Source organism: Homo sapiens, chromosome 16 (genome assembly GCF_000001405.40).
Source record: "Homo sapiens chromosome 16, GRCh38.p14 Primary Assembly".
In the NCBI taxonomy this organism is placed as follows: domain Eukaryota; kingdom Metazoa; phylum Chordata; class Mammalia; order Primates; family Hominidae; genus Homo; species Homo sapiens.
Genome location: NC_000016.10, coordinates 31,671,410 through 31,791,504, shown reverse-complemented (window position 1 = coordinate 31,791,504; position 120,095 = coordinate 31,671,410). Strand labels below are relative to the sequence as shown.

Genomic DNA, 120,095 nt, shown 5'->3' with positions numbered 1-120,095 from the left:
CTTTAGGACACATGGCCAGGATCAGGAGGTGCCCAGTGAAGTGCTGTGGTGGGACCCTGTTCCCAAACCCATGGGCTTAAATAAAAAGTAGACACTGAAACCAAGAAAGCCCCAGCAACTTCTGACTCCAGGACCCTTTACTAAGACTGACAGAAGGAACAAAGCAAAAATGAGATATCTGAAGGGTTCAAATAATCCTTGAACACTGGAATCTTTGGACATCAGGATTCCAGTATACCCTCCTTTACTTTTCGTCCACAGCCTTCTCCTGGCATAAATAGAGAAACTTAATAAAAATACACAAAGGGCTCAGTATACTCCCAAGTTCCTCAACTCAGAAACCCATTCTATTCCTGAAGGATCATTGCAGGCAGGTGTATGGGGCTATCTTGAAACTGCATATACAGGTCAAATAGCAATAGAGTCCAAATCAAAGTACATCTTGATTATACATTAAAAAAAAAAAACACAGTGGCTGCCTGTAGTTGGAAGTTGGAAGTTGAATCCTTGGTAAAGTTTACAAGACCTTTAATGTTTCTTTCACTCCAAAACACAAGCAAGGACCATGCCCTTTTTCCCATCCCCCAGGTGCAGACGGGAAGTTGAGACACATACAGACACTAAACATGGTTTGTTCTGCAGCAAGAAGGTTTTCAGAGAGAGATGCTTCTGCATAACTTAGCCAGGAAACCTGAAGCATCAGCAAAACTTAAGTGTAATGAGATAATCTTATTACTCTGAGGGTATTTTCCCCCCTCATTTCCTGCTCAGTTGTTCTTCATTTGACTTGCTTTGCTTCTATGAACATTATCTTAAAAACCCAGGGTAATCAAAAAGATTCCTCACATATATGTACCTTTCTTTTTGTTTTGTTTTGTTTTTCTATTATTTATATGTCCACCACCAACATGCTAGCATGGGCATTTCTATGCACATTTTCAAGTAGTGTCATCAGATGCATTCCAGGAGGTAGAATCCTGCGTGCAAGAACATGTTTCTTTCAACTCAATATATATTTGTTAATTGTGCCTTAAAAGGCCATTTACAGTCCCTATACACTTGTAAAAAACAGTGTGTATATATGTATGTACGTATGTTCATTCACTCATTTATTTATTTAGTTAGAAATGGGTCTCACTCTCTGTTAACCATGCTAGAGGGCATGATCATAGCTCATTGTAGCCTCAAACTCCTGAGCTTAAGAGATCCTCATGCCTCAGCATCCCAAAGTGCTGAGATTACAGGCATGAGACACTATGCCTGGCTAGCATTCTATTTTCCTAACTGATGGTCACACAAAACTTCTTTTTTTGTAATTTATTTTCCTGTGACCACCACTGAGGTTGGATGCCTCTTTATATGGGAAATGACCATTTGTATTTCTTTTACCATAAAATGTTTTCATAGGTCCCGTGCCTTTTAAAATTGAGTTTGTGTTTTACTCTTCATTGTCAGAGGTTCTTAACATATTTGGATGTCACCTGTTCCATATGATGTTAGTAGGCTGATGCCTGTCCACAATCCAAGAATAGATCTGTCCTAGATCTGTTCTCAAAAGTCATCCAGTTGTCAAGAAACCTGAGATGTGATCCTTCCACATGGCAGAGCTTCCCATCAAGACATGAACTAGGCTGCCAATTACCTCATGGCCAGGAAAAGCATGGGGGATGGATTTATTGATTGGCTCCATGTTGCATCCAAGCACTTTGGCTAGGATCCAACACTTATTGCCAAGATGACAGTCAACAGGCCCGAAGTTTCCTCTCACGATGTTCTCCAGCCTGCCATCAAAATGCTTTTCCTGGCCACCTCTTCAACCTCTGACACATCATATTCCCATGTGATTCATATGCACATTAATGGTTGTGAAGTGGGGAATTTTATTCTTTTTTTTTTTCTGTTTTTGAGACAGAGTCTCACTCTGTCACCCAGGCTGGAGTGCAGTGGCATGATCTCAGCTCACTGCAGCCCCCACCTCCTGGGTTCCAGCGATTCTCCTGCCTCAGCCTCCCAGGTAGGTGAGCTACAGGCAGGCACCACCACACCAGGCTAACTTTTGTATTTTTAGTGGCAACAGGGTTTCATCATGTTGGCCAGGCTAGTCTCGAATTCCTGACCTCAGGTGATCCGCCTGCCTCGGCCTCTCAAAGTGCTGGGGTTACAGGCGTAAGCCATCATACCCGGCTGGGAATTTTATTCTTAGAAGGAGGAAGTTTATGTGGGTACATTGTTTTCTCAAAAGGATACAGTTAAGATTCTACTTTTTAATGTATATACATTGTTTCACAAAAAAACCCCCAAATAATAATACAGTTGGGGGCGTGAGGAGTGGGTTGAAATATAGATGAAACAAAAATGGCACATGATTAGTACCTGTGGAGGCTGGGTGACAGGTTTATTACATTACTTGATATATTTTCTATATGCTTAAAATGTTATTTGTCAGCCAAAAATTTTGTATCCTGCCAGAATAAGCTTCATAAATGAAGAGGAAAGTTCTTCCCAGACAAGCAAATGCTGAGTGAATTTGTCAACACTAAATCAGCACAACAGGAAATGCTCAAAGTGGTCTTAAACATGGAAATGAAATCTCAATATTCACCATCACAAAAACACAGGTAAATATAAAACTCACTTCGTGTGTTTATACAAAGCAATCACACAAAGCAGGAAGAGAAAGGAATCAAATGTCAATGCAACAGAATTTCATCAAACCACAATGACAGAAAAAGAAAAATAAAGAAACAAAGAATTTATAAAACAGCTTGAAAACAATCAATAATATGACAGGAATAAAGACTCATGTATCAATATTAACCTTGAATGTAAATGGACTAAATCCCCCACTTAAAAAATGCAGATTGGGCAGAATTGATTAAAAACATTATCCAACTATATGCTGCCTATAAGAAACTCACCTGTAAAGACACATACATTGATTGCAAAGAGATGGAAAAAGATATTCCATGCAAACAAAAACCAAAAACAAGCAGACATAGATATATTTATATCAGATAAAATAGACTTTAAATCAAAAAAGGTAGTAAAAGACAAAGAAGGTCATTATATAATGATAAAGGGACCATTTGAGAGCCAGAAGATTAACAGTTGTCAGCAAGAGAATATAACAATTCTAAATATATATGCACCCAACTTTGGAGCACCCAAAACAAATACTACTAGACCTAAAGAAAGAATTTGACAGCAATACAATAATATTAGGGATTTTAACACCTTACTCAGAGCACTAGACAGATCACCAAGACAGAAAATTAACAGAAACATTGAACTTATACTGGACTTTAGACCAAAGGAAATTCACAGACTTACAGAACATTCTATCCAACAACCATAAAATATACATCCTTTTCATCAGCACATGGAACATTTTCCAAGATAGACAACATGTTAGGCCACAAAACAAGTCCTAAAAGATTTAAAACAATCAAAATTATATCATTTTGAAACAATCCAATTATTTCAGATCATAGTGGAATAAAGCTAGAAATCAATGTCAAGAGGAACTTTGGAAGCTACATAAATATATGAAAACTAAAGAGCATGCTCCTGACTAATCACTGGGTTGATAACAAAAATTAAGTCAGAAATTATTTTTTCTGAAATGAATGAAAAGAAAAACATAACACACCAAAACCTGTGAGATATAGCAAAAACAGTGCTAAGAGAGAAGTTTATAGCATTAAACATCTACATCAAAAAGGGAGAAAGATCACAAATTAACATCCTACCATTACAACCTCAGTGACTATTAATAGAAAAAGAATAAACCAAACCTAAAGTTAGCAGAAGAAAAGAAATAACAAAGATCAGGGCAGAACTAAAGGAAATAGAGACCAAAAAATACAAAGGACCAATGAAACAAAAAGTTGGTTCTTAAAAAGAAAATTGATAAACCACTAGCTAGACTAACCAGAAAAGACCCAAATAAACATAATAAGAAGTGAAAAAAGGAGGCATTACAACTGATACCACAGAAATGCAAGAGATCCTCAGAGACTATCATGAAAAACTGTACATGCACAAACCGAGAGGAAATTGATAAATTCCTGGAAATGCTCAACCTATCAAGATTGAACTAGAAAGAAGTACAACGCCTGAACAACAAATAATGAGTAGCAAGACTTAATTAGTAAAAACAAACAAACAAAAAGCCCCAAAACCAAAAAAACAAAACAACCTCCCAACCAAACTTCCAATAACAACAACAAAAAGCTCACAACTAGACGGCTTCACAGCAGAATTCTACCAAACACACAAAGAAAAATTAATACCAATCCTCCTGAAACTATTCCAAAAAATCAAGGAGAAGGGAATTCTCCCCAACTCATTCTACAAGGCCAGTGTCACCCTGATACCAAAATCAGACATGGACACACAAACTACAGACCAGTATACTTCAACAGATGTAAAAACCCTCAACAAAAAACTAGAAAATTAAATCCAATAGAGCATAAAAAAGATAATGCATTATGATCAGGTGGGACTCACACCAGAGATGCAAGGATAGTTTGATATACACAAATCAATAAACGGGATACATCACATAAACAGAATTAAGGACAAAAATGATATGATTATCCCAACAGATGCAGAAAAAGCCTTTGATAAAATTCAGCATCGTTTCATTAAAAAACCCACAACAAACCAGCTATAAAAGCAACACACCTCAACATAGTAAAGCCCATATACAACAAACACAAGGTCAACATCATACTTACTGGGGAAAAGCTGAAAGCATTTCCTGTAAGAACTGGAACATGACAAAGATGCCCACTGTCACCACTGTTATTCAACACAGTACTGGAAATCCTTGCCAGCACAATCAGGCAAGAGAAAGAAATAAAAGGCATGTAAATTGAAAAAGAGGAAGTAAAATTATTCTTATTCACTAATGATATGATCTTATATTAAGGAAACCCTAAAGACTCCACCACAAAACTCTCAGATTTGATCAATAAATTCAGTAAAATTTCAGGATATGAAATTAATGTACAGAAATCAATACTGATTCTATACACCAATAGTGATCTAGCTGAGGAACAAAACAAGAAGGCAATCCCATTTACAATTGCTTCAAAAAATAAAATATGCAGAAGTATATTTAACTGAGGAGGTAAGAGATCTCTATAAGGAGAACTACAAAACACTAGTGAAAAAAAGCATAGATTCCATAAACAAAGAAAAAATAGCATATGCTCATGAATTGGAAGAATCAATATTTTCACAATGGCCATACTGGCCAAAACAACCTACAGATCTAGTGCAATACCTATCCAGTTACCAATGTCCTTTTTTTCAGAATTAGAAAAGAAGTCCTAAAATTCATATGGAACCAAAAAAAGATCCTGATATGGAACCAAAATAGCCAAAGAAGTTCTAAGCAAAAAGAACCATGCCAGAGGCTTCACATTATCCAACTTCAAATTATGCTATGAGGCTATAATAATCAAAACAATGTAGTACTGGTATAAAAATAGACATAGGTCAATGGAACAGAAGAAAGAGCCATGAAACAAAGTCTCATCCAATCAACCATCCAAACAACCAATTTTTGACAAAGTCGGCAAACATGTCCACTGGGGAAATGACACTCTCCCTATTCAACAATGGTGCTGGGAAAATTGGATAGCCATATGCAGAAGAATAAAACTGGACCTAGACCTCTGACCATATAGAAAAATTAACTCAAGATGGATTAAAGATCTAAACATAAGACCTGAAACTATAAAAATTCTGGAAGAAAGAAAACTTAGGAAAAACTTTTCTAGACATTGGCCTAGGCAAAGAATTTATGACAAAGTCCTCAAAAGCAAACACAAGAAAAACAGAAGTAGACTCAATTAAACTAAAAAGCTTCTGTACAGCAAAAGAAATAACAGAGTAAACAGACAACCTACAGAACAGAAGAAAATATTTGCAAACTATGCATATGACAAAGGGCTGACATCCAGAATTTACAAGGAACTCAAAACAACTCAATAAGAGGAAAACAAGTGACCCCATTACAAAGTGGGCAAAGAACATAACAGAGAGACATTTTCCAAAACAACATATGCCAGTGGCCAATAAACATATGAAAAGATCCTAAACATCATTAATCATCAGAGAAATACAAATGAAAACCACAATGAGATACCAACTTACATGAGTCAGAATGGCTATTATCAAAACGTCTAAAAGCAACAGATGTTGGTGAGGCTACAGGGATAAGGGAACGCTTATACCCTGTTGGTGGGAATGTAAATTAGTACCTTTATGGAAAACAGTATGGAGAGTTCTTAAAGAACTAAAAATAGAACTACCATTAGCTGCAGCAATCCCACTATTAGGTATATACCCAAAGAGAGATAAATCACTATATTAAAACAAAATCTGCATTCTTATGTTTATTTACAGTGCTATTCACAATAGTCAAGATATGAAAGCAACCTAAGTGTTCATCAACAGATGAATGTATAAATAATGTGGGACATGTACACAATGGGCTATTCAGCTGTAAAAAAGAATAAGATTCTGTCATTTGCAACAACATGTATGGAACTGGAAGTCATCATATTAGGCAAAATAAGCCACGTGCCGAAAGACAAACTTTGCAGGTTCTCACTTACTTGTGGCAGCTAAAAATTAAAGCAATTGAACTCATGGAGACAGAGTAGAATGGTGTTTACCAGAGGCTGAGAATGATATGCACCCCTAGCCCATAATCCACTGATGGTTACCAGTGGGTGGGAGAGTGGGAATAATTGATGCATACAAAAAAATAGAATTAAGATATAGTATTTACTAGCACAAGAGGGTGATTGTAGTCAAAATTAATGTAATTGTACATTTAAAAATAACTACAAGAGTATAATTGAATTGTTTATAACACAAGGAAGAAATGCTTGAGGTGATGAATCCCCATTTACCCTGATGTGATTATTACACATTGTATGTCGGTATCAAAATATTTCGTATACCTCACAGACATATAAACCTACTATGTTACCCAAAAAATTAAAAATAAAAAAATTAAAATGTGGTACACATGTACCACAAAATACTCAGCAATAAAAAATAGAAATCATGTATTTCACAGCAACATGGATGAAACTGGAAGCCATTTTCCTTAGTGAAATAACTCAAGAAGAGAACATTCAATACTGTTTGATCTCATAAGTAGGAGCTAAACAATGGGCACTTATTGACTTATAGAGTGAAATAACAGTCCCTGGAGTCCACGAAAGGTTGGAGGGTGGAAGGAGGGTGAGGGGTGAAAAACGATTCAGCAGAAATTTCACTATTCAGGTGATGAGTATGCTAAAAGCCCAGACATCACCACTATGCAATGTATGCATGTAAGAAACTGGCACTTGTGGCTGGGCCCGGTGGCTCATGCCTGTAATCCCAGCACTTTGGGAGGCCATGGTGGGTGGATCACCTGAGGTCAGAAGTTCGAGACCAGCCTGACCAATATGATGAAACCCCATCTCTACTAAAAATACAAAAATTAGCCAGGCATGGTGGCATGTGCCTGTAGTCCCAGGCTGAGACAAGAGAATCGCTTGAACCCGGGAGGCGGAGGTTGCGGTAAGCCGAGATCACACCATTGCACTCCAGCCTTGGTGACAGAGTGAGACTCCATCTCAAAAAAAAACCAAAAAAACACAAAAAACTAAACCTCTGCTAGGGCAATACGGGAGGAAAATGTGGAATCGGAGCCTTCAAACAGAGTGCCCACTGGGGCATTGCCTAGTGGAGCTGTGAGAATAGTGCCACCATCCTCAAGATCCCAGAAATGGTAGATCCATGGACAGCTTGCACCCTACACCTGGAAAAGCCACAGGCACTCAATGACGGCTTGTGAAAGCAGCCAGGAGGGGGGGCTATACCCTGCAAAGCCAAAGGGGTGGAGCTGCCCAAAGCCATGGGAACTCGTCTCTTGCATTAGTGTGACCTGGATGAGAGACACGGAGTAAAAGGAGATCATTTTGGAGCTTTAAGATTTCACTGCCCTGCTGGATTTCAGACTTGCATGGGGCCTGTAGCCTCTTCATTTTGGCCAATTTCATTCACTTGAAATGGGTGTATTTACCCAATGCCCGTACCCCCGCTGTATCTAGGAAGTAACTAACTTGTTTTTGAATTTACAGGCTCATGGGTGAAAGGGACTTGCCTTGTCCCAGATGAGACTTTGGACTTGGACTTTTGCATTAATGCTGGAATGAGTTAAAACTTTGGGGGACTGCTGGGAAGGCATGATTGTGTTTTGAAATGTGAGGACATGAGATTTGGGAGGGGCCAAGGGCATAATGATATGGTTTGGCTGTGTCCCCACCCAAATCTCATCTTGATTGTAGTTCCCATAATCCCCATGTGTTGTGGGAGTGACCCAGTGGGAGGTAATTGAATCATGGGGTCGGTTACCTCCATGCTCTTCTCATGATAGAGAGTGAGTTCTCACAAGATCTGATGGTTTTGTAAGGAGCTTTCCCCCCTTCATTCCACACTTCTCTATCCTGCCATCATGTGTAGAAGGACGTGTTTGTTTTTTCTTCCACTATGATTTTAAGTATCATGAGGCCTCCCCAGCCTTGTGGAACTGAATCAATTAAAGCTCCTTCCTTTATAAATTAACCAGTCTTGGGAATTTCTTCATAGAAGCATGAGAATTGACTAATACATTTTAATAGATACTTTCTATTGTAACTTAGAGTGTTCAGAAAATATGACATTACATTCCTATCGTTAATTCAATAACAATTTTCCGGCCTAAAGCATACCTTTGTCAGATTTTCCTTTTAAAAATGCACATCCTCTGTTTACTGGTTGAAATGCTGCTGGTTTATTTCTATGACAACTTAGTCAAATTTCTAACAAAATTATGTAACATTCTTTATATTCATTTATTAATTGTACACCAAAAGTCAACTTTTATGATTGCCTTACTGTCACCTGGTATGACTAAAAATATGCCAATTTGTCATTTCCAATGAATCTTTCAATTATTTATTTTTAAACTTTGGGTGTTATGCCTATAAATGTGCCACAGCTTAGTACAGTGTCTAAAACACTGTATGTGGTAAGTAAGTGCTAATCACTTTGAGTCATCAAGTAATCTTTTTTCATGCCATTCCTCAATTACAATAATTTTTTTTGTTCTTATTAAAAATTATGTTTCTGTTCTATCTTAATATAGGTGAAAAAATATGAGGTAGTCTCTATGAGAACCCTCTTCAACAAATCCAAAGTCAAATTTCACAAACAGCTTATATATTCAGTTACGTATTTGTCACAGACAGTAAATATGACTATTTAGGTACGATAATTGTAGTAATAATCTCCATCCTACAACAGAGAAAGCTTTGGGTCATTCACTGATGGGCATAAAGTTTCATTCTTTATTATTATTCTCAGAAAATCCATTGGCATGGAATAAAACAAATTAGAAATAAAAATTATGATAGGCACACATTTTGAAAGTAAACTTAAAAAGTAGATGATATAAAGTCATATAAATGAAAACTAGAATACAGTCATGTGCTGCATAACAATGTTTTAGTAAACAATGTACCACATATATGACAATGGTCCCATAAGAATATAATAGAGCTGAAAAATGCCTATCAACTAGTAATATAGCCATTTTAACATTGTAGCACAATGCATTACTCACACATTTCTGGTAATGTTGGTGTATTAGTCCATTTTCATGCTGCTGATAAAGACATGCCAGAGACTGGGAAATTCACAAAAGAAAGAAATTTAATGGACTTACAGTTCCACATGGCTGGGGAGGCCTCACAATCATGGTGGAAGGCAAAGAGGAGCAAGTCACATCTTATGTGGATGACAGCAGACACACAGAGAGAACTTGTGCAGGAAAACTCCCATTTTTCAAACCATCAGATCTTATGAGACCATTCACTATCACAAAAACAGCAGGGGAAAGACCTGTCCCCATGATTCAGTAATCTCCCATTGGGTCCCTCCCACAACTCCTGGGAATTATGGGAGCTACAAGATGAGATTTGGGTAGGAACACAGAGCCAAACCATATCATTCCACCCCTGGCCCCTCCCAAATCTCATGTCTTCACATTTCAAATCCAATCATGCTTTCCCAACAGTCCCCCAAAGTCTTAACTCATTTCAGCATTAACTAAAAAGTCCGAAGTCTCATCCTAGACAAGTCAAGCGCCTTCTGCCCATGAGCCTGTAAAATCAAAAGCCAATTAGTTATTTCCTAGATACAATGGGAGTAATGGCAAGTAAATACAGTCATTCAAAATGTGAGAAATTGACAAAAACAAAGGGGCTGCCAGTCCCATGCAAGTTCAAAATCTAGCAGGGCAGTCAAATTTTAAAGCTTGAAAATGATCTCTTTTGACTCCATGTCTCACATTCAGGTCATACTGATGCAAGAAGTGAGTTTCCATGGTCTTGGGCAGCTCTGCCCCTGTGGCTTTGCAGGGTACAGCCTTCCTCCCAGCTGCTTTCACAGGCTAGTGTTGAGTGTCTGCAGCTTTTCTAGGTGAAGAGTGCAAGCTGTTAGTGGTTCTACCATTCAGGGGTCTGGAGGGCAGTGGCCCTCTTCTCATAGCTCCACTAGGTGGGCCCTAGTAGGGACTCAGTGTGGGGGCTCTGACCCCTTCAGCACTGCCGTAGCAGAGGTTCTCCATGAGGGCCACATCCCTGCAGCAAACTTCTGCCTGGACATCCAGGCATTTCTATACATCCTCTGAAATCTAGGCAGAGGTTCTCAAACCTCAATTCTTGACTTCTGTGCACCTGCAGCTCAACACCAGGTGGAAGCTGCCATGGATTGGGGCTTGCAACCTCTGAAGCCATGGTCTGAGCTATACCTTGGCCCCTTTTAGTCATTCAAGTGGCTGGGACTCAGGGCACCAACTCCCTAGATTCCCCACAGTAGGGGAGCCTTGGGCCCAGCTTACAAAACCATTTTTTCTTCCTGGGCCTCCAGGCCTGTGATGGGAGGAGCTGCCGTGAATACCTCTGAAATGCTCTGGAGATATTTTCTCCATTGTCTTGGGGATTAACATACACCTCCTTGTTACTTATGAAAATTTCTGCAGCTGGCTTGAATTTCTTCTCAGAAAATGGGATTTTCTTTTCTATTGCATTTTCAGGCTGCAATTTTCCAAGCTTTTATGGTCCCCCTTCCTCATAAAACTGAATGCCTTTAAAAGCACCCAAGTCAGATCTTGAATGCTTCGCTGCTTAGGAATGTCTTCCACCAGATACCCTAACTCATCTCTCTCAAATTTAAAGTTCCAGAGATCTCTACAGCAGGAGCAAAATGTCACCAGTCCCTTTGGTAAAACATAACAAGAGTCACCTTTGCTTCAGTTTCCAAAAAGTTCCTTATTTCCATGTGAGACCACCTCAGCCTGGACTTTATCGCCCATATCACTACCAGCATTTTGGGCAAAGCCATTCAATAAGTCTCTAGGAAGTTCCAAACTTTCCCACATTTTCCTGTCTTCTTCTGAGCCCTCCAAATTGTTCCAACCTCTGCCTGTTACCCAGTTCCAAAGTCGCTTTTATATTTTTGGGTGTCTTTTCAGCAGTGCCCCACTCCTGGTACCAATTTACTGTATTAGTCCATTTTCACACTGCTGATAAATACATACTCAAGACTTGGCAATTTACAAGAGAATGAGGTGTAATGGACTTACAGTTCCACATGGCTGAGGAGGCCTCACAATCATGGCAGAAGGCAAGGGGGAGCAAGTCAGATCTTATGTGGATGGTGGCTGGCAAACAGAGAGAGCATGTGCAGGGAAACTCCCATTTTTAAAATCATCAGATCTCATGAGACTTATTCACTATTACAAGAACAGTACGGGGAAGACCTACCCCCATGATTCAGTTATCCTCCACTGCATCCCTCCCACAACATGTAGGAATTATGGGAGCTACAAGATGAGATTTGGGTGGAGACATAGAGCCAAACCATATCAGTTGGGGTAGACAACCCTGTGCTGTCAGTCATATATATGTATATCACATACAATTATGTACAGTATATAATACTTGATAATGATAATAAATGACTATGTTATTAATTTATGTATTTACTATACAACTTCCAGCCCCATAAGCTCCATTCATCGTAAGTGCCCTATACAGATGTACCATTTTTTATCTTTTATATTGTATTTTTTGCTGTACCTCCTCTATGTTTAGGTATCTTCAGATACATAAATATTTACCATTGTGTTTCAACTGCCTATAGCATTCAGTAGAGTAACATGCTTCACAGACTTGTAGCATAGGAGCAACAAGCTATACCATATAGCCTAGGTGTGCAATAGGGTCTACCATCTAGGTTTGTGTAAGTACACTCTATGCTGTTTGCAAAATGATGAAATGCCTAACAACACATATCTATGAACATATCCCCATTGATAAATAACACATGACTGTATATAAAGTCATGTCAGAAGACAAAATATTAATTAAAAGTCTTTCCACATTGAAAATCTCTGAATCAAAAGCTTTAAATGATAAATCTTATCAACATCTAATAAAATATTCATGCTAATTCTTCAAAGTAACTTCCAAAAATAGAAGCAACACTTCCCAATTTACTCTATGAGGCCAGGAGTGCCATGATACCAAAGCTGGAAAAAAGCATTGCAAGAAGACTAGAAAGAAAAATCCGTAATGACTACAGACACAGAAATCCTTATTAAATACTAGGAAATTTATTCCAGGAACATAATAAACATGATTATATACCATAGCCAAGTGAGATTTTATTTTCATAAATGCAATGTTAGCTTAATATCTAAAAGTCAATTAAGATAATACACAATATTACTTGAATACATGACAAAAAGAACATTTCGATAGACACAGAAAAACATTTGACAAAAATCTAACATACATTGTGATAAAAAAAAAAAAAACAGAATGCTACTAATAGACAAAAAAGTGAGTCCTGCTAAAAGCCATCTATAAAAACCTACAACTAGCATTATACTTGATGGTGAAAGACTGAGTACTTGACTGATAACTTTGGGAACAGGACCATAATTTCCACTTTTAGCACTCTATCCAACATTGTACTCCACCTCGGGAAATTATACTGGAAAGTAAAAATTGTCCAGATTGAATAAAAAAAGTAGAACCGTGTTTCATTGCACACAACATAATCTTCCACATAAAAATTTGTCAGGAATTTACTAAAAACTCACTAGAACTAAGAAATTCATCCATGTCACAAGATACAAGATCAACATGTAAATTGAATTGTATTTTTATATACTAGCAAACAACAATCTGAAAATGGAATTAAGGAAACAATTCTATTTACAATAGATCAAAAAGAAAGAAATATTCATGGATAATTTATTTATTTAAATTTAAGTTCCAGGATACACGTGCAGGATGTGCAGGTTTGTTGCACAGGTAAATGGGTGCCATAGTGGTTTGCTGCACCTCTCAACCCATCACCTAGATATTAAGCCCCACCTGCATTAGCTATTTATCCTGATGTTCTCCCTCCTCCCACCCCCCTCGACAGGCCCCAGTGTGTGTTGTTCCCCTCCCTGTGTGCATGTGTTCTCACTGTTCAGCTCCCGCTTATAAGTGAGAACAAGTGGTGTCTGGTTTTCTGTTCCTGTTTTAGTTTGCTAGACATGCATAATGGCTTCCAGCTCCATCCACGTACCTGCCAACGATATAATCTCATTCCTTTTTATAGTATTACATGGTGTATATGTACCACATTTTCTTTATCCAGTCTATCATTGATGGGCATTTGGGTTGATTCCATGTTTTTGCTATTGCGAATAGTGCTGCAATGAACATATACATGGATGTATCTTTATAATAGAATGATTTATATTCCTTTGGGTATATACCCACTAATGGGATTGCTGGGTGAAATGGTATTTCTGGTTCTAGGTCTTTGAGGAATTGCTACACTGTTTTCCATAATGGTTGAACTAATTTACATTCCCACCAACAGTGTAAAAGCATTCCTATTTTTGACAGCCTTGCCAGCATCTGTTGTTCCTTGACTTTTTAATAATCGCCATTCTGACTGGCATGACATGGTATCTCATTGTGGTTTTGATTTGCATTTCTCTAATGATCAGTGATGCTGAGCTTTCTAAAATGTTTGTTGGCTGAAAAGTCATCTTTTGAGAAGTATCTGTTCATGTCTTTTGCCTACTTCTTAATGGGATTGCTCTTTTCTTCTAAATTTGTTTAACTTCCTTGTAGATCCTGGCTACTAGACCTTCTCAGATGGATAGATTGCAAAAATTTTCTCCCATTCTGTAGATTGTCTGTTCAATCTGATGATAGTTTCTTTTTCTGTGCATAAACTCTTTAGTGTAATGAGACCCCATTTGTCAAGTTTTGCTTTTGTTGCAATTTCTTTTGATATTTTCATCAAAAAATCTTTGCCGTGCCTATGTCCTGAATGATATTGCCTAGATTTTCTTCTAGGGTTTTTATACTTTTGGGTTTATATTTAAGTCTTTAATCCATCTTGAGTTAATTTTTGTATAAAGGTGTAAGGAAGAGGTCCAGTTTCAATTTTCTGCATGTGGCTAGCCAGTTTTCCCAGCACTATTTATTAAATAGGTAATCCTATTCCCATTGCTTATTTTTGTCAGGTTTGTCAAAGAACAGATGGTCGTAGATGTGGGGTCAATTTCTAACGTCTCTATTCTGTTCCACTGGTCTATACATCTGTTTTTGTATCAGTATCATGCTGTTTTGGTTTCTGTAACCTTGTTGTATAGTTTTAAATCTGGTAACATGACTCCAGCTTTGTTCTTTTTGCTTAGGATCATCTTGGCTATACAGGCTCTTTTTTGGTTCCATGTGAATTTTATTTTATTTTATTGAGATGGAGTCTCGTTCTGTCGTCCAGGCTGGAGTACAGTGGCACGATCTTGGCTCACTGCAACCTACGCCTCCTGGGTTCACGTGATTCTCCTGCCTCAGCCTCCTGAGTAGCTGGGATTATAGGCACACACCACCACACCTGGCTAATTTTTTGTGTATTTTTAGTAGAGACAAGGTTTCACTATGATGCTGGCCAGACTGGTCTTGAACTCCTGACCTCCTGATCTGCTCACCTCGGCCTCCCAAAGTGCTGAGATTACAGGCATGAGCCACCCCGCCTGGCCAAGGTTTCATGTGAATTTTAAAGCAGTTTTTTTTCTAATTCTGTGAAGAATGTCAATGGTAGTTTAATGGGAATAGCGTTGAATCTATAAATTACTTCAGGCAGAATGGCCTTTTTCACTATACTGATTCTTTCTATCCATGAGCATGGAAAGTTTTTCCATTTCCTTGTGTCCTCTCTGATTTCTTTGAGCAGTGGTTTGTAGTTCTCCTTGAAGAGGTCATTCACTTCCCTTGTTAGCTGTATTCCTAAGTATTTTATTCTCTTTGTAGCAATTGTGAACAGGAGTTAATTCATGATTTGGCTCTCTACTTGTCTATTGTTGGTGTATAGGAATGCTTGTAATTTTTGCACATTCATTTTGTATCCTGAGACTTTGCTGAAGTTGCTTATCAGCTTAAGAAGCTTTTGGGCTGAGATGATGGGGTTTTCTAGATATAGGATCATGTCATCAGCAAACAGAGATGGCTTGACTTCCTCTCTTTTTATTCAAATACGCTTTATTTCCTTATCTTGCCTGATTGCCCTGGCCAGAACTTCCAATACTATGTTGAATAGGAGTTGTGAGAGAGGGCAACCTTGTCTTGTGCTGGTTTTCAAGGGGAATGCTTCCAGCTTTTGCCCATTCAGTATGATCTTAGCTGTGTGTTTGTCATAAATGGCTCTTATTATTTTGAGGTATGCTTCATCAATACCTACTTTACTGAGAGATTTAACTCTTTAAAAGAGTTAAATCTTTTCAAAGATTTAACATCTTTGAAAAGATGTTGAATGTTATCGAAGGCCTTTTCTGCATCTATTGAGGTAATCATGTGGTTTTTGTCTTTAGTTCTGTTTATGTGATGAATTACATTTACTGATTTGCATATGTTGAACCAGCCTTGCGTCCTAGGGATGAAGCTGACTTGATCATGGTGAATAAGCTTTTTGATGTGTGGCTGAATTCAGTTTGCCATATTTTATTAAGGATCTTTGCATCAATATTCATCAGGGATACTGGCCTGAAGTTTCTTTCTTTTTTGTTTTTTCATTGTATCTCTGCCAGGTTTTGGTATCCAGATGATGCTAGCCTCATAAAATGAGTTAGATAAAAGTCCATCCTTTTCAAGTTTTTGGAATAGTTTCAGAAGAAATGGTATGAGCTCCATTTTGTACCTCTGATAGAATTCAGCTGTAAATCCAACTGGTTCTGGGCTTTTTTTGTTTGGTAGGCTATTTATTACTGCCTCAATTTCAGAACTTGTTATTGGTCTATTCAGAAATTCAACTTCTACCAGGTTCAGTCTTGGGAAGCTGTATGTGTCCAGGAATTTATTTATCTATTTCTTCTAAATTTTCTAGTTTATTTGCATAGAAGTGTTTATAGCATTCTCTGATCGTTGTTTGTATTTCTGTGGGGTCAGTGGTAATATCTACTTTATCATTTTTTATTGTGTCTATTGGACTTTTCTCTCTTTTCTTCTTTATTAGTCTAGTTAGTGGTTTGTCTATTTTATTTATTTATTTATTTTTTCGAAAAGCCAGCTCCTGGATTCATTGATTTTTTAGAGTTTTTCATGTCTCTATCTCCTTCAGATCCACTCTGATCTTGGTTATTTCTTGTCTCCTGCTAGCTTTGGGTTTGTTCACTCTTGTATCTCTAGATCTTTTTGTTGTGATGTTAAGCTGTCGATTTGAGATCTTTCTAGCTTTTTGATGTGGGCATTTAGTGCTATAAAATTTTCTATTAACACTGTTTTAGCTGCATCCCAGAGATTCTGGTACCTTGTCTCTTTTTTCTCATTAGTTTCAAAGAACTTGTTGATTTCTGCTTTAACTTCATTATTTACCCAGGAGTCATTCGGGAGCAGGTTGTTCAATTTCCATATAGGTGTGTGAGGTTCCTAATCTTGAGTTCTAATTTGGTTGTGCTGTGGTCTGAGAGACTATTTCTTGTGAGTTCAGTTATTTTGCATTTGATGAGGAGTGTTTTACTTCCAATTATGTAATTGATTTTAGAGTAAGTATCATGTGGCACTGAGAAGAATGTATATGCTATTGTTTTGGGGTGGAAAGTTCTGTAGATATCTATCAGGTCCACTTGATCCAAAGCTGAGTTCAAGTCCTGAATATTCTTGTCAATTTTCTGTCTTGATCTGTCTAATATTGACAGTGGGGTGCTAAAGTCTCCAACTATTATTGTGTGGGAGTTTACATCTCTTTGTAAGTCTCTTAAGAGCTTGTTTTATAAATCTAGGTGCTCCCGTATTGGGTGCATATATATTTCGGATTCTTAGCTCTTCTTGCTGAATTGATTCCTTTATGATTATGTAATGTCCTTCTTTGTCTTCTTTGATCTTTGTTGGTTTGAGGTCTGTTTTGTCAGAAACTAGGATTGCAACCCCTGCTTTTTTCTGCTTTCCATTTGCTTGGTAAATTTTCCTCTATCCCATTATTTTGAGCCTATATGTGTCTTTGCAGGTGAGATGGGTGTCTTGAATACAGCCCACTGATGGATCTTGATTGACTCTATCCAGCTTGCCATTGTGTGTCTTTTAATTGGGGCATTCAGCCCCTTTACACTTAAGGTTAATATTGTTATGTGTGTATTTGATCCTGTCAAATGATGTCAGCTGGTTACTTTGAAGACTTGTTGATATAGGTGCTTCTTAGTGCCATTGGTCTTTGTACTTCTGTGTGTTTTTGCAGTGGCTAATAATAGTTTTTCCTTTCCATATTTAGTGCTTCCTTCAGGAGCTCTTGCAAGACAGGCCTAGTGGTGACAAATTCCCTCAGCATTTGCTTGTCAAAAAAAGATTTTATTTCTCCTTTGCTTATGAAGCTTCATTTGGCTGGATATGAAATTCTCAGCTGAAAATTCTTTTCCTTAAGAATGCTGAATATTGGCCCCCAATCTCTTATGACCTGTGGTGTTTTTGCTGAGATGTTTGCTGTTATTCCAATGGCCTTCCCTTTGTAGGTGACCTGGCCTTTTTCTCTGGCTGCCCTTAACATTTTTTCCTTCATTTTGACCTTGGAGAATCTGATGAGTATGTGTCTTGGGATTGATCTTCTCATAAACGATCTTACTGAGGTTCTCTGGATTTCTTGAATTTGAATGTTGGCTTGTCTTGTTCAGTTGGGGAAGTTCTCCTGGATGATATCCTGAATTATATTTTGCAACTTGGTTCCATTCTCCCTGTCTCTTTCAGGTGTCCCAATTAGTCGTAGGTTTGTTCTTTTTACATAATCCCATAGTTCTTGAAGGTTTTGTTCATCCTTCTCATTCTTTTTTCTCTAACCTTATCTTATTTCAGCAAGACAGTTTTCAAGTTCTGAAATTCTTCCCTCTTCCTGGTCTATTTGGTTAGTGATACTTGTGATACTAGTGATAAATTTTGACATTCTCATGTTGTCCATCAGGTCTTTTATGTTCCTCTCTAAACTGGCTGCTCTGGTTAAGTTCCTTATGTTTTATCATCGTTCTTAGCTTGTTTGCACTGGGTTAGAACATGCCCCTTTATCTCAGCGAAGTTCACTATTACCCACCTTCTGACGCCTACTTCTGTCAATTCATCCATCTCAGCCTTCTCCCTCTTACTGGAGAGGTGTTGTGATCATTTGGAGGAGAAGAGGCCCTCTGGCTTTTTGAGTTTTTAGAGCTTTTTCATTGATTCCTTCTCATCTTCATGAATTTATCTGTCTTCAAACTTTGAAGGTGCTGACCTTTGGATGGGGTTTTTGTGGGGACTTTTTTGTTGATGCTATTGTTGTTGTTGCTTTCTGTTTGTTTTTCTTTTAACAGTCAGGGCCTTCTTCTATAGGGCTGCTGTGGTTTGCTGGGGGTCCACTCCAGACACTATTTGCCTGGATTCCTCCCACACATGGAGGTGTCACCTGTGGAGGCTGCAGAACAGCAAAGATAGCTGCCTGCTCCTTTCTCTGGGATCTCTGTCCCAGAGGGGCACTGATCTGATGCCAGAAGGAACTCTCCTGTATAAGCTGTCTGGCAATTTTTGTTTGGGGGTGTCTCACCCACTCAGGAGGCATGGGATCTGGGACCCACTTAATGAAGCATTCTGGCTGCCCCTTGGCAGAGTCAGTGTGCTGCACTGAGGGGAATCCCACTCATCTGGACTGCTCGAATTCCTCAGAGCAAGCAGGAGGATATGGCTGATCCAAAGAGACTGTGGCTGCCCCTCCCCTCAGGGGTTCAGTCCCAGGGGGATCAGAGTTCTGTCCCTAAACCCCTGGCTGGAGTTCCTAAAATTCCTTTAGGGAGGCCCCTCACCCTCAGTGAGGAGGGTTGGGTCAGGGTCTGGCCTAAAGAGGCAGTCTGGCCACAATCTGCAACAGCTGCTGTGCTGCGCTGTGGGGAATTCCTTCTGGGTCCAAACTGTCCAATCTTCCTGGCACCAGCAGGGGAAAAATGGCAGCCTGGAACCCCTCCCCCCGGGAGCTCAGTCATCTTAGGCAGCAGGCAGCTGCAGTGATAATGGCCACCCCTCTCCTGAGAATTAGGTAGTCTTAGGTAGTCTCCAGCCAAGTGGCTGCTGAAAATCTGTACAGCTCTGTGCTTGGAACCCAAGGCCCTGGTGGTGTGGGCTCATGAGGGGGATCTTTTGATCTGTAGGTTGTACAGATCCATGGAAAAAGCAATGGTTTCCCAGGCAGGATAGAAGGATCAGTCACTGCCTCCCTTGGATGGGGTTGGGCACTCCCCTTGCCCTGTGTGGTTCCCAGGTAAGCCATCGCATCACCCTACTTTTCCTACACAGTTGGTCATGCCAACTGTGTAGTCAGTCCCATTGAGAGAACCTGGATACCTCAGTTGCTGGTGCAGGATTCACTTGCCGTTTTCATTCTTTTCACTGGGAACCTTCAACTGCAGCTGTTTCTAGTCAGCTATCTTGGTCCCTTCCTCCCATGGATAAATTTAACGAAAGAAATGCAAGGACTTTACACTGGAAGATTATCTTATGCTAAAATAAATCCAAGAGCAGAATAAATGAAAAAACTCCAATATTAAATGATAATATTGTAAAGAATACAATACCCCAGAAATTGACCTACAAATTAAATGGAGTCTCTTCAAATTTAAACTATAGCTTCTACAGTTTTTATAGAAATTGACAAAGTTTCTCAAATTTTCCTATATTTCCATAGTTTTTATAGAAATTGACAAGCTTTCTCAAAATCCACATATATATGCAAAGTAAACCAAAGACATAAACACAATCCTTAAAAGGAATAACAAAATTCATCCAGGCATGGTGGCTCACGTCTGTAATCCCAGCACTTTGGGAGGCCGAGGTGGGTGGATCACCTGAGGTCAGGAGTTCAAGACCAGCCTGATCAACATGAAGAAACCCCATCTCTATTAGAAATATAAAATTAGCCTGGCACGACCGCCCATGCCTGTAATCCCAGCTACTCAGGAGGCTGAGGCAGGAGACTTGCTTAAACCTGTGAGGCGGAGGTTGCAGTGAGCCGAGATCACGCCATTGCACTCCAGCCTGGGCAAGAGCAGCAAAACTCCAACTCAAAAAAAAAAAAAAAAAAGGAATAACAAAATTCTATAACTTAAACTCAATAAAACTAATTTTTATTCACTACAAAGTAAAAATAAGCCTGTGGTGGTAGCACAGGGATAGATTCATATAGAACAATGAAATAGGAAGTTTCATTAATAAACTTGCATTTATGGTAAAGTGATTTTAACAAAGGGGCCAAGAAATTTCTGAGGAAAGAAAAGTCTTTTCAACAAATGATACTGGAAAATTGGATATTGGCCTGCAAAATAATGACACTGCACTCCTAACTCAAATCACACATCAAAAAACAAAAAACAAGCCAATCAACCAACAAACAAAAGTTAAAAAGATCATACACTTAAATGTAAGTGCTGAAACTAAAAAATTCTTAGGAGGAATATTAAAGTTTTGCAACCTTGCATTAGGCAATGATATTTTAGATTTTACACCAAAGGACAATCAAAAAGGGAAAACTATACTTCACCAAATTTAAAATGTTTTAAATATAAAACATGAAAATATAAAAATGGAAGCCACTGAGTCAGACAAATCACCCTAGCTGACACTTTGATACAGGATTTTTAGTCTCCATAATTGAGTACATTTTTGTTTCTAAAGCCACCCAGCATGTGATAATCTGGTAATGTGGTATGGCAGCCCCAGCAAACTGATAGTCTATTAAAACACACACAGGATGTCCACTACGGTGTATCTGAGATGACCACAGAATTGAATCATGTCAATCTTCACCAGCATGGAAAGGCTGCACCACTGTGGGAAACAGCCTCCCTCATGGAATATTATGAAGACAAGTGAGGGCACAGGTTCTGACCTGGCAGGGTTATGATGATATGTTTTATAAGATTAAAAGTTATAGACAAATGTTAGAATAGCCTAAACCCCTCCCTTTCCTATATAAACCACCCAATTTAGAGTGATGGTTAAGTTGGAGGTCTGGAAGAATAGTGGAGCTGCCTGCTACATGGAATACTTGGGGCAAGTTGTGAAAACAATAAAAACAGCAACAACATGCAAAGATACTCATGGCCTATTTTAAAGTAAAAACAATGCAAAAGTGTTTTCTCTGATATTTCTGAAGTATGTGAACAGGGACTTTGCACCTAGCCAAGTTGCCACTGGGGACTAATGGAGGCCAGTTTCCTTTGGGAATGGGACTATCGGCCAGTAAATTGGCAAAAGTATAGGACAGAGCCCAGGGAAGTCTGTATATTCAGGTTTAGGCCCTGGGCCCACCCTGGTCATCTCAGGTCCTTGTCTGTGATGAACCTTTTGTGCTCACTCTCATGCTTGCCCAGCAGTGACCATGGTTGGTGATGTGGCGCAAGTATCTTTCTTCCAAGGAGATACAATTGGACCTATCAAACAGCTCTTCACTGATCTCCTGCATGCAATTCTGCAAATAGAGTACCCAGCAAATTGACTGAGAGGTGTTAGTAGCCTGCTTGGCTGTTCCCACAAGGAGATACTCTGATTAAAGTTCTGCATTCTAGATTAGGCACAGAGGAGCATCTCCATGAACCTCCAGCCAGGGCAAAAGCCACATGACAGCTTGAGGTCTCAAAATCAAATCTGAGTAAATAAGCTTAATCCCCAACACTCACCTTCCCATCCTGCCAGCCATGACCTGGGGTATGAACGCAGTAGAGTTCCAGCACCTAACAACCTGCTCCTTCCCAGGAAGAGCCTCACCTCACCTTCTGCTCCCCACCCCTACACACATATATGGTGATGAGGAGAGGGTATGAGGTTGTCCAGATGGGATCTCAAGTGAGGATTGGTCTGGAAAGGGCTACCCTGTGGTTACTTTGGGGTACCTCTTGCCAAATGACCTGAAGCATGGAGGTTGGGGATTGAGAGCTAAGCCAAATTCTGCATCTTTAGAAAAGGCTCTCACTGAAGCAAGAGCTTTGAAAAGTTGGGATACAGCAGAACATCTTGCTCTCTTGACAGTCTCTGGCTAACTAAACTTGATAGGAGACTGTCTTCAGAAATATGAGTGCCTGGTTACCAAAGTTCTAAGTTCTGTTGGGGTCTTTCACCAAGGAAGTGAGGTCACTTCTTCAAGGTTTCATCCTTTTACTAAGACCTACCCATAGGCTCCTCTAGGATGCTGACTGCTCATCTTCCTGCTCCATGTTATTTTATTACCTGCACACAATTATGCAAACACAGACCCCTCTCCCCCAGATTCTGAGAAGACTCAGTGAAGCCAGGATGACAGGTTGAGGAGAGCTAGGTCAGAACCTCCTTTTAATAAATTTATGAGTTATGTCATCCTAGATATGTCATTGTGCTTCTTGGGGGCTCCACAGTCTCCCAACCTGCACAATAGAGATCATGCTAGTTACCCAATTCTAAGAGAACTCATCAGGAGTTACCTAATTCTAAGGGAACTCATCAGGAGCATGTGAAATAATACAATGGTCGTGAGTTGGTATCACATGTAACTAATATAAAAAGAGATGGAAGAATTACATGGGTGGAACAACTCAAACATGCCTGGGTTTTATAAGTTGCGTGTTGGGAAAGTCACTTCCCCTCCTGGTCTCATTTCCCAAGATCCACCATAAGGGAACTGAAATTAAATAAAATTTTGACGATGTCATCCTGAGGCTATAGACCTTCCAACGTCTTCTCATTCTATTTAGAATCAGGTCCTTTTGTCTCACCTTGGCCTCTGTGGTAAGCAGCCTCCATGATGGTTCACGAAGATCCCCATTTCCCAGTATACACATCCTAGTGTAACCAGTAAGTGGTTAGCGACTCACCTCTTGGGAAAAGAATACAACTGAAGCTATGGAATGTCACTTCCTTACTAAAATATTGTCTTTTACCTTTTACTTTCTCTCTCTGGTGCCCTTAATTCCTTCCTTCCTTCCCCTACCCCCTGTGGTGTAGAAGATTGGTCAGGGTGGTGGGGAAAATTATAAGGAAAGATGAAAACCTTCTTGGAAGGCTGGGAGATTTTGCAAAAGCTTCTAAATAAAATTTGGCTGAAGGCAGCCAAATTCCCTTCTCTGGAGCCTGAGAGCAAAGGGTAGATAACAAGGGAATGCAAATGAACTTGTCTAGATAAATTTGTTTACTCCTGTCTCCAGAAACCAACCTTTGATAATTCGTGCACAGGATTGCTCTCTACTTGTGGGTTTGACAATGTTTATTACCCACAAATTGTGTTTGCTCCAAGCCTTTGTCATTAAATCTGTGCTAAATAAATGTGAGCATCACTGGCTTATAGGGCAATAAGCACTCTTGGCTGAGCTGCACTCTCATCGTGGTTCTAAGGAGTATAGTTCCCCTAGTTGCGCTGTCAGGCAAAATACCTGTGTCAGCATACTTCTTTCATCCGTCGCTCAGCCAGTCTGAAGGACAAACTCGGCAGGTTGTGCCCCATGTGAGGAACGCTACAATGGATCATGACAGAAACCTCAAAAATGAAGGTGAAGAGATTGCGCAGTAAGTCATTGGTGCCCCCTTGGGATTTCCAAGTTCGAGGGAATTGTTTAGGCTACGGTTTCATCATGCGACAACAGTTATCAGCTCAACAGCAACAGTATATAAAAGTATTGAAACAGCTGCTTAAAGCTAGTGAAGCCTCAGTTTTGCAGGCTCAATTAAGGGACCTAACGCAACCTGTTGTTTCCCATAACCCATGGTTCCCGGAAGAAGGTATGCTAGACATACAGCTCTGGGAACAAGTGGGTAAAAGTCTTAAACAACATCATGAACAAGGGCAACGGGTCCCAGTAACATCTCTAACATTATGTGCTTTAATTAGGGCTGCTTTGGTCCTGCTCTACACAGAAGAGCCTAAAAGGTAAGGGAGGAGGAACTGTCACCTACCTTACCACCACCTCCTTCTCCCTCAGCCCCACCATTAACAGGCAAAAATACCAAAGAGGAAACAGAGGTTTTTCCTGAGACCCCTCCTCCAATAAATTGGAAAAAGACAAGGGATACACTACAGCTATGGGACCCTGTCTTGGGCAAGTGACATTAGAAGGGGAGCTCTTAAACTGCCCAGTAATGCAAGATCAACAGGCAATCAAGTAACTGAACCCATTTCTTTTGACGCTTATAAAGAGATAAGAAAAAGCACTAAAGAAAATGGAGCTGCTAGCCCATTTATGAAAGGACGAATTGAAGCCATAGCAGACAACTTCTGTATGAGTCCATGGGACTGGTCAGTGCTAGCTAAAAAACCTTTAGAGCCCAGCCAATACCTCCTCTGGAAGGCAGAATATGATGACTTATGTGAACAACAAGCCAACCAGAATCAGTTGGCCAGGCAAGACATAACAACTGCTATGCTCCAGGGTAGGGGTCCCCATGCCAATGTACAACTACATTTTGATACCCAGGCCTATGCACAAATGTCTTTGTGTGCTCTCAGGGCTTGAGACCAAATTCCTGAAAGCAGTGTTCAACAGGGATCTTTCATAATTGTTCCACAAGGGCCTCAGGAGCCATTTGTTAAATTTATCAATCAGTTAACCCAGGCAATTAAGAGATAAATTAGTCATGCCCAGGCCGCTGATATCTTATTGCTGCAACTGGCTTATGAAAATGCTAACGTCGACTGCCAGCAAGCAATGCAGGCAATCAGAGGAAAGGCAGCCACAGTCAGGGAACTTATACAAGCATATAAACTGGTGGGGACTGAAACACACAAAGCCAAAATATTGGCTATGGCATTAAGGCCTCCTAAAGTGAAAAGGGAGAAAAACCCAAATTGTTTTCTATGTGGAAAGCCAGGTCATATTAAGAGGGAATGCCCCAATAATAGAGACCAAGGTAACTCAGGAAAAGAACCCCCTTTTATATGCCCCCAATGTAAAAAGGGGAAACATTGGGCAAATCAATGCAGGTCCAAATTTTAATGCCAGCAGCTTTCCTCGGTCAATGGAAAGCCCACAGTCCTCTCTCTCAGAGCAGCTACCACTGGGAGCACAGGACTGGACTTACTCTGCCCCAACGAATTAGTGCTAAAAGGAGAAGACCCTAAAAGGGTTGCAACCAAGATCTGGGGCCCACTGCCTCTGGGAACAGTGGGAGTAGTCCTAGGGCAATCAAGCCTATCCAGTAAAGGAATTAATGTGCTCACCAGGGTAATTGATAGTGATTATCAAGGTGAGATATTAGTTATGATGGAATGTAAAGGTCTGCATATTCTTCCTCCTGGATCAAAGATAGCTCAGTTACTACTCTTACCATACTGGGTCCCCAACAGCCAGGGAAAGGAAAGGGGAAAGGGAAGTTTTGGAAGCATGGGAGCCACAGGAGTATATGAGAACCAATTAATCACTGATTAGAGACCCATGATTACCTTAAAAATTGGAAATAAAAATTTTACTGGCTTATTGGACACAGGGGTGGATATTTCAATCATTAGTGATCAAAACTGGCCAGAAACGTGGGCTTGGGTCACTCAGAAACAAAAAATTGTCATCATCGGGGAAGTGCACACAGCCAAGTAGAGCACACGCCCCCTAACATGTTGCAATTTGGAGGGAAGAAAGGCAGTTATACAGCCTCTAGTCATGCCCATCCCTGTTAATCTTTGGGGATGGGACCTATTAGCCCAATGGGGGGGTCACTCTGCAGACCCCTTTCTAATAATGGCCACTGTTATTATCCCTCCCCTACCCCTGATGTGGCTCTCTCAAGATCCAATTTGGATAGAACAGTGGCCTTTAAAGGGAGAGAAATTATTGTGGTTTTGATTTGCATTTCTCTGATGGCCACTGATGGTGAGCATTTTTTCATGTGTTTTTTGGCTGCATAAATATCTTCTTTTGAGAAGTGTCTGTTCATGTCCTTTGCCCACTTTTTGATGGGGTTGTTTGTTTTTTTCTTGTAAATTTGTTTGAGTTCATTGTAGATTCTGGATATTAGCCCTTTGTCAGATGAGTAGGTTGCAAAAATTTTCTCCCATTTTTTAGGTTGCCTGTTCACTCTGGTGGTAGTTTCTTTTGCTGTGCAGAAGCTCTTTAGTTTAATTAGATCCCATTTGTCAATTTTGTCTTTTGTTGCCATTGCTTTTGGTGTTTTAGACATGAAGTCCTTGCCCATGCCTATGTCCTTAACGGTAATGCCTAGGTTTTCTTCTAGGGTTTTTATGGTTTTAGGTCTAACCTTTAAGTCTTTAATCCATCTTGAATTGATTTTTGTATAAGGTGTAAGGAAGGGATCCAGCAAAACCTGTTTTCTATCCTAAAGGGCAATACAGCCCTAGACTCTCCCAGGTATTTAACTCCTGCAGCAAAAAGGGAAATTGAGGAAATAGAGCAAGCTATTTCTCAGAGGCAACTAGATTGCATAGACCCAAAACATTCAGTTAAATTGTTTGTTTTTCCTACTAAACATTCCCCAACAGGATAGCTCCAGGGCTATGCTTCCTAGAATGGATTTTTTGCTCACATACTGGGACTAAAACACTATCTCCCTATATCCAGCTAGTTAGTAAAGTCATCTATACATGCCATAGATGACGCAATCAGTTGCTAGGTTATGACCCTGATGTCATAAGAATTCCTTTGAGTAAAAAGCAATTCGAGGGAGTATTGCCCCTATCTCTAGATCTTCAGATAGCACTCTCTGATTATGCAGGTCATATAGAGCATGCCCTTCCTGCTGACAAACTACTTCAATTCTTATCTAATACTCCAGTAATTGTGCCTACAAAAGTAGTTCACTCCCCCCATAACTAACACTTTAACGCTTTTTACTGACAGCTCTGGTAAAAATGGAAAAGCGGCTGTGTGGTGGAGACCATATAATTCCCTAACTCGTTCTGGATTTACTAGCACTCAGAGAGCTGAGGTTGCAGCCATAATAGTGGCCCTGGAGACCTTTTCTGCTCAGCCCATGAATATTGTTACTGACTCTGCTTACTCTATTGCAGAACCTTGAAACAGCCCTCATTAAGTCTACTCTCAAGCCCACCCTGTGTGCACATTTTCTTTGACTTCAGCAATTGCTGGATCAACGTACACATCCTATTTTTATCACACATATTCGAGCCCACAGCTCACTGCCTGACCCACTGGTTTATGGCAATAATCAGTCATGACCTGCAAGTCATGATGTCACTGCTTGACCAAGCCACCAAATCACATCAATTGTTCCACCAAAGTTGGAGGAAGTTAACTAAACAATTTCAACTTACTCAAAGACTAGCTAAACATATTACCCTGCAATGCCCAGATTGCCAGCTCACAGGCATGTCCTCTCCTTCAACAGGTGTTAACCCTAGAAAACTAGAACCTAATCAGTTATGGCAAACAGATGTTACACACATCCCCGAATGTGGAAAACTAAGATATGTACTTGTATCCATTGATACCAATTCTCAGCTAATTAGCGCACATGCTCTTCCTGGAGACTCCATCCGATATGTTACTAAACCTCTTCTGTTAGCTTTTGCATTTATGGGGCAGCTCACAAAAATTAAAACTGATAATGGTCTGGCTTATGCCAGCTCACAATTTCAACAATTTTCTCACACATGGAACATCCAACATTCCACAGGCCTCCCGTATAACCCCCAAGGGCAGGCCATAGTAGAATGTGTCCATTCCACTCTCAAAAATATGCTCAGAAAACAAAAAGGGGAATATGAGTAAAGACCCTGCAACACTACTAGCATAAGCTAAAGGGTAAAATTCTTTACCCATAATTTTTTAAATTTAAATGATAAATTTCAATCAGCTATAGAAAAGCTTCCTCTGTTTTAGGGTTGAGAATATGACTAAAACTTCATTGAGTCAAAAAAGCTATTATATCTAACGAAAAACAATGAAGCATACCATTTGACATTGAATTTTATCAACATGACACATTAGCCTACCTTCTCTTTTTAATAAATATTTAGAGAGGACAGAAAAATAAATGTGAATAACATACACAAAATAATTTAGTAAATGCAGAATGGTATGAACAAATAGAAATTTGAGGAAGCAGAGTGGTTAGTATGTATTAGCCCCTACAATGTGTTAGGGATTATTCTAAGCCAATTACACGTGGACTTAATACCTGAAATGTATAATACAGAAATTCATGAAAAATGACAAACTAAGCCATTTACAATCCCGTTAGGTAAAATTAAGACCATCACAGAAATAAAATGTTTTGGTATACAGTAACTAAATGAACATAAACATGCTAAATATAGTTTCACTAATTAGGTAGAGACAAATGTGTAGCATTTTTCACCAGTAAAGAGAAGATACACATTATATTCTAGTACCAGAGGTGAAAAAAACTGAATGGCAAAGTGTAGGCCTAACAATGACATGAATTTTATGATAGCAGAAATTCAAGAGGTCACTATTTTCAAGGCAACTAAAATGACACTAGAAATTATAAATTGTAACCAACAAGTACTATCTAGCCACACACAAATTTCCCTTGTCTCTTTTAATTAGTTTATAGAACAAGTAGAAATCCAAACAGATTCTTTTGTAAATTCAGAAACATGCTAAAAAGGAAGCAGAGTGATTAAAGCCAAAAGACCTGAATTCAGGTACATAATTTTATCAATATTATTTTAATATTATAGAGAAACAGTAATTCTGGCTGTATCTAGATCAGTTCTGTTCATTGGCATGAAGTATATCGTTTCGGAAATGTGCAAAAAACAAAATTTTAAGTATCAAAAAACTACTGTTTACAAATTACTATTACCACATGGTATATTCGAGAGGAATGTTCTGAATGAAGAAACGGGATATCTCATAAGATTCTGCTGTATGCTGCACAATGTCTATTGAAATATTTTACTCATGTACACTGTGGATATTTGTGCTTTTAGGAAAAATGCTATATATTATTAAATATTTTAATATAGACAACTAAAAAAATCCTCAAGAAGTTACAAGAACCTTTAAGTTGCTGAATGGAGTTAAAGGAAAATATAAGAACTTCACAGGAGCAGAAGTAAATCAAGATAATGATCCAGAGTAGTCAAACTAAGAAAAAAAATGCTCCCTTCAGATACTGACTCATCACAAGGATGTCAAATCTATGTGTGTTTTTCATCTTGTTCCCAGGGAAAATGAAAGAAACACTGGAAATAATATGACTATAGACACCTCAAATATGGTATCTCCCAAAAGTGAGAACCAAAGGAAAAACTGAGTGACATAACAAGGAAGAAATTTCTGAAGAAAAAATATGCAACAGTTTTGCACATTGGAATTATATTTAAAATGTTTAAATGAATACAATGAAAAGTAGAAAATCAATGTTTATTTTTGTAGAAAGAACAAGTAACTGAAGTTTAAAAGCCACATTTGAACGACAGCCCAATAGAATACGAAAATACAAAATTAAGTTACCAGACAATGTATAGGTTCACCACTAAATTAAACAGAGATAAGAGGACCGGTGAACTAGAATACTGAGCAGAATGAATACAGCAAAATACAGTAGAAATAAAATATCATAAAATTTTAATTTTAATTAAAGTCTAGAATGAGGAGCAAAACATGCCTAATTGTTTCACTAGAACAGTAAGTATGAATTGGCCACAGCAAATAAGGCCAGTCAGATCCAAGGACTGGAAAAACAGAATCTTTCCCTCCATGGGAGTAGCTAAAAACATGCATTGCAAAGGGCATGGATACAGAGAGGAATGAATTGTTCCCATTACTGCAATCAGTATCATTGTGCTTTGTCTTGCATAACTGTTCCAAGTCAAGTAACTAGTCTATTAAGAGGCTGGGATGGGACTCAGGGTCAACTCTGCCTGACTCCAAAGCCCATGAACTCCATGGGCCCTTGAGGTTCTGGAGAGTGCCACTTCTGCGACAGAAGTAGGATTCCTTAGACATTCTCATCCATCTATTATTCTTCACTACTGGGAATAATCTCCTTTGGACAATGCTTCTGAAGCAACTTGGAAGGTCTTCAAATAATTTGAGAAAGTGACTGAGGGCTGAGTTTAGGAAATCAAGGCCCAACATTACTCATTTCTTATCATCAGAGAAACTGGAAAGCACATAAGAACACACTCCACATGTTTGCAAATTCTCACATTTGCAAATTCTTTTCATTTTAGTATTTTCAGATTTAGTATTTGAAAACAGATTAAATCAAATTACTGTGCCTGAAATAACCTCTTACTCTAAAAGCAAGTGACATAAAAAATAGATCTGTAGAGAGACATTTCCTCCTGCTGCAATTTCCAAGACTCCAAATGCAGGAGTGGTCATAGGTTAAATACTTGCAGCACACATGGAAATCACACACAGCTAATGCATCCCTCACCCTGAAACAGTGGGTCTCACCCCTGGCTCCACATTACAGTCACATGCGGAGGCCCTACAATTCCCAAAACCTAAATTGCAACAGACCAATAAAATCAAAATCCCTGGAGTAGGGCCCAGACGTCAGTATTGTTTAAAGTTCTCCAAGTGATTACAGAGTTTAGCCAAGTCCCCAAAGTACTGCTTCAAGCCAAAATTTTTTGGTGTACTAGTTGCAAATTGTCTCTTGAATGAATGTAAAATGTTTACTCCTGAGTTGCAGCCTTTCAGTCATACCTGTATTATCTACTCACCTTTGCAGGAACTGACCTTTGCTACTCCTTTTGTTCCTGATCAACATGCTCCACATGTACTGAGTGCATACTATGCCCAGGGTCCTGTGCTAGGTGTCCTGGCTTTCAGAGCATCACTGTGGGGAAAAGACTTTGCTGGGAAAAAGTTTCATCTCAAAAAATCAAAAGCATGCCACTTAGCAAATGAAGGCAAAAATGGAAAGACCCAAGAGGTGCCCATGAGATTAGGACGTTGATACTTTAGAATATTCAAACCCATCTGCTAATGCCATGAGATTGTGTTCCACTTTACAACAAAAGAAAATGCTGCTAACATTCTGAGATAGTGAGTTAGGATTCTGGTGCAAATATGTAATATTTAATTTTTTATTGATATACCACATTACATACAGAAACATTCATGTAAAGCTTTTTGGATTATAACAGATAATTTACATAACTGAGGAATAGAACCAGCTTTACTCCTACCCAGAAAATAAATTTCTCCCTCCCTCCCTGTCCAAAGGTAAACAAGATCCTGAGCTAACATTGTAAACGAATATTGTACATTTATACAAATGCTATTAAAGACATAAAAATAAAATATATAGACCTGCCCCCAGCTTCAACTACTAATCATGTACCACTTCTGCTTCATCTATACTTCAACCCTTTCCCTACCCCCACCCATTTAATTTTTTTAAGATTTTTTTTGTGAAGATGTACATACATTGCAAGGCATAAACCTTAACTGTACATGTTAGACAAATAAATAGACCCATATAAACTTCACCCCTTTTCGAAGCAACACTTTCATCACCCTCAGAAAATTCACTTGTCTTTGGTCCTTTTTCTCAAGCAGAGATTATCTTGTTGATTTTTTTCACCATAGGATTATTTTGCCTGGAATAAAATACAAAATACATAAAGTACAATTTTGTGTCCAACTTTTCTCTCATTGAGCAGGTTTATGAATTTTATCCAGGATGTGTGCTTGGTTTTTCATATTCCTGAGCTGTATTTTGTTCTAAAAGCTATACAATTAGTTCATTTTCTTATTAATGGACATTTTGGTTGTTTCCTGTTTTGGGCTATTATGACTAAAAGATACATAAATATTGTGCAAATAAATATTTTATAATTATCTCCTTTTTTAGCATTTACATTACACTTCTTTGCATTTTTTAGTGGTTGCTGCAGGGAATACAATATGAATCTTTAACATATCCACCATACTTTTAGAGTTAATACTATACTGTCTTAAATATAAAACATGAAAAATTTGCTACAGAACAGTTCCATTTATCTTCTTATTCCATGTGTTATAAATTTTACAACTACAAATTATAAATCCTACAATACAGTGTTATAATTTGTTTCAAATAGTCACAAGTCTAAGAAATTAAGAAAAAATTGTATTAATAAATATTAGATGGTAGATACTTAAAATATGCAAATACACTTTTCTTTTCTTTTTTTTTTTTTGAGACAGAGTTCTGCTCTTGTCGCCCAGGCTGGAGTGCAATGGCATGATCTTGGCTCAAAACAACTTCTGCTTCCCAGGTTCAAGTGACTCTCCTGCTTCAGCCTCCCAAGTAGCTGGGATTATAGGTACCCACCACCATGCCCGACTAATTTTTTCATTTTTAATAGAGACGGGGTTTCACCATGTTGGCTAGGCTGGTCTTGAACTCCTGACCTCAGGTGATCCACCCGCAGAGGCCTCCCAAAGTGCTAGGATTACAGGCATGTGCCACCGAGACTGGCCCAAATACACTCTTTAGTGTTTAAGTTTTTCCTGAAATTTTTGAATTCCTCGGGGAATCTTCCCTATGGTAATTATTACTGTGATGTTCTAGTGTTGATTTATTTTGCATTATCCAACTACATTGATCTGTATTTTAAATATTGTAGATTTCATTCCTTCTTTCCTTATTTAATCTCTTTTATTCACACAGTAGAGATGAGTATTACTTTATTCTGTGGGCCATAATCCAAAGCTATCATAACTTATTGCTCATATTGTTGGAGCTTGGACCATTGGGAGGTCTTTCAGGTTGGCTCCCTTTGAAAAGTCCCCATCATTTTTATTAAGCACTTTTTTCTTTGTGGCTTTACAAGATACTCTAGCTCAACTTGTATTTTCTAACTTCAACCCTTGGGTCCTTTTAATGAATGTTGTTTAGAAACCAAGATTGTAGACCTAGATGTGTTGATACAAGATGTCACCAGTTCTTGGCCCTCAAGAGTTTGGAACATTATCTATCTCTGAATCGTCTATCTATGTATCTATCTATCTATCTATCTATCTAACTATCCATCCATCCATCCATCCATCCTTCCAGATATCTTAGACATCGCTTCATCTATCTATCTATCTATCTATCTATCTATCTATCTATCTATCTACCTACCTACCTACCTACCTACCTATCTTTATATCTATTCATCCATCCATCCATCCAGATGTATTAGTCATGGGTTCATCCTGATATTTCCAACTTTGGGCTAGGACCACAAGATTCATGCTAGCATTCACCATTTAACTTTTGTGAACTACACTGAGAAACAGCCTCCATATATTATATAATAACATGTAAAACTGTTTCAGAATTGCTAATGCATATCCTTGTAGGAAAATAAAATATTACTCAGTAGAATACAGCATTTGTGTAGTCTTACAGCATTCAATCAAAATACTGTTTTTCAAAGTGACTTAGATGCAGACCTTTTATCCCCATCCTCCTCAGTAGGGTTATGTCTATAGGTAGATGACAGATAATTTGTTTGTTTATAGACAGAGTCTCACTCTGTTACCCAGGCTGGAGTGTGAGGCACAAACTTGGCTCACTGTAACCTTCATCTCCTCAGTTCAAGCAACTCTCCTGCCTTTGCCTCCTGAGTAACTGGGATTACAGGTGTGTGCCACCACATCCAGCTAATTTTTGTATTTTCAGTAGAGACGAGATATCACCATGTTGGCCAGGCTGGTCTCAAACTCCTGACCTCAAATGATCCTCCTGCCTCAGCCTCCCGAAATGCTGGGATTACCGGCGTGAGCCACCACACCTGGACAGCACCATTAAATTTTACAAAAACATTCTTAAAATCCATGAGAACTTATAAGTAATAGTTTATAAGCTTTGAAATAAGAAAATTATATAATTCTTCTCACATGAATCACAGGCAAGAAAAAAGGATTTGTACGGGATAAAGTCTGAACCCAGAAGACATTAGATTTATCAGAGAAAAATTCAGTGTGCAATGAAAAGCTAATTTAGCTTTAAGAATTTGGGAGGTTTCTAATTTGAGAACTGTAATAAATCAACAGTTCTCCAGTTTCCTGTTGTGATCCATCATTTTCTTTTCCATTTGAAGACAGGTACACACACATGCATTTCTGCCTGTATAGTTCTCTTTCACCTTTTTCTTTCTATCTTAGTACATCTGTATATTCCATTTAATGCAAGTGAAAGCAAAGAAAAATCTCTAAGTGTTCAATTGGACTGAAAAAGGGCATGTGCAAAGAAAAATATTGAATAAAACTTTATAAACAATGATTCAGGATTTTAAAAGTATGGCATTTAAGTATACCCCCATATAATCTTTATTATAACTGTCATAGTACACCAGTAGCTACAAAAAGCAGGAAAGAATATAAAATAGTAACCATGAGAATATTACCAATATTATTAGAAGTTTAAGTTCTCTGGAAAATTGATATAAAGTATATTTATAATCTTTCAGATATGAGTTTTCACTTTTCTCTGATATCTGTGAAGATGTTTTTATTTTTAACACATCAAATAATATTCAAGATTACTACTTCATTGTACTATAAAGGTATGCCAGTATTTTAAATAACTGACCAGTGTTTTTCTACTTAAGGAGCAATTGATGTAATAAATAAATTCAGAATATTCCTCTTTTACTTTAGTATAGAATACTAATGCCCTAAATATGTACTATATGTTTACACATATTACTGTTTAATGATTCAAACACAAAGAGCCTCTTTTAGATTTTCTTCATGTATTTTACATTTGCCATTAAATTTCCAAGAAAATAAGTTGATATTAATGATGTTCACCTACTATAGAACGACCTCTTACAGCTCTGATGCAGAAAAAATAGACTATATGTTTTTATATAAACACTAGGCATTAAGGTATAACAACTAATCTGAGAATTAAATTATGATTTGCTTTATACAAATTTCAAATGTTTTCAATACAAATAACATGCTCACTGAATAATTACTTGTCCAAACATCAATGCTTTTGCTCATTTGAAACACATAACAAAATAAGTAACTGCTTTGGCTTTAGAGTAATCCTCCATAACAAATACTCTTATTTAATTTTAAAGTGGGGATCTGTGCTTTAGTCCTTTTTTGTGTAAGTCCTGACACATTCAGATTTGAGTTCTGATTAAATACTTCCTCCCATTTATTCAATCTGTAAAGTCGGTTTCCCTATAAACTCTATGGTGATTTTTAAGTTCTAAATTTTGGATAAAACTCTTTTCACATTTACTACAACTATAGAAATTCTCTAGTATGAATACTTTTATGTCGAGTAAGGGTTGAGCATCGATTAAATAATTTGCCACATTCTTTACATTTGTAGGGTTTCTCTCCAGTATGAATCATCTGATGTCGTCTAAGGTTTGAAGACCGGTTAAAGGAGATGCCACAATCCTTACATATATATGGTTTCATTCCAGTATGAGTTATCTGATGCACAGAAAGACATGAGGAATGAGAGAAAGATTTGCTACATGCTTTACATTTGTAAAGTTTTACTCCAGTATGAATTCTCTGATGTTTAGTAAGGGATGAACTACAGTTAAAGGCTTTGCCACATTCTTTACATATGTAGGGTTTCTCTCCGGTATGAATTCTTTGATGTTGAGTAAGGCGTGAACTACAATTAAAGGCTTTGCCACATTCTTTGCATTTATAGGGTTTTTCTCCAGTATGAATTCTCTGGTGGACAATAAGACTTGAGGAACGAGAAAAAGATTTGCTACATGATTTACATTTGTAAAGTTTTTCTCCGGTATGAATTCTCTGATGTTTAGTTAGGTACGACCTACAGTTAAAGGCTTTGCTGCATTCCTTACATTTATAGGGTTTCTCTCCAGTATGAATTCTCTCATGCTGAGTAAGGGCTGAAGACACTTTAAATGATTTACCACATTCTTTACATTTGTAAGGTTTCTCTCCAGTATGAATTCTCTGATGCACAAGAAGATTTGAAGAATGAGTAAAACATTTGCTACACGCTTTACATTTGTAAAGTTTTTCTCCAGTGTGAATTCTCTGATGTCTAGTAAAATATGAACTAGAATTGAAGGCTTTGCCACATTCTTTACATTTGTATGGTTTCTCTCCAGTATGAATTATTTGATGTTGAGTAAGGTGTGAACGATGGTTAAAGGCTTTGTCACATTCTTTACATTTGTAAGGTTTCTCTTCATTATGGATTATCTTATGTTTTCTTAGACTTGACAATTTACTAAGGATTTTCTCACCATTATTACATCTGTGTGACTTTTCTCCAATATGGATTCTCTGAGGCTGAGTATGTTTTGATGACTGGATAAAAGTTTCTATACACTTATTACATTTGGCAGACTTCTCTTGAATAAAGATACTCTGATGGACATGGTTGGTGCATTCATGAAAGGCTTTCTCACATTTTTTACGTTTGCAATGGTTATGTAGAAAATGAGTTTTCTGATGTCTTCTGGGGCTTATGCCTTGGCTTAATGTTGTATCAGATTTATTGTACTGATTTTTCTCTGCAACACAAATATACTGGTAATTATTTAGGGTATAGTCCTGCCTAAAGGCTGTCAAAGTTTTATTATGTGTGTGATATTTTCCCAAATTATCTATTCCTTGACATTGATTAAGCAATGATGAATGAATGAAGACCTTTCTATATTGATCACAGGCAGAACGAGGTGTTATTTGTTGGTGAAACAAACTTTTAACAAAGATCCATCAAATTGATCATATTTAGAAATCACCTCCTCGTTTTTAAATCTCTCCTTTTCAGAAATATTTGACTGAACATTTACTCCAGTTCTATATTTTAATTGGTTTAAATGATTATTTGAAACATGGACTAAGTCACTATTCGGATTATCCAAATTTCCTTTAAAAGAAAAGGTAAGTTTCAAAAATTGATGTTGACACTTACTTACAGAAACACATGGTTTAGAAAAAGCAACTGACATAAATTGAGTTTTTTCATGTTTTTGACCTCCTGTAACAGTGAGGTTTTTGTTATAGGTAGTTGTCTTACATTTTGTATGTCCATCATAATATCCATTGTGACCTTCACACTTACCCTCACTTTCCCACTCTTTCCTTAAGTTTAAATTCTGAGGGCCACAGCTCCCATATCCATCCAATATCACTTTTTGGAATGATGCTTCTATAAGCTTCTTTCTTAAGAGGCCTTGAGTATCATGAGAAAAGATATCTGAAAGATACCAAAAGTTTTCAAAATTCCAATTACTAAATTCAGGTGAAAATACTTTATAAATCTAATACACAAATTATATCACGTTGAGAACACCATGATAGTTGAATCAAAAACTTGAGGCCCCTTTGTTTTCTCAATTGATATATGAACTTAAATGTAATAGGGTGACTAAAGCCAGGTGAGTTTGCAGCACCTAGGTGAACACAAAGCCAAGAATGGTCACATATAGAAGGAAGAAAGTTTGTTGTATTTGTGCACCACAGCACAGTGCAGTTACACAAAAATTTTTCGCATTCTGTTTCGCTCTCAGGAAAGAAAAATAAAAGGAGCAAAACATATGTCCAAAGTTCTGGGTTATTCTGGGGCTATCTAAAGACTGGCCATTGCTTCCTTTAATATGTGGTGCTGAAGAAAATGGTGATATAGTTGAAATGATATGTCGGGTCAACTGAGAACAAACATGAATGCTTGTTACAAGAACAGAGAGACAGTAGTGCCTATGACACTCAACAAAGGGGGAGATTAAAGGCTCCTAAGAGAAAAAGAAAAAAGCAAACCTTTTTAATAGGAAAATACACACAGTAGTCCAGAGAAGAAACATCCTGACAACAGTATGAAGAATCTCCCAGAATGACTAGAGTACCTGATGGGTATCAGTTTTCACATGTACAAATTCATTCCATAATAGATGGAATAGGTAGCTGTCTCTTACTTGATCAAAATATCAACAAAATCACAAGACATCAAAGTAACCAAAACACATGGCTCAATAAAGGGACCAAAATGAAAGTGAATCTAAAGAAGCAGAAATCTATTAACTAACATATTAATATCCAAGTGAAGCTAGAGAAGTAGAAATCTATTAACTAATTTTAAAATAATTTAAAATATCTATCTTTGTCTTATAGACAAGGTCTTGCACTGTCACCAGGCCAGAGTACAATCATAGCTCACTGGAACCTCGAATTCCTGGCCTAAAGCAGTCACCCTACCTCACTTCCCCAAGTGGCTATGACTACAAAAACACACCATCACATCTGAATAATTTTTTAAGTTCTTTGTACAACCAGGGTCTTGCTAGGTCATTTAGGCTGGTCAAAAATTCCTGGCCTCAAGGAATACTATAGCCTCAGATTCTCAAAGTGCTGGGATGAAACCAGCAACTGAACCTGGCATTTTGTGACTTCTTTAAGAAATGAGAATATTAACCCAACAACCATACAAAAGCACAAGGATGTATTCCATAATGATAAAGGGTTCAATTCAACAAGAATACCTACACATGCTAAACACCTATGCACCAAACTTCGGAGCACCGAGATTCATAAAACAAGTGCTTCTAGTCCTGAGAAAAGAATTAGTCACATAATAACAGTGAGGTATTTCAACATCCCATGGACATCATTAGATCCCTGAGGCAGAAAATTCACAAAGAAATTTTAGACATCAATTCCACATAACCTAATAGGCATCTACAGAATAGACCAACTGGACCTAATAGACATCTACAGAATATTCCACCCATCAACCACAGAACACATACATCCTTCATATGCACACAGGACATACTTGAAGATTGACCCTATACACTCAGCCAGAAAGCAAGTCTCAATAAATTAAAAAGAAAAAAATCATACCAGTCATACTTTTGGACTAAAATAGAATAAAAACAGAAAACAATACCAAGAAGATCTCTCAAAACCACAGAAATGCATAGAAATTAAACAACTGGCTCCTCAACAACTTTTGAGTAAACAATGATATCAAGGCAGAAATTTAAAAGTTCTTTGAAATAAGTGAAAACAGAGAAAACACATACCAAAATCTTTGGGACACAGCTAAAGCCACATTAAAAGAAGCTTATAACACGAAATGCCTATTTCAAGAAGTCAGATCTCAAATTAATGATATAACATCACTTGTAAAGAAACTAGAAAAAGAAAAATAAGCTGAGCACAAATGTAGAAGAATAGAAATAACTAAAATCAGATAACTGAATTAATTGAGACCCCAAATTCCATACAAAGCATCAGCAAAACCAAAAGTTGGTTCTTTGAAAGGGTAAACGAGATTGATAGACCACTAGCTAGGTTAACAAAGAAAAACAGAAGATCCAGATAAGCACAATCAGAAACAACAAAGGGGACATTGCAATCGATCCCACAGGTATACAAAAGATTCTCAGAGACTTCTATGCACATAAATTAGAACATCTAGAGGAAATGGATAAATTCCTAGAAACACAAAATTTCCAAAGATTGAATAGGGAAGAAACTGAAACCCTGAACAAACCAGTATCAAGTTCTGATACTGAATCAGTAATAAAAAATTTACCAACCAAAAAAGCCCTGGACAAGATGGATTCACAGCTGAATTATATCAGAAGTACAAGGAAGAGCTGGTATCAGTTCTACTAAACTATTCCAAAATATAAGAAGGGACTCCTCCCCTTTCATTCTATGAGGCCAACATCACTCTGTTACCAAAATCTGGCAAAGACACAATGAACAAATAAAACTACAGGACAATATCTCTAATGAACATAGACACAAAAATCTTCAACAAAATAGTAGCAAGCCAAATCCAGCAGCATACTCAAAGTTAATTTACCACAATTAGCTAGGCTTTATTCCTAGAATGCAAGGTTAGTCTAACATATAGAAATTTAAAAATGTGATTCACCATATAGAATCAAAATTTAAAAGCTAGGCGCAGTGGCTCACACCTGTAATCCCAGCACTCTGGAAGGCCGAGGCCGGTGGATCACCTGAGGCCAGGAGTTCGAGACCAGCTTGGCCAACATGGCGAAACCCTGTCTCTACTAAAAATACAAAAATTAGCTGGGTGTGATGGCACATTCCTGTAGTCACAGGTACTCTGGCGACTGAGGCATGAGAATAATTTGAACCCAGGAGGCGGAGGTTGCAGTGAGCACTCCAGCCTGGGGGATAGAGTGGGACTCCAGCTCCAAAAAAAATCACCATTTCAATATATATGAGATAAGCTTTTGATAAAACTTAATATCCCTTAATGATAAAAAAAAAACCCCTCAACAAACTAAGCATTGAAGAAACATACCTCTAAATGAGAGCCATCTATGAGAAACCCACAGCCAACACACTGACAAAGCAAAAGCTGGAGGCATTCCCCTTAAAAACAAGAATGAGAGAAGAACACCCTCTCTCACCACTTCTATTCAACATAGTAATGGAAGTACTAGCCAGAAAGATCAGTCAAGAGAATGAAATAAAAGGCATCCAAAGAGGAAAAGAAGAAAGTAACATCATCTCTGCTCATATGATTCTACACCTGGAAAGACTGTGCCAAAAGGCTCCTGAAACTGATAAGGAACTCCAGTAAAGTTTTAAGATACAAAATCAAAGTACAAAACTCAGTAGCATTTCTATACACCAATAACATGCAAGCTGAGTGCCAAATCAAGAACATAATTCCATTTACAATAGCCACACACACAAAGAAAAAACCGAATACCTAGGAATAGATCTAACCAATGAGGTTAAAGATCTCTACAAGAGGAACTATAAAACACTGTTGAAAAAAATGATAGACAACACAAACAACTGGAAAAACATTCCATGCTCAAAGAATCAACATCATTAAAATGGCCATACTGCCCAAAGCAATCCAGAGATTCCACACTATTCCTATCAAACTACCAACGTCATTTTTCACAGAATTAGAAAAAAACTATTCTAAAATTCATATGGAACTAAGTAAGAGTCCAAATAGCCAAAGCAATCCTAAACAAAAGAACAAAACCAAAGGCTTCACATTATCCAACTTCAAACTATACTATAAGCCTACAGTCACCAAAACAGCATGGTACTGGCATAAAAATACACACAGGGGCGGGGCCAATACAGCTGACTAGAAACAGTAGCGTTCGGAGGCTCCCATCGAAAAGAACAATAATAAGTGTGTGAATCTTTCACCAGCAACCAAGGTATCCAGATTCTCCCATCAGAACTGACTAGGAGGCTGGCATGATCCACAGAGAAAGTAATAACAGTGTGGTGTGGCTTTGAGAGCCACACAGGGGAGGAGAGCCCTGTCCTGCCAGCCAGAGGAGTCAGTGTGTGAGTGTGCTACTCAGCCAGGAAAACCATGCTTCTTCCAGGGAACTGTGCAACCCACGGATCGGAAGATCCCATTCGTGAACTCATGCCACTGAGTCTTAGCATCCCAACCCTGTGGCTGCACAGATTCTCAACAGCCTCTCAGCTGGAATCTGCTTAAGCCTACAGAGCACCTGCAGGGAGGGGCGACAAGCACCACAGCTGCATCTGCCTGCTGTCTAAGCCATTTGAGCTCCTTGGCAGAGGGGCAGTAGCCAGCACTGGGGCTCACAACTGCATAACATGCTAAGCTCCCAGGGTGAGGGAAGGGCAACATCCACCTCTATAGCTCCAGGCTGTGCTTTTCCCCTTCTGGAGTCAGGGAGGCTGCATGGCTTGGTCCCAAGATGTGTCCCTGACAACCCAACACACTGGCTGTGGCAGACTGCAGCCAGAGTGCCTCTTCAGGCCTGACCCAGGCCATCCTTTCTCACTGTGCACAGCTTCCCTGCAGGAACTCCATTAACTCCAGCCAGAGGTTCAGGGAAAGAACCCAGATCTCACTGGGCCTGAGCCCCTAGCGAGAGGGGTGACAACAGTCTCTGTGGACCAACAGACTTAGCCTTTCCTCCTGGTAGTTCTGAGGAATCCAGGCAGCCCAGACAAGTGGGTTTTTCCCCAGCAAAGCACACTACCTCCACCAAGGGACAAAGTGCTTCATTAAATGGGTCCTATTCCATGTGCCACCCAACAGGGTGAGACCCTCAACAGGGGTTGTCAGACACCCTATACAAGGGCAATCCTACTGGCATCAGGTTGGTGCCCCCCGGAGTTCAGAGTGGGACCTGACCATTGCAAGAAAAACAAACAGAAAGCAACAACAACAGCATCAACAACAACAAAAACTCCCACAAAAACCCCATCCAAGGGTCAGCAGCCTTAAAGATCAAAACTAGACAAACTCACAGAGATGAGAAAGAATCAACTAAAAAAAGCTGAAAACCCAAAAGCCAGAGTGCCTCTTCTCCAAATGATTGCAAGATCTCTCCATCAAGGGCATAGAACTGGACAGAAGATGAGACGGAAGAATTGACAGAAGTAGGCCTCACAAGATGGGTAATAAAAAACTACACTGAGCTAAAGGAACATGTTCTAACTCAATGCAAAAAAGCTAAAAACCTTCATAAAAGGTTAGAGGAGCTGCTAACTAGAATAAACAGTTTAGAGAGGAACATAAGCCAAAAGAACAAAGCTGGAGGCATCACGCTACCTGACTTCAAACTATACTACAAGGCTACGGTAACCAAAACAGCATGGTTCTGGTACCAAACAGAGATATAGACCAATGGAACAGAACAGAGCCCTCAGAAATAATGCCGCATATCTACAACTATCTGATCTTTGACAAACCTGACAAAAACTAGAAATGGGGAAAGGATTCCCTATTTAATAAATGGTGCTGGGAAAGCTGGCTAGCCATATGTAGAAAGCTGAAACTGGATCCCTTCCTTACACCTTATACAAAAATTAATTCAAGATGGATTAAAGACTTACATGTTAGACCTAAAACCATAAAAACCCTAGAAGAAAACCTAGGCATTACCATTCAGGACATAGGCATGGGCGAGGACTTCATGTCTAAAACACCAAAAGCAATGGCAACAAAAGACAAAATTGACAAATGGGATCTAATTAAACTAAAGAGCTTCTGCACAGCAGAAGAAACTACCATCGGAGGGAAGAGGCAACATCCAGAATGGGAGAAAATTTTTGCAATCTACTCATCTGACAAAGGGCTAATATCCAGAATCTACAATGAACTCAAACAAGTTTACAAGAAAAAAACAAACAACCCCATCAAAAAGTGGGCAAAGGACATGAACAGACACTTCTCAAAAGAAGACATTTATGCAGCCAAAAGCCACACGAAGAAATGCGCATCATCACTGGCCATCAGAGAAATGCAAATCAAAACCACAATGAGATACCATCTCACACCAGTTACAATGGCGATCATTAAAAAGTCAGGAAACAACAGGTGCTGGAGAGGATGTGGAGAAATAGGAACACTTTTACACTGTTGGTGGGACTGTAAACTAGTTCAACCATTGTGGAAGTCGGTGTGGCGATTCCTCAGGGATCTAGAACTAGAAATACCATTTGATCCAGCCATCCCATTACTGGGTATATACCCAAAGAATTATAAATCATGCTTCTATAAAGACACATGCACATGTATGTTTATTGCGGCAGCATTCACAATAGCAAAGACTTGAAACCAACCCAAATGTCCAACAATGATAGACTGGATTAAGAAAATGTGGCACATATACACCATGGAATACTATGCAGCCATAAAAAAGGATGAGTTCATGTCCTTTGTAGGGACATGGATGAAGCTGGAAACCATCATCTCAGCAAACTATCGCAAGGACAAAAAACCAAACACCACATGTTCTCACTCATAGGTGGGAATTGAACAATGAGAACACATGGACACAGGAAGGGGAACATCACACACTGGGGCCTGTTGTGGGGTGGGGGGAGGGGGTAGGGATAGCATTAAGAGATATACCTAATGCTAAATGACGAGTTAATGGGTGCAGCACACCAGCATGGCACATGTATACATGTGTAACAAACCTGCACATTGTGCACATGTACCCTAAAACTTAAAGTATAATAATAATTAAAAAAAAAAACAGAAACATAAATGACCTGATGGAGCTGAGAAACACAGCATGAGAACTTCATGAAGCACACACAAGTATCAATGGCCAAACGAACCAGGCAGAAGAAAGGACATCAGCATTTGAAGACCACCTGGCTGAAATAAGGCATGCAGACAAGACTAGAGAAAAAAATAATAAAAAGGAATGAACAAAGCCTCCAAGAAATACGTGACTTCACAAAAAGACTGAACCTACGATTGATTGGAGTACCTGAAAAACATGAGGAGAATGGAAACAAGCTGGAAAACATAATTCAGGATATTATCCAGGTGAACTTCCCTAACCTAGAAGTCAGGCCACTATGCAAATTCAGGAAATACAGAGACCACTACTAAGATACTCCATGAGAACATTAACCCCAAGACACATACTCATCAGATTCTCCAAGGTCGAAATGAAGGAAACAATGTTAAGGGCAGCCAGAAAGAAAGGCCAGGTCACCTAAAAAGGGAAATCTATCAGACTAACAGTAGGCCTCTCAGCAGAAATTCTGTAAGTCAGAAGAGACTGGGGGCCAATATTCAACATTCTTAAAGAAAAGAATTTTCAACCCAGAATTTCATATCCAGCCAAACTAAGCTACAAAAGCGAAGGAGAAATAAAATCTTTTCCAGACAAGCAAATGCTGAGGGATTTCATTACCACCATGCCTGCCTTGCAAGAGCTACTGAAAGAAGTACTAAAAATGGAAAGGAAAAACTGGTACCAGCCACTGGAAAAACACAAAAACATAAAGACTAATGACACTGTGAAGAAACCACATCAACTAGTGCACAAAACAGCCAAATAGCATCATGATGACGGGATCAAATTCACACATAACGATACTAACCTTAAATATAAATGGGCTAAATGTCTCAATTAAAAGACACAGACTTGCAAATTGGATAAAGAGTCAAGACCAATTGGTTTGCTGTCAGGACACCCATCTCATGTGCAAAGACACATATAGGCTCTAAATAAAGGGATAAAGGAAAATTTACCAAGCAAATGGAAAGAAAAAAAAAAGCAGGGGTTGCAATCCTAGTTTCTGACAAAATAGACTTTAAACCAACAAATATCAAAACAAGCAAAGAAGAGTATTACATAATGGTAAAGGGAACAACTCAACAAGAAGAGCTAACTATTCTAAATATATATGCACCCAATACAGGAACACCCATATTCATAAAACAAGTTCTTAGAGACTTACAGAGACGTAGACTCCCATACAATAACAGTGGAAGACTTTAACACTCCACTGTCAATATTAGACAGATCAACAAGACAGAAAATTAACAAGGATATTCAAGACTTAAACTCAGCCCTGGATCAAGTGGACCTAATAGACATCTACAGAACTCTCCATTCCAAATCAACAGAATATACATTCTTCTCGGTGCCAGATGGCACTTATTCTAAAATCAACCACATAATTGGAAGTATAACACTCTTCAGCAAATACAAAATAACTGAAATCATAACAAACAGTCTCACAGACCACACAGCAACCAAATTAGAAATCACCATTAAGAAACTCACTCAAAACCATACAATTACATGGAAATTGAAGAACCTGCTCCTGCATGATTCCTGGGAAAATAATGAAATTAAGGCAGAAATCAAGAAGTTCTTTGACACCAATGAGAACAAAGAGACAACATACCAGAATCTCTGGGATGCAGGTAAAGCAGTGTTAAGAGGGAAATTTATAGCACTAAATGCCCACAACAGAAAGCTAGAAAAATCTCAAATCAACACCCTAACATTACAATTAAAAGAGCTAGAGAGGCAAGAGCAAACTAATCCAAGAGTTAGCAGAAGACAAGAAATAACCAAGATCAGAGCAGACTTGAAGGAGATAGAGACATGAAAAACCCTCCAAAAAATAAATGAACCAAGGAGCTAGTTTTTTGAAAAAGCTAACAAAATAGATTGACCACTAGCTAGACTAATAAAGAAGAGAAAAGAATCAAATAGACACAATAAAAAGTGATAAAGGGGATACCACCACTGACCTCACAGAAACACAAACTACCACCAGAGAATACCATAAATATCTCTACACAAGTAAACTAGAAAATCCAGAAGAAATGGATAAATTCCTGGACACATACACCCTACCCTCCCAATACTAAACCAGGAAGAAGTCGAATCCCTGAATAGACTAATAACAAGTTCTGAAATTGAGGCAATAATAGCCTACCAACCAAAAAATGCCCAGGACCAGATGGATTCACAGCCGAATTCTACCAGAAGTACAATGAGGAGCTGGTAACATTCCTTCTGAAACTATTCCAAACAATTGAAAAGGAGGGACTCCTCAATAACTCAGTTTATGAAGCCAGCATCATCCTGGTACCAAAACTGGGAAGAGAGACAACAAAAAAAGAAAACTTCAGGCTAATACCCCAATGAACATTGATGTGAAAACCCTCAATAAAATACTAGCAAACTGAATCCAGCAGCACATCAAAAAACTTATCCACCACGATCAAGTTGGATTCATCCCTGGGATGTGAGGTTGGTTCAATATATGCAAATCAATAAACGTAATCCGTCATATAAACAGAACCAAAGACAAAAACCACATGATTATCTCAATAGATACAGAAAAGGCCTTTGATAAAATTTATCATTCCTTCATGTTAAAAACTCTCAATAAACTAGGTATTGATGGAACATATCTGAAAATAATAAGAGCTATTTATGACAAACTCATAGCCAATATCATATTGAATGAGCAAAAGCTGGAAGTATTCCCTTTGAAAATTAGTACAAGACAAGAATGCCATTTCTCACCACTCCTATTCAACACAGTATTGAAAGTTCTGGCCAGGGCAATCAGGCAAGAGAAAGAAATAAAGGGTATTCAAATAGGAAGAGAGGAAGTCAATTTGTCTCTGTTTGCAGATGACATAATTTTATATTTAGAAAACCAGTCATCTCAGCCAAAAAAAACTCCTTAAACTGATAAGCAACTTCAGAAAAGTCTCAGGATACAAAATCAATGTGCAAAAATCACAAGCATTCCTTTACAACAAGAATAGACAAGCAGAGAGTTAAATCATGAATAAACTCCCATTCACAATTGCTACAAACAGAATAAAATACCTAGGAATACAGCTAATAAGGGATGTGAAGGAACTCTTCAAGAAGAACTTCAAACCACTGCTCAAGAAAATAAGAGAGGACACAAGCAAATGGAAAAATATTCCATCCTCATGGATAGGAAGAATCAACATTGTGAAAATGGTCATACTGCCCAAAGTAATTTATAGATTAAATACTATTCCCATCAAACTACCATTGACATTCTTCACAGAATTAGAAAAACACTACTTTTATTTCATATGGAATCAAAGAAGACCCCATATAGCCAAGACAGTCCTAAGCAAAAAGAACAAAGCTGGAGGCATCACGCTACCTGACTTCAAATTACACTAAAAGGCCACAGTAACCAAAACAGCACGGTACTGGTACCAAAACAGATATATAGACCAATGGAACAGAATAGAGACCTCAGAAATAACACCATACATCTACAACCATCTGATTTTCAACAAACCTGACAAAAACAAGCAATGGGGAAAGGATTCCCTATTTAATAAATGGTGCTGGGAAAACTGACTAGCCATATGCAGAAAACAGAAACTAGACCCTTTTCTTGCACCTTATACAAAAACTAACTCAAGATGGACTAAAGACTTAAATGTAAAACCCAAAACCATAAAAACCCTAGAAGAAAATCTTGGCAATACTATTGAGGACATAGACATGGGCAAAGACTTCACGACTAAAACACCAAAAGCAATTGCAACGAAAACCAAAATTGACAAATGGGATCTAATTAAACTAAAAGCCTGGTTACCTACAGAATGGGAAAAATGTTTACAAACCACCCATCTGACAAAGGTCTAATATCCAGAATTTATAAGAAACTTAAACAAATTTACAAGAAAAAAACAACCTCATCAAAAAGTGGGCAAAGGATATGAGCAGACACTTCTTAAAAGAAGACATTTATGCAACCAACAAACATAAGAAAAACATCTCAACATGACTGATCATCAGATAAATGCAAATCAAAACCATAATGAGACACCATCTCATGCCAGTCAGAATGGCAATCATTAAAAAGTCAAGAAACAACAGATGCTGGCCAGGCTGTGGAGAAATGGAAACGTTTTTACAATGTTAGTGGGAATGTAAATTAGTTCAGCCACTGTGGAAGACAGTGTGGTGATTCCTCAAGGATCGAGAATCAGAAACACTATTTGACCCAGCAATCCCATTACTGGGTATATACCCAAAGGAATATAAATCATTCTACTATAACGACACATGCACACGTATGTTTGCTGCAGAATTATTTACAATAGCAAAGACAGGGAACCAACCCAAATACCCATCAATGATAGACTGGATAAAGAAACTGTGGTACATAAACACCATGGAATACTATGAAGCCATAAAAAGGAATGAGATCATGTCCTTTGCAGGGACGTGAATGAAGCTGGAAGTCATCATCCTCAGCAAACTAACACAGGGACAGAAAACCAAAACACTGCATGTTCTCGCTTATAAGTGGGAGTTGAACAATGAGAACACATGGACACAGAGAGGAGAACAACACACACCAGGGCCTGGTGGGGGCTGGGTGGGTGAGGGGAAGGAACATAGACAATGGGTCAACAGGTGCAGCAAACCACCATGGCACACATATACCTATGTAACAAACCTGCATGTTCTGCAAATGTATCCCCCATCTTTTTTTTTTTTGAGGAAATAAAGAAAAACAAAAAATTTTTTTTAAAAAAGGACACACAGACCGATGGAACAGAATAGAGCACCCAGAAATAAATAGAGGCACACACTTACAATCATCTGATGTTCCACAAAGTCAACAAAAATAAGCAATAGTGAAAGGACTCCCTATTTAATAAATGGTTCTAGGATGACTGACTAACCACATGCAAACGAATGAACATAGACGCCTACATTTCACCATATATAAAAATTAACTCAAGATGATTAAAGATTTAAATTCAGAAACTTAATAAAAATACTAGAAGAAAATCTGGCAAATACCATTCTAGACATTGACTTTGGCAAAGAATTTGTGGCTAAATTCTCAAAAGCAATTGTAACAAAAACAAAAATTGACAAATGGGACCTAATTAAAGAGTTTCTGCACAGCAAAAGAAACTGTGAAAAGAATCAATAACCTACAGAACAGGAGAAGATATTCACAAACTATCTACCTGACAAAGGCCTAATTCCAGAATCCATATGAAATTTAAATTAACAAGAAAAAAAATAACCCCATTAAAAAGTGGGCAAAGGGCAAGAGCAGACACTTCTCAAAAGAAGACATACAAGCAGCCATCAAGCATACGAAAAAATGTTACACATCACTACCCATCAGAAAAATGCAAATCAAAACCACACTGAGATACTATTTACACCACTCAGAATAGTGATTACTGAAAAGTCAAAAAACAGATGCTGGCAAGTGCCAGCAGTAAAGATAATACTTATACACTGATGATGGGAATGTAATTAAATTAGCTCAGTCACTGTGAAAAACAGTTTGGAGATTTCTGAAAGAACTCAGAACTACCATTTGACCCAACAATTCTATTACTCAGTATATACCCAATGGAAAATGAATTGTTCTACCAAAAAGTCACATGCACTCATATGTTCATCACAGCACTATTCACAATAGCAAAAACATGGAATCAGCCTAGATGCCCATCAATGGTGGACTGGCTAAAGAAAATGTGGTACATATACACCGTGGAATACTATGCAGCCATAAAAAAAATAAAATCATGTCCTTTGCAACAACATGGATGCAGCTGTTATCCTAAGTAAATTAACACACAGGAACAGAAAACCAAAGACCATGTTCTTATAAGTGGGAACTAAACATTAGGTACATATGGACATAAAGATGGGGAAAAGAGACAATGGGGACTCATGGGGGCAGTAAAGGAAGGAAGCAAGGGCTGAAAAACTATCTATTAGGCACTATGCTCATTATCTGGATGATGGGATCATTCAGACATCAAACCAGTGTAATGCAATATACCCATGTAATGAACCAACACATGTACACCTTGAATCTAAAATAAAAGTCAAAAGTATATTAAGAGAAAAAAGAAACAGAAAAAAATGGGGTCTTACTCTGTCACTCAGACTGGAGTACACTGGTACAATCATAGCTCAATGTAGCCTAGCCTCAAATTCCTGGGGTAAAGCAATCCTCCTGACACAGCCTCCTGAGTCACTGGGACTACAGGCACATGCCACAACAACTAATTAAAAAAAAAAAAAATCTTAGACGCAGGGTCTTGCAATACTGCCCAGGCTGGCCTCAAGTGATCCTCCTGCCTTAGCCTCCAAAGTAGCTGGGATTACATGCACACACCACTCTGCCTAGCAAAATATCTATTTTAAAGATGCTTAACCAGTTAAAGGAGAACACAGACAAATTAACAAAAGAAGACAAAAATGCATGAAGAAAATGAGGTTATGAACAGAGATTAAAACTATAAAAACACAAAGTATGGAGCTGAAAAATAACTAAATTTAAGGATTCACTAGAGGGTTCAACAGCAGACTTGATCTAGCAGAAAAATAACCCAACAAGCTTGATAACAGGTTATTTGAAAGTATATGGTCAGGACAGCAAAAATAAAAAAACAGAGTGTCTAAGGGACTAATGGGGTACTATCAAGTAGGCCAATGCTGAGACCAGCTCGGTCGTGGAGACCTAACCCAGCAGCGCTAGAGGAATTAAAGACACACACACAGAAATATAGCATGTGGAGTGGGAAATCAGGGGTCTCACAGCCTTCAGAGCTAAGAGCCCCCGAACAGAGATTTACCCACATATTTATTGACAGCAAGCCAGTGATAAGCATTGTTTCTATAGATTATAGACTAACTAAAAGTATTCCTTACAGGAAACAAAGGGATGGGCCAAAATAAAGGGATGGGCCAAAATAAAGGGATGGGCTCTGGCTAGTTATCTGTAGCAGGAGCATGTCCTGAAGGCACAGATGGCTCATGCTACTGTTTGTGGTTTAAGAATGCCTTTAAGCGGCTTTCCACCCTGGGTGGGCCAGGTGTTCCTTGCCCTCATTCCGGTAAACCCACAACCTTCAGCATGGGCGTTATGGCCATCACGAACATGTCACAGTGCTGCCGAGATTTTGTTTATGGTCAGTTTTGGGACCAGTTTATGGCCAGATTTGGGGGCCTGTTCCCAATAGGCCAATTTACTCATAATGGGAATTCTAAAATGCAAAGACAGAGGAAAGAGTAGAAACTTTATTTTAAGAAATGATGGCTGAGAATTTTCCAAATTTGAGGGAGAAAATGGCCTAAAATTTAATGAAACTCTACCAACTCTAATTAGTAGCAACATAAAGAGATCCACAACAAGACACATTATAATCAGAGATTCAAAAGTTACGAACAAAGAGAATTTAGAAGCCAGAAAAAAAAAAATGTGACTTGGCATATGCAAGGCCCATTCCTAGGATGACCAGCAGATGTCTCAGCAAAAAATCTCACAGGTCAGAAAGTTGAAGAATGATATATTCAAAGTGCTGAATAATGACAACTACCAATCAAGAAAATGTTTTCTGCCAAAACTATCCTTTAACAATTTTGAAATAAGGAATATTCAAAATCCACAAAAGCTGAATGAATTCATATCCACTAGATCTGTTCTAAAAGAACTGCTAAATAGAGGCAGTTCTTCACATTGAAAAATAAAATGATGGTGAGTAGTAACACAAAATTATATAAAAATATAAAGTGTTCTGGTAACAGTAATTATATACACAAGTAAAATATTCTGTATTATAATGATGGTGCATAGAATACTTTTAATTCTGCTATAGATTTGAAAAGTCAAATACTTTAAAATAACCACAAATCTGTGCTAATGGATTCACAGTATAAAGTGATATAATTTGTGATATCAATAAAATACAATGGAGAGTTCATAAAGAGGCAGGATTTTTGTATGCAATTAAGGTTAGCAGCTTGAGGTAAATTGTTGTAACTTTAAGATGTTTTACATAATATCTATGGTAACCACAAAGCAAGTACCTATAATAGATACACAGAGAGAAGTGGGAAAGGAATTAAAACATGTCATTACAAAAATCAACAGAACACTAAGGAAGATAGCAAGAGAAGAAAACGGGACCAAAATAGATACAAAACCCAAAACAAAAAATTGAACAAAATGCAATGGTGAGTCATACCTTTCAGTAATTACTTTATACATAAATGAATAAATTCAAAAGACATAATTTGGCTGAATAAATTCAAGAAACAAGATCTAACTCCATGCTTTCTAGGGAAAACCAACTTTAGATCTAAGAACACATATGAGCTGAACATGAAAGAATGGAAAAAAAATAGTGTGCAAAGTAAAATACTGTCATATTAGTTAAAATACATGTTACATCAAAACATGTTACAAGAGACAAGAAAGAGCATTATATAATTATAAACGGGTTCACTGTCTAGGAAGCTATAATAAATATTAACATATATGCACCTAACATCACACCTCTCAAATATATGCAGCAACTAGCAAACTTTTACAGAATTGAAGCAATAAGTAGCCAGCAGTACAATAGTAGTAGGAGACTTCCATACTCCACTTTCAGTAATGGAAAGAATAAGAGACAAAAGATCAATAAGGAAACAGAGGACCTGAACAACACTATAGACCATTAGACCTAATAGTCATATACAGAACTAACCATTCAACAGCAGAATACACAATATCCATAACCATATATGGCACATGATCACCAATAGACAACCTGTTAAGCTGCAAAAAAACTTTTACCAAATTTAAGCAGATGACAATCACACAAAGCATCACTTCTTACTACAACAGAATAAAACTAGAAATTAAAAACAGAAAGAAAAATGGCATGTCCATGAATATGTGGAAATTAAATAAACTCTCAAACACACTTTTGTTCAAGATTTTGAAGACAATACTGTTAAGATGTCAATACTACCTAAAGTGATCTACAGATTCAATGTACTCTCCATCAAAATATTAATGGAACTTTTTGCACAAGTATTAACATAGTCTAAAATGTCTACGGAATCTCAAGAGACCACAGATGGATAAATAATCTTCCACAGATGGATAAACAATCTTGGGAAAGAAAAACAAAGAGGCATCATACTTTCTGATTTCAAAATATACTACATAGCTATTGTACTCAAAACAGTCTGCTACTGACATAAAGATAAATAAAAGATGAAACAGATTGGAGAGTCCAGAAATAAACACTCATGTATATAGTAAACTTATATTCAACAAGGGTTCCAAGAATTCACAATGAGAAAAGGGACAGTCTCTTCAACAAATAGGATTGGGCATATTGGAAATCCACAAGGGAAAAAATAAAGTTGGACCTTACCTTGCACATTTACAAACATGAACTCAAAATGGACTGACTTATTTTTTGTAGCTACTGTAACTCACATTTTTTATTTTCTTTTTCAGATGGTTTTCTATCAGCACACAGAGATGCCACTGAAATTTCTATGTTGATTTTGTATCCTGCGACTTTACAGAACTTGTTCATTAGTTCTAACAGGTTTTTTGTGTCATGTTTATGTTTTTATTATAAACAAGGTCATATTGTCTGTAAACAAGGACGATTTCATTTTTCCATTCCAATTTGGATGCCTTTTATTTCTTTCTCTTGACTAATTGCTCTGGCTAGAACTTCTAGTACTATGTTGAATAGGAGTGGTGAAAATTGGTATCCTTATCATGTTACAGATCTCAGAGAAAAAGCTTTCATCTTTTCCCTGTTTGATATATTAACACTGGTTTGTCATATTTACTGTGTTGAGATACATACCTTCTATACATAATTTGCTTAGAGTTTTCACTATAAAGAAAGTTAAATTTTGTCAAATACTTTTTCTGTGTATACAAATAACTATAAAAAATTAACATACCCAGCAATAAACTTAAATAAAAAAGTGAAAGATCTCTACACTGAAAATCATAAAACATGGATGAAAAAATGAAATACATGTGAATAGATGAAAATATATTGTGTTTATATATTGGAAGAATATTATTAAAATGGGCCAGGCGCAGTGGCTCACGCCTGTAATCCCAGCACTTTGGGAAGCTGAGACGGGTGGATCACCTGAGGTCAGGTGTTCAAGACCAGCCTGGTCAACATGGTGAAACCCTGTCTCTATCAAAAAAATATAAAAATTAGCTGGGCGTGGTGGTGGGTGCCTGTAATCCCAGCTACTTGGGAGGCTGAGGCAGGACAATCATTTGAATCCAGGAAGCGGAGGTTGCAGTAAGCCAAAATCGCGCCATTGCACTCCAACCTGGGTGACAAGAGCAAGACTCCATCTTAAAAAAAAAAAAAAAAAGAATATTATTAAAATGGGCATGTTACCCAAAGTGACCTATAGATTTAACGCAATTTCTATCAGAATACCAATGACATTCTTCACAAAAATAGAAAAAAAAAAAAAAAACTAAATGTACATGGAACCACAAAATACCCTGAATAGCCAAAGCAATCCTGAGCAAAAGGAACAAAGCAGGCTCAAGGCATCACACTACCTGACTTCAAAATTTACTACAAAGCTACAGTATCCCAAACAGCATTATACTGGCATTAAAGCAAACACATAGACCAATATGCCCAATGAGTCCATAAATAAATTCATGCTCCTAAAGCTGACTGATTTTCAACAAAGATGCCAAGAACACACTTTGGGGAAAAGACAATCTCTTTAATAAACGGTGCAGGAAAAATTGAATATCCATATACAGAAGAATAAGACTAGACCCCTAACCCTCATCATATACAAAAACCAACTCAAAATGGATTATAGACTTAAATGTAATGCCCTAAACTATGAAACTATTAGATGAAAACAGGGCAAATACTTTACAACATCGGACTTGGAAATTCCGACTTCAAAGCAAAGGCAACCTAAGCAAAAATAGGCAAATGAGATTACATCAACCTAAAAGACTTTTGCATATGAAATGAAATAACAGAGTGAAGAGACAACCTAGACAATGGGAGAAAACATTTGCAAACTATACATATGACAAGAGGTTAATATTGAGTATATAAGAAATTTGAAATCTCAAAATAAAACAAACATACAATCCAATTTAAAAATGTGCCACAGACCTTCATAGACATTAGTGAAAAGAAGACATACAAATGGCCAAAAGGTGCATAAACAGATGCTCAACTTCACTAATCATCAAGGGAATGCAAATACAAACCACAATGAGATACCACCACACTCCAGTTAAAATGACTATAATCAAAAAGACAAAAAATATAACTAAAACAAGTATTGGTGAGGATGTGAAGAAAAAGGAACACATATATACTGTTGATGGGATTGTAAAGTAGTATGGCCACTATAAAAGAGTATGGAGGTTCCTGAAAAATTAAAAATACAGCTGTCATATGATTCAGCAATTCCACTATTGGGTATATATCCAAAAGAAAGGAAATCAACGTGTCAAAAACATAGCTGCATTCCCATGTTTACTGCAGCACTCTTTATAACAGCCAAGATATGAAATCAATCCAAATGTACACCAAGAGATAAATGGATAAAGAAAATGTGGTGTAAATGCACAATGAATTACTATTCAGCCATTAAAAAAGAATAAAATCCTGTCCTTTGCAATAACATGGATGAACCATGAGATATCATGTTAAGTGAATAAGCCATATACAGAAAGATAAACCCTTCATGATCTTACTCAAATGAGTAACCTGAAAAGAAAGAAAGAAAAAAAGAAAGAAAGAGAGAGAAAGAAAAGAAAAGAGAAAAGAAAAGAGAAAAGAAAGGGCAGGCAGGCGGGCAGGGCACAGTGGCTCACACCTCTAATCCCAGCACTTTGCGAGGCCAAGAGGGGTGGATCATTTTAGTTCAAGAGTTCAAGACCAGTCTGGCCAATATGTTGAAACCCCGTCTCTACTAAAAATACAAAAAAATTAGCTGGGCATGGTGGTGCATGCCTGTAATCACAGCTACTCAGGAGGCTGAGGCAGGAGAATACCTTGAACCCAGGAGGCAGAGGTTGCAGTGAGCTGAGATCACGCCACTGCACTCCAGCCTGGGCAACAGAGCAAGACTCTGTCTTAAAAAAAAAAAAGAAAAAGAAAAGGAAAAAAAAGCTGATATAAGCAGAGTATAACAGTGGTTACCAGAGACTGAAGGGGGAGGAATAGAAAGAGGTTGGTTAACAGGTATAAAGTTACAATTACACAGGAGAAGTAAGTTCTGGTGTTCTATTACACAGTACAGTAACAATGGTTAATAGAAGGGTATTGCATATTACAAAATAGCTATAAAAGGCCAGTCACAGTGTAACATGCCTATAATCCCTGTACTTTGGGAGGCGGAAGCAGGAGCACCACTTAAGGTCAGGAGTTCAAGGCCAGCCTGGACAATGTAGTGAGACCCTATCTCTGCAAAAATTTTTTAAAATTAGCCAGGCACGGTGGCATATGCCTGTAGTCCTAACGACTTGGGGAGCTGAGGCAGGAGGATCACTTGAGCCCAAGAGTTTGAAGCTATGGTGAACTACAATTGTGCCACTGCACTTCAGCCTGGGTAACACAGTGAGATCCTGTCTCTACAAACAATAAAAGCTAAAAAAAAAAAAAAAAGTTAGAAGAGAGACTTTTGAATGTTCTCACCACTAAGAATTACCAAATACATGAGGTAATGCACTAAACATCCTGATATGATCATTATACAACACACACACATATATATAATTGTACTCCGTAAATATGTACAATTAACATTGTATCAATTTAAAAAGCAAACTAAAACTTAAACATAAAACCTATAAATATAAAACTCCTAGAAAAATACAGAAGTGGAAAGCTTGGTCATGAAAATTGGTCTTGGCAATGATTTTTTGGATATAATATCAAAGGATGAGGCAACAAAAAGCAAGAACATACACATGGTACTACATCCGTGTATCCAAAATATTCCAAGCATATTCAAAACAGAACGCGGAATAGATGTTTGCACACCCATGTACCCTGCAGCATTACTCCCAAAAGACAATACCTGGAAGCAATCAAAATGTTCCTTTATGGATGAGCAGATTAAACAAATGTGGCACACATACACAACAGAACATTACTGAGCCTTAAAAATCAGAGACATTTTGACAAGTATTAATAAGGACAAACCTTGAGGACATTATGTCAGGTGAAATAAGATAGTCAAAAAGAAAGAGACACTGTTTAATTACACTTACATAAAGTATCTACAGTAGCCAAACTCATAGAAACATTAGGCAGAATGGTGCTCTTCAGGAGCTGGAGAGAAGTGTGGAAAGGACAATTTGTTGTTTAATGGGTATTCACTTTGACTTCTGTAAAATAAAAATGATCTACAAACCTCTTGTAAAACAATATGACTATACTTAACACTAATAAACTGTACACTTAAAAATGTTTGAGATGACAATTATGTTTTCACCATTAAAAATGTGACTACCTAAAAGAGATAGTTATAAAATGTTTCAAAAATCACCTTCAAAGAACAAAAGTGTTCCTCTCACATAATTATATAGATCCAAACAATAGATTGTGAATTTAAGATTATTTCCTTAACTACTCATCTAGACAGAATAAAGCAATCATTAACAGCTAAGAAAAAAAAATATACAAGATAAGTCATGAACAAAGTAGAGGCAATATTTATACAGATGAATAACACGTAGTATTTTATAAGCAACAGGCATATAGCTAATTCATATCTAAACATCATATTGTCTTAAAGTGTACAGAGTTGAAAATTATCATCCAATTCATAATATCAAGGTTGAAAAGCAAAAATACAATTAACTGATCTAAGGAAACCTATCTGAAAAAAAAGAAACACAATCATATGGAATCAATAACAAGAATAAGAGAAATTTTAGTGCATAAAATAATAAATACATCATAGATATTCTATTAAAAAATAATGCTTTAGATATTTACAACTATCAACTGTGTACACCCATGAAGAACAGGCATTTTGAATCAATGCCATTCAATGAATGGCAGTAAAATGTCACAGGAAATGCATTACAATCATTAATAATTAGCTCTAATGAGAAAATTTTAATGAGTAAATATTCAAAAGACACTAGGAAGACTTCTTTATCATGTTATCAATATATTGGTGCTATTCTTACATAAAATATAATGGCTATAATAAAGTCTTTAGAAGCTAAAAATAAAAGCTTTCTATTTCCAAATACAGGAACAACATAAATGTTGCAAAATATGGTGAGAATTACTGAAATGTAAAGTCAGTATTTGGGATTACATTATACATCATTTAAATACAGGCTAAAAAAATATATAAATCTTAACAATTCTTTTTTGCTTGCAGTAAACTTAAACTTATAATCAAACATATTAATAAATATGTGGTACCCACTAGTAATCTAATTTACATCTTATACAATGCGTACATTTCAGCATTTTATTTCAGAACTTTTGAATCTAAAAATCAGACAAATTTGATATATATTTCAGAAAGGGAAACATACAAGATTAGAAACATAAGCAAGATGACAGAATAGGAGGCCCCCATGCATATTTCTCACAACATAATGTGGCAGCCATGCCAAACACAACTGCCTTTATGGGAGCTTTGCAATCCAGGTCACAATTTCTGACACCCAGCTGGAGCCCAAGATCAAGGAGGACAATTTGAGGACAAGTCCTTAACCGAAGGGTAGGCTTATTGATCATGGTTCTGGACACAAAACAAAAAAATTGCTATATCTGACTGTAGATTTAGCTATGGCTCACTTGGTCTTGGTCCTGCCACTCAAAAAATCTTCCAAGAATCCAGGAGGATTCATTCCCACTTGAGATTCAGGTGACAGGCCTGAAGATCCTGGTCTTGTCTGTGCTCCCTGAATAAGGCAAAATCTATCTCTGTCAACTCTCAGTCATGGTCTGGAAAAAATCCTGTCCACACAGAGACCCTCAGGAAAAAATATCCATCTGTGCCCCTGGATGTAGAACTGTCAACACTGACCCAAATGGGAATCCTGAAGTGGCACTGAAACTTTGCTTCAGTTTCATGCAGCCACAGGTCAGGAGTTTTGCTCAACCTGGGACCTGCCTGAAAGCACACACATCTGTGCCCCTGGAGCTAGACTTGCTGACATTAGTCTCACTGTGAATCTTAAAGTAGCCCTGTAAGTTTGGCTCTACTTTCTGTCAGCCAGGGTCTGGGAGCAGTTCTGCTCAATGAGAAACCTGGAAGGAGACAAGCCATGGGCCCAGGGCCCATATCCTGCAGCACCCCTATGAATCAGTTCCAGACCCTCTCAGCTGTGACCAGGGGTCAGTCATGTCCATCAGTGACTTGTTCAATGACTGGATGAAACCACTCCCAGAGACTCCGCAGGAGCCACACCTGTCCACATCTATTCTATCAGCACCCCCATTCTGCAGAAACAACTACAATTCCTTATCTTAGAACCAGCCCCAATGCTCAAGATCCTGAAGAAAGTTGTCTTCCCAGAGAAGAGACGGGATCCATGACTATCTATGCCCTGCTAGTAGGTCTGTCAACCATAAAACCCACTGCAGACCCAGTAGCAGTCATGTGACATGGCTCCAACACACTCAGGTGCAATCTTAGTCAAAATCTCATCAGCTCAGGATCTGAAAGAAGAAAGTATTTATTTCCCAAAACTGTCTATAATGACTGGAAGAGAGGTTTGCTCCTTCACATTCAGGGACATAAACATAAGCCTACACAGATTATAAAGAATCAGGCAAACTACCACCACCAAAGGAAATTAAAAAGCCATAGTAATCATCTCCAAAGAAATGGAGATCTGAAAGTTGGCTGACAAAGAATTCAAAATAATCATCTTAAAGAATTTCAATGAGATGCAAAAGAACACAGATAGATAACTAAAAAGTTTTATAATACAATACTTGAACAAAATGAGAGTTTTAACAGAGAAATAGAAACCATTAAAAGGAACCAGATAGAAATCTTGGAACTAAAGCGAACAATGAAAGAACTGAAAAAATCTAACAGTTTTAACAAGAGACTCAATCATGAAAGAAGAAAAAAATCAGCAAACTTAAAGACAGGTCATTTGAAAGTAATCAATTAGAAAAAAATATGAAAGCATGAAGGAAGCATATAGCCTGTATAGTATATCATAAAGTGAACAAATATACATATTTTAGGATTTTCAGAAGAAGAAAGAAAGAAGAAAAAAGATTAAAGATATAATGTCTTAAAACTCCCCAAATCTGGAAAAGGATATGAACAAGAAGTTTCATAAAGCTCAAAATACCCATGGCAAGAAGAACCTAATGAAGATTCCCCTGGGGCATATCATAATTAAACTGTCAAAATTCAAAGACAAAGCAAGAATCATGAAAGCAGCATGAAATAAGAGATTCTTCACATACAAGGGAAACTTTATAATGTTATCAGTAGATTTTTTAGCAGAAACCTTACAGGCCAAATGGGAGTGATACCATATATTAAAAGTGCTGAAAGAAGGAAAATTAAACAAACAAACAAACAAAAAAGACAACTAAGTAGGCTATACACAACAAAGCATCTTTTAGAAATAAAAGAGAGATGAAGACATTTCAAGACCCCCCCACCAAAAAAAAAATTAAAGGAATTCATCACCACTAGACCTGTCTAGAAATGCTAAACGACTAAAGGGAATTACTCAAGTTGAAGTGATGAAATGCTAACTAAATATGAAAACATTAAAACTACAAACATCACTGGAAATGGTAAATAGTGAAATTCAGAATACTCGAATATTGTAATGGTGGTACATAAGTCACTTTTAATTCTAGTATAAGAACTATAAAACAAAACTATTTTTTAAAAGTATAGCTATGATAATTTGTTAATGAATACAAAATATAAAAAGTTTTAAAATGTGACATATATAGTATAAAATGTGTGAAGGGGAGGAAAAGCATAGAGTTTTTCTATGCATAAAAGTTGGATAATTATCATCTTAAACTAGGCTGTTATATGATGTTTTATGTAAGTCTTATAACCACTAGAGAAAAAAAAACTGTAGTAGATACAAGAAAAAAAGAAAGTAATCAAAGTATATAAAAACAACAAAAACAAGACAAAAAATTAACATGACCAAAGCATAAGAGGAAAAAAGAAACAAAGTATAAAATAGAAAACAAACTTATAATAGTTACCTATCAATAATTACATATAAAGAGATTAAATTATCCAATAAACAGACATTGATAAAGACTGAATGTCACTTCCAAAATTTAGGTTAAAATTTAATAGCCACTGTGATAGAATTAAGAAGTGGGACTTTTAAGAAGTGATTAGGCCATGAGAGCTCTGCCTGCATGAATGTATTAATGTCCTTATCACAGCAGTGGGTTAATTATCACAAGTGTGCGTTTGTTATAAAAGGGAGCTCTCTCCCCCTCGTGCCTTTGGCCATGTTATTATGCAGCAAAAAGGTCTTCACCAGATGCCAGTGTCATGCTCTCTGCCTTCCCTGCCTCCAGAATCACAGGCTAAATTAATTTGTATTCCTTATAAATCACCCATTTCATTATAAAATACCCTGTGAATATTCTGATATAGCAGCACAAAATGGATTTAAAACAGACAGTGGCTGAATGAATTTTTAAAAATCCAGTGACAGGTTGCTTACAAGAGACTCACTTTTGATTTAAGGACAAACATAAGCTAACAGTGAAAGAACTGGAAAGGATATTCCATACAAATGATAAACAAAAGAGTGCAGGCAGGGGTAGCTATACTTACATTAGACAAAACAGGCTGTCTGACAAAATCTGTCACAAGAGACAAAGGAGTTAACTATATAATAATAGAGAGGTTAATTTGTCTAGAGGATAGAGCAATTAAATAGATATATGCACCCAACACTGGAATACTTAAATATATAAAGCATACATTAACAGAACTGGAAGGAGAAATATACAGAAATACAACAAAAGAGAACATTAGTACCCTACTTAAAATGGATAGATCATTCAGGCACAAAATTAAGAAAGCAGTGCACTACTATAACACTATAGACTAAATGTACATATAACATCCCATCCAACAATATGAGAATACAGTCTTCTAAGAATACATGAAATATTCTCCAGGACAGATCACATGTTAAACCAAAAGTAAAAAGCAGTAAGTCTTTTCAAATGTATAAAGATTAAAATTATATCAAGTTTTTTTTTCTGATTGCACTGATATAAAACTGAAAATCAATAGCAGAAAGAAAACTGGAAATTCACAAATACGTAAATATTAAACAACACACTCCTGAAAAATCAATAGGATGAAGAAGAAATCAAAAGAAAAATCTAAACATATCCTGAGACAAATGAAATTGGAAACACAAGAAACCAAAACTTCTGTGATGCAACCAAAACAGTTCTAGTACAGAAGTTTATAATAATAAAGTTCTACATTAAGAAAAAAAAAGATGTTGAATAAGCAATCTAACTCAATTCCTCAAGAAACTTGAACATGAACAAAATAATCCCAATGTTAGCATAATTATGAAAATAGTAAGAATTAGAACAAAAAGAGACTAAATAAAGACTAGAAAGGCAATAGAAAAGATCAAAGAAACTGAATTGAGTTTTTCAAAGAAAACAAAATTGAGAAACTTTTGGCCAGATTAAGCAAAGGATCAAAAAGAGAGAGGACTCAAAAAATTATAAGTGGGCTGGGTGCACTTCCTCATGCTTGTAATCCCAGTGCTTTTGGAGGCCATGGCAGGTAAATCACTTGAGCCCAGGATTTGGAGACCAGCCTGGGCAACATAATGAAACCCTTCTCTCTAAAAAATACAAAAATTAGCTGAGCATGGTGGTACACCCCTGTAGTCCCAGCTACTTGGGAGATGGGAGAATAACATGAGCCTGGGAGGTTGAGGCTGCAGTGAGTTATGATCATGCCACTGCACTTTGGTTTGGACATCAGAGTGAGACCCTGTCTCAAATAAATAAATAAATAAATACATAAAAGAAAGAAGGATGAGTCATTACAACTGACAACACACAAAGAATAATAAGAGACTACTATGAACAATTATATGACAACAAATTGGATAACTTAGAAGAAACAGATTCTTAGAAATGAATGACTCACCAAGATTAAATCACAAAGAAACAGAAACACTGAACAGACCAATAATAAGAAAGGAGATTGAAGCAGTTATAAAAAAATCCAATGAGAAAAAGCCCATGACCAAATGAATTCATGGGTGAATTGTATCACACATTTAAAGATGAATTAATGTCCATCCTTCTCAAATTCTTCCAAAAAATTGAAGGGAAAAAACACTGCCCCTTAGTTTGCATGTAATGAAAAGTGGGTATATAAGTACATGACTGCAGAACTGCTCCTCTCAGCACACTGCCTACAGGGTAGCCTCGCTCCACAGGAGCAGTCATAGAGCTGCAACACTGCCAGCTCAATAAAGCTGTTTTCTTCTACCACTATCTTGCACTTGAATTCTTCCTGAGTGAAGCCGTGAACCTTCCCAGGATAAGCCCCAATCTGGGGGCTCACCTGCCCTGCAACAAGAGCAATTAGGTAAAAAAAAGAAATAAAAGGCACTCATATCAGCAACGAAGAATTGTAATTTTCTCTGCTTGCAGATTAGGTGATTTTATATACAGAAAACCCTAAAGAGTATACAAAAAGAGTTAGAGCTAATACTCATTCAGTAAAGCTGAGGTCACAAAATTACCATACAAAAATTAGTTGCATTTCTATATACTAACAATTAATGATCTGAGAAAAAAAGTTAAGCAAACAATCCAATTTATAATAGCATCAAAAGTATAAAATTCTTATGATTCCATTTAACAAAGGAGGTGAAAGATCTGCTCAGTAAAATCTGTAAGACAGTGATGAATACAATTGAAAAAGACACAAATAAATGGAAAGATATCCCTTGTTCATGGACTGGAAAAATTAATACTGATAAAATGTCCACACTACACAAAGTGATCTACAGATACAGTGTAATCCCTATTAAAATTCCAATGTCACTTTTCAGAGAAATAGAAATAAATTCTAAAATTTATTTTATTTTATTTTATATATATTTTTTGAGGCAGAGTCTCGCTGTTGCTCAGGATGGAGTGCAGTGGCGTGATCTTGGCTCACTGCAACCTCCGCTCCTGGGTTCAAGCAATTCTCTTGCCTCAGCCTCCTCAACAGCTGACATTACAGGTATGCACCACCACACCTGGCTAATTTTTGTATTTTTAGTAGAGACGGGGTTTTGCCATGTTGGCCAGGCTGGTCTTGAACTCCTGGCCTCAAGTGATCCACCTGCTTCGGTCTCCCAAAGTGCTGGGATTACAGGTGTGAGCCACTGCATCTGGCCTCCAAATTTCTATAAAACCACAAATGACCACAAATAGCCAACACAATCATAAGAAATAAGAATGAAGGTGAAGGCATCACACTTCTTCATTCCAAACTATTACAAAGCTATACTAATAGTGAGTATTATATTGACCTAAAAAGACATATAGACCAATGGGACAGAACAAGGAAACCAAAAATAACCCCATGTGTATAGAGTTAGCACTCTTTGACAAGGGCACCAAGATACACAAAGGGAAAAGGATGGTCTCTTCAATAAATGATGCTGGAAAAGGTGGATATTTATGAGCAAAAGGATGAAATTGAACATTTATACCATATACAAAAATGAACTCAAAAAGAATTAACACTTAAATGTAAAACCAGAAACTGGATAACTTTTAGAAGAAACACAGGGAACAAACTCTTCAACATCAGCCTTGGTACTAATTTTTTAGATTTCACACCAAAAAAGCACAATCAACAAAATCAAAAAACAAAAACAAAAACAAGCGGGACTACATCAAACTAAAAATTGCCTGCACAGCAAAGGAAACAAAGAACAACATGAAAAGGCAACCTAAGGACTGGCCTAAGGACTGGGAGAAAATATATCTGATACGAGTTTCATATCCAAAAGATGTAAGAATCTCACACAACTCAGTTGCCAGTAAATCTGACTTAAAAATATGCAAAGGACCTGACTAGAAAGTCTTCCAGGGATTACATAAAAGTAGCAAACAGGTTTAAGAAAAGGTGCTGAATATAATTAATCATCAGGGAAATGAACACCAAACCTCAATGAGCCATCACCTCACATTTACAGAGAGATAACACAATGAGATATCAGATCATGAGATATCACCTCATACCGTTAGAATGTCTACTATCAAAGAGACAAGCGATCACAAATGTTGGTGACAGTGTGGAGAAAAGGAAACGTTGTATGCCATTGGTGGAAATGTAAATTGATCCAGCCATTATGGGAAAAAGCATAGAGGCTCCTCAAAATATTAAAAATAGAAGTACCATATGAACCTCAATTCCACTTCTAAGTATATACCTAAAAGAAATACAATCTGGCAGGAGCAGTGGCTCACGCCTGTAATCTCAGCACTTTGGGAGGACGAGGTGTGCGGATCACTTGAGGCCAGGAATTCGAGACCAGCCTGGCCAACATGGCGAAACCCCGTCTCTACTAAAAATACGAAAAAATTAGCCAGGCGGGGTGGCACAAGCATGTAATCCCAGCTACTTGGGAGGCTGAGGTGGCAGAATAGCTTCAACCCAGGAAGCGGAGGTTGTAGTGAGCCAAGATGGCGCCACTGCACTCCAGCCCGGGCAACAAAGTGAGACTCCATCTCAAAAATAAATAAATAAATAAATAAAATCAGTATGTTAAAGAGATATCTGCACCCCTATGTTCACAGCTGATTATTCAAAATATATAGTGGAATATTATTCAGCATAATGAAGAAGGTAGTTCTACCATTTCTGACAACATGGATGAATGAACCAGGTGGAACTATGGTAATTGAATAAGATAGAGAAATACAAATACTGTATAATATCAGTTATTTGTGGAATCTAAAAAAAGGTGAGTTCATAGAAGTAAAGTGTAGAACGGGTCCCAACAGCTGACAGGTGGTAAAACTGGGGAGATACTGGTCAAAGAGTACAAACTTTCATTTAAAAGATAAATTCTGGGGATCTAATGTAAAGCATTATGAATATAGTTTACAATACTCATATATACTTGAGATTTGCTAACACAGTAGATCTTTTTTTTTTTTCTTTTTTTTTTGAGACGGAGTCTTGCTCTCTGTCACCCAGGCTGGAGTGCAGTGGCGCGATCTCGGCTCACTGCAAGCTCCGCCTCCCAGGTTCACACCATTCTCCTGCCTCAGACTCCAGAGTAGCTGGGACTACAGGCACCCGCCACCACGCCCGGCTAATTTTTTTTTTGTATTTTTTAGTAGAGACGGGGTTTCATCGTGTTAGCCAGGATGGTCTCAATCTCCTGACCTCATGATCCGCCTGCATCGGCCTCCCAAAGTGCTGGGATTACAGGCGTGAGCCACCGCGCCCGGCCCACAGTAGATCTTTAATGTTCTCTCCACAAAAAACCTGGCAACTATGTGAGATGATTAATATGTTAATTAATTTATTTGTATTAATCAATACACAATGTATACATATATAAAATCAAACGATCAGGATGCACCTCTTAAATATATATAATTTACAAGTGTGGGAAAAAAATCCACATGAAAGAAGGAAGGAAAAGAAAAAAGAAAAGGAAAAGAAAGAAAACGAACATAAAGAACACATTCTCATTAAGCTTCACAGTTAACCAGACAAAATTATAAAATGTTATGAATATATAAGGTAAGAGTTGAAAGTTCACTATATACTGGACAATGTTGTAAGCTTCCCATAGACATTCATTTAGTTAAGAATTCTACATAGTAAGTAATATATTAAATGATTTTAAATCTGTGGAATTTGTGCATACAGAGATTATATTTCTAATCTTAGTTTAGGCTAGGAAAGATGAAAAGTTGAAGTGAAATACAGAATCAGATTTTTTTTTATATTTAGGAAGATGTTTTGCACTCTGATGAATTACTGAGTCTCAATTTTTGTAGGATCATCTGGGAAACCACCATAGGATTAGAAATTAATATACCAGAAAATATGTGACATCTATCCACAGAATTCCTGGGACTTCTGAAAAAAATCCTACTGTCCATCACTCGCCTCACACACTTCTGACATGAGGCAAAACCAGAACTTTAGAAGTGGTTTCACATAGAGGTAGAAACATGCACAGACTTTCCCAGAGCCCCCAAATCAATGGAAGAACAGTCAGATCACGCAGGCCCTCACAGGCCAAGGGGAGCACTTTGGCTGTCACTGTGAATTTGATGGTGGATCACAGAAGGGTAAGGAGAATAATCAGATAATTTAAGAATATGAGACAGAAGATGTCCCTCTGTGACAGCAGCAAGAGAAAGAAATAAACCCAGGTGTCTCAAAAATCATTTCCACTGGAGAACTTCCCAATCCACACTTCAAGGTCTGGTTCTTTCTTAATCTCTGGACCTCTCGCCCATGTCATCTACTTCATTCACTCCCACCTACCTGGCTGGATGGCTACTGTCTCTGCACTCTTCACATTCCAGGGCTCTTTCCTTTGCTCCAAAAAGGTGATCAGGTCCGGCTTAGAGACAGCGAGACCTGTTTTATTAGAAAAAGTCACATGACTCTTGCTGGGAGTTCTTTAATTGCCAGCTCAGTAGGATACTCAGTAAAGAGGGAACATTATAGAGGATCCTAGAAAATTACTTCCCCAAATACTGTTTCCTGTCAGCTTCTTTAGAATATTCAGGAAGCATTTTAAACACAGGAATCCTGAGCTTCACTTCCAAGTATGACTAAATCAAAAATAAGGAGAAGGAATTAGATTTTAAAGTGTGGGCAATGATAGTTTATGTCACTCAATTTTCTAGAATCACTACTAAACTAGAGTGAAGCTTCTACATCACCTCAAGAAAGAAGGCAAATGTCAAGATCAAACATTAGGAAGTCTTTTCTACAACAAACCCACAATTTTTTTTTCCTGGAAACAGGAATCTGAATTCATTCATATAAAGCATAAGCTCCCAAGTGACATTCTACAAAGGAAAGAAATAAAACCCTTAGTTATTAGATATTAGATATTCCAAAGGCAAGTTATCCTCACCCAGAGAGACCAGGTTTCCGTAGTTCTCTAACATCACATCCCCATATAAAAGCTTCTGATCTGAGTCCAGGTGTTCCCACTCCTCCCGAGAGAATTCTATGGCCACATCCCTGAATGTCAACAGTCCCTGAAATAAAAATAAATAGCACATTGACCATGTGGCCATGGGCAGAGTTCATCACTTGACAAACCAAGATGAAATAAGAGAGCTAAGAAAACTGACTGATTTATATGAGTGACCTGAAATATTCAATAAGATACTTTTAAACACAATAATATTTTCTATGTATTCTCTAACTCTGTGGAAAGAGAATGATACAAAATCCACAAAACCAGTGTAGATACTATGCCTATATGGAATATAAAGTATAAAACTAAGGCATCGAGGCCGGGCGCGGTAGCTCATACCTGTAATCTCAGCACTTTGGGATGCCGAGATGGGTGGATCACCTAAGTTCGAGACTAGCCTGGCCAACATGATGAAACCCCATCTCTACTAAAAATACAAAAAATTAGCTGGGCGTGGTGGCACATGCCTGTAATCCCAGCTACTCAGGAACCTGAGGCAGGAGAATCACTTGAACCAGGAAGTGGAGGTTGCAGTGAGCCAAGATTGCACCACTGAACTCCAGCCTGAGCAACAAGAGCGAAATTCCGTCTCAAAAAACAAAAACAAAAAAACAAAAAACAAAAAACTAACGCATCAACATAGGAGTATACATTTTTTAGTCTATATTTACATCATCCACAATCAGTTGTATATAATTCTCAGGTGGAAAAGTCATGGTGACTTAGAGGCATACTTCTGAAATTTTATTGTGTTCAGCAATAAACTGCAGAACTGGTTCAAATGCAGATTCTGATTCAGGAGATCTGGGGCTGGGGCTGGGGCTGCGTTTCCGCATTTTTAACAAGCTTACCAGTGACACCAATGCCTCAGGTCCAGAGGCCACACTTTTGAATAGCAGAGAGGTTGAACACTGAACGAAGAATTCAGGGATGATGTGGAATTGAGAGTTTTATGAAATTTACAGGTTATAACATAATAGCAAGAATAGTAGAATCCTTTTTGAACACTTACTATTTACTAGATGTCATCCTAGCAGTTTTTCATGTATTGATAAAAACCACAAAAATCTATATGAGAAATAATACTATTCTTCCTCTTTAATAAAAATATTTTGCTGACCCTTCCCCTCTCTGTCTCAAGCCTGAAAAAAAATTTTTTGCCAAATATCTAGTATATAGTAGAGCTTATTTTATTATTTATTTATATTTATTTATTTTTTTATTTATTATTTTACCCCAGTATCTAACTTAGAATTCATTTTAAAGGGACATACAGGCCAATATGCAGAGATAAGTAAAAAAGAATGTTCAGAGCAGGTGTCACAACTGAGAAGAAGATGAAAACAGGAAGGCAGCAACACAAAACTGATCAAATGATGCTTATGTCACACGCACATACGTACATAGAAATGGTAACTATACATACATGAAAAGTGACAGAACATTTCTTAATTAAGAAATATTTTAAATTGTGTTAAAACTATATGGATGATGGCTTTTTCTGTTTTTTAACAAACTATGAAGACTAACACATTCAATGACATAAACTAAAATAAGAGCTTGTGTTTCTGAGTCTAGTTCTTTTCCCCAAGTTTTTATTTATTCTAAGTGCTGTTATATTTTAGAATTTTAAGACAGTAGATATATTAATTATATGTTAATTGTTGTTATCTTTCTCTGAAAATACAGAGAATAAAGGAGTGTATGCTTGTGAAATTAGCAAATTAAAATGGAAACCTACAGAAGTGAGGCTTGTTTCAGAATTTCCAGTTTCAAAAACCAGTATTTACGGTCAACAAATGTGAGAGCCTTCACTCTCCAAAGCAACCCACAAGCAAAGGGAAACTAAAGAGAAATGGCAGTCTCTGGATTAAACATGATGGTTTACATGCATCACTCAGTAAATCCTCCCTCCTAGAAACACATTAACAACAAAGAGAAAAATAACTAGTGAAGGAATCTGGCAGAGAGCACCTGAACCAGGTGAATGAAGTTAGCATCGACTGTAATGAGACGAATTGGTATCAATGCTCACGCACTGATGGACCCATAATCGTTGTATATTAGTGGGGGAAAAAAGTAAATCATAGTCTGGGTATAATAATAAACAGAATATGTGGAGGAACATACAGGTGGCCATATTTCTTAAAACTGGCCATGTGACTCTACTTAGAAGCCTGAGCTGAGAATCACTTAACTAAGCATTCCCTCTCAAGCTTCAATATGCATACACATCATTTGGTATTCTGGGGCCCGTGCTAAGTACTGTGATTCTGCAGGTTTGGAAAAGTTCCATGAATTGGCTTAAGACCCATAATCAGTAGCACACAGCTAGAGGAAGCGGGCACAAAACACAGGGTCCCTTACACCCAATACTCTAATCACAACGCAAATACTTTTCATTCACAGCGAGGACCACCAACCACTGTCCTGAAAAATCACATCCTTTGCCAGCCATTTAAAGTCTACAGAGGCTGGAGAGGACAGTAACATCTAAGTCAGCATTTGGAAAACAGCATGGATACATGCATTAAAGCAGTGTTTACTGAGCTTGTACTGTGTGCTCACAGTATGCACTGTGCTGGCAACATCACATGGTGTGAGTTAAGCCATATAAACCCCTGGGATGTGGGTCCTGAGTATCCCATAATTCCCAGCAGGATTTAGATAATGGCCTAGCCTTTCTCTCTCTTCTTCTGTTTCCCTGTCACTATAAAAGCTAACTATAGACAGATGGGAGAGATACGGAAAAGAAGGGTGAAGTTTAGTTCTTAAGGATTTCTCACTGTAGTCTTTACATTGACTTTGTTACTACTTGTGAAGCAACTACTGGGTCTGCAGGAATGGAAAAAGGTTGCCAGGTGGGATGTCTCTAGAAACACTGTTCTCAATGAAGAAAAAAATTCAGGCCCCCATATTGTCCTTTGCTCCCATTTAACTGCTTTTGGGTTTGGGGAAATTGTGAGCACTAGCTCTGGAGAACCAGCAAGAGCAACCACTCAGAAGTCTGATCTCCAACAAACAGTTCTGTGAGGGTAGGCTCCAAGGTGGGGCCAGACCTGAACCAAGCTCAGAAGAGGGTGCATTTGGGCAGGGTTGGGGCAGAGCAAGGCTAGGGACACGGGTCAGGCCCTAGGCTTCCCATCTCTATGTTGCTGATTTAAGTCCTGTCTTTCCTAAGCCTGGCCACAAGAACTTGACTCCCAGAGTTTTTCTGATTTTTGACCACAAGAACTTGACTCCCAGAGTTTTTCTGATTTTAACTGTTTGTTTCATCCTTAAGTATTTTGTAAATCCATTAACAAGCAATTTAATCAAAACATGTAGGGCCTTCTGGGAAAATTATATTAAAAAGCAAATCAAGAGAAAATCAATAGAAATAATAATAACAACTCTTCTGTCCATGGGTGGCCCTTCAGATTGTGACATCAGAACTCACAAGGTCAAATAAGGACAGTGTCCCAAATCAAGCCCAAGTTCCCTGTATACCTCCGTGCTTGCACCGGATCACATGATGCTGAATTTGGCCATTATCCATCTGCTCTAGACTGAAAGTTCCCAGATGGTAGGGACTATGGCTGCTACAAATGTTTTTCTAATGGCCATATGAAATGGAAGCAATTGGTTTACCTATCAGTATGAGTCTCCAGAACTCCTCTTTGTTCTTCGTCCACGTATTAGAAAACTGGAGCAAATCCCATTTGGATACCAAATAAAGAGATTCCTTCTGTGAGTGGAGGAACAAATCCTGGATGATGCATTCCTTTCCTTCTGAGATGGAAAGAAATTAGACCCTGTTGTCAGCCTGACCTCAGTCTGCACAGGACATCACCAAATGTCCCAAGGACTCCAAGGTGCTGGTGAGGGAGTTCCTGGTGATCCTGTACTGATGCCCCAGTAGTGATTTGGGCAGGAGAGACTCAGGCTGACTCTGTGGGGCCAGGATACAAAGTGGAACTGCCCCAGTGGAGCCACAGATTCTGGATCCACGTGTAGTATTACCTATACCTGATCAGCTAACTCTTGGGTACAAGAAAGGACAAGATTACCCTACTCCAGTAACACAGCTCACAGGTAGGTGTAGCTTCACTCACGGCTCTGGACAGTTGTGGCCCTGCCCTCCCTCTGCTAAGGTGCTGCTTTACACTTACAGATTCTGCCACCATGTTCTGCTTAGACCAGAAGGCCCTCACAGAACTGCAGCAGCTCACTGGACAAGATCTGGAAAACTTAAAAGACCCCACACAAAAAGTAGGGCTTTACAAGGTCTATGTCAATCTCTCATAATGCAGAAAATGTCCCCTGGATTTTCTATACATCCTCAGTCCAAAGTCTGGCCCTGTCTTGTGGATCCCAGGTGGAGACCAGCCTTTATGTGCAGACTCCAGGTGGAATCAACCTGGCTCTGCATTCTTGGGTGTTGCTGTGAAGAAAACTAGAGGAGACAGCCCCTCAGGAATTCTGCTCTCACACATCCTGGAGAACCCCAGGACCTGGGTTCAACATTTGGAGCTACAGATTTAGGTGCTGGAGGGGCAGAGAAGTGGCACGCACCTTCTGCACATTCATGGGCATTTGGGCAAGAGGATGAGGGGAATGTTGAGATTCTCAGGCCTACTCAATGCATGTGTGTGCCTGGTTGGTTTCCAGCCCCCATGGTCTCTGAATCGGTTTCAGGTCTGAAGATGCCAGGGGCATGGAAAGACAGAGCTGGAATGGCTAACTGATGCCCTGTGAACTTATTTTTGTAGAAATCTGGCCAAACTCTTCTAGAAGGGATTAAAGATTCCAAACAAGCAGAAAGACCATTCTGCCTGCAGATTTTCGGGGCAATAGGCACTTTGCTGCACAAATGTGGGTTGTGACAGGAAGTCTTAGAGGGAACATCCCCTCTAGAGTGAGGCCTGGTGGGCACCTTACATTTCTCAGTGTTTGGGAAATATAATTAAAAACAGAATCATGAGAAAAATGATGCACAATGGTAGAAACGAAAGAAAACTGTTCTATGACACAATGAGACCAGAATGTGAAGGACATTACAGGCAATCTGCTAAGAGATTGGAAAAACACTCACTCATGAAAAGTCACCATAATTAGTCCTCAATAGAAGACCTGACAGCACCATTTGTCAGATAAGAGTTCATCCTAAATTCACCTGGGAATTGGGAGGCCATCTGTGGTTTTTATTTGGCTATATAGTTAAAGGAAAAATAAACTTCATGTCTTCAAGACAGGTAGGTACATTTGCAACTTGGAGCCAGGGGCCTGAAGGTAGATGCCTGCTCTCCTAAAGAAACTGTAAGATACGGCTCTATCTTCTTTGCTACCTATAGTTCAAATCAATGATTCCCAGTCCTAGAGAAAGAATGTCCCGAATCAAAAACTGACAGCCAGGCACAGTGGCTCACGCCTGTAATCCCAGCACTTTGGGAGGCCGAGGCAGGCAGATCACCTGAAGTCAGGAGTTTGAGACCAGCCTGGACAACATGGTGAAACCCCATCTCTACTAAAAATACAAAAACTAGCCCTGTGTGGTGGCAGGCACCTATAATCCCAGCTACTTGGGAGGCTAGGCAGGAGAATCGCTTGAACCCAAGAGGCAGAGGTTGCAGTGAGCCAAGAACGCACCACTGCACTCCAGCCTGGGCAACACAGCAAGACTCAAAAAAAAAAAAAAAAAAAAAAACAAAGACTGACTGACAAAAGACAAAAGATCTGTTTAGCTGTTACAATGATTTAGACATATTTCCAAAAGGCAGAAAAAAACTTACATACAAAAATTCTCTAAAGTAAATGATTCAAGAAAAAGAAGGAGAGAAATATGTCTTCCCTTATTTTCAAGAAGAGTTAAGTCTCATATTTTTAATTTGTATTTGTTCTCACAACTGGGAGATCTAGGGCCATAATCTTGAATTAATGGACATCTGAATTCCAGCAGGCGCTAGATTCAGGCACCTGAGGATTTGCCTTGGACACACCGCATGCACATAAAAAGGGGTTTGTGGGCCAGGCATGGTGGCTCACGCCTGTAATCCCAGCACTTTGGGAGGCAGAGGCAGGTGGATCACTTGAGCCCAGGAGTTCGTGATGAGCCTGGGCAACATATTGAGACCCTCCCTGTCTCTACAAAAATTGCAAAAATTAGCCAGGTGTGGGGGGCACATGCCTCCAGTCCCAGTGATTGGGGAGGCTGAGGTGGGAGGATCACCTGAGCCCAGGGACGTCAAGACTGCATGATCATGCCACTGCACTCCAGCCTGGGCGACACAGTGAGAGACCCTGTCAGGGTTTGTGGGGAAGTTAAAAGGCAGAAGGGAAGGTGCTACTAAGAACTCTCACATGGGGGGCAGTGCAGAACTGGTGGAAGGACTGGTTTGTGCTACAGATACTGGCCCAGGCAAGGCTATGCTCTGACTTACTCCTGTGTCCATGCAGGCAGATGAGACTATGACTGGGTGGTCCACAAGCCTAGGTTGATGGAGGGACTGGGTTGCTGCTGCAGTTTCAGGGTCTGGGGGCAAGGATAAGCCAGGAGTCCTCTAGGCACCTGTATGGGAATTTTGGCAGGAAACTCTAGGAGCAAAGGTGCTATGGGCACAATTCCTGAGGGTCATGTCTTGTCCTGAAAGGGGCATGGCGACGCCAGTGCCTAGTGGGTGTGTTCAGAGTGGGTGGGAATTATGTGGTGGCAGCACAGTGGGGGCAGGGGTCTGTTCTCAGAACTTCTTCCCTTTCTGTCCTCAGTCGCTTCTCACCCTGGGAGGAGACGTGGAATCACAGGACAATGTGTAGGGTGACAGTCTGTGTGCAGGGGAATACAGCCTCCCTTCCTGGAGACACCCAGAGTCTCTCTCCAGCCCAGGTCCCTGTGCTATCTTTTTTATGACACTGTGTGGAGTTTGCTGAACACCAGCCAATTCTCCAACACCAACTGGTTGTCCAACAACTCAATTCTGACAGCACCCAGAGGCAGCACAGACCCCACAAGTTCAGAGTTCAGTGCCACAACACTGCCCCTCTACAGATGCCAGTCACAATTCCCCAGGGGCCATCTATACTTCTGAGCTACTGCCTGTAAGTTAGGGCCTCCCATAATACCCTACTCAAGTTCATTAATTTTATACAAGGATTCACAGAACTCAGCAAAGACTGTAATTGCATTGACCAGTTTATTATAAAAGATACAACTCAGCCTAATGGAAGAGATGTGTAGGGCAAGAGAAAGGAGTGGGGAAAAGATGGAGTAGGTAGTTAACCCTGGGAAGCAGCTGTGATGAAAGAAATCCCCCTTCCTTTTTGTTCTTCAAGAGCAGCTTACTGCAAAGAATCTTCTTCCTGTTATGACTTAGATGATGCTCCCTGTTTTAGGTATCACAAAGCCACAAACTCTCCTATTTCCTTTTTTTCCCCCTCATAAGCAATTAAATAAAGAGTTTTATCTTCGATGGTCAAAACAAAATATGTGTTAACCAAAGTTGCTTAAATTTCTCCCCTTCTCCAAGGTGCCTGAGGTTTGTCCCACCCACAGCCTGAGTCAACATTCAACCCCTCTTTATGCCCCTCCTAAGAACAGGCTGACTTCAGGGTGAAACATTCTCTGATCAGGGATCTGATTTAGTCCAGGAGTCGTGCCCTTCCCCTCCCACCTTGAATCATGTTTGCTCCTCCCTATGAAAGAAAGGCCTTTTCTGCTTCAACTGTGAGATCCACAAATATCTTACAGTTGGTGCTTTCCTCCTCTTGCAATACTCCTTTACAATTAAGGCACTTCTTACCTATATCCAGATGTTTTATTTGACCAAGTCAAGAAACAGCCCCAGGACACTAACAATTCCACCCTCAGAAAGAGCTTCCCAATCTCCCTTCCAGCCCAACCTCGACCACATCCGCCTGTGAATCCCCTGCTTTCCAGAACTCTGCAGCTTCTCCCAGTAACAAAGGGCTCCCTCCATGGCTGCTGTGAACCTCAGGGACACCTGAAGGGGGCGCTCCCCAGGAAGAACTAACTGGGCCTTCAATGACCTCCTTTTGCAGGCTCAAATAAGACTGAGGTCTTCTATGCCTAGTCAGGGTTATTCCACACACCCGCTTCTCAATTCGCAGGCTCTCTCTTTCAGGTCCATCGAGGTGGGGTGCCTTCTTCCCATCTCATCAGCTCTCCACAAGCATCTAGCGAGCTCTAAAACCTACCCCAGGATAGCAAACGTCAGACCTTCCTCCACTCTCCTGGCACTGCACGCCTTCTGGGGAGTGCTGCCAATCCTACCTCAACTGAAGGGACAGGAGCAGGTGCCCAGCCAGTCAGATGTTCAGTGACCTAACAGGTTTCAGGAAAATAGCAAAATCACTCAAAACAGTTTTTATAGAAAGGAAGGAAACTGTAAGGCACTTACACTTTATACTTCAACAGGTAAGGCCAAAATACCTCTTTCGAGCAAGAAACATGTCATTTAATTATTTCCATAATAGCAGATCATTTAGTATATGTGAACACTTCTAGGAGGTGCCAAGTCCTGTCTCATAACATTTGGCATTAAAGTCGGACATCCAGATAGCAGTAGAATATGGAACACAGATATCCACTGTCACAAATCCTCCACTGCAAAAGAGAGGACCTGATATTTTAATGAATGTTTGTAATTGACCAATTAATCTAGCACACTTTCTGTGGAAATGTATTCGTTTTCTACAGCCAAAGTGGAAGAGAGATTGTCCCTATTTCTTTTCCCCAGCAGCATTCCTAAGCTGAGCCCTGGGATTTTGAAATCGCTGCTCCAGAGGACCCTAAACCACAAACCACGGCGGCAGGCTTCCCATTTCACCAATCGCTGTTTACCTAAATCAACCCTTTAACGCTTTAAGGGTGACTCCCCTTAATTTGTAAGAGGAAAAAGGAGACTGGGACACCACGGGGCACAGTATCTTCCCACACACGAATCACACGCCGACCCGGGATTTCCCCTAAGACCCTCACGTTCTCACCGCACAATCTCGGGAGACGCCGGGCTGCGGCGACCCAAAGACGGCTCCGGCCATGGCAGAGGTCGCTCTGCGGGGTCGGGAGGGGACCGGACGCGCGGGGTCCCGGCTGCCGGCCCGGCCGCCATCTTGCGGCGGAGGGGACCAAGGGCCGAGTTGCGTCCGCGGGGACTCAGGGCCCAGACCCCGAAGCTAACCTCAAAGAGGGTTCCCGCCGCTTCCGACCGCCCCTCTCCCTCTTCTGGGGACCCCCGACCTGGCACATTCACCATTTCCCAGCTTCCGGGATGTCCTGGCGTCTGAGCTACGGATCTCCCGGTGCCTGCCGGTCACAGAGTAACAGAGGTTCTGTCTATTCTCAGAACGCGAAGCCGCCTTGGCCTCCCAGATGGAAGGACTGGGAGCCCCTGGTGAAGAGACTGAGCTCTTACTGCAGCCAACAAAGGCCACCGCCAAATCCCGGAAGCCGCCCCTGCTCTCCGGCTACTCCCGATTGGAGGATTTCCACTCCGACGCCACTGATTGGGTAAAGCTCCAGGCCCCGCCCTCTCACTCGTTCTGCTTTTTGAATGGGAGACAGGCTCATTGAGGTGGGGCCACCTGCTGAGGGTATTACAGCTAATTTAAGGGGTGAGCTTGGACTTGAAATGCACTTGCTTTCCCGTACCTGGTTTTGCTTGTATAAGGCATCTTATTAGCTAATTAAGTTTAAGAAGGAGGGCATTTGGGCACCTTTAAAACAACTTTTTAACCGTTCTAATAACACAGGAAAGACCCTCATCCCATCCTTAGCACCTCTCATCACACGGTACCCCACTGCTCAGGACATAACTGTGGGACTGCAGAGGAAACTGCTGGGGTTTTTGGGGAGCATGCAGGAGGCTTCAACAGCCAAGGTAACGGTGGCTTCCCTTGGGTGTCACTTAAAATCTTGGGGTCAGGGACATCTTTTATCCAGTTGGCTCAGGGAAACTAACAGACAGGAGGATTGTAATTTTTTTTTTCTTTTCTGAATTTCCAAGACATAAAGGACTATCCAAGCATCCCAAAAGGCATTCAATTATACATAAGGCTGAGGGCCTCCCTGCTCTGGAGAGGGATGGCCTGGCAGCCACCAGCTGCAGTGAGCTGAGATAGTGCCACTGCAATGGGCCTTAAACTTGCCCTCTTGTAGACAGGCCACCTCCACACACCCGCTTCTCACATCGCAGGCTCTAACCCTCCGGTCCATCAAGGTGGGCTGCCTTCTTCCCATGTCATTAGCTCTCCACAAGCATCTAGTTAGCTCTAAAACCTACCACAGGATAGCAAACGTCAGACCCTCCTCCACTCTCCCGGCACTGCACGCCTTCTGGGGAGTGCTGCCAATCCCACCTCAACTGAAGGGACAAATCTGGGCAGGTGCCCAGTCAGATGTTCAGTGACCTAACAGGTCCAGCATGCCCAGGGCCTGACCCCACAGCCTAGCACCCCTCCCCCACCTGGCCTTCAATCCAGCCTTTCTTCTCCAATGACGGGATGTTCACCTGTGCCACAATCCCATTAGTCTAGTGACGAGGCCAGGTAAATCCCAGCTGAGTGCCTGTGACTCCACCCTCTTACTTCCCACTCAGGTGACATTACAAGCATAACCTTGAATTTGAGCTAATTTATACATATTCCTCTCCTAGTAACCTGTTTGACAACAGCCCTCACAATCCAGAGACTGGGGCAGCAGGTTCCAAAACCTCACTTTATTCCAATGTGAAATGAAGACATGATGGTTTAAAAATGAGAAAAAGTTCCTGATAAGCTGTGGGGGTGCTTCACTTGCCAGCTCATGCCCATTCCCTCTGAAACAAGGTGTCTGTTACCCATAAACAACTCTCTGTAAAGCCCCAGGTAGAGGTCACAGCTGGACGTGGCTCCCTCAGGCTCACAGGGTAGCAATCTCCTCCCCCAGTCCAGGCTTCCACAGCAGGCACGGACAGGTGCAGAGAGGGAGTGGCCATGGCCTGTGGGGTCCCCTGCCACCCTCAGAGCTAGTCTCTGCAGAAGGTGCTGTGTGGTAAGCAGCAGGGCTCCACAGAGAGGTGACAACCCTTCCTGTGTCTGCAACCTTTCCCCAGGATCCATGATTCAACCCTGGCTCCCTAGGCCCCTTACCCAGCACACCCTCCGTGTGTCAGGCAGCTCAGGTTAAAATGGGGAGAATGATATATTCCGACTGTAGACCCGAAGGTTCTGTCCATCTGGGGTACAGGGAGTAGGGACGCCAGTCAGAGCCTGTGGTAGCGCCTCCTGCTGGGCCTGAGGGCAGACAGGCCAGGGCTGGGCACAGGGACATCTGGGGGACCACCACTGACAAACCTGTCCCTCTCAGCCTGGAGCTACGGCCAGGCCAATCATGATTAATAAAACCACTGCAGCCTTCATCCTGCCACAAAACTAAAGTGGACCCCAACCCCCAGCCCTGCCACAAAGCTCTGCTCCCCATCTTTTTTGGCTTAAAACTTAGACATTAAGCCAGGTTGGGCCTGGGAGTTGTGGCAGTAAAACCAGCAGCCATAACGTCAACCACGCAAATGAGCTGAGGAATCCCATCTGTACATCATCCACTCAGAACTGCCTCGGAGCAATGCACAGGCTGGGACAGATCAATACTCATGGCCATGGATGCACTCCACACCCCTGTTGGAAGATGGAGAGGCTGAGGGGAATATGGGGAGCCCGAGTGGCCCCTCAGCTGGGAACTGAGGACCGTACATGCCATTCACAGGTCTTCAATTAGGCCTTTGCATCTTTAGGCTTTGTTGAATCAGTGCAAAAGCATCTTTTGGGGGGCATGCAGGCTGGGGTCCCAGGAGGATGGTGGGAGTGGAACGTGGAAGAGGGGCTCACTTCCTCTAAACTGCGAGCATGCCCCCTTCTCCTGGAGTCTGCATCGCTAACATCAGGGCCGCTGACTCTCTCTCTCTCAATCCCTGCAAGCTCAAGGAAAAAGGATCCTTGGCAGCCACAGGGCTGGGAGCTCAGTTCCTCTGCCCCCAGGGGCTCAGATTCAGTGGCCATAGGGGTCCCCAGCCCTAGCTCTGTTTTTTTGGTTTTGTTTTTTTGAGACAGGGTCTCACTCTATCACCCAGGCTGGAGTGCAGTGGCACAATCATGGCTCACTGCAGCCTGGACCTCTCAGGCTCAAGCGATCCTCCACCTCAGCCTGCTGAGTAGCTGGGACTACAGGTCGCGCCACCACGCCAAGCTAATTTTTGCTTTGTGTAGATGGGGTTTCATCGTGTTTCCTAGACTGATCTCCAACTCTTGAGCTCAAGTGATCCACCCACTTCAACCTCCCAGAATGCCCTATCCCTGTTTTTCTGGATTCCTGGAGCTAGTGACGCTGCACCACCTCTGCTTTCAGATTCTCCTAGTCTTCTGGGTGAGTAGAAGGTGGGAGAGGAGGTAGGTGTCAGACTGGGCCAGGGCCCTGGGCCCCCGCTAGCTTGGTTAAACTCCCACTTGGGACAGATCAGGTTCCGTGCCATATTCAGTGAGACGCGTGGAACAAGTACTTCCCTCCCAAAAGCAGAAAGATCCCTAATTGCTGACAGTCAGGATTCCATGCACTTGACTCGGCCTAGGGCCCAGTTGCCTCTAACCCTCTCACCCAGTTCCAATCACTGCACTCTGTGGCCTCCCTGCCACCAGATTAGGTGTAGACAATGGGTGTGGGACAGGGCTGCTGACACCCCTGGCTGACCAAACCCCTTTCCCACACTGAGGAGAGAAAAAGCAGGAGGTTAGGGGCTCCCAAAGGCAGCACTGCTTGTGACAGCACCGCGGGAGTCCTCAGGGCCTGCTCCTAAGGCACATTTTGCACTGGAACCACAGGCAGCCTAGGAAGGAATAAAGCCACTACCTAGGAACTGAAATGGAAGATCACCAAGATACGTTGTTAAATGAAGTAAACAATAATAACCTTCATACGTGGCATGCCACAATTCCAAAGAAAAAAAAAGAGGGGGATAAAGATCACATGGAGTATTTCTGGAAGGATTCACAAGGAAGTTCTCATCACTGGCTACACTTTTCAATTTTGAGCCATGTCAGCCTATTACATATCTTAAAAAACTAAAGGCCAACTTCTAAGTAGGGAGCCATGGAGGGGCCTCAGCTGAGAAGAATGAAGAGGACATCACCGATGACCTGGAGCTGCTCCAAGACGCTGGCCATACTGGGGGCTGTGAACTGAGGGGCCGTGGGGGGATGAGCTGTGAGTGAGGCTCATCCTACCCAGGCCGGGTGGGGGCCCAGCTCCACCCAGGGATATAGCTGGAGGGGCAGGATGCTGGCACTGCAGCCGACCAGTATCTCCCATTCACAGTGTGCTGCTGGGCCATGGCCTGCTGGGCCAGGCACTTGAGGATCTCGGAGCTTTCCTTCTCGTGGTTCTCACCAAAAAACAGGGGAGAGAGCACAGGCAGGAAAGGATTAGCTGCCCACAGCCTACAGGCGCAGCTCAACCCACCGGCCCTGCCACAGCCCACCTGGGCCTTATAGATGTTGTCAAATTCCTTCTTCTGCTACAAGCCGGACCAGAACTCAGCTTTGCTCTCACAGACCCAGGCAACAAGGTGGTGGCTGCCAGATCTCCCCAGACAGGAAGAAGACAGCCAGAGTATAGAGGTCGGGGAGAGAGGGTCCACATTCAGACCAGGACTTCCAACAGAGACAGGAATGCCACTGGCTTCTGGAAAAGAGTTACTTGTGGTGTGGGAAATTTAACATGGCCAACTCCTAAGCACTAAAAACCAGCAGCACCAACACTCAGGGACTGTGACCTTCACAACCCACCCAGTGACTTCCAAATGCTCCTTAGGAGAACAGCACAGCTCAGCTGGGTCACTGGTTTGACTGCTTGCTGGCTTGCAACCAACACAAAGCTCCAGATTCTGCATCTGGGAGCCTGATGGCAGGTGGGTGGGGGATGGGAAAGGGGCTCTAGTGAGTGTGGCCAAAACGAGCTCTTCTTCACTGTCCAGAGCTTCTCTCTTCAACGATCCAGCCCCAGAACAACCCAGGGTGCCCGTGCCCGCAGCAGAGTGCAGCTGGCTGCAGCCTCAGCCTCACAGGGCTGCTCCTCAACTGTGCTCCACAAAGACATCCACCAGCTCCTGGCACAAGCGACAGAACCTGTGCCTGTGGGTGCAGGGGAAGCTGGCATGGGAGCACTCCTCTGGCAGCTCCTTGTGGGGCACAGGCAGGAAGCTGAGGTCAGGGGGAGGGGGCTCAGCAGGTAGTATCTGTCATTGCCAGTGACACCCTTGCCCTCAACCGAGAAGAGCTCCGCCTCATCGTTGCACTGGTTGAGCATGCAGTGGCACAGGGTCTTGAGCAGTTAACTCATGCTCCAGCAGATCCAGGCAACACGATGGGGGCCACACCACCATCTTACAAAGTCAGTGGAGCCATAGATGACACTCTGCTCCTGGTCCCACTCCAGGATGCCAGGGATGAGGACTGGAACCTGACCCAGTAGCTGCGGTCATCCACCTCTGCTGTGTCCAGCGTGTACAGACCCTCCATGTCCGCTGCCTTGTGCGGGTGCTCACCGTTCAGGTCATTGGTGAATGCTATGGAGGCTGCCACATCCCTGGCAAAGTCCTTGTAGTGGCCACTAATGACAAAGCCCAGGCTGAAGATGATGCGGCTCCACATGAACATCTGCAGCTTGGTCTCCTCACTGGGACTGATGGCCATGACGATGCCTCCCTGACTACCATGGCGCCCCATGTGGCTGCCATTCTGAAGTTGCTGTGTACCTGGGAGGGACCAAGGCTGGGAGGGTGAGAGGCCATGCCCACAAAAGCCTCAGGCTACATCCACCTGGTCCAGCTCGCCAAGATGGGAGAGGCAACCAGGCCTGCCTTGGGAGCCAGAGACCCTTGCCTCAGTTTCCTTATATTTAGAGAAGGGCAAGAAAATCATTTCTACAAAAAAGTAAACACTTATGCTTAAAGAGGCACAGAGTTTAGTGGCTACCAAGGAGTATGAGGGCTGCGGCAGGTTTGGGATCCACCAGCTATGTGCCAGGCAAACCAGGGCAGGTAACTTCAGACCCAGTTTCTTGTCTATGCAACGATGATGATGGAAAGTATTGACATTTACAAGGGGTCCAAAAGATTATAGGAAATAATGCTTATAAAGCACTTGGAATCATCCTGGTAAAGTTAGTACCCAAGAAATTTTGGCTGTTACTTCTTCCATGTTACACAGTAAGTTTAGGAGAGATTTTTTTTTTTTTTTAACAATTATTTTTTCCTCATTTCTCTCAGTAACCGCACTAATGACTTTTAAGTGCCAGCAAGCTGCAAGTGCTGCCAATGAGCCCCTGCCCTAGAAGGGCTACAGTTGGGCACCATGTGCTCAGGGGAGGGCCCCATGGCAGTCAGTGGAGGGTGGGAAGCTGGATGGCCCTGGCCACTCAGCCCAGATAGCAAGGAGGGCCTTCTCCTCCCAAGGACTCAAAGTCTCAGAGGCCGGAGAAAGGTGGGGGATGGTCTCCCAGGAAGCAGAATGCTAGAAGGCCTTGCAGGGCAAACCTGACGGGCCTTCAGGGCACCTGACAGGGCTGGGACTGCCGGCTTCCCTCACTTCTCTCCCGAGCACAAGAAAACCTTCCAGCAGGAGCCAGGTGGGCCTGAGGCTGTGAGGCTGTCACTCACTTACCAGGGGATTCAGGCACCTTGAACATGGCTTTTTCTTGAAGCAGCTGCTCAGGTTGGTTCTTGTTGGGTAGGTCCCTCATCATCTGCAGCTCCTCGTTCCAGTACTGGGGCTGCAGAGGGACCAGGGAGGGAGACATGGGCTCAGCCTGTGCACTGCAACCTGCTCTGGGAAGTCCCTTCTCCTCTCTCCCCACAGACAGCCCCAGACTCCCCAATGAACAGACCTGTGGGGAGCCTCAGGGAAGTGCACAGAACCCCACCTGGCACCCAGGAAGGAAGGGGGTTCCCACTGAGGACCGGGCCAGGCTACAGGCCCCTATGCAGGAATGTGCTCCTCACAGCCCAGCCTTGAGGTGCAGATGCCTCTCCACACTGCAGTCCACAGTGTACTCCGTCACAGGGGCCATCCAGCTGCACACCTGGAATGAGGTGGCCCCCTCTCGAATGGGTGGTACTGGACCTCAAGGCAGGCAGGGGAAAGGCAGATGGGGCCACCCACCAATCTCAGGACGCTGCCACAGGCTCCTTCTTCATCGAGGCCCTCACCTGCTCTGGGTTCTCCTGGCCCTGAGATGCTGCCCTGAAAGGCGAGTCAGAAGCACATGGGCGCTGCTTCACGGCTGCTCTAGCCAGAGCTGGTTCACAGCTCCCTAGAGGGAGACTTGGGCACTGGGGGCCCGGGGACAATTTCTTTGGGCAGAAGCACTGAGTTTGGGCTAGCCAAATCATCCCAGACCCCTGTGTGACATGAAGCGGGGCAGGAGCAGACGGGGCAAAGGCACTCCCCTTCCCCTGACGCAGGGCACAATGTTCTGTAAAAGGCAGTCAGATCTGGCAGAGCAGCTCCCCTGCGAATTGCTTAGGAAGCGGGGGCTGGTGGGCTTGGGGTTGAAGTGACAGGCTGGAGACCTACAAGAAGAGGGTGGTCCCTGAGTGGGTGCCCCTGGTAGGCTGGCAGGGACTCACCAGTTATGGTAAAAGCCCTGTGTGGATGTGGTAATGCTACCTCGCTGGTCCTCGGCTGTGATCACAAACAGGTACACAAGGTCCTGTGCATCTTGCAGTTCCCAGGGGACAGGTACCAGCCGCTCACGGTGAGCACTTTCAGGGGCTGCAGGAATGGCCAAGCATGAATGGGCCAGGCCTCCTGGTGTGTGGCCCTCCACCCACCCGGGGACCCTCTTCCTTGCTCCTCCCTGGAGTCCCACCTTTTAGTCACCGTTCTGGGGTTGCAGGGGACACAGTGGCTGTTCCAGGGTCCCTAGCAGGATGTACTTGGGTGGTGTGCAGTCGGTGGGGTCCATCTCCAAGTCTTTCTGCTCCTGCCGTCTGTGAGACCCAAGGCTGGTGGTCAGCACACAAGCACCCAGGGCCAGCTGCCTCTAACTGTGGCCCTGGTCTGGGTTCCTCAGGCCCAGGCCCCTCCAGGTAGAAAGGCCTGGCCTTAAGCCCCCTTCGTCAGCCTCTGGCCTCCTTGTTCCCTGCCCCTCTGCCCCCTGCCCAATCTCTGGCCCCAATGCCTCCACACCTCTCAGGCCACTGTCAGTGAAGACGCTCAGGAAGGACAAGGAGCTGCATCAGCTGGGTCCAGGCTCCTGAGCAGTCTCAAATGTGGCACTCATCACCGTGGGCCTTGTGCATTGTGCAGGGCTCTGTCAGGAACAGGAGAGAGGAGGGTGTTACCAGGGCCCTGCACCCTGGAACAACCCACCCAGCTTAGTAAATAGTTGGCAAGGAAACTTCATGGATAATTTTAATTTTCAACTTTAGGCTTCCATTTTCAAATTCCACTATGGACACATAAGCTAGAGTTTGGTTTCAATACACACGTGTGCACGTGCGCACCTACACACACACACAAACACACACACAACACACCCTGGCTTGCTAAGGGCAAGAATCCTTGATTGCAAAGAACCTCCTGCCAGTTGCTTCTGAAGCACACACAGGCCTTGGGGAGCCCACAAAAGGCCTCCTGCTTTTTGTGCGCTAGGCCTCTGCAGCCTCACCCTGCTCTCCTGGGGCAGCCTTCATGCAGGGGTGGCCTGACAACTTTCTAGGGCTGCCAAATTTAACGCCCCCATTGAGTTTCATGGGATTTTAATGGTCATTGTTTTGGAGGAAGGGAGAAATTGTGATGAACTGTGGGCCCCCTTGAGCTACAGACCTTTTCCACAAGTAGTCAGGCCCTGGGAACCTGAGTGCTTCACCCAGAGAACTTGAGTCTACGGAAGCTTTTATTTGACAACCAAGCCAGGCTCACTACACCAGCTGATGGTGCTGCTTGGAGCCGACTTCCCCACTCAAGGACTGTGAAACTTTAGTTTCTTTAGGAAACTAAGCACTCATCTTTTCATAATTTAATAGGGCGGATTCCAAGCCCTAGCTTCATACTGCCTGACTTTCTTTTCAGAATTTCAACTGTTTTTTCACCCCTGGGCCATGAAGTTAGAGAGTGCAGGTATGATGCCCTGAAAAGCAGACTTGTGCTCCAATCCCACCTCCATATGCTCATCTGCGAAATAGAGACACCAGCTGGGGCAGTGCAGTGTTGCCCGGCCCTGCTTACAGGGGCCCTCCCTGGGCAGGCTGCCCAACTTCCAGACCAACCTTCCACCACGTGGAGCAGCAAGCCCGCCTGCAGCCCTGCCATGCTGCGCAGCTCTGAGACGTGGTCCAGTGTGCTGCCACCCAGGTGCAGTGAGAAGTGATGTGGTGACATGGGTATTCATGGTCCATGAACAGCTGGTGGATCTCCAGCACCATCTCCTGCGGGAACACCTGCCAGGGAGAAGGCCCGGACCAGCCCGGTCAGAGGCCACATGGTAGGGAGCAAGGACATACCCCTTCCCCAGCCCAAAACACCTGGGTCCTGAGAATAAGTGTCTCAAATACTCAGTTTCCCACTTTTGGGCTTTTACATTCCAGGCCCTGTCCATATACAGCATGCCCATTGGCACCTGTGTGCCTAAGTGCAGGACAGAGCCTGGCCCCACTGACTCTTCCTGCAGCCTAAGAGCAACCCCCGAGCCAAGGAGAGGGAGATGGAAGAAAGTGGGGAGGGGGAACGGCAGGCTTGCTCTTGCCCTTGCCTAGTGCCAAGGGCTGAGTGCCCCAGGGCAAATGGCCTTTTCCTTCCTGAAGGGGTGCTCCAGGGCCCAAGCCTGTGAGTAGAGAGGACATGAGAGGGTCTTGCCAGGCTCCCCACCAAGTTACCAGCTTGCAAGTCCTCCGGGTTTGCTCTGTCCTTGGAGAACACCCAATACCACCCTCCAGGCCCCGGTGACAGATGGTAAGGCCATGGCCCATAGAGAGGTGACTTGCCTGAGGGCACAGAGCCAAGAGGCTGGGGCATCCTGGGACCTGACACTACCCACCCATTCCCACTCCTCTCCCTGAACAGGGCTGGTAGGCCCAGCTGGTAGCTGTCCTCTAGCAATAAGGCAGTAACTGAACCCGGACTCCATTCCCAGGTCCACCACATTAGCAGAGTGACCCCGGGCAGGGCCCAGGGCCCTCCATTTCCTGCCTATAGCACAGGGCCAGAAAGAGCCAGGGCAAGGCTGAGTTTTCCAGCATCATCTTCCCCAGCAGGCTCAAGCCCTGGTCCCCAGATCCCCTCCTCCATCATACCCACAGGGAGAAGGGTTCGATCTCGGGGCCAGGATCTCCACAGAAAAGTCCAAATCCTGAATGGTGACTTCTATCTGGTGGTGTCGTCTCCTGGCTTGGCCTCATCCAGCCCATGTTCCCGGGATGGCTCAGCCTCCTCCTTCCTCCTTCAGGCTCCTTCTTCTTCAGGGTCTCCAGGCAGTTCCCATTCAAGAACATGAGTGATGGTGGCTCTGGGGGTGACAAGAAAGGCACTGAGTTGGTTGGGCCTTGCTGGTGAGGGAGGGCTGTCCACCTCACCCCACTTGGATGGACACAAGTCATATGGAACGGTGTCCGCGTGCCCTCCAGAGCTTTGACTCCACAGTCCCAGCTCACCCTCGGCACACCTGCAAGCTGCACCTTCTCCCTTTCACATCCTGTGCCTCCCTCCTCAACTGCTCCTTAGCCCACCACAGTCTGGCTTCCACCTGAGCTCGCTGTCCAAACCACTCTCCCCACATCACCAAGGCCACCCTCAGGGCCAAGCCCCAGGGGCTTCTCCAGCCCAGGTACATCTGTCCACTCACCAGCACCCAGGCCACTGCTCATTTCCTTTCCTCCTCCCTGACCAATGCCACACCCTCGTCCCTCCCTCTCCAGCTCCATCCTCTTCCTCCAGTCCTGAGCTGGGAGTGTTGGGCCCCCCAGCCTCTCCTCATTCTCACCTCACCCTCTCCCATGGCTTCAAAGATGGTCCCATTTCCCAGCTCTCATAGCCAATCCTGGCCTCGATCAGGCCTTTCAGACCAAGGAGGCAGCTGGTCCTGGGCATCAACATGTGGCTCTCCCTTCAGTATCATGGAAGACCCATCCTGCAGGGATGAAATTCATCTTCCTCCACAAACTGGTCTCAGCGTGTGAAGGCCCCCCACCACTTATCTAGTCACCCAACCTCAATTTCCCATCTCCTATTTCAAGAATGCCCCTTGGAACCCTTCTAAGAAGCACACTGCTCACAAAACCAAGCTGCTTTTTTTTTTTGAGATGGAGTCTTGCTCTGTTGCCTAGGCCGGAGTGTAGTGGTGTGATCTTGGCTCACTGAAACCTCCGCCTCCTGGGTTCAAGAGAGTCTCCTGTCTCAGCCTCCCAAGTAGGTGGGACAGGCATGTGCCACCACGCCCAGCTAATTTTTGTATTTTTAGTAGAGACGGGGCCATGTTGGCCAGGCTGGTCCTAAGCTCAGGTGATCCGCCTGCCTCAGCCTCCCAAAGTGCTGGGATCACAGGCATGAGCCACCACACCCAGCCAAAATCAAGCTTCTTAAGCCCGTGTTCTCAGGCACCAGCCTAAAGGCAACCCCAGCTCCTGCCGGCTCCTGCACTTAGGTCTACATTCCCCAAACCACAGAGGACTGAGAATACCTGAAACCTGCCCTCCCACCTCTCTGCTTTTCCATGCTGCCCCTGACATCTCAGTCTGTCGGGCAAACACTGACTCATCCTTCAAGGCCTAGGTGAAAGTGTCTACAGGTAGACTATTGCTGCCTACCTGCCACCCATCCTCCTTCCCAGAGATCAGTGAATGAAGGATGTGGAGCCCCAGAAGGAGGGAACTATGTCTTCTGATCTGTCCACAGCCTTGACCTCCAAAGTTTAGATGTGGATGGAGTAGAATAAAGGCAAACTTCTTTTTTTTTTTGCAATTTGGCCTTGGCCCTAATGGTCAGGCTGCATCTGCTTGAAATCTACAATAAAGAGCAAATAGTTGATAACGTTGTGAATTGCAGAGGGGAAGCTGGCAGTTGAGAATCAGGAGAAGGAAGTGAAAATTTAGAATTTTACTGAAAGCCTTAGAAGAATTAGGTTGGGGGAACAGGGTGGTGGATTTGAGACCCTCCTTGCCATAGATTTGGAAAATGCAGGGAAAATCAGTCCCCCTGTGGGGTGTTAAAATAATTAAATGGGAGGCAATTTGACTGAAGTGGCTGTAGTGCCCTGGGTTTCTACCTAAGAAAACCAAAACGTAACTCATGCATTTCTTAGAAATAACTTAAAGGAAAAGAAAACACTCTTAACCAACCACAAACCACCAATTAACCTTTGATTACATAATCAGGGAATTTCCGCCTGGACAGTTCAAATAAGGGGACTACGTAATTGTAGCCAATCAATTACTGAATTGGCTTTGCTTCCTCATGCATCTTATTAAACCCTTTCCTTCAAGCCCCTCCGGTGGACCCCAAACCACAATCCATGGTTGTGGCTTCCTGATTCACGGGTCGTTATTTGCTCAGATAAAATCTTTAACGTTTTAACCAAACCTCAGTTTAATTTTTAACAAAAGAAAGAAAGGACTACGGACCCCACGGACCACAGCTCCTCCCACGCCCGAACCCCGAGCCGGGGTTCTCCCCTACGGCCCCTCCCGTCATCACCGCACAACGCGGGGAGACACGGGGCTGCGGGCGCGAAACTGCCCAGAGAGGGCTCAAGGCAGGACCAAGGTCGTCGCGCAGGGACGGGACGAGGCGCCCGGGGTCCCAGCTGCCGGCCGAGCCGCACCGTGTGACCGAGGAGACTCCGGGCCCCGACCCCGGAGCCGCCAGGGGCAGGCCCGGTTCCCAGCCGACCCCTGCCGCGTCTCGGGAAGCTCAGCCCCGCAGACTCACCATCTCGCGGCTTCAGGAGCGTCCCGGTATCCTCTCTAGGGACCGTCCAGTACCTGCAGGTCACAGGGCAAAGGAGGCTGCGGAATGAAGGAGAAAGAGCAGGGTACACAGATCAAGCAGGGAAGCGCACCTGGGAGAGGAAAAGGCCAGCCCAGAACACAGGAAGTGCGCCCCCTTTTTCGGCTGCGCGCCTGATTGGACAGGCTCGACAACGGCGCCGCTGAATGGATAGGGCTCCAGGTCCCGCCCCCTTACCCCCGAGTGACAGGAGATGCGATCACAGGTGTGGCTGAATGAGGCCTGAATGAATGATTGTCTGCAGCCCTTTTCAGGCAGGGCTGACTCCCTGTGCTGGGACCTGGGGCTGCTCCGGACATTGGTATTTAACTTTGCTCATAAGATTATATCAATTTATGAGTAATATAGGTAATATGTAAAATTGAAAATTATATAATAACGATTCTTTTAAAATTTCAGATTTCATAACCTTCATGGCCTCTGGTCCCTTGTGGAGGCAGCATGAGATTTGAAAATGGAGGGAGTCCTCTAAGTCAGAAATGTCCAATAGGAATAAAATTGAGCCGCATGTGTCATTTACAGTAGCCTAGTGGCATCATGAAAGGAAAACAGGTAAAATTGATGGTAATACCTTAACCCGATATATCCAAAATATTATCACTCAAATATGTGAGCAATATGAAATTATTAATGAAGACCACCAGAGAATGCTTCTTAAGTTTGGGGTACTAAATCTTGTAAAGTCACTCTGTATTTAAACTTCTAGCACATCTCAGTTCCAACCAGCTCTATCCAAAGAGCTCAGCAGCCCCACGTGGGCAGTGGCTTCCGCATTGAAGAGCAGATCTGAGGGCACTTGCGCGTCTAACCTCAGGGAAATCGAGGGCCTGGACCCCCTTTCCTGCCAGACGAGAGCGAACACCCTCATCCTGCCCATCTCTTTCCTCATGCCCAAGGGTGGGAGAGGCAGTGCCCAGTGAGAGAGCCAGGGCTGCAGTCAGGAGGTGTCCACAGGTCGACCACTGCTGCCCACCTGCTTCTGGGCAGGGCTCCCTCAGCCTTCCAAAGGTCAGACAGTGAATGAAGAGTGTCAGGCTTCAGGAGGAAACCCCTGACTTCAGATCTGTCTACAGCCTTGACCTCCAAAGTTTGGATGTGGAGGGAATAAAAGCAAATTTTTTTTATTTTGCAATTTGCCCTTGGCCCTGATGGTTAGGCTATGGCGGGCTGTTTCCTCCTATGGTGTGGGGACTGTGTGAGTTTAAGCACCAAGCATGTCAACATGCATTTCTGTATAATTTATCCCTATCCAACAAGAGGCCCCACTTTAAATAAAGGGAAAAGCAAATCAATACCTTATACAGTGCCTTCTGTTTGCCAGGTAACAACAAGTAGTGACCAACCTGTCATTTGAATCCTGGCAACCTGACTGCAGGTGTATGTATCAGTTAGCTATTGCTGCATTAAAAACCACCCTAAACCTTATTAGCTCATGATTGGGATGGTCAGTCATTTAGGCTGGACTCAACTGGGCCATTCTTCTGGTCTCAGCTGGGCTCCTTCAGGCGTGTGTGGTCAGCTGCTGGTTGACTAAGTGGCTCTGCTTCTGGGTGTCAGCTGGGGCACCTTGGTTTTCCTCCCCAGTGGGATCTCATCCTCCAGCAGGCTAACATGTGCTTGTTCTCATGGAGATGGCAGGGTTCTAAAAGAAAAAGCAGAAGCATTCAAGGCCTTATGTCCCTAGACCCCAAACTGTCACATTGCCATATTGATAGCTTTCTATTGCCCAGAGCAAATAAGGCCAGCCCAGATCCAAGCGTCAGGAAACAGATTCTGCCTCTATGTTGGAGCAGCTGTAAAAGCATATTCCAAAGGGCATGGACACCAGAGCCATTTTGCAGTCAGTATCATTCTGCCTTTTCTTACAGCAAGGTTTATATAACTGTTCCAAGTCAAGGAACATGTCCAAAGCACTACAGCTACTAAGTGGCTGGACTGGGACTCTGGATCAACTTTGCCTGACTCCAAAGCCCATGTACCTCCATAGACCTCACAACTCAAGCAGCTTCCCTAGGCCTTTGAGATCCTGAAGACTGACTCTTCTGCAATAGAATAAAGGTTCTTTTGAGATGCTCATCCTTCTAGTAGGATTATTCACAATTAGGAGTAATCCCCACCAGAGAATGCTTCTGAAATGTCTTGCAAACATTTAGATTAACTTGGGAAAATGGCTGATGGCTGAGTTTAAAAAATCAAGGCATAACTTTTTCATTTCTTACCATAGGAGAGATCTGAAAACACATATAATGCACGAACATGTGTGCAAATTATTTTCATCCCCGTGCGTTATTTGTAGTCTGATTATGATTTTTAACACAGACTAAATTAAACTACTGTTCCCGAAACAACGTTTTACTCTGAAAGCAAGAGACACAAAGGTAGATCTGCCGAGAAGACATTTCCTCCTGCCTCAATTTAGCCAAACAGCTGAGTACGTCTTAAAGTCAGCCTTCGATTTCTAACAAGTCAAGCTGTTTGCCAAGACCTCAATCAGATCATAAGAGTGCTTCAGCTACTTCATCATCCTAGAAGGTTGACCAGACAGATCGAAGCTCTGGGGGTGGAGTGGTGAGAGCACCCGCACTAGCAGGTGGGCAGCCATAGGTCCATAGATGAGAGTCATTCATTAGGTGGGGTGTTTTGGGGTCCTGACATTTATGACACAATTAATGTCTATATTACTAAATGTAAATTTTAAAACATTACAAATAATAAATCTACATATAAACTGAATATGTCAGCAATTACAATTATTGTTATTCATCATTATTCTAAGTGTGATCATTATTATTACCACAATTAGAAATAGTGGTTGTGATTGTTGTTGCTGCTGCTGCTGCTGTTGCTGCAGGGATGGTGATAAAAACACCGGGTAAGGCTCTGCTGCCTCCTCCACTTGTGGCATCGGGAGCTGCTGGCTCACTAGTTTGGTGCACACTCTGGACCTCTTTGGTGAAGCTGCAGCTGAAGAGCCTTCAGGCTCTGCTATGGCAGAGAAAGAGCCTGAGTCAAGGCCGAGAGCAGAATCCTGTGAATTTGAAAGTGGCAGGTAGGATGGTCCCGGGGTGCAGTTGATGGTGAAGAGGCACACACCACTTAGTGAATGAGTGGAAGCCTTTGGTGAAAGGCAGAGTTTGTCCATGACACAGATCAGATTCCACTTTGACTGGGGCCAATCAGTGAAACAGACACATCTGCAGAACTGGAAACAGAGGACAAAGATTCAGTTGATGTGTTCCAGAAGCAGACTGGAGTGTCTACTGAGAACACACTCACGGCTTTACCCCAGAACTCTGTTCCTACAGACATTCTCATGTGGAAAACTGCAATATGGTTCCACCACGTCTGATTGGTCCAGTATCCCCTTCTCTATTCTTCACTTTCTCCTTCCTTATTCCTTTACTGTACATAAATTATCAAGTGTAGCTGCACAAGCATATTGATGATTTTGTTTGCTTGCTTGTTTGATTGTACCGAATGGCCACCAGTTTGTGTTGAGTGATTGCCAATGGACACAAGGCGAGGGAAAACACTGATTCTGGGAAAAGACTCCCTTTCTCCACCAGGGGATGCTCACTTACCTCTTATCTCTATGTTCCAGGACTTTAACAACATAACAAACATAATGATCCTTAACGCTTGTTGCAGGGAGAAGAAAAAACCATAATAATCTTTGCATACATTGTTCGATTGGAGAATTTTGTTTTTGAAATATTCCATTGTGAAACTAAGGACAATTTCTTAACTTTCTTAAATGTAGCTGTTACACATAGGGCAAATCTGTCCTCACACAGGACTAAGTGACACTTACAACAACAGAATGAATCCCAGATATGTTCCTCTTCAAATCTGGCCTCTGGTTGTTTAAACATACATCTCGTGTAAAATATATATATTTAAAAATGTGTATAAATAGAAACATGAAGTTCCTCTAGCCACCAAGTAGGTTGGTTGGACTCAAAATGAGGTAGAAGGAGTTTCCATCTGCAGTACATTTGAAGTCCTCCTAGGAACCAGGGAACTGTCCACACCCTCTGAAGCTAGTCCCCTCCTCTTCTGCCTGGGGCAGGGTGCCCTGTGAGATTCCCATGTCCTGGCCCAGGAGGTATATGGAGGGTGGGAGGTTGTCGGTCTCACACCCAGCAGACATCCCTAGCCCAGGACTCTCTGGAAGGTATTACCAGAGTCCCCATAAGCTGCCAGGGTGACACCCTTCCAGAAAAGTTATACAGGTGAATTGTGCTTGGGGCCCAGTCCATGGGTGATACCAAGCCACTTTGCACCCTAGATAGAGGGCAACACCTCTAATGCAACTGCAAACTATAGTAAAGCTTTGTGTGTGTGTGTGTGTGTGTGTGTGCGCGCGCGCGTGCGTGCGTGTGTGTGTGTGACAGAGTCTCACTCTGCTGCCCAGGCTGGAGTGCAGTGGTGTGACCTCAGCTCACTGCAACCTCCACCTCCCAGGTTTAAGCGATTTTCCTGCCTCAACCTCCCGAGTAGCTGGGATTACAGGCACCCACCATGATGTCCAGCTAATTTTTGTATTTTTAGTAGAGATGGGATTTCACCATGTTGGCCAGGCTGGTCTTGAACTCCTGACCTCAGGTGATCCACCCACCTCGGCCTCCCAAAGTGCTGGGATTACGGGCCTGAGCCACCGCACCCAGCCCAAACTACATTAAGGCTCTATCTGCTGACAAAATCTGAGAGCCAGGAAATGGGACGTCCTCTTTATGCTTCAAAGGAAATGAGAACAGGCTAGAAGTGGTTTGTGCATGTGTTCATGACTGCCATTGTCAGGGTGAGTTGAGAAGTGCATGAGCTCAGAAAAGGACTGTGCCACATGACAAGCTGGAGTGGGTGTGACAGGGGAAGACTATAAACAAAATGTGTAAAGTAAAATGGAAGTTCCACTCAGTAAAGAAAACAGAATGAAAAAAGAAACCTGAAAACTCACTTTATTTTAAGAAGAAAAAAATCTATAATCAAACCTTAATTATGCTGTGGATGGCATATCTCTGCTTTCATGCAATGATCGGATGAAACCTGCAAGCTTGTCCAACCCACAGCCCATGGACCACATGGGACCCAGGATGGCTTTCAATGTGGCCCAATACAAATTCATAAACTTCCTTAAAACATTATGAGATTTTTTTTTGCAACTTTTATTTTTAGCTCACTAGGTATTATCAGTATTAGTATATTTTATGTGTGGCCCAAGACAATTCTTCTTCCAACATGGCCCAGGGAAGCCAAAACATTAGATATCCCTGTACTACAGGGTTCTAGAAAAATAAGTGATATGGTTTGGCTCTGTGTCCCTACCCAAGTCTCATCTCGAATTGTAATCCCCACTTGTCAAGGGAAGGACCTGGTGGGAGGTGATTGGATCATGGGGGCATTTTCCCCCATGCTGTTCTCACGATAGTGAGTGAGTTCTCACCAGAGTTGATAGTTTTAAAGTGTGGTGCTTCCTGTCTCTCTCTCTCCTGCTGCCTTGTGAAAAAGGTGCTTGCTTCTCCTTCACCTTCCACCATGATTGTAAGTTTCCTGAGGCCTCCCCAGGAAACAGTTAATTGAACTGTGAGTCAATTAAACTTCTTTTATTTATAAATATCCAGTCTCAGGTAGTATCTTTATAGCCATGTGGAAATGGACTAATAAAAAAATACATAGTGTGTACTCTTGCCACACATATGAAACTCAATTTCCATGAATTACCATGAGAAAAAAACAAATTAACCAGATTGAATCAGGGATGGAACTGATCACTACTGGGATGAAATACACTCAAATAGATTAAAATGTTGCTTGCAGTGTGTGTGTGTGTGTATGTGTGCATGCTTGTGTGTATGTTGGTGTGTGTGTATTTGTGGTGTGTGTGTGTAGTGTGTGCATGCATGTGTGTGTAGTGTGTATATAGTGTGTGTGTTGTTTGTGTGGTGCAGGTGATGTGTATACTCTGGTGTGTGTGCTGTTTGTGGTGTGTCTGCATGTGTGGTGTGTGTGTAGTGTAGGGTTGTGTGCTGTGTGTGTACGTGTGCTGTGTGTGGTGTGCATGCATGCGCATGTGGTGTGTGTAGTGTGTTTGTTGTGTATCTGTGTAGTGTGTGTGGTGTGCATGTGTACTGTGGTGTATGTGGTATGCATGTTTTGTGCATGCATGTGTGTGCTGTGTGCATGTGTGTGTAGTATAAGTATGTAATATATGTGTAGTATATGTATGTCGTGTGTGGTATACGTGTGTGTGGTGTGTGTGTATGTGGGGCGTGTGTGTGTTTTTTTTTTGTGTGTGTGACAGAGTCTAGCCCTGTCACCCAGGTTAGAGTGCAATGGCACGATACTGGCTCACTGCAACCTCTGACTCCCGGGCTCAAACGATTCTCCTGCCTCAGCCTCCCGAGTAGCTGGGATTATAGGCATCCACCACCACACCCAGCTAATTTTTTATTTTTAATAGAGATGGGGTTTTACCATGTTGGCCAGTCTGGTCTTGAACTCCTGACCTCGTGATCCACCCTCCTCGGCCTCCCAAAGTGCTGGGATTACAGGCGTGAGGTGTGTGGTGTTTTTCAGTGTGTAGTGTCTGTGCGTCTGTGTGCACATACGTGTGTGGTGTGTGTGTATGTGTGTGTGGTGTGTGTGGGTGTGTGTGTGTGTGTGGCGTACGTGTGTTTGTGCATGCATGTGTGGTGTGTGTGTATGTGGTGTGTGTGTATGTGTGCATATGTGTGTGATCTGTGGTGCGTTTGTGTGCATATGTGTGTGGTGTGTGTGTGGGGTGTGTGTGGTGTGTGGTTTGTGTGGGGGGTGTGTGTGGGGGTGTGTGTGTGTGTGTGGTGTGTATGGTGTTTGTGTATGTGTAATGTGTGTATATGGTGTTTGTGTATGTGTAAGGTGTGTGCATGTGTGTGCTGTGGTGTGTTTGCCCCTGAGTACCAGAAACGCTTCCTGCTTGAACTAAAGAAAATGCTCTGAGTTTTTTTAAAAAGTACTACTCTATGGAACCCAGAATCCTCCCACCTAGTAGGTGGCTCTTCAACCTCAGGTTTCAGTGTCAGCTCCTTTGAGAGCAGCCACCCAGCAGACCAAGTGCAGTGGGTGGGGAACATGGTGGGGAAGCCAGGGATTTTCTAGAGGGCGAGGCCCTAATTTGGGAGAATTCTGTGAAAGAATACATTCCCACCCACAGCCAGGAGCTAAGTCCTCATTTGGGCTCCAGAGGCAAAGTGATAGCTTCTCACCCCGCTGTTTTCTCCCCCACTCTGAAGGTGATCACCAGGTGGCGGCTGAAGATCAAAGATAAATATCACTAGACAGAACAGGCTGTCTTTTCTTTTTTTTTTAATCATACTTTAAGTTTTAGGGTACATGTGCACAACGTACAGGTTTGTTACATATGTATACATGCGCCATGCTGGTGTGCTGCACCCATTAACTCGTCTTTTAGCTTTAGGTATATCTCCTAATGCTATCCGTCCCCCTCCCCCCACCCCACAACAGGCCCTGGTGTGTGATGTTCCCCTTCTTGTGTCCATGTGTTCTCATTGTTCGATTCCCATCTATGAGTGAGAATATGCGGTGTTTGGTTTTTTATCCTTGTGATAGTTTGCTGAGAATGATGGTTTCCAGCTTCATCCATGTCCCTACAAAGGACATGAACTCATCCTTTTTTATGGCTGCATAGTATTTTATGGTGTATATGTGCCACATTTTCTTAATCCAGTCTATCATTGTTGGACATTTGGGTTGGTTCCAAGTCTTTGCTATTGTGAATAGTGCCCCAATAAACATACGTGTGCATGTGTCTTTATAGCAGCATGATTTATAATCCTTTGGGTATATACCCAGTAATGGGATAGCTGGGTCAAATGGTATTTCTAGTTCTAGATCCCTGAGGAATCGCCACACTGACTTCCACAATGGTTGAACTAGTTTACAGTCCCACCAACAGTGTAAAAGTGTTCCTATTTCTCCACATCCTCTCCAGCACCTGTTGTTTCCTGACTTTTTAATGATTGCCATTCTAACTGGTGTGAGATGGTATCTCATTGTGGTTTTGATTTGCATTTCTCTGATGGCCAGTGATGATGAGCATCTTTTCATGTGTCTTTTGGCTGCATAAATGTCTTCTTTTGAGAAGTGTCTGTTCATGTCCTTCGCCCACTTTTCGATGGGGTTTTTTTTTTTCTTGTAAATTTGTTTGAGTTCATTGTAGATTCTGGATATTAGTCCTTGGTCAGATGAGTAGGTTGCAAAAATTTTCTCCCATTCCGTAGGTTGCCTGCTCACTCTGATGGTAGTTTCTTTTGCTGTGCAGAAGCTCTTTAGTTTAATTAGATCCCATTTATCAATTTTGGCTTTTGTTGCCATTGCTTTTGGTGTTTTAGACATGAAGTCCTCGCCCATGCCTATGTCCTGAATGGTATTGCCTAGGTTTTCTTCTAGGGTTTTTATGGTTTTAGGTCTAACATTTAAGTTTTTAATCCTTCTTGAATTAATTTTTGTATAAGGTGTAAGGAAGGGATCCAGTTTCAACTATCTACATACGGTTAGCCAGTTTTCCCAGCACCATTTATTAAATAGGGAATCCTTTCCCCATTGCTTTTTTTTCTCAGGTTTGTCAAAGATCAGATAGTTGTAGATATGCGGCATTATTTCTGAGGGCTCTGTTCTGTTCCATTGGTCTATATCTCTGTTTTGGTACCAGTACCATGCTGTTTTGGTTACTGTAGGCTTGTAGTAAGTATAGTTTGAAGTCAGGTAGCTTGATGCCTCCAGCTTTGTTCTTTTGGTTTAGGATTGACTTGGCAATGCGAGCTCTTTTTTGGTTCCATGTGAACTTTACAGTAGTTTTTTCCAATTCTGTGAAGAAAGTCATTGGTAGCTTGATGGGGATGGCATTGAATCTACAAATTACCTTGGGCACTATGGCCATTTTCACGACATTGATTCTTCCTACCCATGAGCATGGAATGTTCTTCCATTTGTTTGTATCCTTTTTTATTTCATTGAGCAGTGGTTTGTAGTTCTCCTCGAAGAGGTCCTTCACATCCGTTGTAAGTTGGATTCCTAGGTATTTCATTCCCTTTGAAGCAATTGTGAATGGGAGTTCACTCATGATTTGGCTCTCTGTCTGTTATTGGTGTATAAGAATGCCTGTGATTTTTGCTCATTGATTTCATATCCCGAGACTTTGCTGAAGTTGCCTATCAGCTTAAGGAGATTTTGGGCTGAGATGATGGGGTTTTCTAGATATACAATCATGTCGTCTGCAAACAGGCACAATTTGACTTCCTCTTTTCCTAATTGAATACCCTTTATTTCCTTCTCCTGCCTGATTGCCCTGGCCACTATGTTGAATAGGAGTGGTGAGAGAGGGCATCCCTGTCTTGTGCCAGTTTTCAAAGGGAATGCTTCCAGTTTTTGCCCCTTCAGTATGATATTGGCTGTGGGTTTGTCACAGACAGCTCCTATTATTTGGAGATATGTCCCATCAGTACCTAATTTATTGAGAATTTTTAGCATGAAGCGTTGTGGAATTTTGTCAAAGGCCTTTTCTGCACCTGTTGAGATAATCATGTGGTTTTTGTCTTTGGTTCTGTTTATATGCTGGATTACATTTATTGATTTGGATATGTTGAACCAGACTTGCATCCCAGGGATAAAGCCCACTTGATCATGGTGGATAAGCTTCTTGATGTGCTGCTGGATTCGGTTTGCCAGTATTTTATTGAGGATTTTTGCATCGATGTTCATCAGGGATATTGGTCTAAAATTCTCTTTTTTTGTTGTGTCTCTGCCATGCTTTGGTATCAGGATGATGCTGGCCTCATAAAATGAGTTAGGGAGGATTCCCTCTTTTTCTATTGATTGGAATAGTTTCAGAAAGAGTGGTACCAGCTCCTCCTTGTACCTCTGGTAGAATTCGGCTGTGAATCCATCTGTTCCTGGACTTTTTTGGTTGGTAAGCTATTAATTATTGCCTCAATTTCAGAGCCTGTTATTGGTCTATTCAGAGATTCAACTTCTTCCTGGTTTAGTCTTGGGATGGTGTAGGTGTCAAGGAATTTATCCATTTCTTCTAGATTTTCTAGTTTACTTGGGTAGATGTGTTTATAGTATTCTCTGATGGTAGTTTGTATTTCTGTGCGATCGGTGGTGATATCCCCTTTATCATTTTTTATTGTGTCTATTTGATTCTTCTCTCTTTTCTTCTTTATTAGTCTTGCTAGCGGTCTCTCAATTTTGTCGATCCTTTCAAAAAATCAGCTCCTGGATTCATTAATTTTTTGAAGGGTTTTTTGTGTCTCTATTTCCTTCAGTTCTGCTCTGATTTTACTTATTTCTTGCCTTCTGCTAGCTTTTGCATGTGTTTGCTCTTGCTTCCCTAGTTCTTTTAATTGTGATGTTAGGGTGTCAATTTTAGATCTTTCCTGCTTTCTCTTGTGGGCATTTAGTGCTATAAATTTCCCTCTACACATTGTTTTAAATCTGTCCCAGAGATTCTGGTATGTTGTGTCTTTGTTCTCGTTGGTTTCAAAGAACATCTTTATTTCTGCCTTAATTTCGTTATGTACCCAGTAGTCATTCAGGAGCATGTTGTTCAGTTTCCATGTAATTGAGCGGTTTTGAGTGAGTTTCTTAATCCTGAGTTCTAGTTTAATTGCACTGCGGTCTGAGAGACAGTTTGTTATCATTTCTGATCTTTTATGTTTGCTGAGGAGTGCTTTACTTCCAACTATGTGGTCAATTTTGGAATAGGTGTGGTATGGTGCTGAAAAGAATGTACATTCTGTTGATTTGGGGTGGAGAGTTCTGTAGATGTCTATTAGGTCTGCTTGGTGCAGAGCTGAGTTCCATTCCTGGATATCCTTGTTAATTTTCTGTCTCATTGATCTGTCTAATGTTGACAGTGGGGTGTTAAAGTCTCCCATTATTATTGTGTGGGAGTCTAAGTCTCTTTGTAGGTCTCTAAGGACTTGCTTTATGAATCTGGGTGCTCCTGTATTGGGTGCATATATGTTTAGGATAGTAAGCTCTTTTTGTTGAATTGATCCCTTTACCATTATGTAATGGCCTTCTTTGTCTCTTTGGATCTTTGTTGGTTTAAAGTCTGTTTTATCAGAGACTAGGATTGCAACACCTGCCTTTTTTTGTTTTCCGTTTGCTTGATAGATCTTCCTCCATCCCTTTATTTTGAGCCTATGTGTGTCTCTGCACGTGAGATGGGTTTCCTGAATACAGCACACTGATGGGTCTTGACTCCTTATCCAATTTGCCAGTCTGTGTCTTTTAATTGGAGCATTTAGCCCATTTACATTGAAGGTTAATATTCTTATGTGTGAATTTGATCCTGTCATTATGATGTTAGCTAGTTATTGCTCGTTAGTTGATGCAGTTTCTTCCTAGCCTCCATGGTCTTTACAATTTGGCATGTTTTTGCAGTGGCTACTACCGGTTGTTCCTTTCCATGTTTAGTGCTTCCTTCAGGAGCTCTTTTAGGGCAGGCCTGGTGGTGACAAAATCTCTCAGCATTTGCTTGTCTGTAAAGTATTTTATTTCTCCTTCACTTATGAAGCTTAGTTTGGCTGGATATGAAATTCTGGGTTGAAAATTCTTTTCTTTAAGAATGTTGAATATTGGCCCCCACTCTCCTCTGGCTTGTAGAGTTTCTGCTGAGAGATCAGCTGTTAGTCTGATAGGCTTCCCTTTGTGGGTAACCTGACCTTTCTCTCTGGCTGCCTTTAACATTTTTTCGTTGATTTCAACTTTGGTGAATCTGACTATTATGTGTCTTGGAGTTGCTCTTCTTGAGGAGTATCTTTGTGGCATTCTCTATATTTCCTGAATTTGAATGTTGGCCTGCCTTGCTAGATTGGGGAAGTTCTCCTGGATAATATCCTGCAGAGTGTTTTCCAACTTGGTTCCGTTCTCCCCTTCACTTTCAGGTACACCAATCAGACGTAGATTTGGTCTTTTCACATAGTCCCATATTTCTTGGAGGCTTTGTTCATTTCTTTTTATTCTTTTTTCTCTAAACTTCTCTTCTCGCTTCATTTCATTCATTTGGTCTTCCATCGCTGATACCCTTTCTTCCAGTTGATTGAATTGGCTACTGAGGCTTGTGCATTCATCACGTAGTTCTCATGCCATGGTTTTCAGCTCCATCAGGTCCTTTGAGGACTTCTCTGCATTGGTTATTCTAGTCAGCCATTCGTCTAATTTTTTTCAAGGTTTTTAACTTCTTTGCCATAGGTTCAAACATCCTCCTTTAGCTCAGGTTTGATCATCTGAAGCCTTCTTCTCTCATCAAAGTCATTCTCCGTCCAGCTTTGTTCCATTGCTGGTGGGGAGCTGCATTCCTTTGGAAGAGGAGAGGCCCCCTGATTTTTAGAGTTTCCAGTTTTTCTGCTCTGTTTTTTCCCCATCTTTGTGGTTTTATCTACCTTTGGTCTTTGACGATGGTGATGTACAGATGGGTTTTTGGTGTGGATGTCCTGTTTGTTAGTTTTCCTTCTAACAGTCAGGACCCTCAGCTGCATGTCTGTTGGAGTTTCCTGGAGGTCCACTCCAGACCCTGTTTGCCTGGGTATCAGCAGCGGAGGCTGCAGAACAGCGGATATTGGTGAACAGCAAATGTTGCTGCCTATTCGTTCCTCTGAAAGTTTTGTCTCAGAGGATTATCCGGCCTTGTGAGGTGTCAGTCTGCCCCTACTGGGGGGTGCCTCCCAGTTAGGCTACTAGGGGGTCAGGGACCCACTTGAGGAGGCAGTCTGTCCGTTCTCAGATCCAAGCTGCGTGCTGGGAGAACCACTACTCTCTTCAAAGCTGTCAGACAGGGGCATTTAAGTCTGCAGAGGTTTCTGCTGCCTTTTGTTTGGCTATGCCCTGCCCCCAGAGGTGGAGTCTACAGAGACAAGAAGGCCTCCTTGAGCTGTGGTGGGCTCCACCCAGATCGAGCTTCCCAGCTGTTTTCTTTACCTACTCAAGCCTCGGCAATGGCGGATGCCCCTCCCCCAGCCTCACTGCCGCCTTGCAGTTTGATCTCAGACTGCTGTGCTAGCAATAAGTGAGGCTCCGTGGGCATAGGACCCTCCAAGCCAGGCGGGAGATATAATCTCCTGGTGTGCCGTTTGCTAAGACTGTTGGAAAAAGTGCAGTATCAGGGTGGGAGTGACCCGATTTTCCAGGTGCCATCTGTCACCCCTTTCTTTGACTAGGAAAGGGAATTCCCTGACCCCTTGCGCTTCCCGGGTGAGGCGATGCCTCGCCCTGCTTCGGCGCACACTCAGTGCAGTGCACCCACTGTCTGACACTCCCCAGTGAGATGAACCCAGTACCTCAGTTGGAAATGCAGAAATCACCCGTCTTCTGTGTCACTCACGCTGGGAGCTGTAGACTGGAGCTGTTCCTATTCGGCCATCTTGGTTCCACCCTTTTCTTTTCAATTAAAAAAAATTATTATATATTTATGAGATACAATGTGATGTTTGATATATGTATACAGTATGGAAAGATTCAATTGAGCCAATTAACATAGCCATCCACTCACCAATTTAGCATCTTTTTTGTTGTGAGAATATTAAAAATTGAATATTGTGATTTAAATGTACAATTCATTATTAACTGTGTTCACCATGCAGTACAATAGAACACACTTATTCCTCCAGACTAAATAAAAGTTTGTATCCTTCCATAAACATCTTCTTTTTCCGTATTCTTCCCGTCCCCCTGACCCAGCCTCTGGTTGCCACCTTTCTAGTCTCTTTTCTCTGTTTCTGTGAGATCAACCTTTTTGATTCCACGTATAGGTGAGATCATATAGTATTTGTCTTTCTATGCCTGGTTTACTTCACATAGCAGAATATCCTCTGGTTAAATCCAAGATATCACAGATGACATAATTTCCCTCTTTTTTATGGAAAAATAGTTCTCCAATATATATATACACCACATTTTCTTTTCTATTCTTTCTTTCTTTTTTCTTTTTCTTTTTTTTTTTTTTTTTTTTTTTTTTTTTTTTTTTTTGAGACAGGTTCTTGCTCTGTTGCCCAGGCTGGAGTGCAATGGCATGATTTCAGCTCACTGCAACCTCCTCCTCCTGGGTTCAGGCTATTCTTCTGACTCAACCTCCTGGGTAGCTGGGATTACAGGTCCCCACCACCATGCCCAGCCAATTTTTGTATTTTTAGTAGAGACGGGCATGTTGGCCAGGCTGGTCCTGAACTCCTGACTTCAAGCCATCTGCCCGCTTTGTCTTCCCAAAGTGTGGGATTACAGGCATAAGCCACCATGCTCAGCCCACAGTTTCTTCATTCATCCATTGATGGACACTTGGGTTGCTTCCATATCTTGATTATTGTCAGTAATGCCAAAATAACCATGAGGGTAAATATCTCTCTTCAATATACTAATTTAAATTCTTTTTGATATATACCACAAAAGTGGAATTGCTAGATCATAGGATACCTTTTTTTTTTTGATGGAGTCTCACTCTGTCACCAGGCTAGAGTGCTGTGGCGCATTCTCGACTCAGTGCAACCTCTGCCTCCCAGGTTCAAGGGATTCTTCTGCCTCTGTCTCCCAAGTAGCTGGGATTACAGGCATGCGCCACCATGCCTGGCTAATTTTTGTAGTTTTAGTAGAGATGGGGTTTCACTATGTTGGCCAGGATGGTCTCGATCTCCTGACCTCGTGACCTGCCCGCCTCAGCCTCCCAAAGTGCTGGGATTACACGCGTGAGCCACTGCGCCTGGCCAGGATACTTTTATTTCTAGTTTTTTGAAGAACGTCCATACCGTTTTCAGAATGGCTGTACTACTTTACATTCCCACCAATAGGGTACAAGAGTTTTCTTTTCTCCACATCTTTGCCAACACTTGAAATCATTAGTCTTTTTGATAAGAACCGTTCTAACAGGCCTGAGGTGATAACATTAACATTGCTTTCCTTTTTTCTCAATTAAGTGGTCAGAATTTTGTATTTAATGTCTTTAAATGGCCTCATACCTATAATCCCAGCATTTTGGGAGGCTGAGGCAGGCGGATCACCTGAGGTCAGGAGTTCGAGACCAGCCTCACCAACATGGTGAAACCAAGTCTCTACTAAAAATACAAAATTAGTTGGGCGTGATGGCGCTCACCTGTAATCCCAGCTACTCGGGAGGCTGAGGCAGGAGAATTACTTGAACCTGGGAAGTGGAGGTTGCAGTGAGCCAAGATCACACCACTGCACTCCAGTCTGGGCAGCAAGAGCGAAATTCTGTCTCAAAAAAAAAAATGGCCTCAAACTCCCACTGAAAATGATTTCTCATGGCATTAGCATAATTTCAGACTACTCATCAGAATGATGAAGTCCCATGTGAAATGACCTGGAGTGGGGAGGGCAGGGAGGAAGCTGCAGCCAGAACAGACAAAGGAGAAGGGCTGGGATGCCTGTGGAGCTAGTGGTGAAACTTGTGAACCCCAAGTACCTGAGATGGGTCTCAGTCAATTTACAAAGTTAATTTTGCCAAGGTTAAGGATGCATGCCTGTGACACAGCTTCAGGAGGTCCTGATGACATGTGCTCAAGGTGGTCAGGGCAGAGCTTGGTTTTATACATTTTTAGGGAGAAATGGGATATTAACCAATCTATGTAAGATGAACATTGGTTCAGTCCTGAAAGGCAGGACAACTCAAAGCAAAGGCATGACAAACGGTTACATTCTTTTTTTTTTTTTTTAAGATGAAGTCTTGCTCTTGTCACCCAGGCTGGAGTGCAACGGCACCATCTCAGTTCATTGCAACCTCCACCTCCCGGGTTCAAGCGATTCTCCTGCCTCAGCCACCCAAGTAACTGGGATTACAGATGCCTGCCACCACGCCCAGCTAATTTTCATATTTTTAGTAGAAAATATGAAAATAACTTTCAGCCTCTCTCCCTCCTCAGAGGTTGGGGTGGGGCTAAGAAATGGTCTGTTACAGTGAAATTGTATCTACAGTCAAGAGACTGTATCATCCAGGTGAAGAAGTGGCATTGCTTCTACATGTGGAGAGAGGATGCCTGTTCCCAGGCTGCAACACTGATTCTGTGGTGCAAGAATTCTGCTGGCTTCATTTTTGAATTCTTTCCAGTTCCTCTCTGTCTGTTAAATCAGTGAAAGGTAAATAAATATTGGAACCCCAAAATCACTCATCTAAAGGGAAAAGTCAAGTTGGGAACTGCTTAGGGCAAACCTGCCTTCCATTCTATTCAAAGTCATCCCTCTGCTCACTGAGAAAAATGTGTATCTTGTTGCCTCCTTTGGAAAGGCTAATTAGAAACAAAACAATGCAACCTTGGTCGGGCGTGGTGGCTCACGCCTGTAATCTCAGCACTTTGGGAGGCCGAGGTGGGCGGATCACCTGAGGTCAGGAATTCGAGGCCAGCCTGGCCAACACGAAACCCCGTCTCTACTAAAAATACAAAAATTAGCCAGGCGTGGTGGCGGGCACCTGTAATCCCAGCTATTCGGGAGACTGAGACAGGAGAATCACTTGAACCCGGGAGGCAGAGGTTGCAGTGAGCCGAGACTGTGCCATTGCACTCCAGCCTGGGCAACAGAGAGAGACTCCATCTCAAAAAAAAAAAAAAAAGAAAAGAAAAAAGAACTGAATTATACAACTCCCAGGCTATTGATTCAGAGAAATCTCCATACATTTTGGTGACAGAAGACACAGAAGTATTCTGTATTGATTGTCGAGTGAGGAAAAAGGAAAAACACTTTGGTTGATTTATTTTTTCTATATCTCTCTGAGTTAGAAAAGTGAAAAATAAGGTGGGGATGTGTATATATTAATGACAAAAGTTGTTCAAGAGAAAGATGTATCAAACTGGCATCTACAAAGGCGAAGTAAAATGGTTTTGATAAACTTATCCCAAGAAATGTGGAGAAACAGGTCTAAGAAACACATTCTATTGGAGGAGACCATCGTGTTTGTGAAAATCTCCCTGGGCAGTTCTCACACGCAGCCTGGGTTGAGATCTGCATCCCTAGAAGAAGAGGGTTATCTTTGTCATGCACTGTTCTGAGGAGAGGGGTGACCTTAGTGCTTCCTCATCTTGTTTTTTTTGAGACAGAGTCTCGCTCTGTCACCCAGGCTGGAGTGCAGTGGCACGACCTCAGCTCACTGCAACCTCTGCCTTCTGGGTTCAAGCGATTCTCCTGCCTCAGCCTCCTGAGTCGCTGGGACTACAGGCACATGCCACCACATCCCGCTAAGTTTTGTATTTTTAGCAGAGATGGGGTTTCACCATGTTGGCCAGGCTGGTCTCCAACTCCTGACCTTGTGATCCACCTGCCTCAGCCTCCCGAAGTGCTGGGATTATAGGCATGAGCCACCGCGCCCGGCCTGTCCTTACTCATCTTAATGTGCCACAGGGACGCGAAGACTTCAGTAACTGGGAGTCACACCCAGGTGCAGATTAGAACTCTCTGCTGAGGGTTTTACCATCCTGTGAGGTCTCATCCCAGAGATTCTGATAGGATGATCCAGCTTAGGGCCCTGGCATCAGCAGGCCTGAAGCTCCCAGGAGGCCCTGATGCACTGCCAGGGCTGGGCCACTGACCCCCAGAGGGCCCCAATGCCCAGGGAGCTTTTTCCCCTGAGGTAATGAGGAGAGCTTCCTGGACATCTTGGGGCCTGGGGCAGAGGACTAGGGTGTGACCGAGGAGCTCTTCTTGAGATAGACTCTGGAGGGATGTGTGGGTTCTATACTAATGTGTTTTTCAAATCTGTTTAAGGCTGTTTCTCTTCTTGAGGATATGTCAGGAAATGCTTGTGTTCAGCTTTTGAGCTTAGGGAAACTCGTCAAACCTAAGGAAAATTGTTTCCATAATTTTTGGGTAAATGAAAATAATTTCTGATCCCATGATACAAAGCTCCATGAAGTTCACGTTTTCATCTGACTCATAGAAATACAAAAACATTTTATTTTTGCCTTCTTTTTGGTGGGTACAGATTTCTTTGGTGATAAATGACAAAAAGAGAGGAAGGAAAATATCTGGGCTGTGATGGGGACTGGTCTCTACCTGTTTTTCTGAGGGTGTGGCTTCAAAAGAGTTAAATCACACACACCACTACAAAAATTAGGAATACCAATCCCTTTCTTTTAAGATAATAAAATGGAAAATACCCAATGGACACAAACATGTTCAAAAGGTTTTTTTTTCCTCTCAAGCCAATTTCCACCCTCATAAAAAGAGACAAATGATTATATGATTGGATGCTAACTCCATTGGACATTCTATAACTCACTCAGCTGCTCGTCCCCCATAGAGGTGAGAGGAACAGGCAGTATGTTTTATTAGTCATGTTATAGTAGTAAACATGTTTTAATGAAAGCTTATTTGATTTCCATTGATCCTTTGAATCCATATGAAAAAGCATGGCTGTCATTTCCTGCCCATATCTGACCACATTCAGATGCTCTGGGAACCATAAATAAAGAAAAAAAATATTTACTCCAATGTTCATTAATTGGGATTTTAAGTTGATGTTCCTTCCATAGAGCCTGAGGGTGGTGAAAATGTGACAGGGGCTGCTGTGGTTTCCAGAACGAGCTCCCATCCTCTGGGGGTCCTGAGATGGATTGATCCTGGAGTCCAACACAGGATCCAACACAATGGATTGATCCTAGAGTCCTCTCAAAAGGAAGGCAATGGTCCCATTGGATGGAACATGGGTGGCTGAAATCCTGGGGGGAGCAGCAGGACACACCAGGGGCTGGTGGCCAGGCAATGCTCACCACAGCTGGAGGAGCATGTGGGTGTATGTTGCTGTGGTTGGCAGATACATCTGTTGCTACTGCAGGAAGAGGAAGAGTTCCTGTTCCTGGCAGTGCTGGAATAGGCGTTAGCTGGATCCCAGCCTGCGGTTCTGTCCTTTTTCTTTTCCTCTGACTGCTTGGGATCCTCTCCATTTTCTACGGAGTCTGCAGCCCTTGACAATCAACTTATTAAAGGATTTCTCTGCAGCCACTTCTGTAGCCTGCCCTGTGGAAACCTGGACGAAAGCACACTACTTTCTGGTCTGCACAACAGTGATCACTCAGATCTTCAAATAACTAGAAATGATTATTTAGATCTGTCTCAGTAATGGCATCACCCAGATCACCAACACAGAGTCTGGTGATAACCTTGTCCTCTGGTGGATCTGGACAAGACATGGTGAAGCCTGCTTTAGAAGCTTATCTGCTCCAGAGTCATTGATTCCATATCAGTCTTTAATATTCTTATCAGCAAGGGGGTCATCTGGATCTGTAGGCTTCCCATGTCTGTGTGGGCCCTCTTCTTCTCCCTCACACTCTCCTTTCACCCAGAAGGAGCAAATGTGCTTATTCCTTTGGTAGTAGGGTGTGGTCTGTGCCAGTTTGTACAGCACGTCACTGGTGTATGTGACTCTCCCAGCTGGCCAACTAGCTGTGTTCTGTCTGTTATATTCTGCATATAGTACTCTTCATTGATGTCTGACTTTGCCAAGTCATCTTTTAAAGACAATTCTGTATCATGAACCTGAATGGACAGGCCATACTCAAGGACTAAGAGGCAGGCCTGGCAGATGTTCCTCAATGTCCTGCAGGCTTGGCACACTTCAGTCTTCTTGAAATGCATGTGGATCCCAGGGTACCAACAAAACACTGTGTATGGCCTGGAATAGATTTTCCATTTTGTCTCATACTTTTCTTTGGTCATTCAGATATACAGGTTTTCTCCAAGACATGTCTGGCACAGAATGGAGAAGTTTACGTCTTCCCAGTTTTGCTTATTTTAGGTATTGGAACCAAGAAATGTCACCGTCTTGAGAGGGTCTAGAGGCAGTGGTAGCATTCGAGGTGGTAGCCAGGACCGCCACACACCCATCAGCCCAACTCTTCTTCATGCCCCTATTCTTGAGACCCTGGGCAATTGCCTTTGACACCATGATTCCTCTTTTTTGTCCCAAGGTGAAACTCTTCCAAGGAATCCCCATTCTTGTAGGAAGCTCTGGATTTCCTGATCTCTCCAAGGACTGGCCTGGAAGGGACAGAGAAATGCGAATGCCCTTTGAAACTACTCACAGCGTATAGTTGAGTGGTTTCCAAAGACCCCCTCTATGCTGCCAAGCCCTAAGCATGCTCTCGTATCTGTTGTTGGGAGATAATAAAACCTTAAATGAGAAGAGCAAGAACCAGGATCCCTGGGAGAAGTAACGTCTAATCCTTAAACTCATGGACATGTCAGGAAGCACCTGTCTGGATATTTATCATGCTCAATAATGGATAAAGACACCTGAACAGTGAATGAATGAAAGGATTTTCAGGCTAAGTATTTCTGCCCTGGAAGGGTTCTTCTTTTGTTTCAGGCATAGTGATCTGCCCTGAGAAGAGAGCTTGGGTCACCTTCTGGTCACCAGGTGTTGCTTGGCAAGAGCCCCATATATAATGAGCCATAGACCCATCATCTATTGAGCTGCCTTTGTTGCCCAGAATAAAAACTCAGGGCTACCAAAAGTGACTGAGGCTAGAACAGAGAGATTGTGGGTTGGTGTGGGAAGAGAGCTGATTCAAAAAATTAAAGAAAAAGGTATTCTAACATAAGACAATCTCTATTCATGCCTTGCCTACGAGTTGATTAAATATGGGAAATCATAGTACTGAAAATAATTATCTAAAATTCTAACTACCAGGAACTGAGCTACAATATTTGTGTCACTGTAAAGTAATAGAGAATTTATCTCAGTCCAAAATTAATAACAAAGAATTTCAAAATCAATTTAGAGCTTTGTTTTCTGTGTATGTGAAAGAACAAGGTCCAGACTCCCTCCAGCATCAAACAAATAGAAAGTCAGATCCACTATGTGACCCAAATATGTCCAGACCCTGGAAAGTGTCTGACAGGAGCACAGGATAGTGGTCTGGAGGCTGAATCCAAGGGAGGGGACCCCCTGGCTACCCCAGCTCAGAGCCTGCAAAGAGCATCCAGGAGGGAGTGCAGGCAGGCAGGATCCAGGCAGAGCATGGAGATCCCTGAGTTTAGGAAACAGGGTTGAGAATATAAGGAGAAAGGCAGCTCTGCAAGACACAGGGCTGAGTACCAGAGAGTAGGAGGCAGTGGCTGAACTAGAGGTAAGACTGAAGAGTAGAAGGTGGAGGTCATTGAACCATTGGCGGATACAAGGGTAATTACCAATGAAACAAATTTGTCCCAGTGAAAAAGGGAATAGGAACCCTGATTTTTTCTTTCTGAGCATTTTTTTAAAGAAAAAATATCCTTATGAGTTTCTTCTCTGTCCCTTTGTGATATATGGAAGTCTCTTCAAAAGTTAAGTAACCTCTTGCCAGCTTCCAACCAGGACTATCTTTCTCAAGGGCCTGGGAGCCATCTCTGAAATGGAATCATTAAGGGAGAGAGTTCCTGTGAGAGGGTAGGAGCCCAACTTCCGCCAGTGCCTGGCTCTAACTTACTAACCTACTCTTGCCATAAATTGTGAGACACTGGTCTTTTCTTGTCATAAATCCGATTAGCGAGCACTGTGGCTACCCTCGAGGGACATATAAAAATAGTGCTGTCAAGTCACTTCCTTGAGGACTGGTTGCTGTTTATCTCAGGAACACGCAAGCACTGGTTGTAACTGCCTGCCTATACACAAAGGTGAGATTTCCTTCTTTCTTGCCATGCGCTAAGTTATTGTCTGTTTTGTGCATCACAATGTGGTTTAATGATTCTTCAATGAAACTGTTTTCTTTCTCCTCTGTCTTTCTGGAGAGATTTCCTGGGTTTGCAGGAGACTTTGTTGTTAATCATATTCTTCACCACAGACAGTGACATCACTATGCTAGAGCGGAGCTCAAGACCTGAGTGGCAGCATCTCTCCTTGCTGATGCAGCCAAGGCCCCAGGGCCCAGGAAGGGATGCCACCACCTGGAGAAGAGCCTCAGATGGGAACTAATATCAGTAACTTGATATTTCTGCTTGGATAATGGACAAACTAGAGATAGCTCAGTTTAATCTATTCACAACCAAGCATTTCAGTTCTGGGGAAGACAAGACTAGACATATATGTCTCTATTCTTCCCAATAAGTACAACTAAAATCCCTGGACATTATACATAAAACAAAATGGAGAAAGCTCTAAAAGGTACATTATTGGCCCTGCCAGGTGAAGAAAAAGAGGTCCTATGGCTTTGGGTCTAAGGATATGCTGCAGAATGTTTACTAAATTCAGGACAGTATGACATGGCCCTGAACAAGTAGTCAGTTTTTCAAATATTTGAGCCATACTTGTAAGGGCAGCACACACGGCCAAAGTCACCCTATTCAGTTCCTGATAATCAACTTTCATTCTCCAGTTCCCTTCATGTTTTGGCACCAACCACACCAGGCTATTTTGTGGGCTATGTGCAGACACACAAATCCCACCCTCTCCAGTTTCTGAATAGTAGCTATTATCTTGTGTGCCCTCCTGAGAGGCAATATTGTTTGATACACACCAACCCTCTTGGGTGGAATAACATCACCAGCTTCCCTTTGGCTTCCCCTCAGAGCATCCTCACCTGGAGACAGAACTTGCCTAAGCCTGCTTCAAGGACAACTCCCAGGAGAGTTTCAATACCCAACATGTGCTGTGGGATTGGGGCTCACTAGAGCCAAATTCCAAGCAGTTCCAAAGCAGACAAATGAATCGTTCTTCCCACATGAGCCTCTAGTCTCCCTCAGTGGCCTTACACTGAAGGGAACCTTGGACTTTATGTCACATCTGGGGCTGTGGTTCTCTTTTAACTCTCTGTCTCTTTGCTTCCAACAGTTGGAACCCAGAGCTCCTACTGCCCAAAGCTTCCCTAGTGCCAGGACTGGAGGCCATGGGCTCCCCACATGCCTCTCCACAGAGCCCCTCTTTTTTCACCTTACCCTCCATGTGGGCAGCTAACAGAGTGGCCCATGGTGGAAGAGTACAGGTCTTTCTGGAGTTGCAATTCCTTCTGTAACTCATGACCTTGCTCTCAGCCACCAGCTGAGCAGGCTGCCCATGGCACAGAACAGCCTATCCCTTTCCTCCCCACCAACTGTTACTGGGCTTCCTTACTGCTGACCCATCGCAAACCCTCCATGAGGCTCCCTCAAGCCTGTAGAGCTTTGCGGCATCTTGGCCTTCCCGGGGCAGCCCACAGGCATCAGAAAGATGGGTGACAGAGCCCCACATAGTCCCTTGTAGGCACTCTGAGATCTTTCTGGTAGGATTCTGTTTTCCCCAGTTCATGTCTTGGAATCCTATTGATCACACCAAGGCTCAAATTTCCTCCAAAGTGGTAGCAGCAGAGTTTCCACAGGGACTGCCCCAAACCATTCTGAAATGGGGCCAGTTGGTATTCCAAAGAAAGAAGCACTAAACCTCAGGGTGATAAGTTCAAAGTATGTATTAGAACATACACACAGGGGGGCTATGGCATATCCTCCTGAGGGACAATGAGCTAGAGATATTCTTCCTGGGTATGTCCACAATGAGGAGTCTGGTTATGGAGTTTGTATGAGGGCTTAAGAAATTTGGCTTAGGACCAGGGCTGGTATCTTTCAGGGTTTTGAGCAACCACCTAAACACCTTTGTCAGTCCTGAGAATGTTCAAGGCCCCAGCTTGGGTTTAAATCATCAGGGGAAAACATGCAGCTGGCCACCTCAAAGAGTGGTCAAGTTACTCTGTAGTTCTCAATCAGGACAGAGAAAAAATGAGAGAAAATGGGGGAATCAATGTTATCCTTGGTAGTAAGAATTAATCTTGAGAAGTGTGAGTCATTCAGTTTCACTTTTCTTTTTTAAGATTGTTTTGTGAATTTGGTTTCCTGTGCATATCCATATTGTTTTGTTTTATTTTGTTTTTGGAGAGGGGACTTGTCAATTTTTACAAAAAAAAAACATAACTGGGAATTGGAAGATATTACATTGAATCTGTAGATTAATCTGTAAAGTATTGTTATCTTAGTATTAAGTATTTTTATCCTTGAAAATTGGACATCTTTTAATTATTTCAGATCTTCTGTGACTTATTTCAGCATTTTAAAAAGTGAGTGTAAAAACTTTGCACTTCTATTGTTAACTTTTTTCTAGATATTTATTTTTTTGATGCTATTATAAATGAAATTGTATTCTTCGTTTTATTATATTTTCATTGTTGGTTGCATTCATTCAAAGTACAATTGAATTTTGTATGTGGATCTTGTATCCTGTGACATTGATCAATTTGTTTATTAATTCTAGTGGTATTTTAGTGAATATCTCCACATTTTTATAGAGAAGATTCTGTCATCTGTAATAAAGACACTTCTACTTTTCGTTTTCCAATCTGGAAGGTGTTATTTATTTCTATTGTATTATTTCTCTGGCTAATACCTCTAGTACAATGCTGAATAGAGTGGTAAAATTGGAATTCTTGTCTTGTTCCCAATCTTAAAGGTAAAGCATCCAGCTTTTCACTATTAAGTGTGATATTAGCAGCAAGTTTTTCATAGATGTCTTTTAGCAAGTCTCACAATTCCCTTCTATTAGTAGTTTGACTAATAACTACTAATTCCCTTCTATTAGTAGTTTGCTGGAGGTTTTGTCATAAATGGGTGTTTGATTTTTGACATTTTCTTTGTGCATTTAAACTATCACTTTTTGTCCTTATTTTAGTAATATTGGGCATTAGCTTGTTTGACTTCTGGATATTAAGTCATGGTTGCATTTGTAAACAAACAATTATTCTTGGTCTTGGTGTATATTCATTTATTATGTTGTTCGATTTAGTTTTCTAGTGTTTTCTGAGGGTTTACGAGCCTATATTTATATGGCATGTTGGTCCATAGTTTTCTTTCCCTGTCATGCTTTTGTCTGGCTCTGGTATCATGGTAATACTGGCTTCATGAAATAAATACAAAAACGTTCCTTCTTCTTCAATTGTTGAAAGGTTTTGTGAAGGATTGGTATTAATTATTCATTAAACACTGATAGAATTTTTCATTTTTTTTTATCCTGGAATTTTTTTTGTAAAAGTATTTTAACCAATTTTTTACTTGTTAAATGACCACCCACATATTATATATATTCATATATTACTATATTCTTATGTATTTCTTATGTTTGCTTTTATAATTTGTACCTACCAAAATATTAATTTTCCATTTATACCTTTTCATATGTAATGGATTTAATAGTTAGTTAATATGAGATGATAATATAGAATGAGGCCTTAACCCAATTAAGGAATGACCTAAATGTTCTTCTGTTGTAGGATAGAGACTATGAATATAAATGTTATCCTTAATAATAATCTTTATATTGTGAGGTAAATAAGCCTCTGAATATAAGGAAATTAGTGAAACTTCCATTTAGTTTGGCTTTTATTAAGAAAACAAGCTGAGAATAACTAATTTTAATCAATATTTAGATAAGTCAGAAAAATACTTTTAATAAGAACAAATATAAAATATCTTGTATTTAAGAACCACCTGAAAAGATAATTTGATGAATCAGATTGGTTAGTACTTACTTAGCACATACAATACATTAGGCAAGATTCTAACTAATTATACATTTATAGACATTACTTGAGAGTTAAAAACGAGAAACCCAAAGATTCATTGGCAATGACAAATTGGCATTTTCTATCATATAAGGTGAAATAAAAACCATCATAAAAATTCACTGTTTTGATTTAAGACAACTAAAAACATAAAAAATATTGAATAACTTTACCAGAAAGTTTGACTAGGCATAGAGATAAATGAGTAGCATTTTTGAACAGTAAGCAAAAAACACACATTATCAAACATCAGACAAAAATATTTTACATGGAAAAATATCAGGCCTATAAAATTTCATTGACTTTATGAGATCAGAAATAAAACAGATTACATTTTTAGGCACTATGACATGGTAACAGAAATGATGAATTAATGTGTAACCAGAGTCAAGTGTGCTCATTATTATCCCCAAAAACTGTTAGAACTAATAAACTAATGCAGTGAAGTTGGAGGACAGACAATCAACCTAAAAAATCAGTTGTGTTTCTATATGCTAATAATGAACTCTGAAAAATAAATCAAGAAAACAATTTTATTTACCATAGTATCAAAAAGGAAAAAATTAATCAAACCAAGGAGGTGAACGATTTGTACACTGAAAACTATAAAATATTGATGAAAGCAGTCATAGAAGAAATTTTTAAAATGAAAAAATGCCCCAGGTTTATGGATCAGAAGAATCAATATTGTTAAAATGTTCATACTGCCAAATGTGATCTGCAGATTCAAAGCAATATCTATCAAGATACCAATAGCATGTTTCATAGAAATAGAAGAAAATCTAAATTTAGTATGGAACCACAAAAGACCCCAAATAGACAACACAATCTTGAGCAAGAAGAAAAAAGCTAGAGGCATCAAACTTTCTGGTTTTAAACTATATCACTAAGCTTAATCACCAAAACAGCATGATAATGGCATATAAACACATAGTTCGATGAGAGAACCATGAAAGAGTCCAAAAATATATGCATACATATACAGACAACTAATTTTCACACTGGGAAAGAAATAAACTCATCAATATATGACAGGAAAATGGAAAATCCACCAGCAAAAAAACAAAAAAAAACAAAAAAAAACCCATAAATTGGAACCATCTTTTACACTATACACAAAATTCAACTTAAAATGGATTAAAGGGTTGCAGGGAGAGCCAAGATGGCCAGCTAGACACAGCCAGGAAGAGCTTCTCCACTGAGAGAAACCAGACCATCAAGTAAATTGGCACACTCTGAACAGATCTTTGGAAATAAGGCATTGAATGGGGATGAAGGGAGGATGCAGACCCTGTGCTGAAAAAGGAGAAAGCTGGAAACCCTGCACAGGGTTGTCGAGCACCTGGACTCATTCCTGGCCCTGAGCAGCTCCTGGAGAAGGAGTTAGTGAAATAAACATGGAGTGGCCCACTCTCACCATGAACCTCAAGAATCCTAGCTGCAGAAAACCCCACGACCCCATGGACATTTGAATTGGTAGAGAGAACTTCCCAGTGAGTTGGCAGATACAGAACTCCAGCCAGCATGGAGCCTGAAGGATTTGGTGCATAAATGGCTGCAGTGGAGCAAAGCCAGGGGTGCCCTTCACCCAAGGCTCACCATGCTCTTCCAGGTGACTTTAGCCTCTGGTGGCAGCTGGATCTGTACACAGCAGGCCTATCTTGCCCACAGGATGGGGCCAGTCTGATCTGAGCATGACCCTGTCTGCCTATCCCAGGGTCCCAGCCTGGCTACACTTGCTTGTAGTGCAGCCTTGGCTACCTAGCCAAGGTGCTTGCCAGCAGCCACCACCACAGATCTTTCACCAGCAGACCCTGCCTAACAGTCACAGAGCTTCTGCAGGCAGGTGTCCAACAGCATACACTCACCCTCAGTCCTCCCTGATAGGCACACACTTGTCTTCCAATTGCTTAGCTGGCACACACTTGTCTTCCAATTGCTTAGCTGGCACACACTCACCCACAGCCTCTCCTGCTGTTTTGCTGCCATGCATGTGCATGCAGGACCTGCCACTACCCACTGCTACTGGTGCACATGAACATGGGGACCCAGATGCTCACTGCCATCTTGCCAAAGTGCTTTCACCAGCACCCCCATCACAGTGTTGTTGCTAGTCTACTGCAGCTCCAAAAACAAATGCAACAAACATTAAAATAAACAAATGGAACCTGATTAAATTAAAAAGCTTCTGCACAGCAAAAGAAATAATCACCAGAGTAAACAAACAACCCACAGAATGGCAGAAAATATTTGCAAACCATGCATCCAGCGAAGGACTAGTATCCAGGATTTACAAGGAATTCAAACAGATCAGCAAGGAAACAAACCAAATAATCCCATCAAAAAGTAGGCAAATGACGTGAATAGACATTTCTCAAAAGAAGATATATAAATGGCCAAAAATCATATTAAAAAATGCTCAACATCACTAATCACCATAGAAATACAAATTAAAACCACAAAAAGATACCACTTTACTCCCACAAGAATAGCCACTATTAAAAAGTAAAACAAAAAAAATAGATATTGGCATGGATATGGTGAAAAGGAAATGCTTATACACTTAGATGCTGCTGATAAGAATGTAAATTAGTACAACTTCTATGGAAAACAGTATGGGAATTCCTTAAAGAACTAAACGCAGATCTACTATTTGATCCAGCAATCCCATGATGGGTTCTACCCATAGGAAGTGAAGTCATATCAAAAAGACACTTGCGCATGTATGTTTATTGCATAATTCACAATCACAAAGATATGGAACCAACCTAAGTGTCCATTGACCAATGACTGGATCAAGAAAATGTTGTGTATATACACCATAGGATACTACCCATCATTGAAAAGGAACAAAATAATGTCTTTTGCAGCAACTTGGATGGAGTTAGAGGCCATCCTTCTAAGTGAAGGAACTCAGGAGTAGAAAACCAAATACCATATATTTTTACTTATAAGTGGGAGCTAAGCTATGTGTACTCAAAGGCATACAGAGTGATATAATAGACTTTAGAGACTTAGAAGGGGGAGGGTGGCAAAGGAGTGTGGAATAAAAACCTATACATTGGGTATAAGGTATACTACTTGGGTGATAGGTGCACTAAAAATCTCAGAATTCACCATTGTATAGTTCATTCATGTAACCAGAAACCACTTGTACTCCAAAAGCTACAGAAAAAAAATGTTTTGAAAACGGATTCTTTTTTTTTTTTTTTTTTTTTTTTTTTTTTTTTTTTTTTTTTTTTTTTTTGAGACAGAGTCTCGCTCTGTCACCCAGGCTGGAGTGCAGTGGCACAGTCTTAGCTCACTGCAAGCTCTGCTTCCTGGGTTCACACCATTTTCCTGCCTCAGCCTTCCAAGTAGCTGGGACTACAGCCACCTGCCACCAAACCTGGCTAATTTTTTTTGTATTTTTAGTAGGCATTCACCGTGTTAGCCAGGATGGTCTCATTCTCCTGACCTCATGATCTGCCCGCCTTGGCCTCCCAAAGTGCTGGGATTACAGGCATGAGCCACCATACCCAGCCTAAAAACAGATTCTTAAAGGAATGCTAAATATGAAACTTAGAGACTCTTACCTGCCACTACAAAAGCACACTTAAGTACATAGTCCACTGACACTATAAAGCAACTATACAATCAAGTCTATAAAACAACCATCTAACAATATGATGACAGTTTCAAATTCTCACATATCA

General features: G+C 41.2%; 1 protein-coding gene and 2 pseudogenes across 19 annotated transcripts, besides 7 other annotated features; all 3 read right to left on the bottom strand.

The window, feature by feature from the left end:
- Window positions 1-29,939: 29,939 nt before the first annotated feature.
- Window positions 29,940-78,261, bottom strand: KRABD5 (KRAB domain containing 5). 18 transcript variants are annotated; one of them, NM_001394180.1, is made up of 7 exons: window positions 78,057-78,261; window positions 77,088-77,138; window positions 68,753-68,879; window positions 68,152-68,247; window positions 57,878-57,938; window positions 37,605-37,739; window positions 31,619-37,050 (listed from the first exon to the last, which is right to left on the bottom strand). In NM_001394180.1, exons 5-7 carry the CDS (start codon window positions 57,903-57,905, stop codon window positions 35,786-35,788), a joined length of 1,428 nt encoding a protein of 475 aa, NP_001381109.1. In that variant the 5' UTR covers window positions 57,906-57,938; window positions 68,152-68,247; window positions 68,753-68,879; window positions 77,088-77,138; window positions 78,057-78,261; the 3' UTR covers window positions 31,619-35,785. The 18 variants fall into 18 exon arrangements, 16 of the variants coding, with proteins under 16 accessions (NP_001381115.1, XP_047289577.1, NP_001124385.1 ...); NM_001394186.1 differs by lacking the exons at window positions 57,878-57,938; window positions 77,088-77,138 and adding an exon at window positions 72,452-72,592 and having other exon boundaries at window positions 29,940-32,148; window positions 78,070-78,261; NM_001394177.1 differs by lacking the exon at window positions 77,088-77,138 and having other exon boundaries at window positions 77,998-78,261.
- Window positions 76,801-76,850: an enhancer, noted in NCBI's record as "active region_10768". NCBI's record gives its function as "activates an Ori minimal core promoter by ATAC-STARR-seq in GM12878 lymphoblastoid cells {active_cell/tissue: GM12878}" and the evidence as "EXISTENCE:reporter gene assay evidence [ECO:0000049][PMID:35858748]".
- Window positions 77,825-77,884: a silencer, noted in NCBI's record as "silent region_7426". NCBI's record gives its function as "represses an Ori minimal core promoter by ATAC-STARR-seq in GM12878 lymphoblastoid cells {active_cell/tissue: GM12878}" and the evidence as "EXISTENCE:reporter gene assay evidence [ECO:0000049][PMID:35858748]".
- Window positions 77,975-78,094: an enhancer, noted in NCBI's record as "active region_10767". NCBI's record gives its function as "activates an Ori minimal core promoter by ATAC-STARR-seq in GM12878 lymphoblastoid cells {active_cell/tissue: GM12878}" and the evidence as "EXISTENCE:reporter gene assay evidence [ECO:0000049][PMID:35858748]".
- Window positions 83,124-83,624: an enhancer, noted in NCBI's record as "H3K4me1 hESC enhancer chr16:31719202-31719702 (GRCh37/hg19 assembly coordinates)". NCBI's record gives its function as "activates a minimal SCP1, AML or CMV promoter by ChIP-STARR-seq in primed H9 embryonic stem cells {active_cell/tissue: H9 hESC(primed)}" and the evidence as "EXISTENCE:reporter gene assay evidence [ECO:0000049][PMID:30033119]".
- Window positions 83,791-90,911, bottom strand: CLUHP3 (clustered mitochondria homolog pseudogene 3; annotated as a pseudogene). Its single transcript, NR_024034.2, has 9 exons — window positions 90,767-90,911; window positions 89,647-89,842; window positions 88,824-88,970; window positions 88,138-88,349; window positions 87,115-87,285; window positions 86,033-86,156; window positions 85,713-85,833; window positions 85,471-85,615; window positions 83,791-84,614 (listed from the first exon to the last, which is right to left on the bottom strand). The product of NR_024034.2 is annotated as a clustered mitochondria homolog pseudogene 3 (transcript).
- Window positions 90,539-90,688: a silencer, noted in NCBI's record as "silent region_7425". NCBI's record gives its function as "represses an Ori minimal core promoter by ATAC-STARR-seq in GM12878 lymphoblastoid cells {active_cell/tissue: GM12878}" and the evidence as "EXISTENCE:reporter gene assay evidence [ECO:0000049][PMID:35858748]".
- Window positions 90,949-91,088: a silencer, noted in NCBI's record as "silent region_7424". NCBI's record gives its function as "represses an Ori minimal core promoter by ATAC-STARR-seq in GM12878 lymphoblastoid cells {active_cell/tissue: GM12878}" and the evidence as "EXISTENCE:reporter gene assay evidence [ECO:0000049][PMID:35858748]".
- Window positions 95,473-95,522: an enhancer, noted in NCBI's record as "active region_10766". NCBI's record gives its function as "activates an Ori minimal core promoter by ATAC-STARR-seq in GM12878 lymphoblastoid cells {active_cell/tissue: GM12878}" and the evidence as "EXISTENCE:reporter gene assay evidence [ECO:0000049][PMID:35858748]".
- RBM22P12 (RNA binding motif protein 22 pseudogene 12) lies at window positions 109,493-110,734 on the bottom strand (annotated as a pseudogene).

Coding starts and splice junctions, on each gene's coding strand:
- KRABD5 (NM_001394173.1), bottom strand. Junction 68,248..68,752: donor CGGAAACCTGGTCTCTCTGG/GTGAGGATAACT, acceptor CTAATAAAACAG/GTCTCGCTGTCTCTAAGCCG. Junction 37,051..37,604: donor GAAAGAGTGGGAAAGTGAGG/GTAAGTGTGAAG, acceptor TTTGTGTTGCAG/AGAAAAATCAGTACAATAAA.